This window comes from Haliotis rufescens, unplaced genomic scaffold (assembly GCF_023055435.1).
Source record: "Haliotis rufescens isolate VD_foot unplaced genomic scaffold, xgHalRufe1.0.p SCAF_3, whole genome shotgun sequence".
NCBI classification, from domain to species: domain Eukaryota; kingdom Metazoa; phylum Mollusca; class Gastropoda; order Lepetellida; family Haliotidae; genus Haliotis; species Haliotis rufescens.
The window spans coordinates 35,488,777-35,628,725 of record NW_025964001.1 but is presented as its reverse complement, the minus strand read 5'-3'; the positions used below and the strand labels follow the sequence as shown (position 1 = coordinate 35,628,725).

The 139,949-nt window shown below is 39.6% G+C and overlaps 5 protein-coding genes and 1 long non-coding RNA gene across 9 annotated transcripts; 1 reads left to right on the top strand and 5 right to left on the bottom strand.

Moving 5' to 3' along the window:
* The first annotated feature begins 6,310 nt into the window (after window positions 1-6,310).
* Window positions 6,311-7,222, top strand: LOC124117644. Its single transcript, XM_046479620.1, has one exon. The coding sequence runs from the start codon at window positions 6,311-6,313 to the stop codon at window positions 7,220-7,222; it is 912 nt and encodes a 303-aa protein (XP_046335576.1).
* Window positions 7,223-20,808: 13,586 nt separating this feature from the next.
* On the bottom strand, window positions 20,809-25,428 carry LOC124120483. The gene is made up of 3 exons (XR_006858834.2): window positions 25,305-25,428; window positions 23,653-23,739; window positions 20,809-21,089 (listed from the first exon to the last, which is right to left on the bottom strand). It is a non-coding gene; the product is annotated as an uncharacterized LOC124120483 (long non-coding RNA).
* A 21,001-nt stretch (window positions 25,429-46,429) lies between these two features.
* Window positions 46,430-51,829, bottom strand: LOC124120491 (uncharacterized S-adenosylmethionine-dependent methyltransferase Rv2258c-like). Its single transcript, XM_046483327.1, has 3 exons — window positions 51,597-51,829; window positions 47,476-47,598; window positions 46,430-47,144 (listed from the first exon to the last, which is right to left on the bottom strand). Exons 1-3 carry the CDS (start codon window positions 51,790-51,792, stop codon window positions 46,582-46,584), a joined length of 882 nt encoding a protein of 293 aa, XP_046339283.1. The 5' UTR covers window positions 51,793-51,829; the 3' UTR covers window positions 46,430-46,581.
* A 17,625-nt stretch (window positions 51,830-69,454) lies between these two features.
* Window positions 69,455-89,019, bottom strand: LOC124119322 (uncharacterized S-adenosylmethionine-dependent methyltransferase Rv2258c-like). 3 transcript variants are annotated; one of them, XM_046481818.2, is made up of 5 exons: window positions 88,836-89,019; window positions 77,974-78,165; window positions 76,248-76,441; window positions 73,238-73,360; window positions 69,455-70,411 (listed from the first exon to the last, which is right to left on the bottom strand). In XM_046481818.2, the coding sequence occupies exons 2-5, from the start codon at window positions 78,132-78,134 to the stop codon at window positions 69,849-69,851; spliced, it is 1,041 nt and encodes a 346-aa protein (XP_046337774.1). In that variant the 5' UTR covers window positions 78,135-78,165; window positions 88,836-89,019; the 3' UTR covers window positions 69,455-69,848. The 3 variants fall into 3 exon arrangements, with proteins under 3 accessions (XP_046337774.1, XP_048258855.1, XP_048258856.1); XM_048402898.1 differs by lacking the exon at window positions 88,836-89,019 and adding an exon at window positions 82,944-83,372; XM_048402899.1 differs by lacking the exon at window positions 88,836-89,019 and adding an exon at window positions 82,206-82,426.
* An 8,382-nt stretch (window positions 89,020-97,401) lies between these two features.
* On the bottom strand, window positions 97,402-104,664 carry LOC124120334 (uncharacterized S-adenosylmethionine-dependent methyltransferase Rv2258c-like). Of its 2 annotated transcripts, XM_048403503.1 has the most exons (5): window positions 104,577-104,664; window positions 103,636-103,827; window positions 101,893-102,086; window positions 99,803-99,925; window positions 97,402-99,419 (listed from the first exon to the last, which is right to left on the bottom strand). In XM_048403503.1, exons 2-5 carry the CDS (start codon window positions 103,794-103,796, stop codon window positions 98,857-98,859), a joined length of 1,041 nt encoding a protein of 346 aa, XP_048259460.1. In that variant the 5' UTR covers window positions 103,797-103,827; window positions 104,577-104,664; the 3' UTR covers window positions 97,402-98,856. The 2 variants fall into 2 exon arrangements, with proteins under 2 accessions (XP_048259460.1, XP_046339092.2); XM_046483136.2 differs by lacking the exon at window positions 104,577-104,664 and having other exon boundaries at window positions 103,636-103,845.
* A 930-nt stretch (window positions 104,665-105,594) lies between these two features.
* Window positions 105,595-135,290, bottom strand: LOC124119336 (uncharacterized S-adenosylmethionine-dependent methyltransferase Rv2258c-like). Its single transcript, XM_046481827.2, has 5 exons — window positions 135,119-135,290; window positions 111,888-112,078; window positions 110,546-110,739; window positions 107,654-107,776; window positions 105,595-106,992 (listed from the first exon to the last, which is right to left on the bottom strand). Exons 1-5 carry the CDS (start codon window positions 135,194-135,196, stop codon window positions 106,430-106,432), a joined length of 1,149 nt encoding a protein of 382 aa, XP_046337783.2. The 5' UTR covers window positions 135,197-135,290; the 3' UTR covers window positions 105,595-106,429.
* Window positions 135,291-139,949: the final 4,659 nt, after the last annotated feature.

Sequence of the window (139,949 nt, the reverse complement as noted above, 5' to 3'; positions counted from 1 at the left end):
AAAGCAATGGCACACTCAAATCTATGGTTACAGCAAAACCCATGGAGACACTTAACCACGGCTACAATGGAAGTAACTGACACACTAAAACCGATTGATACAGTGTAACCCGTGGAAACACTAAACCCACACTTACATTGAACGTAGTTGATACACTAAATCCATGCTTACAATGAAAGTAATTTACACACTAAAACCGATGCTGGCAATGAAAGCAATGGACAAACTTAACCCATACGAGCAATGAAAGTAATTGACATACTGCATCCATGGTTACTTTGAGAGCAATGGACACACAAAACCAATGGCCACAATGAATACTATGGACACTTTAAATTCAAAACGTCAACGCCAGAGAATAGTCTCGAAAATCTCCTTAAACAGATTCCATAGGGTGTCACAGGCAAACTAGTGATGGAAATTTATGGATCACTGACAAGCACGATGACATTTGGAAAAGGAAAACATATCCTGCCCTACCGGTAGGACCCGCCTTTTACGCAATGTTCATTAAAACATGTCTGTTTGACAATACCATGATTGATAATACGATGAATGATCCGCCAGGTTATCAAAGTACTGGTTTGTCAGGAGTTGTGAAAAATCCATGCCAAGGTCATAGCAAGGATCGCGAATTATGTTGACAAAACAGTGTCATATTTAGCACATTCCCCTGAATGTCTACCAGAAAGTGTCTCAAGTGACGCAACCAAGCCTTTGATGGTGAAACTTTCATTGAAAGTTTAACAAAGTTTAACAAAGTAACGACATATGACGGGTGTTCGGGTAGTTATCAATAGTTCAACTTTAATGATTGGAAACTGCTGTGATTGTCCCGAATTAAACAAAGATTTGAACATTGGTTCTTCATGGGACGTCTATAGATCTTGACCTCATTCGAAAATATGAAACATCAACATCAGAGAATCAATACAATCGTATTACCTGCCGAAACAGATACTACTGGCCGTGTAAGCCGAAATAACGGTGAAAATTATATGATTAGATCACTGAAAATCTGACAGTATCAGCAGTTCAGTGAGAATACTTGACGTCTCCTGTTTCATTGAAAGGCACATTCCTGATTGATTAGTCATCTCCACGGTAATGTGATCGAGACCAAACCCAAGACATCATGAATAATCATATCTATGATTTGCGTACTCAAAGTGCAATTCTGCATTTGAGGCTATGTTATAGAAAGAGCGAGTATTTAGTTACACCTAATGGAACGACATTTTACACAAGTCTCACGTAGGTATGTAAACAGTCTGTATCTCCACTTTCTAGTTGTCCCTGGAAATATTTCATTGTGTGTTTAAGTTTTTATGCTCTTATAAATATACATACAAGTAATAATCTACCTAGCCAAAATCAGTCGGCAAAATCGTGGATCCAAAATAAACTCTTCTAGGAAGATAAGATAAAACTACGAAAATCTATTCAGATACCATTTTCTCCAGGATCTTCCCTTCTGCCATCTTAAAACACCCGTGGTGAAACAATACAGATGCCCTCCTCTCAATTTCATCTGAACAGTTGGTGAGAGAGTGAGTGAGTGTGTTGTGTTTAACCCTGTTTTGAATAGTATTCTATTCATATCACGGCGTGTCAGCTTGGGAGGAAAGCCCGAAGTGTTGAAGTTTCAGTCGTTTACCACTTTGATGAAACCCACTAGCACGGGTATTATGATGACAAATCCAGACACATAACCGGGGCGAACCGGGATTTGGACTCACGATCGCGTGGCCAAAGAACGCAACTCTGCACAGAAAATTGCAGCGCCTTAGAGGACTGTCCCCACCCCGATCCCCGTGCCCACTCTAAACAGTTAGAATAGTTTCTCTGTTCCATGGTTACATTTTGATTTTTTTTAATTCTTTCATTTCAACCTTAGTGACTTTGTTCCTTGTTCAAAGCATAAGAGTAGTTGGTAGCATCGGTCCAGGGCCGCTCCTGGCTTCTGATTGGTCGAGAGGATCACGTGACCTCTGTGACGTCACTTCCGGTCACGTGACCTGCGCATGCGCGCGGGGCATGATGGGACCTGCGCGCGCCTCCAAGATGGCGGCTCATCCGTTACCGGTGGCGTGCGCCTCCAAGAGGGCTGCGCATCCGTTTCCGGTGGCGCGCACCTCCAAGAGGGCGTCGCCTCCGTGTCCGGTGGCGCGCGCACCTCCAAGAGGGCGTCGCCTCCGTTTCCGGTGGAGGAGGAGGAGGGAAGGGAAGGGGGGAAAAACCCAGAGAAGAGGTCGTAAAAGGTGAACAAGAAAAGAGTTTTGTTGTTGTTGTTCTAAACATCGAAAAGGCGGTGGTGGTGGAGGGAGGGAGGAGGAGGGAGGAGGAGGGAGGGAGGGAGAAGGAGGGAGGGAGGGAGGCGGCAGGGGAGTCGGGTTCTTTGTTTGGGTTTGAGGGTCGTCAAAGCAAAGGATGAAAGCGTTCTTTCAGGAGAGATGGGTGGCCCTGAAAAGGGCCGTTGGAAAACAAACTGGAAACAAGCTGGACAAGGGTTGTCTTCTTGATTACATTACTTTCCTTGATCCCGATACTAGATAATAATACGGACCACCCCAACAATTGGGTATGTCAATTCCGCGTTGAATAGTTTGTCGTAATGCTGCCATAGCCTCAGACTTGTTCTTAAACCAGTGTTGGCTCTGCGATAGGATCGTCTCCGATTCACCCCGTGGGTAGCCGACTATTGTCCATGAATAGACTTTCCTCCTCCGCAGGCATTGTTGACTGTTCGTCTGGCACGTCAGACAGCTGCATCGAGACGACATGGTTGATCTCTCCTTCAGTGCTCGGACTGTGACGATGTGCGTGGCTTCACTCTTTTTATAGGAGAGGCACTGACACCCTGCTTCCTGATTGGTCGAAAACACATCATGCTGAGGAGTCCATTCTGACACCTGGTCTGAGCCCGGTTTTCTAAATCGGACTGGCCGTTGTGTATCTTTTTCATAAGAAATTGTATGGGTCATGGGAGAGAGAGGGAAAAAAAATAGATAAAAGAGAAAGGTCATGCTTGAAAGGATCAGTTGCCTGGTGTCAGTCAGCCAGAACACAGGATGGCATCACATGATGATGAAGAGGTCATGACCACCCCTTTGACCCTACGCCATCCTTTTATGATGTTCATTGCGGGACCCACGGGATCAGGAAAAAGTTCCTTTGTGAAATCATGTATGGAACAGATGCATTGCCCCAAGGTGTTGGATACGCCACACCATCGCATCGTGTGGGTGTACAGTGAATGGCAACCGCTTCATCATGAGCTGGAAGAGATGGCAGACCGCTTAGGGGTCGCTCTTGAGTTTGTGCAGAGCATAAAAGAAGCGGATCGTGCCTTACCTGAAAAAGGGGTGGCCCCGCATTGGCTGGTAATCGATGATTTGCTTGGGGACAATCCAAAAGAAGAAGAAATGGAAGTGCTGCGATGGTTCACCAAGAAAAGTCATCACCGAAGTACATCCGTGCTGTATCTCACTCAGAACTTGTTTGCTCAATCGCCGCAACATCGCACCATCAGTCTGAATGCTCACTACATGGTTCTCTTTAAAAATCCGAGAGATGCATCGCAGATCGACAGTCTGGCTCGCCAGGTGTTTCCAGGCAAAGTTCCTTTTCTGCGTGAAGCCTATGAAGACGCCACCCGAGGGCCTTACACTTACCTGTTCTTGGATTTGAAGCCCACCACGTTGCAAAACCATCGCATACATGCCCGCCTGTTTTCGAGATCCGAATTTCCCCACGTGTATGTGCCAATCCTATGAGATGGAGAGACTTTCATAAAAGCAGGTGAACTCCCAGACCTTCCTTCAGTTGTCCTACATCCATCATGGGGCAAAGACGGAAACAGGCTCATCCTACGAAGGGAAAGAACAAAGACAAAGAGATGATGAATGATGTCTATGACAGTATGGTCTCCCCCTCATCGCTACAGGGACTTGTGACCTCTGCATTTCACAAGACTCCTTCACCACCAGGATCGTCTCCCTCTTCAATGGTACCAGTGAACATGCATCGTCAGCAGCAGCCACCACCACGTCCTTCAACATCATCAGCACCCTCGCCACCCTGGCCACCACATGATCTTCAATGCAGGGCCATCTTACTCTTCAATGGTACCCTTGAACAAGCATCGTCAGGAACAACAACAACACCCTTTCTCATCTGCACCCTCGCCCCCACTCGATCTTCAACGCTTTCAACGTCTGCAGCAGCAGGAGTCCCCACGAAAGAAGAAGAAAAAAGACAAGAGACCATCTATTTTTCCGACAAGGGATGCGACAACCCTTGCCGTCAAAGGAAGAAATCGTCTTTTGCAGTGGTTTGCGATTGTTGTGCGAAACCTGAGAGCAGGGCACATCCCATTGAAAGCTCAACATAAGACGTGGTTGCAGAGACATAATGACATCCTGACTAAAATTGTCGATCCACGGCTGCCTATGGATGAACGTCTTGGCTACCTGATACAACGTAGTGGTAGTGGAACACTTGCAGGGGTCTTGACACGCATTCTGTTGCAATGGCAACACTATCTTCAAGCACCACTCCTCAAACAGGGTAACACCAGGCGCCACCGACTTACAACAACAACAACAACAACAACAACAACAACGACGTCTACTAAGCCAAAAGTAAAGGCCCATGAAAATCTCATGAATGCGTATCAAGCTGATGCTCTCAGACGATTGGTGCACATGCGGACCCAAAGAAAGTCCAAGAAGGCAGATCAACAGTTGCAACTCCCTCCTGCCACTGCCTGATAAAAGAGAGAAGTTGCAGATCAGGTGCCTCATTCAGGCTAACACCTCCATGCAGGAAAGATGTCTCAGTGCCTCAGGAAACAGAAACACACTCTGTGTCATTTGTGTGCTGCTGCTCCAGCTATGCGGAAAGCCATTCTCAAACATGCTCCCACTGATCTCATCCATGCCCTTTGTGAATGTGTGGTGAACTTGTATGCAGGCAATATTCCCATGACCACGACTCAACGTCAAAACTTGCAACGACACGGTAAAGTCTTGAACACGCTCATGTAAAAAACAAGTACCTCTAAGCAAGAAACATAAACTTCTTCAACATGGAGGAGGATTATTAGGAGGACTCATCCCTCTTATTGGTTCTGCCCTAGCCTCCTTGTTTGGAGGAAAGTAATAAATGGTCTGACACCAGGAAGGTTGGGATCAGTGTGTGGTGTGCCACCATGAAGTACGCACGCAAAATGGTGTTGGTGCTTGAAGACACATGGCAAAGTCAGACACTTCACATCCCTCTCTTGGAAAAGAAACGTCTTCAAAATTTGGAAGAGATGGACGGGTTGATGCAGAGGTCACAGCAGCCTTTTCACATGCAGGAACAAGAATACAACCAACTGCTGCAACGCATGCTAGAGTTGCAGCGCCAACAGCACAACAACAACAACAACAGCAACAACAACGCCATCAAACCACTACTACCCAAAGTGACGCTACCAATACCACCACCATCACCCTCAATGATGGACACCACAGGTAGACCTGCCCCTCCTCAACAAGTGATAGACGAAGTGGTCATGAGTGTTCCAGTAAAGCCATGAATTTGATGACAAGGATTCAAAACAATCCCGACTTGAGTTGGACTCCAGTGGGAACCCTGAACGTGGAAGGGAAACCCGTCCCTGGCACACACATGGTGGACTTGATAAACGATTTAGTGCGTCACTGGAAAACCAAAGAGGGGCCTGCAGGTTTGACCATTTTGGGTCACCATTTGGCCAAAAGTCATGTCCCTCATGAAATGATTGATATCCTCAACGATGGCAATGGACGCAGAAGCAGCAGCAACAACAACAACAACATCCTCACGCCCGACCAAAAACACCCATAACCCAGTTCCCCCACCCCACGTTCTCCCCACAAAGTCACAAAGAGAGAAGAAGAAGAAGGAGGCGGCAGCTGGATCCATAAGCATAAGAAGAAGAAAAAGATGTGATGCCAACCCCATGGTTGATGACCCCGACTCCATCTGATACCAAACAGGACAGATTCATCAACAGGCGAGGTTCATGGATACCCTTTAGCACCACCTAAGAAAAAAAAGTTTTGGAGGCTGGCGACCTTTGTGGAAAGCAGCACGCATCCACGCTTAAGATGCAAGAACCAGTAAAAGCAAGAAGAAAACCATACCATCGCAAAGTCAAATCAAGCGTTGGTTGCAAACCAAAAGTACCTACACCTTGCACAAACCAGCCAGACGCTCCTTTCCGAGAGACCACTATCGTGTGGGAGGGGTCGATGAACTGTGGCAAGCAGACTTGAGTGATATGATTGCCTTTCAAGATGACAACCAAGGATTCAAATATCTGCTGTGCGTGATCGATGTGTTTTCAAAAGATGGCATGGGTGCAACCCCTGAAGGCCAAGAGCAGTTCTGCTTTGACCGAAGGTTTTCAAACCTTGCTGATGCAACAAGCCAAAGGTCGAATCCCTGCTCAATTGCAACAGACAAAGGCAGAGAATTTGTCAACCGTCCTTTCCAGGCTCTCATGACGAAGCATGGCATTCATTTCTACACAAGTCAAAATCCTGAAACGAATGCAGCCGTGGTGGAACGGTTTCAAAGGACTCTGAAAAATAAAATGTGGCGATACTTTACACAGCATGGGACCAGACACTATTTGAAAGTCTTACCCCAGTTGATCAAGTCGTACAAGCGTCGTGTGCATCGGACCATTGGCCAGCGACCTGTGGACGTCCTCCCAGGAGATCCCCTGTCAGAAATTCGGGTGTTAGACTACATGGAGGAAAAACAACAACAACAACGGCTGCAGCGCAAAAAGAAAATAACAACACAAAGACTGTCGTCCCCCAAGACAAGATCCCCCTCTCTTATACTGCCGGGCACCCGTGTACGTCTGAACAAAACCAAAGGCACCTTTGAGAAAGGTTATCTCCCCAATTGGACCACTGAACTGTTTACGATGGACCGGTTGGTGACAGGGAGAACACCTCCTGTGTACCGGATCAAAGATGATCATGGTGAAGTCCTCCAAGGAACCTTTTACCCTGAAGAAATACAACCCATCTTGAAAGCAGACGATGTGTATGCCGTGGATCGCGTGCTGAAAAGACGTCCAGGACCAAAACAGGGTCAAGAAGAGGTCTTGGTGAAATGGACTGGCTACCCTGCCAGTTTTAATTCGTGGATCCTTGCAGATCATTTACAGATAAATTAAGGAGCATGCTGTCTCTCAGACTCATTCAGAGGGTGGACACACGCGATTACAGAACCACCCCCCCCTGTCACCACCCCTGCAGAGAAGCCTCTCAGCATACCGATGAACCACCCCTTGCTGCTGCACCACGTCATCACCAGCGCCGACACTCACCTTGGTGTTGTTTTGGCATGACTTTACCATGCAGTGAAGTCGTGTTTTTTGCTCAGATCATTGTGATATATGGCGTGATCATCATAAGCATGGTACAGTTGGCCTTGGATCACGGAGAGAAACAGTTGTGGACAGCCCTGCTCTCCAGTTGTTTGGGATACATACTTCCACCACCCACCTTTGCCGCCTCACCAGGCACACCCACGACGACCCCACCCACCAGAAGACTTCAACTTGATACCTCATCCACCCAGAGTTTTCTACCCTAACTCACGTCATCATGGCTGCCACCTTTTTTCGAAACAAGACTTTTACATGACCCTGCCCAGTGATGCCTCCATGGACATCTATCCAAACAACACCGTCAATGCGTATGAAATCAAGTTGCCTTATCCTCTGCATCTGGATCGCCAACAGTTGGAGGTGGGCGTCAGCGAAATTCACTTTCCGATGACATGGTACAACGTCGCTCCACCCTTTGACTGGTTTGCGCTGAACCTCAAACTGAAAAAAGACACCCTTGTGTATGAAAGCGCAGGGAGCGCTATACCACAGCCACAGTATGGTATCGTCTGTTACGAAAGCAAGAAGATTCCAATCGAGAAAGGCGTCTATTCATCTGAAGATTTGGTGAAAACCCTCAACCGTTTGATTCAGGAACATATTACGGATGTCTTGAAAGAACAGCCCTCAGACAGCGTCCAAAGTGATGGAAGACGGTTTGTCATTGATGTCATGTATCCCAAAGATAGTCTTCGATTTGACATGCTTGAAGATGGAAAGGTGCGATTCCAAGCCCCTCAAGAAGTAGCAATCAATCATCCTCTCATGGGAAATACTGGTGGACCACTCTATTCCACGGAAGTGATCATGCCAAGTCCACTCTTGAGAATGCTTGGATTTGTTCAACTACCGATCCTCGGCGAGGAGGACTATAAAACCTACACAGAGACGCCCGTTCCCTTGAGTGCCTTGGCCCAGTGGCAAGTGGGGGCTACTCCAATGACAAGTGGCTATGTAGAAATCACAGGTGATACAAAAGCGCATCGTCTGTCAGGATTTGATACTGTGTACATCTACACCAACCTGGTCGAAGATCAAATTGTGGGCAATACGATGGCTCACTTGCTGATCTACGTGCCTGTGTCAAAGAAGATGATGCAAGACGTGTGGTGATTAAAAGCCCTCAGCACATTCACTCACTCGGGCTGCGTTATGGTTCCTTTGACGGTATTAAACTCTATATCATGGACGACACGGGGCGACCCGTGGCATTTCAAATCGGGGAAGCCATCGTGACACTTCACTTCAGACGCCGCTACTAAAGCAAAAAGCAACATGTTGGGACACGCATTGGCACACCAGATGAATCGAGGACAGTTTGGCCAGCATGGGAGTGGCATCAAAGTATACAAAGGACGATATCATCAACGTGGCAGTGGTCTCGGAGGTATCTTGAAGATGGCGTTGCCTTTCCTTAAATCTGCCGGAACATCGGTGCTCAAGATGGGTAAAAAGATCCTGCCTGGGTTGGTGAGTGATGTGGTTGCAGGCAAACGCAAATGGTCAGAGAGTCTGAAACATCGTGGCACAGCAGCCCTGATGGATGTCTTGGAGGAACGTGAGGAGCCGAGACCCCCTAAAAGACGTAAAGTCGTCCCAACCACCACCATTACCCACCAGAAACAGTGTAAAAGGAAAAGAAAAATGGTTTAAAGGCCAGTCCTCATCAGCCTTTTAACCTGACCAGACGTCCTTCAAGGCAGAGAAAAGGGAGGAATATCCATCATCATGATGCGCCGAGATGCTTGCGAATGTTCAAAGGCCCAGTTGGATCTCTTTACTGTACCCCCTGTGTCCACCTCGGTGCAAGAGGGTCAGTGGATTCGCTATAGTCCCTTGGCACCACCCTCTGTGGCAGGACCACTCTAGTTTAACATTTCCAATCCCGTGAATGCTTACATTGATTTGAAACAGTGCTACCTGAGAGTATGTCTACGTGCGACGAAAGATGATGGCACAGATACCGTTCTAGCGGATAACCCTGTATCGACAGTCAACAATGTGATGCATTCCCTGATTCGCGAAGTGCGGCTGCAAGTGGGACACAATCAGTTGGAGATCACGCCCACCATGGGCACTTACCCTTACAGAGCCTACTTGGAAACCCTTCTGAGTTATGGTACAGGAGCCAAAACATCTCACCTTCAATGTCCTGGATGGTTCACCAATAGTGCTGGTAAAATGGACGCCTTCAATCCTGATGCAGTTGCAAACGTAAGAAACACAGGTGTCAGAACGCGACGTGATCTTATCGTGCCCATCAAAGAAGTGGAACTGACAGGACGTCTACACTGTGACCTGTTTCTTCAAGAACGCAATCTGTTGGATGGTGTCCCTATGAAACTGGAATTGCTATGAAGTCCCGATGAGTTCTTCTTCATGTGTGCTGCTGATGGTGTCTACAAACTAGCCCTGACCAAAGCAGAATTCTATGTTCGTCAACTCAACATCGATCCTGCTGTCCGAGAAGCGCACGTGTCCAGTCTGAATGCAGGGGTGACTGCCAAGTATCCCCTTTCATGTGTGGGAGTGACAGCCCATGACATCCCCACAGATGGTAGAGACTTTCACAAGGATCAGCTCATCGGTGGCCAATTACCAAAACGCGTGGTCCTGGGACTGGTGGACAATAGTGCCTATGTAGGAAGCAAAGAGAAGAATCCATACAACTTCAAACACAACCATGTCACCATGATGAAGCTCAAAGTCAATGGCCAGGAAGTCCATGGGATGGAAATGAAAAGTGACTTCAGCAACAACAGTGCCAGTTTAAAACAAATCTACATGAGTCTGTTCCGAAACATGGGGCAGCTATGGCAACCTGAGACCTGTGAACTGACTCCTAATGCCTTTACTCAGGGTTACACCTTGTGGGTGGTGGATCTCACCCCAGACCTTGGCGCTGATGAAGGCATTAACTATCCTCGACACACTGGCAAGCTGGGTTTGGAAATCCAGTTTGGACAAGCTCTCGAGAACCCAGTCACCCTCATCTGCTTTGAGGAGTACGAAAATGTTCTGGAAATAGATCGTTTCCGGAATGCGATGATGGTATAAAAAGAGCAGCGACAGACGATCATGCCACACTTTTCTCCTCCTACAAGGGAACATGGATGAACCACTCGGGTTGAGCAGCTTGGATTTAGAAGCCCTCGTGGCTGATGACGAACCACTTCATGCCATCTACCGGGGCACCCTGGCCAGAGATGACTTTGCCAGACTGGGGTGGCAACAAGATGACCCCTTTACCCAAAAGCCTACGTGGTCAACACAGATTTAAGCGATCAACCTGGCACACACTGGGTGAGCATCTATCGTCCAGTTCCTGGATCCGTGGAAATGATGGATAGCTATGGACTGTATTCATTACCCCTGTTTAAAGAGACATTGAATCGCATGGGTCAGATTCAACAACGATGGAATACACGCCCCTTACAACATGGATACAGCACGTTGTGTGGCGTGTACTGTCTCTACATGTTGACATATCGCGTGCGTGGGTGGACTTTTAATCAAGTGTCAGATACGTTGGACTGGAAGGACACCGCCAAGAATGATGCCACGGTATTAGCATGGTTTCATACCAAAGTGTCTACCTCCGTTCCTGTGAATGATATGCCAGCCTTTCGACTGAGTGCCCAGATGCGTACCCTTCATCAAAAGAATCAACCTTTCTGCCCTTATTGACCTGACACTTGTTCACTGAACCTACGATCACCTGACTGTCAACGTTCCTGTTTGAGGAGTGTACATACGTTCACTGCGTTTTAGGAATGTACATACGTTCACTACCAAAGTGGCAAAAGTTCTTTTTTTTCAAACTGTACATACGTTCACATACGTGTACATACGTTCATGTTCACAAAAATCACAGGGACGCCCCTAATCCTGTAAATTTTGTTTTGTTGTGTTGGTTCATGTGAGCGGGGGATTAAAAAAAAGTTGAACAAATAGTAGTGTTATGTTGTCTTTTTAGGTTGGAAATTGTCATGCACAACCCCAGTTAAAAACCAAAAAAAACAAAACAAGATCGACATCTGAGCGCTTCCTGCATTCCTACACCACATTCATGTCTGTGCCTGTCGATTCACCTTTAGAATTCAGGCAACACCTTTAGCACCTTTAAATTCGCAACTCACCGACTTTTAACTAAGACGAACAACTGTCATAGTGGCTACAATACACGATCGCCTTGTGGAACGAAACCTTACACCTCAAAGTTTACAAACACATCACCATACCCGATGACATGATTTGTGACATGTTGTTGCAAAATCCTTCGCCGATATGACGTCAACCTAGCAACAAAGTGGCAGAGTCGTCGACTGTGTATCATAACCTCGTCTCAGTAAGCTATCATCTCAACATGCCATCGCCACACACCAGCCAAAACAAAACAAAACGAAGAACCCGACTCCCCTCCCACCTCCCTCATTCTCCCTCCATCACTCCTCCTCCCTCCTCCTCCCTCCCTCCACCACCACCGCCTTTTCTATGTTTAGAACAACAACAACAACAAAACTCGTTTCTTGTTCACCTTTTACTACCGCTTCTCTGGGTTTTTTACCCCTTCCCTTCCCTCCTCCTCCTCCCACGGAAACGGAGGCGACGCCCTCTTGGAGGCGCGCGCCACCGGAAACGGATGCGCAGCCCTCTTGGAGGCGCACGCCACCGGAAACGGAGGTACAGTCCTCTTGGAGGCGCACGCCATCGGAAACGGATGCAACGCCATCTTGGAGGCGCGCGCCACCGGAAACGGATGGGCCGCCATCTTGGATGCGCGCGCAGGTCCCATCATCCCCCGCGTGCATGCGCAGGTCACGTGACCGTACTCATAAGTACGTATAAAATACAAACACGCTTCGTTTCAGAAGACAAAATTAATTTGTCAATTCATTAAGGTGTATTCAACACATGTTCAAAGTCAATAAAACACCCTTTCTTCAACTTTCCTTTTTTGAAATCGTTAATTTTATTCGTATGTTTCTTATCCATTATATATTCAGTCCATTTGACACATTAAACGTCACCAATATCTAGAAATGATTATGTACTGTCATACAACATTGTATATCCATCTCAAATCACATTTTGGAAATATTTCACCGACCAAAGAAAAAGAAATCTAATTGCCCTATTCTGAACAGCATTAACAGTTCAGACATTCAAGTCTGACCTTTAAGCCTGAGAGACCATACAATCAAAAGTAAACCTTGGGTCATGTTGTTCGATTGTGTAGCTGCGCCTGCATTGCTGTATAATCGGGATGTTCTGTAAACAGTACAACACGATAGGTATAGCTTTTCATTGACCCTATAACATTGTTTCTAACATTAAGTCATACTTCGTCTGCACTATGGACCGGTTTCTGAAATGTACAACCTCTGACCTTTAACCTGTTGATATTACGCTTCCTTCTCCAATACTATTTTTGAACTGCATCCAACACCAGACATAATTCGTCCTCATTTTCAGCAAGAAAAGATGGTACGAGCAAAGACTGTGATTTACAACAGAAAAGAGTATTTGTGACAGTCATCTTTATGTCTGTTTGAAACCAGGATTCACATTAAAGCAAAAGCACACATCCTTACATAGAGATATTAAGACATTCAACAGTTAATCTCCAACACCAACGTATGATATTCTATCCAATAATGCATTTCTAACTACATAGTCATAAGCTTTCTTAAAATAGAAAAGCAAATATGTTGCTCTTGAAGGGAAGAGTGGCTTTTATTTACAAAAACGTTCTTTTCGCTTTTATGTAAGGGAATTTGTCTAAACCGGGCTACTGTGTGGCCGGTTTAACAGGGGTCCGAATAAGTGAGAATACAGCAGGAGATAACGAAACAGGAACTAAACATTAATTAAATAAAATGTTAGGTATCGCCGTAAATTTGGGACAGTAAATGTGGTCCAGTATGTAATGTATGCCACAATGGTTATGATATAATCAGGACTTACATCTGGATAGTTGTTGATCTGATACCAAGGACTTCCAATTTTACATTATACGCCAAATGTGCAGACACCTTACCGATCTTAATATCGGCTCTTCCTCAGTTGTTATTTGCATGGTTTAATCGTTTCCGGTTTCCGATTTATTGTTCGTTCAAAATGTACACTTTGTGTTTTTGCAAATCAGGAAAGCCTGTGCATTTGAGGGGCTTTTGTTTTAAATAAATGTATTGAGAAAAGTTTTGTAAACATTACGTACATTTTAAAAGAAGATATTTTTGTTTTTTATCTTGTATATATACATACTTGTCTTGATGCCAAACTTCTCGTGTGTATGAGTTGTTAACATCATCTGAATGGAATGAAACGATAAATGATGATATGACACTGCTTCAAAGGCGTAATAACAAGCGTATTATTTCTGCTATATTTCAGTCAAGGTATCAGGCTCGAATTTTTTTCCTAATGCATTAATTAATGATCATCAAGTTGCCAAGCATGGTCATCTTTAGCACAGAAGGCATCTCAATTCGCCGTACAGAATCGTCTCCTAGTCGTGTCATGATCCGCTGATCTTTTTCGGTAACACGATTAACACCCTTGTCTCCCCAGATCTTATATTTGTCCAAATTATAATCCTTTGTCACCAACATACGTTGATTTCACCAAAGTTGTAAACTTCTATGACCTGCGTCAGTTAAGGACTTGCTCCTCACGTTAACCTGACACGTATCACTTGCTTGATAACGGTGTTAAACCTACACCGAAACGTCGCTCTTCATTGTAATAAAGAAATTAGTCATCCATAAATTCTAATCCACAACGGAGGCCGAGTACCACAATACTGTGCCTCTAGCTACCTTGATAAACAAAATAATAAACACTTCCAGTTTAATAATATCACTTCTGGTTGGGAAAACATTTGTCCAGTGCGGTACAACTTTGAAAGAAAAGGTGATGTGCGTATGAGCTACCTTAATAAGAATGTTATAAGCACTTACTTCCGAGCTGACTCTTTAATCACTGAGATTTTTAATTTGTCCTGATCATTGTTGTATTTTGCAATGGGGATGCTGACAGTGTTCATTCCAAGATCAAGGAAATTCCATTTGCATCCAGAATCTAACTTATGAACTTCTCAATAATGGAGTGTTGGTTGGAAAGCTAAAGTTCTTGAAAAAAAACAAGAAAACATTTAGCAAATATGTATTTTTTTCCAAGAAGAATTACCTTTTCGCAATACCAGGCAGGGTCAAATCCAAATCTGACAACATGAAGTCTCAAATCCACTATGTGTCCAACGTCCTTTTCGTTAAACTAGAAACGAAAAATAAATAGAATCTGAGTTGGTTGATGAACATAATCATTATCATCCTTGGTTGCAGATGATTGGGTATATACACATATACTAATGAATAACAAACAATAATTCATAGCTAACAATATTGTTCAAACAGATCACTGACGTTACTTTCAAATGAATTGTTAATGAAATGGTTTCAGTTACCGATGTTTCATCACAGAGAGAGAAAGTTTAATTTTACTGAAGTATTTTTAGTTTATTTCTTTGTTGCCTATGGTCGCAGTAAGCAATAATAATATTCGAGGCCTCAACATAATCCAAGTCAGATAAATCATTAATATCGTGTACAACGCCTTACGATGACAAGCCATCAACCATGTCCCCGAGCCTGACCATCCGATCCAGTTAACCTATCATCACCTGCCAATCCAACAGCATGGTGGACAAATCAACAACCTTTAGATAATACAGAATCAAAGAGATAACTTTCTGGAAAATACTGTTTAAAAACAAACAACCTTTTGTACAACATGTTCAGATGTAAACATTAGTGACACGGCACTGCGGCTCACCTGAAGCGGCGGTGGGGTTGCCTAGTTTTTTAAGCGTCCGCTCGTTATGCCGATGACCTGGGTTCGATTCATGTGTACTATGTGTGATGCCGGTTTCTGGTGTCCACTGCCGTCATATTGCTAGGATGCTGTTAAAGGCGGCGTTAAAAAACCCTACTTACTCACTCACTCAACTGAATATACAAGTGATAGTTCACAATGTGAAAAAAGTCACTCAAGAAAACTTGCTGTCAGCATTGATATTAAAAATATTTTCTGTGTAAATGCCGAGGAGTAAAGCACTTATTCATTTTCATCATTATTTATTTAATAATGAAAAGAAATTAGTGCCTTACTCCACATGCCAAAACCATTCATGCCAAATACCCCCTTCCTCAGTCTGGCCATAGTAGATGCGATTATGTCAACATACAAATGATGCATTTAAGAGAATTACATGAAAAAGAACATGGACAAAACAAGCTCAAACCTTAAAAATCCCCCCAAAAGGTACACCTGTGTTGAGTCCTACAACTAACTAAACATGTCACAAAGATAATTAAAGGCAATGTAGCCGCATAATCGGCTTGGTAAACACAACAAACTCCCAGGAAAGTACAAAAAAACATTCAAACCAAAAAGGTACCTTCTTCAAAGACATAATATGCCTTCGTTACAATAATAGCGATTTTTGTGAAGACTGCCTATCTGTTTAATTTTCTGTCCTCTGTGAAAGAAGGAGTCAATCAATTTAATTTATAACACATTTCTGTTCATGATATCCAGCGAACACTTTTTGAAAATTTAACCCTGTTTTAAATCTAGAATTTAATGCTTCACACCAAACATTGCTGTATCATATATATTATCATTCTGACGCCTATTGTTCAGTTAGACTTTGATGCGCTACGGTATCATGTTGTCTACATAATGTGACATTGATACCAAGATATACCTTTAAGCTGTAAAAAGGATTAAACAGAAGCAACTGCGAAGTTCAACTTACAGTAAAGGTCTCCTGAGCGTTCTGTTGAAAGTCATCAACGTGTGGAACGTCAAGGAGGTGCTCGACTTGTCCCTTTGCCCCGCGGATTATGAAGGTTACACTTGAATCCGTGCTAGCCTTGTCCTGATTTCCAGTTTTTACAGAAGCTTTGTACTGGGTGGTTCCAATGGGAATAATTCGTTCCACTGACAGGCTAGACGAGATGGGATATTATATTTCTTATGTTATTACTCTAGCGAAGCGAGTTATTGTTGTTTAAAAGACGCAGTAGGTAATGTTCCAGCTGTATAAGTAATCTACCCAAGCAAATTGACAAGCCTTTTTCACTTATTTTCGTTCAAATTTTGAAACTCGAGGTAAATATCCGTGACGATTAGCCAGTTACAGCTAAGGACTGTTTGCTGACTAGGAGCTTTTGGGAAAACGTCATAGAAAAATATAACAAAGTTCCTACAGTATGCATTGTACTTTACTGGAGTGACTGGAAGCTCTCCCCAGACTTGTTCGCTTAACGCAACAGGATTTGGGCCCATTTGCGATCGATTTGTTTCCTTTCAGACAAAGCTATACACGGTACCCTCTCTGTCCTTTTTTCCCAAAGTAACGAGCTTTATAATCTCCCAACTGAGGTGGATTCACTGGTGTGATGAAAGGAGTAATGATCCTTTTCAAGTCTATACTACCTTGCTAACCTGCATAGTGAAAAGAGTTCATGTACAACTTCTTAGACCACTAGGACTACATGTCAAGCAGTTGTGTGTTATGCAGTTGTACAACAATCCTTAGTTAAGAAACTGATGCCTGGGATGTTCATCCAGAAATCCCCAACCGGACGGTTTTCACCATCTGGGGATGTGATAGCTTTATTAAGGATTCTAAAATTGCTTGAGGAAAACGCATTGTTGACTGATAAGTTCCTCTCCTAGAATATGGCAATACTACAAATGCTCAGATCATTGAGCAGGTCCTCCTCAACTATTGGGGGCGGTAGGGTAGCCTAGTGGTTAAAGCGTTCGCACGTCACTCCGAAGACCCGGGTTCGATTCCCGACATGGGTACAATGTGTGAAGCCCATTTCTGGTGTCTTCCAGCTGTCTTTCAAGGTACCGTATGTTCTCTATTAAGAGAAAACTTCCAACTGTCTTTCAAGGTACCGCATGTTCTCTACTAAGAGAAAACTTCCAACTATCTTTCAAGGTACCGTATGTTCTCTATTAAGAGAAAACTTCAAGCTATCTTTCAAGGTACCGTATGTTCTCTATTAAGGGAAAACTTCCAGCTATCTTTCAAGGTACCGTATGTTCTTCATTAAGGGAAAACTTCCAGCTATCTTTCAAGGTACCGTATGTTCTCTATTGAGGAAAAACTCCCAGCTATCTTTCAAGGTACAGTATGTTCTCTATTAAGGGAAAACTTCCAGCTATCTTTCAAGGTACCGTATGTTCTCTATTAAGGGAAAACTTCCAGCTATCTTTCAAGGTACCGGGTTAAGTTAAGAATCGGGTAGTTATTGAGAGCAAGTAAATATCAGCCGGTGTCTTGCATATTTGTTTCACAATAGCAGAAACTGACCAGCTACATTTAATATTTCCCCATTATTTATGACCACTGTTTTTTTTTCTAAACTGAAACGCCCTTTCTCGTCAGCCCCGGTACACCGATACGAAAGGAATAAGAACCGAGCCTGTCTGACATGGGCCGGAACTAAAAGTACTCTGGATTAAAAGGGGTCCGATATCTTAAGTGAAGAAACAAGCTACCGCTACCTGGGAGATACTAGTGTTTGGATATAACAAGTTCAACAATTGTAACAACCCTGTTTTGTCAGGACCCGTTTTATATTACCAGTTATACAATAGCAATATTCCAGCAATATCACGGCGGGGGACACCAGAAATGGGCTTCACACGTTGGGAGCCAGGGGATCTAAGTACACCAGTGGTTGATAGTATGAACAAAACAAATCAGACACAGTTAGCCTGATCACATATTATAACCACCTGATCATTATGAGTGATTACCGAATATACGAATCACAGATATGGTTTAACAACCCTTTGTTTGTGTGTTTTTAATGTCGCACTCAACAATATTCCGGGGGCACGGTTGGCCCAGTCGTCTAAGGCGCCACGATTCGCTGTGCAGGGTTGCGTTCCTTGGGCTCGCCAAAAATCTATGATTGTGGGTTCGAATCCCGGGTCGCCCCGATTATGTTTCTAGGTTTGTCAGCACCATACCCTTGCTCGTGGGTTTCACCGAATTTATAAACGTCTGAGACCTGCATCACTTGGGGCTTTCCTCCCACATTAAGCTGACGCGCCGTGATATAACTGGAATACTGTGAAAAGCGGCGTTAAACCCAACTCACTCACTCACACTCACTCTTCCCGTGTTTATTCGTCAGGACGCCATGGTACAGTGGTGGTGTCACAGCTCAATGTTTGTTTGTTTTCTTGTTTAAAGCCGCACTCAAGCTATATGACGGCGGTCTGTAAATAATTGAATCTGGACCAGACAATCCAGTGATTGCCATCATGAGCCTCGAACTACGCAATTGGGATACGATAACATGTATCAACCAAGTCAGCGAGTCTGACCAGACGATCCCGTCAGTCGCTCTTTACAAGATAACGGTGTAAGAACCGAAACGTTGTTCATCCATATAACTTATCCTCACTAAAAATACAATCGTTTTCCGATTTGCGAATCAATAAGTATTCAATGCACGGAAATGTTCCATGAGTGAATCCGGCTGACGGTTCCATATGAAATTTCCGGGCATCGGATACCCAACACATGTTGCTACCATTATCCTTTATATCATTTCAGGAAACAGGCTTAATCCGTCACCCGGAGTTAAATCAGTGCCTCACCAGTGCACCCGCAGTATTTCTTTCAGACTGTGACAATAACAATCCCAAACAACAGTGGGATATGAAGGCGACGTGATTGGATGAACAATATGGCTCTTTCCACCAAGAACATCTCTGTGATATTGCATAGGGGGTGATGTCGTATTTGAGACCCCGCGAATATGTCCGCTATAGGGGCCTCAGCAAGGCCTCAGCAATTCATGATTGACAACGAGGACACAATTTATGGATAACACACACTTCCGTTGTCAAGCAAGACTGAAACGTCGCTAAAATAGCATATTACAGAAGTTGAGTTCCATAAATTGTGTCTATGTTGTCACCAGTCAACTCGTAAGAAATGCTTATCAAAGAATTTCAATCAATTTTAATCGACCTTAACACTGAGACGTACTATCAAACACCGCTTCTCCTGGCCCTTACTCGTTTGCATGCGAACATGAACATCGTTACAGAAATTGAATATTGATGACCGCGGCAAAGAAAATCATTATCGAAACAATCTTTATTTAAGCTGTTTTTTTGTTCTTTTTTAATTTCGATGACTCGAACACGATTAAAGGTCATTTTGATATTGACAAGAGGGAAGTAGATATACTGGAACGTTTGAGATGAAACTTGATTAGCAGGGAAATACACTGCCTCTTAAAAGAGAGTACACTCCCATGGTTTATGGTGGCTAACAACGCAAGAAATGCTTATTCGGTGGTGCTGTGTTTGATACGAGTATCATGATTGTGTTTGGGATGGGTATCATGATTACGGTTGCATGACTAGTGTCTGGGCGCCTGGAGACGTTTTGATAACGTTTGTGTTTTTTTGGAGGAAAGATAATATTGTGAAATGGATTTGTCAATCTTGAAAAAGGAACTTTAAGTAACCCTAAATGTTTATAGCTTTGAAATAACCTCTTTGCAAGTCAGAAGTAAAGACTGTAATGTTGATTAATAAAAACAAAACATATTGCTTCTTGACACACAATACAGATGTAGGGGACAATACTGAGTAGAGTCTTTGTAAACGGACTGTGTAGATTTTTAAAGTAAATGCATATGTATTCTTTAGTTCGTCATCTTTGTTCTTTGTTTCTTCTCCTATTGTATTCTCTCGTCACTTCAAAGACCCAGATTCCATTCCCCACATGGACTACGATGTGTGTCCCCCGCCGTTATTAGGAAGACACTTGGATGGGCATATTTATGCAAATTCTGTGAGTCACGGGTGTTACCGGTGTGGAGGGAGATGATTATCCTTTTCGCGAACATCTGTTCTCATCACTGATTTTCAGTGATCCATGCCTAAAATTTTCACCGTTATTTTGCCCTTTACGCCAAATGGAATCTGTTCGGCAGAATATCGAGAGGTCTCAGTTGACGTGTTGTGTGTGATACCCATGAAGACACAGCACATGCCACAGCCTGGGCAGGTCTGCCAATCTCCATGAAAATGTTACGTTGATTGAACGCTTATCTACCAAGGCAGCGTCATGACTGAAAACCACCCAAAGCTCGTTAAAGCATACTGTGTATATCGTAGTTTGTTAAAGAAATTATATTAAGACACATTAAATCATAAAAAGAATGACGAGTTGGGAAGGGTAATTAATATGTTTAACATAATTATGACAATTGGTTTCGGAAGTAGTTTATTTCTGCTGCAAACGATAATTAGTTTAGGTATATGTCCGCATCATGAACACTGTTTCCAGAGAGAAAGACTACATGAGCAGATCAACTCGGTTCGAAGGACTAACGTTTGACAGTGATGCCTGACTGTCTTGTCTTCATCCTCCCTAGTCCTTAGTGGATATCGGAAGTTTCCTGAACGGTAATGTCCGTTCATCTGGCTCAGGTACAAACGGATTCCAGGCGCAAGCCAGCCAGGAGTTCACGTCGGCTATGTATGTTGTTGTGTTAGAGGGTCCACCTTCACTGAAGATGTTGATCTGTACTGTGATCTGAAAAATAAGTATTCTGTCTGACGTTTGTTTCGGTAAAACCTGACAGACCATTTGCTATTCTTTAATAATATAGATGTATTGTCACAGAAAATGTATAATTTTTTTTAAAAATTTTCAATATACAAATAGTTTTTAATAAAGAAAGTATCTGGTTGAAATACAAAATGCCATTTGAGGGACCATTGACATAATTTTCACAGCTATTTTGCCTTTTAGCCCAATGTTATTGTGAGTGAGTTTTGGATTTTACGCCCCTTTGAACACTCTTTCAGTTATATCACGGCGTGTCAGTTTAATGTGGAAGGACAGCCATCAGTTAGAATGGGTATGGTGCTGACAAACCTATAAACAGAATCGGGGCGAACCGGGATTCGAACCCACGATTATAGGTTTCTGACGTTCCCAGAGGGACTCAACCCTGCACATCTCTCAACGCGGCGAATTGCCACGCCTTTTATATATTTTTACACAAGAAAATGGCATCACTCTGCAGTAGGTTTACATATTAACATAACTAAAATTGCCAAACATACATAGCCATATGAAATGCCAACGACAGAGAACAACGAGTCTCGATTATCGGTCACGATGTTCTGCTGAAACAGATTCTAATGGGCGTTAAAGGCAAAATAGCAGTGTCAGCAAAATGATATGAATGGATCACTGAAAATCTGTGATGAAATACCATCAATCATAACTGAATTTAACTAATACTTTATTTAAGATGAAGCCCTAGTCAATTCACTAACAACATATACTCGAAACTGTAGTGTAGTTTCGGTTACAATCTTATGTACAATTTGACCATCTATTGAATATGTAATTAGACAATTAATCATACTGGGTATCTATTACTGTTTGGTGGCTTTTCATATGCGATATATTTTTTTGAAACTTTTGCTAACACAATGTTTGTTTACATATAAATTTAAATATCACCGTGTCCTATAACATGCTATATAGACTGTATGACAAGAGGGGTGACTTTGACTTTCAAATAGTCAACTTTCCCTTCATGTCGAGCAATATTCCAGCAGCTCAAGCCTTAATAGTTTGGTGTCTACATTTCACAACTTTGAGATACAATCGAGCGTGCTCTTTCTACCAAGATTTCAAAGAGCATCATTCGCCTCTTGCTCAGAGGTTGTTGGATCAAGGTTACAACATTCAAGGCCCCAGTAAAACTTTCAGTTTTATGGTAGACATGTGGAGGTCATTCACAAATTTGACGCATCAGTGACAAAACACGCGGTGCAATTCCCTATTTTGACTTGTACCATGAGTTCCCGTGTTTTTTTTCAGGTGAACAATTGACTTGCCTTTGCATGTGTTTGTGGCGGGTGCCACCGGTGGGCAGGATACGCTCACCTTTTCGCAAACACCTGGTACCATTACTATTTGATGGTGATTTATGAACACATGCTCATGATATAATTATGACGTTATGTCAACAAGACAACCATATTTTGCTTCGACGTCAACGTCAGACACGTCTAGCTTGGTGAAGATAACATCTGATCAATAGTGAAGACAGCATCTGATCATGAGGTTCAGAAGACAAGACCATTACTCCACTGAATTGACTAGCACGGGTATGGTACTGACAAACCTATAAACAGAATTACGGCGATCCGGGATTCGAACCCACTATCAGAGGTATCTGGCGTGTCCAAGGGGCGCAACTCTGCACAGCGAATGGCGAGAGCACTACGACATTTATCGTCATGATCAGTTGAGCGTACTTTAGTACAACAGAGTTACAGCGTCAAACAGTTAAGCCTTTTCCGTGTGCATGTCTACTACTACCCATCGTGTTTTGAAATCGCAGAGCAAATTCGGTTTTCGTCATATGTTGCAAATCATGTTTCCTACGAATGATTAACGCTATATATGACCATACAAATGCAATATATACTATAACGTCGTTCTGGTATCAGACAATCTTTTGTTCACTTACAGTTTAATTAGTATGTCTTTTAAAAGTCTTATTGGAACAGCACATGCATGGGTGTACGATTGATAGTTGCTAAATATACTGAAAATTAAACGTAAAACAATATGTTAGACTACATTTATCACTGTACCCTCTCCAATCAGCGTAAGTTTCGCAATTACATTTACATCATAATTAGTAAATTGATCTCTCGCAGATCTAAATGTGTGAAAATTAACTTGTGTCGATTACGGTCAAATTCACAAAACCAAAATCCAGTCCACTTAAAACATGAGACTTAAACCACTTCCCAATTGTGCCATGGTAAAATGGAGATAAACATGACATGTTTTCAGTGTAGAGAAAGTATAGCATGTCGAACTGATAACATTCGAGTTTGGAACAGACCCATAACTGAGCCTCTTCAATCGGTTCTTACATCACGCATGCCATTGGGACATTGATGGACTTTTGCTCCCGAGAATCTTGGTTGTATTTGTTTGAAAGAAAGATCGAGACATGCTTTGACATCTCAAATGACATGAGTATGATGGAAAAGAAATGCAAATATTATTCATGTTTTACCGCAAATGTACTGTTAAATAATGATGGTGGCAAAATACGAACCCATTCTAGTTGCCATGCTGGCGATACACCGAAAGGTATGACCTTCAAAGTCATGTCCACCATCTCACCAATACATTCATCCCCAAACTGTAATAACAATAGAGAATGATAGTCAATCAAGAGGCACATGATACAAGAAGATTCAGCTTCTGTATTCCTGTACCCAGTGTTTCAAGGGTAGTTCTTGCCCCTTCATCAGCTGAATGTTGAAGATGACGATAAAGGAACAAGACGTAGCCTCAAAATGATATATCCGCGATGATGAAGGTAAAGGAAGTTTGCAGATAACCAGATTATAAGAAAACGTGGTATATCATTTAGAAAATAAGAAGTTAAGAATCAATTAGAAAACTATAACTAATTATCAAATTATTCATGAACTCATCAGTTCAAACTTCAGGAAGATTATCCCAGGTAAACCGTTTGATTCTTTAAGTTGGTGAGAACATGTGAAGTTTTTAGCATTATTCCAGTAAAATCCCGGCGTGTCAGCTTAATGTGGGAGGAAAACCCGAAGTGATGCAGGTCTCAGACGTTTACCACTGCGGTGAAACCCACAAGCACGGGTATGTTGCTGACAAACCTAGAAACATAATCGGGGCGACCCGGGATTCGAACCCACAATCATAGGTTTCTGGCATAACATAAAAACTAGTTTAAATAATAGAACTCAATCAGCTTGTTCAATAGTTTTATTCTTACTGAAGATCTGGCTTCATAAAAGTATCTGTGTGCTACTTGTTATACATTATCTGTTGATGTTGATTTTAATTTCCTGCTTAAAACAACATATCATTTCTCTATACATCTTACTACTTGGTTGTAGTCACTCGGCTTGATAACGGTGTAAGAATCTACATCGAAAGGTCTCAAAATGCAATACACCTGAAGTTGGTATCCATAAAGTTATATATTTTCTGATCCCAGGCCAAAGTTACGATAGTCATATCGGGCATGGGGTCTGAATTTGTGTGAAAAGAAAGACCAGCACGCAGGGGACAAGATAAATTGAAGTGTTTTGCACAATACATAGGGACGGCCTCCGTGGTCTAATGGTAGAGCGTGCGCCCAGAGTGCGGAAGGTCCGGGGTTCGATCCCCGGCCGCGTCATACCAAAAGAACTTAAAAGATGGTACTTGTTGTTACCCTGCCGCGTCATACCAAAAGACGTTAAAAGATGGTACTGGTTGTTACCCTGTCTGACGCTCGGCATTAAGGGACTAAAACAAGGACTGGTCGGCTCGGTGTCAGTTTACTGTGTCTGAGTTGGGTATTCATGTTAAATCTGCGGCATGGTATCTCAGTGTGCTAGCACTATAAATCGGCATCAGTCCGGACTAGTACACTAGTAGGCTAGTAGCCACACACACATACACGTGCATGCACGTCGCTATATAAGTGCAATAATCTTGGACGCGACGTTAAACCCCATTTCACCTCAACTCACAATACATAGACAATTTTATATTCATGTTCATGTTATACTATGTTTACTACACGAGTGTCGTGAAACAAAGTATGACATGAACACGAATATAATGTTAGTCCTAGAGGTTCTCATCCTCTCCATCCGGAGTTACGGTCTCTGGAAATGTAATGAATATCTGGGAGGGTCATTTGATATGAAGTAAAAAAATACGTATTAATGATACCTGGAATATGTCTGTAAAACCAGATTCAAAGTCATCACCGTCGACGCTTCCTAATTCATGTGTGAAGTTCCCTTGGCTCCCCAGGAGACTGAGCAGAACAAAGGAGTTGGTACCAGCCCCATTATCCGTTCCTGTTTTGACGGTTATGGTATAAAGGGCACATTGACTCTCTGTAATTGGAAAACGTAAGGGAATACTTCAAAATACCACACTTTGGCTATAATAGGAATGAACATCACACTATGTTGATTGTAATAATGCTTTCTCTCTCTCTCTCTCTCTCTCTCTCTCTCTCTCTCTCTCTCTCTCTCTCTCTCTCTCTCTCTCTCTCTCACACACACACACATTTATTTTCATTATATTTCATATATTTTCCTTTGAAACGTTATGCCACTGAATGATGAGGAATTGTAATGATGCGTTTGGTCTCAGTTAAAACGCAGGTATTCGCGACCCTTGACTAGCATTCCTCTCCTTTGGTTGGAAATATTGTTTGCAATATTCTAAAGTGCAAAATTTATGATTCATATTCTTGGACATATATCACCTGTAGTTGCCACCGCAGTTTCCATCGGTATTGTTGAAGCTGTTTTGGAGATTGACGTTAGTTGAGTCACAAATGGGTTTGTTTTTTCTGCCATTGCAGGCGGCGATACTGCTACGATGTCCGATGAAATTGACATATTTCTTTGCCTTGAAACTGTTGAAACTGGTGGGAGAGGCGGTGATTTTGATGCAAGCCGTTTCGATATCCGCATCGTGGTAGCTAGCTTAGGTGACGCTGTGAGTGGCATCGCTGTTGTTAGTCTGAGATGTAAAGACGTCTTCGACGGTGGCGTCGCAGATTTCGTAGCCGTTCCCAGTTCGCAACACCTAAATCTATAATACCTGATTGGCCCCCCGAGGGCACTCGCTGTAACGGCCTGGTCAGTGATGTTGCATTCCGATCTCCTGAATTGGATTCCTCTGCATCTCTCATCCCTCAGACAAACTTCGGTACACTGGAGACGGGATCTTGGTTGGTCCATCCTCCTCTCATTCCATGCATCGTCTTCTATATTTGATTGCGAAAACATACAAGAAAGGACCAGCGATGACACTACCGAGGTGCCCAAAAGACTCATATACATTCTTAGGAGTACAATACTCCCCATTTCTCCGAGAAGTCCAACGATTGTGAAGCTCTTTCTACATACTTCATATCTTGTATCAATTAGTAACATCACGTGATATTAGTTTGGACTTTCAAGAATGCCTTTCAATTTTGACAAATGACTTCCAAAGTATGGAAATGACTTTAGTACGGCTAAAATATCACAATTATTATCAATTATGAAAGTCTACCGCAAACTACATCATGTGCTAGATGGGGCGTCATTATAACTGTTCAAACGATACACACGCGTATGCACGCACGCACGCACGCACGCACGCACGCACGCACGCACGCACGCACTTACACACATTACTGCTGATGTAAACAAAATGTGTTAGAATCGGATTACCCTTATATCATCCTCGTTACTCGTTTATGTCAGTCGCTTCTTGCTTCTCAGGCTCGTCGTGGGCTTCTTGCAGGCGAGAAACTCCTTCATCTTGGTTTCGAGGGTGACAGTAATTTAAGCCCTAATGCACTCGCTGGTACTTATCGTTATGGCTTATGTGAATGTTCGGATATTGGAAATAGATTTATGGGCCACTTAGATTATCATTTAGCTCTACGTTATTGGCAATGATTTCATTTCTATACATTATTCAAGACAATGTACGTATCTGATACCTCATCATCTTAGATCAACGACAACTATGGTTAGACGTCAGACTGTGTACAGTTATATCAGAGGTATTGGATAAAAAGTATTATCTGGGTTCTGTCTTTGTTCTGGCACTTTAACTATAGCAATGAACCCGTGAAGATCCAGGTGGAGAATGGGTCTTCAGCAACCCTTGCTTGTCGCAAGAGGCAACTAGCGGGATCGGGTGGTCAGGCTCGCTGACTTGGTTGATGCATATCATCGTATCCCAATTGCATAGATAGATGCACATAAAACAAATAACACTCGATGGTTAAAGTTAAAGCAATAGACACATAACAGCCATGGCTGCAATGAAAACATTCGACACACAAAACCTATGGGAACACTAAACCCATTGCTACCATGAAAGCAATGGACACACTAAATCCATGGACGCACTTACCCATGGCTACAATGAAAACAATGGACACACTAAACCCATGACTGCAATGAAAGCAGTGGACACACTGAACCCATGGACGCACTTGACCAATGGCTACAATGAAATCAATGGACACACTAAACCCATGGCTTCAATGAAAGCAATGGACACACTGAACCCATGGCTGCAATGAAAGCAATGGACACACTAAACCCATGGACGCACTTAAGCAATGGCTACAATGAATGCAATGAACACACCTAACCCATAGCTACAATGAAAGCAATGGACACACTAAACCCATGGCTACAATGAAAGCAATGGACACACTAAACCCATGGCTACAATGAAAGCAATGGACACACTTAACCGATGGACGCACTTAACCAATGGCTACAATGAAAGCAATGGACACACTAAACCCATGGATGTACTAAACAAATGGCTACAATGAAAACAATGGACACAGTTAACCCATGGATGTACTAAACCCATGACTACAATGAAAGCAATGGACACACTCAACCCATGGATGTACTAAAGCCATGACTACAATGAAATCAATGGACACACTAAACCCATGGCTTCAATGAAAGCAATGGACACACTGAACCCATGGCTGCAATGAAAGCAATGGACACATTAAACCCATGGACGCACTTAAGCAATGGCTACAATGAATGCAATGAACACACCTAACCCATAGCTACAATGAAAGCAATGGACACACTGAACATATGGCTACAATGAAAGCAATGGACACACTAAACCCATGGCTACAATGAAAGCAATGGACACACTTAACCGATGGACGCACTTAACCAATGGCTACAATGAAAGCAATGGACACACTAAACCCATGGATGTACTAAACAAATGGCTACAATGAAAACAATGGACACAGTTAACCCATGGATGTACTAAACCCATGACTACAATGAAAGCAATGGACACACTCAACCCATGGATGTACTAAAGCCATGACTACAATGAAAACAATGGAAACACTAAACCCATGGCTTCAATGAAAGCAATGGACACACTCAACCCATGGATGTACTAAAGCCATGACTACAATGAAAACAATGGAAAAACTAAACCAATGGCTACAATGAAAGTAATGGGTACGCTAAACCCATTGACGCACTTAACCAAAGGCTACAATGAATGCAATGAACACACCTAACCCATGGCTGCAATGAAAGCAATGGACACACCAAACCCGTGGCCAAAATGAAAGTAATTGGCACCCTCAAATCTATGGTTACAGCAAAACCCATGGAGACACTAAACCCCGGCTACAATGGAAGTAACTGACACACTAAAGCCGATGGTTACAGTGTAACCCGTGGAAACACTAAATCCACGCTAACATTGAACGTAGTTCATACACTAAATCCATGTTTACAATGAAAGTAATTTACACACTAAAACCGATGCTGGCAATGAAAGCAATAGACAAACTAAACCCATACAAGCAATGAAAGTAATTGATATACTACATCCATGGTTACATTGAAAGCAATGGACACACAAAACCAATGGACACACAAAACCAATGGCCACAATGAATACTATGGACACTTTAAATTCAAAACGTCAACGCCAGTACTTATCAAAGTACTGGTTTGTCAGGAGTTGTGAAAAATCCATGCCAAGGTCATAGCAAGGATCGCGAATCATGTTGACAAAACAGTGTCATATTTAGCACATTCCCGTGAATGTCTACCAGAAAGTGTCTCAAGTGACGCAACCAAGCCTTTGATGGTGAAACTTTGATTGTTAGTTTAGTTGAAGCAAATTGTCTCCAAAACCCATGGCTGCATGAAATCAATTGATAATTTAAACCCATAGTTACATCAAAGAAATGGGTATTTTACACACATGGCTATGAGGTAACCTGCGGACATTTGAAACACATGGCTACAAGGGAAAATATTGACCTTTTAAACCCGAGGCTACAATGATTTTGCAAAAGACAAGCTACACATATAAAAAAATATGAAATAAATTCATAGGCTATAACAAAACAATAAGCAACAAAAACAGTTTCATGATGATACTAAATCTGTGCTAAAAGTTGCCTACAATATTGCTACAATATTGCTACAATATAACAAATGTGGCAACAACAAAGCAATAGCTACATACGAAAACATTTCATATTGCCGACTATTTTCCTTCAGCCTTAAAGGGACCTTAACATTTAACAAAGTAATGACATATGACGGGTGTTCGGGTAGTTACCAATAGTTCAACTTTAATGATTGGAAACTGCTGTGATTGTCCCGAATTAAACAAAGATTTGAACAATGGTTCTTCATGGGACGTCTATAGATCGTGACCTCATTCGAAACTATGAAACGAAACAGATACTTCTGGCCGTGTAAGGCGAAATAACGGTGAAAATTATATGACTAGGTCACTAAACATCTGACAGCATGAGCAGTTCAGTGAGAATACTTGATGTCTCCTGTTTCCTTGAAAGGCACATTCCTGATTGATTAGTCATCTCCACGGTAATGTGATCGAGACCAAACCCAAGACATCATGAATAATCATATCTATGATTTGAGTACTCAAAGTGTAATTCTGTATTTGAGGCTATGTTATAGAAACAGCGAGTATTTAGTTACACCTAATGGAACGACATTTTACACAAGTCTCACGTAGGTATGTAAACAGTCTGTATCTCCACTTTCTAGTTGCCCCTGGAAATATTTCATTGTGTGTTTAAGTATTTATGCTCTTATAAATATACATACAAGTAATAATCTACCTAGCAAAAATCAGTTGGCAAAATCGTGGATCCAAAAAAAACTCTTCTAGGAAGATAAGATAAAACTACCGAAATCTATTCTAATACCATTTTCTCCAGGATCTTCCCTTCTGCCATCTTAAAACATCCGTGGTAAAACAATACAGATGCCCCCCTCTCAATCTCATCTGAACAGTTGGTGAGAGAGTGAGTGAGTGTGTTGTGTTTAACGCTGTTTTGAATAGTATTCCATTTATATCACGGCGTGTCAGCTTGGCAGGAAAGCCCGAAGTGTTGAAGTTTCAGTCGTTTACCACTTTGATGAAACTCACTAGCACGTGTACTATGATGACAAATCCAGACACATGGTCGGGGCGAACCGGGATATGGACTCACGATCATAGGTTTCTGGCGTGGCCAAAGAACGCAACTCTGCACAGAAAATTACGGCGCCTTAGAGGACTGCCCCCACCCCGATCCCCGTGCCAACTCTAAACATTTTGATTTTTTAAAATTTTTCATTTCAACCTTAGTGACTTTGTTCCTTGTTCAGAGCATAAGTACGTATTAATACATACACGCTTCGTTTCAGAAGATAAAATTAATTTGTCAATAAAACACCCTTTCTTGAACTTTCCTTTTTTGAAATCGTTAATTTTATTCAAATGTTTCTTATCCATTATATATTCAGTCCATTTGACACGTAAAACGTCACCAATATCTAGAAATGTATGTGTACTGTCATACAACATTGTATATCCATCTCAAATCACATTTTGGACATATTTCACCCTAGAAAAATAAATCTAATTGCCCTATTCTGAACAGCATTAACAGTTTAGACATTCAGTCTGATCTTTAAGCCTGAGAGACCATACCATCAAAAGTAAACCTTGGGTCCTATTGTTCGATTGTGTAGCTGCGCCTGCATTGCTGTATAATCGGGATGTTCTGTAAACAGTACAACACGATAAGTATAGCTTTTCATTGACCCTATTACATTGTTTCTAACATTAAGTCATACTTCGTCTGCACTATGGACCGGTTTCTGAAATGTACAACCTCTGACCTTCAACCTGTTGATATCACGCTTCCTTCTCCAATACTATTTTTCAACTGCATCTAGCAACAGACATAATTCGGCCTCATTTTCAGCAAGAAAAGATGGTACGAGCAAAGACTGTGATTTACAACAGAAAAGAGTATTTGTGACAGTCATCTTTATGTCTGTTTGAAACCAGGATTCACATTAAAGCAAAAACACACATCCTTACATAGCGATATTAAGACATTCAACAGTTAATCTCCAACACCAACGTATGATATTCTATCCAATAATGCATTTCTAACAACATAGTCATAAGCTTTCTTAAAATAAATAAGCAAATATGTTGCTCTTGAATAAAAGAGTGGCTTTTATTTACAAAAAAGGATCTTTTCGCTTTTATGTAAGGGAATTTGTCTAAACCGGGCTACTGTGTGGCCGGTTTAACAGGGGTCCGAATTAGTGAGAAGACAGCAGGAGATAACGAAAAGGAACGAAACATAAATTTAATAAAATGTTAGGTATCGCCGTAAATCTTGGACAGTAAATGTGGTCCAGTATGTAATGTATGCCACAATGGTTATGATATAATCAGGACTTACATCTGGATAGTTGTTGATCTGATACCAAGGACTTCAAATTTTACATTATACGCCAAATGTGCACACACCTTACCGATCTTAATATCGGCTCTTCCTCAGTTGTTATTTGCATGGTTTAATCGTTTCCGGTTTCCGATTTATTGTTCGTTCAAAATGTACACTTTGTGTTTTTGTGATTTTGCAAATCAGGAAAGCCTGTGCATTTGAGGGGCATTTGTTTTAAATAAATGTATTGAGAAACGTGTTGTAAACATTACGTACATTTTAAAAGAAGATATTTTTGTTTTTATATCTAGTCACTGTATTTTTGTAAAATGTATCGCCTTTTCGTCTGCGTCTATTCTGAAAAAGTCCAATCCAACATCAGGCGCAAACCATTTTTTCACCGTCGATATAAACATACTTGTCTTGATGCCATACTTCTTGTGTGTATGAGTTGTTAACATCACCTGAATGGAATGAAACGATAAATGATGATATAACACTGCTTCAAAGGCGTAATAACAAGCATATTATTTCTGCTATATTTCAGTCAAGCTATCAGGCTCGAATTATTTTCCCAATGCATTAATTAATGATCATCAAGTTGCCAAGCATGGTCATCTTGAGCACAGAAGGCATCTCAATTCGCCGTCCAGAATTGTCTCCTAGTCGTGTCATGATCCGCTGATCTTTTTCGGTTACACGATTGACACCCTTGTCTCCCCAGATCTTATATTCGTCCAAATTAGAATCCTTTGTCACCAACATACGTTGATTTCACCAAAGTTGTAAACTACTATGACCTGCGTTACTTAGGGACTTCCTCCTCACGTTAACCTGACACGTATCACTTGCTTTTTAACGGTGTTAGAACCTGCTCTTAATTGTAATAAAGAAGTTGTTCATCCATAAATTGTTATCCTTATTGACACGTAGATAATGGCATCACATCCACAACGCATGCCGAGTACCACAATACTGTGCCTCTAGCTACCTAAATAAACAAAACAATAAACACTTCCAGTTTAATAACATCACTTCTGGTTTGGAAAACATTTGTCCAGTGCGGTATAACTTTGAAAGAAAAAATGATGTGCGCATAATAATAAGAGTGTTATAAGCACTTACGAGCTGACTCTTCAACCAGTGACTCACCAGGACGGCCCACCGCCATGTTCAATCAACTCCCCTCCGCCCCCCTCCCTTCCCTCCCCCGCACGAAAAAAAAGAAAAGAAAAAGAACACAAAATAGATAAATAAAAGAAGGAAAAATAATCAAACAACAATTGCATCTTTTTTTTATTATGTAACATTTATAAGATCACACCAGAAGTGAGATTTTTAATTTGTCACGATCATTGTTGTATTTCAACAAAGGGGATGCTGACAGTGTTCATTCCAAGATCAAGGAAATTCAATTTGCATCCAGCATCGAACTTATGAACTTCTCCCTAATGGTGTGTTGGATGGAAAGCTAAAGTTCTTTAAAAAAACAAGAAAACATTTAGTAAATATGTATTCTTTTCCAAGAAGAATTACCTTTTCGCAATACCAGGAAGGGTCAAAGCCAAATCTGACAACATGAAGTCTCAAATCTACTATGTGTCCAACGTCCTTTTCGTTAAACTGAAAACGAAAAATAAATAGAATCTGAGTTGGTTGATTAACATAATCATTATCATCATCCTTGGTTGCAGATGATTGGGTAAATACACATATAATAATTGATAACGAACAATAATTCATAGCTAACAATATTGTTCAAACAGATCACTTTCAAATGAATTGTTAATAAAATGATTTCAGTTACCGATGTTTCATCAAAGACAGAGAAATTTTAGTTTTACTAAAATATTTTCAGTTTATTTCTTTGTTGCCTATGGTCGCAGTAAGCAATAATAATATTAGGGGCCTCAACATAATCCAAGTCAGATAAATCATTAATATCATGAACAACGCCTAACGATGACAAGCCATCAACCATGTCCCCGAGCCTGACCATCCAATCCATTTAAAGGGCAAGTTCACACGGAAATGAACCAATTTTTCTTGTACTTTTTCCACATTAAAAGTGTTAACATAGAAGTGTCATAGACAAAAATATAAAAAACATCATATTTAATTAACATATTTTTTGCATTAAAACTATTTATATTTTTCACATTTACCAAGTGTTCTATTTCGATAACAAAAACACCATGGCTTATGCCCCTTGCAATATGACGTCATTGGTGCCAATTGATAAACATTATGACGTCATCATGCTTTGTTAGAGCCGCTTCACGTGGTGTAGGTACAGTTTTGTGATTCTAGCGTCTCAGATGCCAGCCAGAATTGTGTTATGCTGAGTCACCACTGCGCCGGAGTGTGTCGTAGACCATGTTGTTTTACCGCAAACTGGTCCTTGATATCTTTTGCGTTGAGAAAAGACAGGGACCCAGTTGAATTGGCACCAATTACGTCATAATCTAAGGGGGATAACTCAGGCCTATTTCGCTCGTAAAACGAAGGCCTCATAACGGCATATCATTTTAACACTATTGTGAGCTTCCTACTTTCACTGTGAAAAAAAATTAGTGTATATTTTCAAACACAGATACTTATTAATTCTAAAATTGCGTTTTGTTTAGAAAAAGAAAGAAAGTGATTTTTGCGTGTACACTTCCCCTTTAACCTGTCACCGCCTGCCAATCCAACAACATGGTGGACAAATCAACAACTTCTAGATAATACAGAATCAAAGAGATAACTTTCTGGAAAATACTGTTTAAACACAAACAACCTTTTGTATAACATGTTCAGATGTAAACATTAGTGACACGGCACTGTTGCTCACCTGAAGGGGCGGTGGGGTTGCCTAGTTTTTAAAGCGTTCGCTCGTTATGCCGATGATCTGGGTTCGATTCCCCTCATGGGTACTATGTGTAAAGCCAGTTTCTAATGTCCCCCGCCGTGATATTTCTAGGATGCTGTTAAAGGCGGCGTTCAAAAACCCTACCCACTCACTCACTCAACCGAATATACAAGTGATAGTTCAAAATGTGAAAAAAATGCTCCAGAAAACTAACTGTCAGCATTGATATTAAAAATATTTTCTGTGTAAATGCCGAGGAGTAAAGCACTTATTCATTTTCATCATTATTCATTTAATGATGAAAAGAAATTAGTGCCTTACTCCTCATGCCAAAACCATTCATGCCAAATACCCCCTTCCTCAGTCTGACAATAGTAGATGAGATTATGTCAACATACAAATGATGCATTTAAGAGAATTACATGAAAAAGAACATGGACAAAACAAGCTCAAACCTTAAAAATCCCCCCAAAAGGTACACCTGTGTTGAGTCCTACAACTAACTAAACATGTCACAAAGATAATTAAAGGCAATGTAGCCGCATAATCGGCTTGGTAAACACAACAAACTCCCAGGAAAGTACAAAAAAACATTCAATCCAAAAAGGTATCTTCTTCAAAGACATAATATGCCTTCGTTACAATCAAAGCGATTTTTGTGAAGCCTGCCTATCTGTTTAATTGTCTGTCCCCTGAGAAAGGAGTCAAACAATTTAATTTATAACACATTTCTGTTCATGATATCCAGCGAACACTTTTTGAAAATTGTAACCCTGTTTTAAATCTAGAATTTAATGCTTTACACCAAACATTTCTGTATCATATATATTATCATATTGACGCCTATTGTTCAGTAAGACTTTGATGCTCTACGGTATCATGTTGTCTACATAATGTGACATTGATACCAAGATATAAACCTTTAAGCTGTAAAAAGGATTAAACAGAAGCAACTGCGAAGTTCAACTTACAGTAAAGGTGTCCTCAGCGTTCTGTTGAAAGTCATTAACGAATGGAACGTCAAGGAGGTGCTCGACTTGTCCCTTTGCCCCGCGGATTATGAAGGTTACACTTGAATCCGTGCTAGCCTTGTCCTGATTTCCAGTTTTTACAGAAGCTTTGTACTGGGTGGTTCCAATGGGAATAATACGTTCCACTGAAAGGTTAGACGAGATGGGATATTATATTTCTTATGTTTTTACTCTAGTGAAGTGAGTTAATGTTGTTTAAAAGACGCAGTAGGTAATGTTCCAGCTGTAAAAGTAATCTACCCAAGCAAATTGACAAGCCTTTTCACTTACTTTGTTCAAATTCTGAAACTCGAGGTAAATATCCGTGACGATTAGCCAGTTACAGCTAAGGACTGTTTGCTCACTTGGAGCTTTTGAGAAAACGTCATAGAAAAATATAACAAAGTTCCTACAAGAACAACTTTAAACACCATTCGTCTATCCATTGTACTTTACTGGAGTGACTGGAAGCTCTTCCCAGTCTTGTTCGCTTAACGCAACAGGATTTGGGTCCATTCGCGATCGATTTGTTTTCCTTTCAGACAAAGCTATACATGTACCCTCTCAGTCCTTTTTTCCCAAAGTAACGAATTTTATAATCTCCCAACTGAGGTGGATTCACTGGTGCGATGAAAGGAGTAATGATCCTTTTCAAGTCTATACTACCTTACTTACCTGCATAGTGAAAAGAGTTCACGTACAACTACTTAGACCACTAGGACTACATGTCAAGCAGTTGTGTGTTATGCAGTTGTACATCAATCCTTAGTTAAGAAACTGATGCCTGGGATGTTTATCCCCCCCAAAAACAACCCGACGGTTTTCACCATCATTGGTTAGCATTGACGATAACGGGAACTTAAAGGGAGTCGGGACTTTGTGAAACAGTTCGACATTGCCCATTGAGATTAAATAATTGTGGAACTGCGTTAGAGCGTTAGAATTTTGTTTTTTGTTTTTGAATTTTGGTTTTTGTTGGGTGGCTAAGTTTGTTCCAATTGTTCAATTCTTTTCATTGTTTGCAAAGCGGTTCAAAGCCACGTGACGTCCTTTGACTTGACGCCACAAACAATTTTATTTGAAATTGATCCGACAATTAGCGGAACTTATGTCTCAACAGACCAAGTGTAACATAAAATATAACCCACCCGCAGCTAGGAATTACATTTACATAAAATGGCCTGCCTGCGGGTTTTCATGATGAAGATTATCAAAATAACATGTACTATTTTTTACCTATAACATTATACGTTCCCGAAACGCATGTGCGTGTGAATTTTCCAATTGAAAAAAACCCATAAGTACATTGTTCTTGAAACATTAGGAGTAACAGTATGAACTGTATTGCATATGACAACTTACGTGGATCTGTTATTCTAGGCGCAACAGTAGTTGTTGAGGTAGTAGTCGTAGTCGTAGTTGTAGTTGTAGTTATACTCGTTGGTGTGGGGCTCGACCTTATATGTGATAAATGAGCTTCAGTTTCAATGAAGCCATAGTGTTTTCCTGTTGAGGAAGCGAGGAAGTAAAGAGAGGTTCATGTTTTACATACAAACAAACGTGTACAGATATAAGCTTACATATTATAAGAAACTAAGTATACTAGCCACATAAAGAAACTGTGTACGGAGAAAATATATTCTGGATTGAAATACAACAGAGCAAGAAAATGATGCAGACGCTGTAGCAGCTGAATGATCGGACCATAAGAAAATGTCAGCGGGGCCTGAACAACATCTGTTACTATGACGTCAGAAGATCAAAATGGAGTAGGGGGTCAAACGACAAAGTCACAAAGTCAATAACGGGTATGACCACCCTGTGCGTGAATCACAGCAGTGCATCGGCGACGCATGGAGTCAACCAAAGGGGCATAGAAGGCCTGGGGAATGGCCTGCCATATCCTTCTCAAATCCTGTGCCAAGTCACGGACGTTACCTGGAGGATGTGGAAGACGACGCAGACGGCGCTCCATTTCATCCCACACATGCTCTATTGGGGAGAGATCTGGAGAAATTGCAGGCCATGGCAGTAACATGACATTGTTATGGTGAAGGAAATCCATTGCGACCCTAGCCGTGTGAGGACGAGCGTTGTCCTGTTGAAATGTCAATCCCGGGCCATGACGTTGCAGGAAAGGAATGACCACAGGCCTCAGAATCTGATCTCTGTAGCCAACACCGGTGAGATTGCCCTGAACAACCACCAAAGGGGTTCGGTGCCGTGCTGTTATCCAACCCCAAATCATCACAGAGCCACCTCCAAAACGATTCCTCTCCACAATACAGTTGCGTGCATAACGTTCTCCCAAACGCCGGTAGACAAGTTGGCGCCCGTCACTGTGGGAAATGTTGAACCACGATTCATCTGTAAAGACAACATTTCTCCACCATATTCGAGGTTGGCGAACATGATTTCAACACCATCTTAGACGGTTGACTCGATGACGGTGTGTCAGGTTGGGACGTATGGCAGGGCGTCGTGGTCGAATCCCGTACTGACGTAAACGATTCCTGACAGTGTTTGGATGGATATGGCGCATTCCAGGAATTGTCTGGGACGTCGTTACTGCCGTTTGGAACCTGTGTCGGAGATGTGTAACTCGAATCCATCTATCCTGTCTTGGCGTCGTTACTCGGGGACGTCCTGAACGTGGGTGGTCGGCAACGTCATTTGTGTTCTGATAACGCCTCACCAATGCCGATATCGTGTTACGATGGCAATGGAAATGTGTTGCTACCTGTTGTTGCCTCATTCCCGCTCGGATCATTCCAATGGCTTCAAGCGTCCGCCCGGAGAGCGGAAGGTCCGGGGTTCGATCCCCGGACGCGTCATACCAAAAGACGTTAAAAGATGGTATTTGTTGTTACCCTGTCTGGCGCTCGACATTAAGGGGCTAAAACAAGGACTGGTCGGCTCGGAGTCGTTTTACTGTGTCTGAGTGGGGTATTCATGTTAAACTGCGGCATGGTATCTCGGTGAGCTAGCACTATAAATCGGCATCAGTCCGGACTAGTACAAGCAGCCACACACACACACACGTGCATGCACGTCGCTATATAAGTGCAATAATCTTGGACGCGACGTTAAACCCAATTTCACCTCATCTCCAATGGCTTCGTGACGCTGTGCAGCTGTCAATCTTGGCATGATTTGCTTGTGATATGCTTGTGTCTGCGCCTGAGAAGTTTTGAATTTTTGAATGACCACAGATCATGCTTTCAAAAGTGACAGCGAATTTTGAGTTGCACATGCTGTGTACAGCTGCACAGGATGCACGTGCAGTAACACATTGCACGTCCATAGGCCCCCATCAATGACGTCATATCGCATGGCTCGTGCATGAGCGTTTGAATGTCTCCAATAATTGCTGTGTTCAAACCTATCTTTCATATATGGACGGTGTGCATCACTTTGGGCTTTGCTTTCACTTTGAGCTTAAGCCTCTCGATATAACTGATATACTGTTCATAGGGGCATTTAACACCTTACCTTTGAAGATCCCTGCGTGAAGAGGACCAACAACTGTATTTTCATTCAGGATTTATAAGGTGAGGTGAGGTGAGGTGAAATTGGGTTAAACGTCGCGTCCAAGATTATTGCACTTATATAGCGACGTGCATGCACGTGTGTGTGTGTGTGTGTGTGTGTGTGTGTGTGTGTGTGTGTGTGTGTGTGTGTGTGTGTGTCTGCTTGTACTAGTCCGGACTGATGCGGATTTATAGTGCTAGCACACTGAGTTACCATGCCGCAGTTTAACATGAATATCCCACTCAGACACAGTATACTGACTCCGAGCAGACCAGTCCTTGTTTTAGCCCCTTAATGCCGAGCGCCAGACAGGGTAACAACAAGTACCATCTTTTAACGTATTTTGGTATGACGCGGCTGGGGATCGAACCCCGGACCTTCCGCTCTCCGGGCGCACTACCACTAGACCACGGAGGCGGTCTCAGGATAAATAATGTTACACCAACCAGGATTGACAGAAATAGATACTAAAAGTGATAAGAAAACATAAATACCCATTTACTAAAGCTATTGAATTGTTTTACATCTAAGTACTGTTTTAAGAATAGCAGAGACCATATATCGGTATATGGTCTCTGAGAATAGGATACATATGTTGTCAACTCAACTAAGGGGGCAACTAAGCCCCCCCCCCCCCCCCCCAACCCCTCCCCCCTCCGAAAATCAATTGCCCAAAATGCCCCCGTTGCAGCATTTATTTCTTGAGGTAAAGGGGTTCAACTTTCTTATCCAACATAAACAGGTGCTCAACTATTACAATTAATAAAAATAACGAACTGTATCCGTTGGACACTTTGATATATTCTTCTCTGTACAGGGTGGTCAGGGCTTGTATTCTTTTCCATTTTGTGTGTGTAGGCATCCATCAATCTTGGTAGAAAGTTAATTGGCATTGGCAGAGCGGCTGTACAAGCTTACTCGCAAAAGACAATCCCTATTGAAGTGGCTACACCTGTAGATAGAATCTCGTGGAGTTGAACTCTTGAATCCGAGGTCATTTATCCTCAGCAACTTGCTCCAGCTTGGCCTCGGCTCTCTTGAGTCCTCACATGAGTTCCTGCCTCCATCTCCCGTGATAGGCGTCGAGTTTCTGGCACCAGTCGAGCCCCCTCAAGCCTCACGTATATATATTTGAATCATCGATAAAGACGTCCAGGTGCCCTCTTGTTGTACGCGAGCTCGCTGTACAGGAGGTTCTTTGGGATTGTCCCCATTCGTCACGATGGGATCGTCCCGCCCTCCATGTCACGGACGTTCCCGAAACAGCGAACCGATACCTTTTTAACTTGCGGGATTCTTCTTGGAGGTACCTGAACTACTAAACGTTTTGATATTCAGAAAGCTGAGCATTTATGCATATCATAAATATTTGAAATCATAATAAATCCTCCGCGTTAAACAGTTTCTCCGAACTATATTTTGGGTGTCCTTATGCATTAACATCAACATTGAGAGTATCAAGAGATACATATGTTGATCGAGTTCGAAAAACTAATTGATAATATTCGCCCATGGGGATTTCGGTTAGAGTAGGTCCCCAGCAACCTAAATAGATCGGTGGTCTAGCTTGGTGACTGGGTTGCTTGCTTGGATCTATGTCCATTATGTCAATCACTGGAATCTCTGGTCCAGACACGATTGTTTACAGACCTTTGTAATGTAGTTGGAATAATTGCTGAATGCGCGTTAAGCAGCAAAAGAACAAAAACAAAAAGTCTACATTCTAATAAAATATAAAAATTAAACATAACACACTTAAGGTTCATTTTATGGCTGAACATAATTCAAATTAAGTTATAATAAACAAGTTAGGAATTGATGTACATAATATTATGTTAGTCAAAAGCTTCAGCCCCATGCGTAATTGTTTTGCCCTATTAGGAAGGGACAAGTTTCAGCTGCAACAATATACATCAAAATGTTAATGTGCCATATTTAAACCAATAATATAGAATATGAGGTCCTGCTGCTGCTGCTGAGACCCGTGAAGATTCCGGGGTAGAATAGGTCTTCAGCAACACATGCTTGCCGTAATAGGCGACTTTGCTTGTCGTAAAAGGCGACTTTGCTTGTCGTAAAAGGCGACTAACGGGATCGGGTGGTCAGGCTTGCTGACTTGGTTGATGCATGTCATCGATCCCATTTGCGTGGATCGATGCTCGTGATATCAATCACTGGATTGTCTGGTCCAGACTCGATTATTTACAGACCGCCGTCATATAGCTGGAATATTGCTGAGTGCGGCGTTAAACAACAAACCGGACCAACAACTGCTGCTGATGACAATGAGGATGATTGCCGTAAACTTACTTTTCAAAACAGAATACCAGTCAGCATCAGGAATGTCGTCATTCTTCTTTCCTACGTAACACAATCCCCTCGTGCCATTATAGCCAAAAAGAAGACAGCCCTGCGAGGCACAAATCATCAAACATTGTATTACAGAAGGTTGGACAAATTCCAACGAACTTGCAAAGCCATGATTGAATACCAGGTGTTCGTTGTAAATAATACTCAACACAACAATTGAGTGCAAAATAATCATAGAGATCTTCATTCCTTACAAATGGAAATATGAAATATGAAAACGGGTCGAGAAAAGACACTGGTTTCTTGCAACGACACTAATGTGAGATTGTAAGCATTTCACCTTGTATTCATTGGTTACAGCGACTATACGTTTCGTATCAAATAAAATATTTATGGTTAAGGGAAGAGTTTCTGGGTAGCCACCTAAATTATATAGATCAACAGTTGAAAAGTCAATGAGGAGTGTCGTGATATAGCTTGGTACATCAAAATTTAATGATTAGATTATTTCTTTTAAACAGCACAATATAAAATGAGAATTTACATTACTTAAAAGGTTCTTGAGTGTTTTTACATTGAAATATTTATATTATATTGATTCTTTCATCTACTGTAAATTAGAACTATTATCTGGTAATATTGAAGATATGGTTCTGGATCCAAGGATATGGGCTCTAGCAAGTGCGCCACCATCCATGGATCCATCTGTAAATATAGATTTGTAAGTGGCATATGTGTTTATTAATTGATTGTATTCTAACAGATTGTATTGGTGACAGCTAACGGGGACATCGTCATTAAAATAATGGCTTGTGTATTCCTTGTACATTCTATCAAAAGGGTGCCAGATCGTAGATTTTTTTAAATTCTTCAACTCACCAGCTTTACCTTTAAAAGTCTCGTTCCAAAAAGAAATGGTGAATACGAATTCAGAGTATGGCCAACCTTAGCTTCCATTACATGGAACTGAGGCCAAGTATCCCTCTCGGAATACAATAACCTGGTCACTGTGTCATCATCAGATGAATCGAGTTCAGAATCAGATTCTGAGAGTTGCCGTTGCGGTCTTTTGGGGTTTTGTTTTCCCATGGTTGTATTGACTGTTGTTCAGCAAATTCCCACGGAGCGCCAACAAGGGCCATGCTATCTGTAAGCGGTATTCCAGCAAACCAACACCATAGGGATACAGGCATGTTAAACTCCAGCAGAACAAAAGAATCAACCAGATTGGCCCATGATCCCCCGACTTCTTGGCATTCGACACAAGGCAAATTAGAAAAAGAAACCATGCATTTGGAATTTAAGTAAAACATCACTTGACCAAGACTAAAGCAAATTATTCCAACATTAAAAAACACTTGTACACGACAATAATGACGCACAGGGCTTAGTATGACTGACTGATATGACCTGCCCATCCTTGATCCTACAACCCGTTAGTTACCCGCAAAGTTAGGGTCAAAGTGGTGTGGTGTGTTGGACTAAGGAACACTTTTGACAGCTCCGGCGTCCTCAGACGTCAGACTCTCTTCCTCCGCCGACACAGGGACGCAAGTCACGGCAAACGGGTTGCCCAATTTTATCGCCTTTTATGACAAGCAATGGGGTGCTGAGGACGCATTCTACCCCCAGTCCCCACGGGGATTGTATCAGGGGAATTGAGTGTGCATAAAAAGGCATTTTTATGTTTGAGGTATTGTCTCCCTTGTTCTGCTTTGGCATTTGTATGTTTTAACGTTTTTAACGAAGTTTAGTTAAAGTGCAAACAGTATCGAATACAACATGTTTGTCTCTTTTACTAATATCGATTTCAACATAATTACATGTTATCAAAGTTGGAGTATTTGGGTTCTAACATCATTTGCATGAAACAAGTTCTTTACTGTATTGCTATTGATAGTAGGGTATGGCGATGACCGTTGTGTATTATACTTCAAAATATGTAGAAAGATGTAAAGTTAGGTTTTATGTAACTTTGCCACAGATAGCTATAAGCTGGACAAATTAACAGTGATATTCAGTTTCGATAAATTATGAGAACTAAGCCGAAATTCAGTCAATGTGGTCCTTAACTTATTTACAGTTATACTACTTAAATAGTTCTCACATGAAATGGATGTTTTTAAACTGTACATTATAAGCATTTTTGGGACTTTCGGATAAGTCACTATGCCAAACCTCTCAAAAGTTGTCTTTTAACAACTGACGTAACATGTAAACATACGATTTTATTGCCATATGTTTGAAAGAGCCAGTATCACCAAATCCCAATCTTAAAATAACTGTGTTAGGTTTGATTACCCAATTTACTTGCCCTTGTCCAAAGTAAAATCGTTGCATATTATAACATTTTAGGGGTAAACGATTGCTGCATATTTATAATATAAGGGAGGTCTTTCATTTACTGCCCGACGAAGGGGGGCAGTTGAAAAGACCGAGGGCTTCTGCAAATGATAATGCCCTGAAAAATAGCGTTACCGTTATTATAACTAAAAAGGATAGACTTTGTTATCAAATAAAAAAACCCAACAATATTGGTTTTGAAACATTAACTGCAATGAACACACAACGAACGTCACTGACCCACTTTTACAAATATGGAAACGTCACAGAACAAACCAGATGACGTCATACTGAACGTTATATGACGTCACTACTGCACGTCATATGACGTCACTATTGAACGTCATATGACGTCACCTGGCCCGTCGTCAAGCAATATGAGGGCATTATCAAGTTACAGTGGCCCTCTCATTTCGGATAACTTGCGGGCGGTTTAATTGGAATTCTATCCATTTTAGCTATAAGAGACAATATTTATTTATGGTGTCATCACTGATTTTAAGTGATCCGTTCATATTATCTTTATCACTATGTTGCCTTTTACATCCCATGGAAACTGTTTCAACAGATAATCGTGACCGATTATTATGTTACGCCCGAAGTTTTACTAGCGAGGTCACTGCTTTCCTCTGGTTTTACTATATAATAGCAAGGTGAGGTGTTTTTACCGACTTATGAACCGTCGAAACAACATTTCTTATATTTGTTTAACACTATGTATCGAAGTGCGTTGCTACAGTCTAAAGAAACGCTCGTAAAATAAATCTGGTAAGGACACATTCGCTAAAGATGATCACTTCAACCGGTTCTGTGGTCAAATGCGTAGAGTGCCCGAATACTGATCTGGGGGTTGTGAGATCGATACGCGTCATCTCTTATTGAAACCGTTCCATTTTTTGTCTTCGATTTTAGAACATTGGACGTTTGAAACACCAAGTCCTACTTCATCTGCTTCTCTTCTCATCAGGCCATAAGCAAGACCCAAGATGACCCACTGCAGCCAACGTTGTCTTGCAAACCTGAGTCTGTGACTAAAGATCTGACCTTGCTGGGGTTGACGTGCACGAATGCACTGTTCAACCATTCCTTGCATCAGCAGTCGAAGCAGCTGTTTTAAGAGGAATTGCTGAGGATAATGATGGCTGAGTGTGATGTTACGATCTTATCATGCTGACTGCCCGATCATTCGTGTGTCTTGCATCCAAATGGCTTGGTTCCTTTGTGCAACATTGAGGCTGGCATTTGGGTTATGTACACTGACGGCAAACAGCCTGTGGATTTATAGGGCTTTGCAAGTGGAACATCATGTTTGCAAACAAGCACATGCATTCGAATGAACCACTAGGAGTTTAATCCCCCGAGGATGATTGTGATTGGCATACAGAACATTGACTACCAAACACTATACTGTTTCGTTACAGTCAATTTGATTTAATCAAATTGCGTTGTCACTGCCTCTCATTGCATCTGTATATTATCCATAATGGTAAAGTAAACGTAAAGTTCATATATATGTATAGACATTCAGAGGTTGTTATCTATGTGTATTGGATTTAAAAATATACAAGAAAATGTAATTTGTTACTAAGGTTATACAGAAGAAAAGAAAGTGCACTAGATGTCCATGAGAACCAACAATCACCATGAAGTTTGGTCCCTTCACTGTTGATAACATGGCATCAGGTGGCATCATATTCCGTGTATGCCTTTTCGAAAAGTATCGCCACGAGTCCTCTATTAGATCTAGAGATTTTCGAATGACATAATGGTTTTTGACTGGTCATTCCCAACCAATTTGCCTCAATTGGTAACTAAATCCGGTGCTTCAGCTAAGGCAGATATTGACGAGCTATTGACTCCACTTTCTACCCAATACAGCCCTTTTAGAGGTGCACCGAAAACAAAATTGTCCCAGAAAATGATTGAAAAATAGAAAGAAATTGTCCGCCACAAAAATCAGTTGTTGCATGATGCTTTTAAAAAAGAAATATTTAGACTAGAAGTTTTAATGAAAAACATATCCAGTTTTGCAGCTGTAGCTGAAAACATTCATTTAAATATCTCGTAACAATATATCAAAGAAATTGGTGAGTATAATACATTTTGAACATATTTATATCACATGTTTATTGTAGCTGATATAAATATGTCTGGGTATGTCTATTCAATTTGTTTTGCATTAAATGTATGATATTCACCTGTCTATTCTACTTTACATGTTCCTTTGTGAACGTGTTGTCGTCGCGACATGGCCGAGATTCACTCATTACGTTTGACTAACTCACTTCTAACACTGTGGCAATACAATGCATTTTTGGGTGTAACAGGAATTCATTCATTGTTAGAACATTTACATGTACATCACCAAGTCGCAAAATATTGCCCTCCTTAAAGGATAACAACAACAATAAACCGTACCTTTTGTCATAGGAAGGTGTATCAAAGACCCACAGGGGCGGAGTAAGTCATAGAAACCCGTATACGAAACGTTACTGACATTTATTGATCTTTATTCAGAAATAATGCACTACTGATGTGTACATTAAACCTTCCTTGAACCGGACAGATTATATACTATATAAAACCACAATAACACCAAATCAATTTAGATGTATGTCCCAATACCAGTGCTATCCCAGTGGGGAATCAGTCACCATCTGAATTCTATTTCTTGCACACAAAATGTACCTCAAACGAATCTGTGCCACTCACAGACTCGTTTATGATGGTGAAACCAGCTTTGGCAACCATCTCTCTTGCCAAAGGTGCACCCCACGTTGCCCCAAGAGCTGCAGAGTCGGGCTTGCGGTAGCTTTCCGGAATACACAAGAAAGAGCTTACCGAGTAGTAGAACATCGCTGAAGGATTAGCAATGTTGCCAGTTATGCCCCCCTCTATTCCAACATCAATCATGCTGTAAATCCCACCTGGTTTCAGACACCGGTAAATCTCGTTTAAGGCTTCCTGTGGATGTGTTAAGTCGTGAATAACTTCACGGGTCAGTATCCAATCAAATCTCTCCTTGAAGCTTTCAGATATGGTTTCAATATTATCTGTGTCATAAGTGACATTCTGAAGGCCCTTGATGTTTGCTTCCTCCCTGGCTTGCACCAATGGCTCGCTTGCTACATCAGAACCAAGGAAGGTGCTTTTCTTGAATCGCGAAGCCAATTTGTTTAATATGACCCCTGTTGCGCAGCCAAATTCCGCAACATTGATTCCAGATTCTGTATTTCAAAACAAATTAAGCAATAGATGTATTGATTTGTTTCAGGGAGCATGGAGAGTAAATTTCGAAAGTAATCTAAAACGTATTTTTGCTTATTTCAACATTGCAAAACCATAATGCTACATATCAATTTGGTTACATGGTACATAATGGCAAAGCCACAGTCTAGTCACTTCAGAGAAAAGAACATATCAGACAAATGTTCGTATTTGGTTTAAAAAAAACGCGACCAGTGTTTATGAATAACTCATAACATATGCTTACTTGTAATCAAGCATTGTCATCACTTCTATGAAATCATACTGTATTATGCGATCCAATATACCCACCTAATTGTGTCAGCAACAGTGGCACAGAAGGCAGAATATCTGTATCAATAATATCTTTCTTGACAACGACCAAAATCTCTTTCAGTACATCAAAAACACGAGGACATTGACTATAGGCCATTCCTGCAATCAAAGGAAGCAAATTAAGAGATGAAAAGGGAAAAATGAAACCCCATATATACAGCTTGTGTACCTAAAAATAAAGTGGATGAAGTTAGGGTGAACCTTTATCAACATACTTTTTATCATTATCGTTGAAATCCTTCACGATATAATATGATGATATTGAACGAAGCTTAGTTTACTTTAAAACCTCTCAGATTCTAGCATTGTTTATATCCAATATGTTTGTTACTATGTGTGTCTAACTAACTGTAAAAAAGGTTTTGAGGAATAAAAAGTTAATAAAAATGTCTCCTAAAAATATTTTTCCGAAGCAATGTTTTTTATGTGCAGTGATTAAATATTCTGTTGATACATCATAGATGTACCATGCTGTATTGAGAACAAAATTAATATGTGAGTACGCAACTTGTAGAAAAGCACAAAGTTCAAAAGTCATGAGCAATGGTGATGAATTAATACATATATTTCTTTTGCAAGTTTACAAATGCATCTCTCCAATGAAAGTAGAAATTCCAGTCCATCAATATATTTATTTGGGAGTAACAGAACCTCATATATAGGTTGAAAACCAGAGGCAATTTATTGCTATAATATTGTACGCACAGTTTGATTGGAAACTTTATTGTATATTTCCTTGTATTATTCGACATGATCGCTGACCATAACACGTCTTATCATATCCCTGAGCCCATAATTTAGCACACTATATTGGACGTTGTCAAAGACATAAGAGAGGCACCCCTGATTACAAATGTGGGAAAAGTTTTCTGAATGGCTCCCCAAACGTATATTTTCAAGCAATGTATATTTTGGAGTACAGCTGATGGATACATGTATGATTACGAATATGTTTTGATTATTGTTACGTCTATCGATAGCTAGTGTAGATGTTTTGATTATTTCACCGGGTACCTCTGTCTGTATTGTAGTAGGACATACGTGACAGCAATTAATACCTTGACTTACTGTAAATCAAGGCCATTGACAAACTTCACATATTTAAACCAACTGTTCATGTTCATATATGACCCAATGTCATGGCTGACTGTCCGTCTACCATACGCTTTTAAACCTATTCACTGCTGCTCACTTTACATCTTCCCGAGGCAAGGGGGTTAACTGACTATGGACGTCCACCTCAACCTTTGCCGAACTAGGTTTAAGGTTTGGAGTAATATTTTAGCTGGACTAGCGAATCTATGCATAGTCTCTTCAAGGTGCTCAAGTGACTTGATGCACTTCGTAGGTAAGACCCGTTTTATTACAATACTGATCTTGATTATCGTACAGATAGTCTTGACTGGGCGCCACCATCCTGTATGAAGCAAATGCAAGTGAAATGAAAGGTGGAATCTTATCCGTCAATAGGAGTGACACAGAAGGGATATAACCCGATCGAGCCACGAAATTCCAGGCTATTTCTACAAGGATAAAAACTTGACTTTCATAGTCAGTTAACTCTCTTGGCTTTGGACGATGCTCAGTATACGAAAATGAAACTTTGCAAAGACACTAATATCACATCACCTTGTTTTATTCATGTCATTTAGACTCATTCCACTTACTCATACATCCTCTTGCATGTACATGTAAACCTTATTTGATGTGAGTAGTTTTATTCAAGACGCTTTATATTCCCTCTTCCCCTTAAAACGCAAACTAATCTTTTTGAAGATGGTAGAGTTGTTTATAATTTACCTGATTCAAGAAAAACGAGTGAACAAAATCTAATCATAGCACACGTGTAATAATACCATTGTTGAAGTAACAGAAACCGTTGCTGACGTTATGCGGGTATCTTTATTCGATAATGTTAGCTCCTCGATACAGAAGAATTGCTTTTGAAAAGACAATCATAAGATATTGTGAATAAAGAGAGTATTATATGCACGTGTATAGTTTACTGATTGTACGACAGTTGTTTCAGAATGTACGTTTTTCCCTCTCTCTTGAATAGGAACATTCTAACTTGGTATTGTACCTGGTATCAACACAACATGTACGTCTAAATGTTTTCGAAGAAAAGTGCACCCTGCCTGTCAGAGTTTGATGACTTGTTCATAGGACTAGTACATGCAGCTGGACATGTGGCTTTATTTTTGTCACACACTTTAATCTTTCTCTAAAATCAGTTCACCTTTCGATTGGTGTTAAGACAAGCGTACAATAGTTCAGATCATTATTCAAACTACTCACATTGTATAAAAAAACTCCAGTCGTCTTGAATTTTAGGATAAATTACATGCTTTGATTATTAGTAAAGTGCTATTTCTACAGTTGTTTACTATGAAGAAATGTATTGCAAACAATTATATCAGATGATCTTCATAAAATTGGTAACCTCTATAATACCTGCTAATTGTGATCCTTGGTTTGTCAGTATATATGCCCTGTTCATGGATTTCATCAGTGGAATACTCCAAGCACCATTTTTGGCTTTTCTCTCTGATTTACCTGACAAGACTTCATGATGTGACTGAAAAGCCGTTGAAATGGGCATTAAACATCCCACTGACTGACTTACTATCATTATCCAGGAATAATATCCAGGAATATAAGCTGTGTTACAAACACTATGACACAATCATTCAGAAATATGGGGGTTTCCAAAACATCAGGGAACCATTGTTACCATTTTGTAAAATATTCACTAAGTTTTCAAACTGAGGCATATATGTTAATCCCTTTAACATTCACTGTACATTAACAGGAAGGTATATATATATCAGGACGATGTTAATACTGTCTACATCACTTATGGTACAGATACAATAATATGAATGAATAATATGCATGACTTATGGTACAGATACAATAACATGAATGAATAAAATGCATCACTTATGGTACAGATAGAATAACATGAATGAATAATATTCAAATATGTATGTATATATTGGTATTTATATGAATTTGAGGCCACTTGGAAAGAATTGCAGCATGTGTGTCCGGTTCCCAGAATAATTAGGAGTATTACATAAAATAATTGGATTTTTCGATGGCTTCTTCTCAGTAGTGAGTGGGTTCCAGCAATATCACGACGGGGAACACCAGAAATGGGCTAAACGCATTGTACCCATGTCGGGAATCGAACCCGGATCTTCGGCGTGACGAACGCTTTAACCACTAGGCTACCCGACAGCCCCAATACCTCAAAGATAACCTTGAACTTTGAAAGACATGCTATCACATTTTATGTGATAGGAGTTGTAAAGTTTCATGCCCGTGCAGATAATCTATTAACACAAAAATAACCATGTTTTACCAAAGCCAAAAAGACAACAGGCTTTGACCTTTGACCAATTTTTTTTCCAAAGCAGGACTCTATCCTAAAGGCAACATGTGCTGAATGTAATACTTATTGATTTTTGACAAAGTGTGACCGTAAACTCGTAACCTTAGCTTGACCATTTACCTTTAAATAGCCTCCCACTCAAGAATTTTAAGAATGAATCAGGTGTAGCATAACCTCTACTGCCAAATATCTTTGGGCCATATTCAAGTTGACTATAGTAAGCACAGCTGCACACGTGTATTTATCACAAAGGATAGTGTCAATATCGCGTTATGAGTCATGAGGGTAACATCTGGTAGCATCGAACACAAACACAAATTTTACTCTTCTACATACCAAATGGCCAAGGCTGAAACAGTATTATTTTGTTAAGTCCTGATGAAGGAAGCACGAAAGCAGCAGCCAAGAAATTATGATATCTGTATTTAATCACACGAATGGTATTTATTTAGACGACAAAATGCAATTTTTCATTGCAGTTATTTAGGCAAAGGGTATTAGTTTCCACCCCAACACACAAAAACTGGTTCCTCGGCTTTGACGGTTGTAGTTTATACTTACACTGTACAGTGTCTTTGACCTTGACTCGTGGCTAGTACTACCGGTAGGGCAGAGCATGCTAGAAAGATTTTTGTTACTTTGTTGAAATGTGTAAGGAAACAAAACAACACATGGTCTTAACAAAATACGATGACCTTACCACCGGGGTTCTTAAGTTGAACACATTCCTTGATACTGTCATATCTTGAACCAAACTGCTGTAAAATTCGCGAAGAAACAGATATCATGTCGAATGTGCCCTTGCGGTCATCTGGAACATGGAACTGGGTAGCCGAGTCGTCCACGCTGATCACCTCCCCGACTGCCAAGGTTCCAAGGATCTCGCGTACATACATGTGAAAAAAAAATCATAATGTATCCATTTATCAAGTGCAATACAAATGCTTACATTTTGAAATATGATGTATTAATGATTATTATTCCCACATTTCAGGTACATTCCGGCATAATTTCAAATAATCAATGCCAGTACCAGAAATATAGAGGAGAGAATTTCATGTTTTTCATGATATGTACAATTTGAACAAACTTAGCTGTGTGTGTGTGTCTGTGTGTGTGTGTGTGTGTGTGTGTGTGTGTGTGTTTGTGTGTTTGTGTGTGATGCTCATTCCTATTAAAGCGTGTTCATTCACATTTTTACAAACATTAAGACCATATTACCAACTAAAGAGCCTAAAAAATGTAATATCATTTTTATAATTATTTCTATATATTGTCTTACAGGTGTCTTCATAAATCAACAGGTTGTCAGTGTCCACAGAGGTGTGCCGTTAGCCATAACAGTAGCCCGCCATCTACATAGTTACTGTTTCTACTATTATGTACAAGACCAGCTGATTTGGCGGCAGAATATGAAGATGAAAGACCAATATCTGTCCTGTTTTGTTTGTCAGTCTTTAAACGCCGCACTCGTCAATAGTCCAGTTATATGACGGTTGTTGTGCAGTCCAAGACTTCCAAGAAGGTATGTATCATCTTCAATTTGATTGGTTGGAAATTTATGTATTGAACAAATCAACCTATTTAACCTCAAAGTCCTTACACGGAGTTTCAATCATCAGTTTCTTTTATGTTCAACCATGTCAGATAATATAGAAACAATTCAAGCAAATACATCCAACAGTAAATGCATAAAACGTACATCTGGTATTACATTCGAACTTTAGCCCCTGTTACGACGTAAATTGTAATAAAAAGGTAAATTGTAATACTTGCAGCAAATTGTAATAATTTTGACGTAAATTGTAATAACAACGTTAATTGTAATAAAATTTGACGTAAATTGTAATACGCAAATTGTAATAAAAATTGACGTAAATTGTAATAATCTCAACTTGCGGTAAAATGTAAAAACTTTTTACGTAAATTGTAATAACCTTATAAGTTTAGTGTCAAAGGCGCTAAATGACTAGAACCTATCCTTGTCAGGGTTGGTACAGGGTTTATCTTACAATCGTCATTAAAGTATGGGTGTGGGGGCGGATTGAGGTCGTTATCGTACATTGTTGTATAATTATATGTATATATAAACGCATTGGAAAACCATTTCTATGGTTGTCCAGAAGAGGATTAATTACTAGAATGAACTTAGTTTTCTTATTTATTTGAGAAATACTCTGTGTGTTTTGTATTTAATTGTAATATATCCTATTGACGATTTTCATCATAATTGTTCATTTTTAACCTAATGGAATCATGTTTCAATTGGTAAAGTAGGTAGTAAAATACACAATGAAATAATTATAACGTAACAAACTTACACAAATATATTGATGTGTAAATGTGGAATGTCTGACTTTTACTGACTGAAGCAATTGTTTTTATTTTGCAACTGTATATTTGTACATATTTTATGCGGAGATGGGTTTACGAAGTTGCAAGAACTTGTCCCCAATACAATTCTCATTTTGTTCTGTGAATAAAATATGTTTAAACTAAACTAAACTAGCAAATGTATGACATGTCATTCTGCAGTAGTCTGTGTGCAAGCTGATATATACATGTTCATATACATAATATCAATTTATTATTATTCAAGATTCAATTGTTTTAACGTTAGTCGGAGGATGTAAAGCAAATAATAACAATGTCCTGGGCGATGTACATGTAGGTATGTGAAGCCGCAAGGGTCTATATTGTTAGAATGATACTCTAGCAACTGTACACATCGAAATTTATGACTGAAAGATCCATCCTCGGGTTTAAAATGATGGATTACATGAGGAACGTCTATTCGACAAATAGGTTAATTGATTTATCATCCAATAGTAGCTTAGCTAGGAGTCAGTTGCAATAACAATGAGTTACGAGTTACCAAAGAGAGCTCTGTGCAACCGGACCCTGAAATTATGTCGATTTGCATTGGAGGTTTACTTAATTTGATAAGGAGCACATGACCGTTTCCTTGAAACAAACGAGACAATTCAATGGTATTTATACATTATATTTTGACGAAGAATTCAAATACATCAAATGAGTGACAGATCTCCTGTGCAATGTCAAAGGAAAAAAACAGTCGTCAGCAAATGCAGCATAGATTTCCCATGCATGGGAAAGGAGAATACTTAATACATAACATTATATACAATGTTTTTATTAATATCCAAAGGGGGGCGTGGATATTCTTTACCTACATTGCATATACTATTAGATATTGTGTATTCTCGATCTCTGTGAACTTCTCACAGATAAAGAAATAATAATAAATAAATGCAAACCATGTTTACTTATGCAACATTTGTAGTAATGTATGATTAACATATGAATCATTAATAAAACATAAAATATTTCCTTTCATAGGAAGAAGAATATTTAATGAAATAAATGAATAAATGTAACTGTCTGGATTACTTTCATATGTCATGAAGAACTAACAACAACTTACTGACAACTTTTGCTGGGATAATAACTCCTTGCCCCAATAACAAAAACAGAATCGATCATGATAACGGCACGAAATCATAATTCAAAGCATACACAAATAATATCCGGTATCTTCGGGCATGTCTTGTTGAGTTTCAAAGAGTATCAGAATGTATAATAAATTTGTTGCAATCAATTATTGCTGAAATATATCTGTTTTGATCAAAATTGAAAGGATGGCAAATCTATAATGAAAAGGTTTTTGTCACTAACGTAAATATTGTCTTTGACCTTATACAAAGAGTATTCTAAGATCATTAATCTCGGCAATCGTTGGTGGATTGCGCCAAGCAACCTTGATACCAAATTTGGTACCTCACGTATAATGCGGTACATAATTTTCGAAACAGATAATTGCGTTTTTCATAAGTTATCACTAATTTGTGACATATATACGGACAAAAATTACCTCAGAGGATAATCTTCTCTGGGGGTTTAAGAGGATTAAAATAATTCCAGCTAACATCAAGCACTGTAATAAAATATTGAAATTATAGCATACCTTCTTAACATTCCAATGAAAAGAATAGTGACTAACTAAGAAACCCAATTATATTTATCTCCGATACTATGCCCTCATCAGTATACACACACACATACATACATACACACACACACAAACACACATATACACACCAACACACACACATACATACAAACACATAGGTATGTATGTATGTGCGTGTTTGTGTGTGTTTATGTATGTATGTATGTATGTATGTATGTATGTATGTATGTATGTATGTATGTATGTATGTATGTATGTATGTATGTATGTATGCCAGTAAATACGACCTCTATATGTCATTGGTATCAGATCTACATATAGTTTCAAGTGAAAGATGAGTGACACTACTTTGTGAGAGGTCCCACAAAAATGCTGATATGAGCAATTAAAGGTTATACAAAATGTAACAAATGAACAAAGTAAGATATTTTAAAAGATAAAATAGAATCACAAACATGTAGATATACGAATTAGAATGTAGCAAATACATTAGATAAACGTATCGAAGACATAAGTATATTCTTCGTAGATCATCCGTTTTTCATTTTTTGTCACTAATTTGAGACGGACAATAATCCCAAGAAAGCATAACCTCCTCTGGGGGTTTAAGAGGATTAAAGTAATTCCAACAAACAACAAGCACAGTAATGAAATTACAACAAACTTTGTTAAAACTCTGATGAAAAGACTGGTAATTATCTAAGAATATATATATATATAAAATGTTTTACTGTACTCCGAACAGTTGGAGTACATATATATACAAAGGTACAAAACTGTTTAGGGAAGTTTGATACAGCATTTATCGTACAATCGTCATTAAATATGACTTAGTGTGGGGTGTGAGAACTTTTTGAAACTTGATATATCGAACATTGTTGTATATATATAAACTCACTGGAGTGTTAATTCTGTAGGTTAAGTACGTGGTTATCAACACAATGTATTTATATATAAAAATATATGTTTGGGATGCTTTCCTTGCATTTAAAGTGTGTTAGCAGTAGTTGAAAAGAACGATTCAGCATGAAACCAAATTTGAAATGGGGTAAAACAGTTATTACATAGTGTATGAAATACCCTCTGAAGACATATATTGCAGTCTCAAATTTAGAAGTTTTAACTCAATTTCCGAAAAAAAGTGATAAGGGTAGGCAATTAGAACTAGGTAAAAAATATCGGAGCAAAATATAATTTGACTTTTGGGTAAGTCACCAGTCGTTTCATTGGAATTTTAAGAGAGAATGTTATTGCAGTGCTTGATGTTAGCCCAAATTACTTTAATCCTCTTAATCTTTCAGAGGAGGTTATGTTTTCAGGGGATTATTGTACGTACATATTTCGTATCAAGGTTTCTTGGCGCAATCAACCAACGATTGTCGGGTTTAATGATCTTCAAGTACGTTTCTAGGTCAAAGAGAAAATTTACTTTAGTGACAAAAAAATTTCATTATAAATTTTCAATTCCTTTCTATTTAGATACAAGCAGATATATTTCAGCAATTGATTGTAAGAAATTTATGATAATTCGTATACTCTTTGAAACTGTACAAGAGTTATCCGAAGATACCGGATGTTATTTGTGTATGCACGGGATCTGTCAACTCATTTGTTGTATTTGAATTCTTCGTCAAAATGAATTGTATAAATATGATTAAATTCCCTCGTTTGTTTCAAGAAAAGGATCATGTACTTCTTATCAACTCGTTTAGCGTTTCCACTGCAAATCGACACACTGGTTGACCAGCCTGTGTTTGTACCCTTCGTCATCATTCGTTCAGTCGTGTCGAACTGGTCAACGTACTGTTGAAGCAAGTCATGCAGAAAACATCTTGAATAGCCTTATAAGAGTATTGAACAATATGTCACAATTAAGTTATTTGTCGAATATATGGTTGTGTAACCCATCATTTTGAACCCGAGGATGGATCTTTCAGTCATTTAAATTTATCGATGTTGACACCACCCTTTAATGACGATTGTACGATAAAGCCTATACCAACCACCCCTAACTTAACAGTTTTGTACGTTTGTCATCATACACAGTATTTCTTGAATTGTACATGTGAAACGCAAGCTCAACTGACAAAGATCATTTCTAGTCAATTGGCGTCTTGGACACTACGGTAGTAAGGTTATTACAATTTACGTATGAATTTATTACAATTTACCGCAAGTAGAGATTATAACAATTTACGTCAATTTTTATTACAATTTGCGTATTACAATTTTTATTTACAAATATTAACGTTGTTATTACAATTTACGTCAAAATTATTTCAATTTGCTGCAAGTATTACAATTTACCTTTTTATTACAATTTACGTCGTAACAGCCCCATTAATAGACTTCAATTTGTATCATTTACAGAAATGACTAGCAGTGGCAACACATGTTGAGCAGTTATGACACCTCTTGAACAAAGTATATAGAAGCAATGACAATGTAGATTATCATCATCAATTAACAGTTATACAAAGTTGTTTGAAAAATGGGAAATGTTTGATTGTAATTAATCTATTTGTGGCCACATGCAAATATTAAACTGAATTTTGGCAATCTATTAGTTTTAGATTATGTGATTATTTAAATGTGTAAATCTCTTAAATACACGAAATATTTGTTAATTACTTTCTTTTAATGAATTACTAATAATATGTGACATTAGCTTTCCCAGTATTTTCCTCATTTATTACCTTTGATTATACTTTTAAAAGTTACAGCTAACGCTAAAAGTACAAAGACATATATTGTTAACAGACAGTTACATTACACAATATATACAGCCACATAACAGAGTTCCCGGAGTCTATCCGATTTGTTAGATACGATCAGCATCAATTAAGATATCTAAAAATTAGTAAACCATCTGTTTTGGGTCTGTTCGTTCACCAAAGGCCTTGTTTAACTAGGGATCTGCATAAAGCACAATAATAACACAACTAACCGTGTGATAATATCATTCTTCACTTCCAAATTATTATTAACCCACGTTGAATACTAACCCTATGAATATACAATAACTGCAATTGTATAAATATTTATCTTATTTGTAATCATTCCATGTATTCCGAATTTGGTCCCATGATCGGTGGACTTACCAACAGACATAAACCCTGAAAGATAACTAGTCAACTACTGTTACTTATAACTCTAATAAAACGATACATCTAGAAATTAAGAAATCTCTTTCAAGTATGGTTTAACTGTATAAGTAATATGAAAATAGTGTAACATTTAAAGGCACATATTAGACATGTTACACATTTGACACTATTTGAAATGTGTTCAACTATATGGAAAACTTCAAAGGAACCGTATGGAGAGAAACTAAATAAAGACAACTGCGGTACAGATACAGAATTATCATGAAATATTGCGTAGTAGTACTTGCATGTAATGTATTTTTAAGATCAGCGAGGTAAATATGTTCAAAGCCAAACAACATGGTTATGATACCCTTCATTTCAAACTGCCCTGTAAATATATCTTTTTCAAGACATTAAGGAAAAAATGGTCAGGGCATTTCGTGTATTGTGTTAACGGAGGAAACCAACCATTCGTGTAAAAGTGATTAAATGATACATTCTGACCACAGGAGCTCGTTAGTCATACATTTAGTCAGTTGTATGACCCTCCATTCTAAATAATAAATGCAGTAACGCGTTCCTGTGGTTCTGACTCGTCGGGCTCTGAATTACTTTGCTGCTATTTTATCACACTTGTTTTGCTTCACTCGGTCCGTTTTGTTGACAGAAAACGATGCAGAAAAAATGTGCCAACGAACTTTGCCCTCATTTACATCCTCATCCTCATCCTCATCCTCACGGACCCGTCATGGGAATAAAATTTTGATTACGTTTCGTAAGTCGTAAAGGCTTTCACCGTTAATGTTTGCATAGGACGTGCGCAACAGACGAAACGTATTTGTAACGTAACGCAAAGAACTGCCTCACTCGCTGAAAACCAACCTTCGTTAAGGTTACCACTGAAAAGCCCTCCCCGTCACGGTTGGCCTAGGGTAGTTTCGTGCAATAGGCGTATGCTTTTAAAGTTACATTATCACCGACTTCAGCATTTAAGGTCAGCCTTAACTACGGTAGTTTTGTACAACGATTAACAAGTTTCCGAATTAGGCTATTATGGGTAGGGAATAATGCCCCTATGTTATGTAATAGTTTGTGTATTTGGTGCATAACGCTGAGCACAGCAATTCAGGAATAATAGATATTTTGTTCGTTGTTTAACGCCACACTGAGACATAATCCAGTTACATGCTTGCGGTCTGTAAAACATCGAGTCTTGACCTCCATTCAAGTGATCCACACATTTGATATATGATAACATGCAGTCAACCACGTCACCGAGCCTTACCACCCGATCCGTTTAGCCCCTTTCGACAAGCACAGATCTGGGAAGTGTTATTTTTACCCATAATCCCCACGAGTGCCAGGCCTACAAGAGTTATATGTACACATTGAATGTGACTGGCCGTGGAGCAGACCACGTTAGACTGTAAAACCATCAAAGTTGTTACCAGTTCGACACTGCTTCATCATTACATGGTGTTTACCTTTCTCTGAGGTTCAACTTGTCAGCCACCTGCTGTGATGTGAGAGGGGCTTTGGCTTCCACCAACATCTGCACCACGCCCAACTCCCTTGCCAGGGACAAGCATATCATGACGCCACCGCCACCCATGTAGTTCATCAACTTCTTCCGGTAGTCCGACATCGTCGCAAATATGATAGTGTTTGTTTAAAACCTAGTGAAGTATAAATTGTAGAAGGGTCATATGTCGAACCTATAATAAAATAGGCAAAGTCAAGCTACATAATTGAACCTAACTTTGGGACGTACCCAGGTACCCGTATATTTCATATCGACCTAATTTGTTTTCAACTGTAGCCTTAACTATTAATCTCTCATCAACACCTTTCCGGTCGCTAACACATTGCCTGAAAAGTAACCCCTCTCTCTTTTTCATCTTTCGATCTCTTTGAAGCTTTGCAATGTTTTAATCCTGCTAACAACGTCAGTCCGCCCGTTCTCCCTAATCTCTCTCTCGGCCCCTCTCGCACACAACAGTTCACCCTTGCTTCCAAAAAAGTGCCGCCATTTTCCTGACGGGTGTTTTCTAGATCTGCTGCTTTTTCACACTCACAAATACAGTACACAATCTTGTAAACTCTGGTTGTTCCCACGCCTGTTACTTCTTCTCTGACAGGCAGTCACCGCTTTTCCCAATCTTACCTGTAACGAGCAAATTCAGGTACACTGCTCAGGCAACTACGTGGGTTTCTGCGCAACTCACCACACGCTCAATATACAAGTGGGTGAAGGCCATGTTTGTCAAACATCCGATACTCTGTCAAACAACCATATGATTGATCAGCTGATTACCTTAACATTTGTTCCTCTACCTAGTAAGTTAATCGGAGCTAATGAATATGCCTATTTGCATATATATGTGGCCATAGAAAATGGTTATGCTAATTTCGCTCTAAATGACAATAAGTAAGGACGGGTTGTGTTAACGTTTTGTTTGTTTGTTTGTTGTATAATTCGGCACTATTTTTTTTATAAATGTGAACATGATTAAGGGACTGGTACTTTATTATGAGGGGGGGGGGGGGGGGGGGGGGGGGGGTTAAAAATGTGGCATGCATTGCGTGTGTATGTGTTCGTGTGTGTGTGTATGTGTGGGTGGGTGGGGCAAAATATACTCTTCAAAAAAGGAAACGCAAAAAGCAAAATTTGCGGACCAAGAGGTGCAAAATGCAGAGGTTTAATGTGGTATTGTGTCAGTGACAAGTTTCCCGGATAAAAATGACCACAACATGTACATGCAAACCAGTAGTCGAGAAACACTTACGATTCGGAAAAACGCACCCAGTGCATTAACTAAAGGGCAATGGAGCTGCACGTACTGCACTATGAACGGTAATAAAGTGCAGGAGTTTTGATTGCCTGGCATCTGCGTCAATCAAACAGTGACTGTTGAACAACATGCCAAGATTAACAGAAGTGCAAAGAAACAACCTCATAGGCTGCTTGCAGCCCAACACCATCACAAGGCTATGGGATCGGTTTCAACAGCATGGGTCAACTCGTGATCGGCCAAGGTCAGGACGACCAAGTGGACCACCACCGCCCAAGATCGCTGCATCCAACTGCGCCACCTACGTGAAAGGACGAACACAGTCACCGCAACCGCATCCCAAATACCCAGACTGCGCAGAATGTCCGACCAGACCGTACGAAACCGTTTAAGAGCAAGACGTTCTGTTCTTCCATATGGAGTCGACAACTTCGTCAACACCGACTGCATTGGTGTGTGACTCAACTGCGATGGAGAGTTGTCTGGTTCAGCGACGAATCAAGATATCTCCTCCGTTGAGGGGATAGAAGAGCACGGATCTACAGACATCGAGGAGAACGTTACGCCGGAAACTGCGTACAGGAAGTGGTTTGGTGGCCTCAGCGTTATGACGTGGGCGACAATCTCTCATCATAGTAGGACAGGTTTGGTCCATATCCAGGGCAATCGTACGGCTCAACGATACAACAAAGAATTTGTCCTACCACACGTCCTCCCAATTGCAACCAACGGCAACGGTGTATTCCAGCAGGACAACGCTCGACCGCATACATCATGGATCACAAGAGCCTGTCCACGCAACAACAATGTTGAGCTCTCAGCTGGCCCTCCAGATCCCAGGATTTAAACCCTATTGAGCACCTGTGGGATGAATTGGATAGACGGCTACGCCGACGTCAACCACAATCCCAGACATTGCAGCAGTCGTCTCTTCCATGGGCAGGAGATGTCAGGCCGCTTTCGCTTTCGATTCCAACGGGGATCATACGCGTTATTGATGGTAGCTTACCTTCACCTTGGACTTTTCCTATGTACCGATAACTGAGATGACTACAATCACCAAGTGTTCTCTCCACAACTTTGCTCTCTCTTTGCTCAATACCTTGTATGGTTCCTCGTATAAATGTGTTTTCCTACCTCACACAAATCTGGCTTTGCGTTTTCTTTTGAAAAGTATATGGTTTAGTCATAAGGCCAATCTAACCGACCCCTCTCCCCCCAACTTGTAGAAAATGACCAGTCCCTTATATAAACATGCCAATGGACCAAAACAAGATCTAATATGCAACTAAAAAAACAATGTAAAATTCAATGTGCTTTTATAAAGAATTACTGCAAAGTCTTAATGAGGATTACTGATTTTCAATATTGTTAAATACTCAATTTAAATGTATTTTAATTTTTCTTTTTTCAAGATTATTAGTTTTGATAATGTATTTTTATTTTTTTATATTATTATCTCTTTTTAGCAGCTTGCAAGATCTGGACTCGTGGTTTGAAGTGGGCACATGGAGCACATCCTACTCTTCGTTGATCTGAAGAAGTTCTAATTAGTGTGATAGATAGGAAAGCAGTCAACTTGTCACAGGACCTTTTCACAATCTGAACACCAGCATAAATTCTGCTTCCTCTTGTATCCTGCGCAATGTCCAGGTGGTTGGTTTACAAACCACACAACCATGGAATGGTCTTGCAGGCTTAGAGCTGGAAGTAGCGGGAATGCCTTGGGCTGGGTGGCATTGTACCCCACACCTGGCCAACAATCCAACAACAAGCTTCACCCCATGAAGTATCTACATCAACTCATTCGCACAGCTGCCTGACAAAGAAGAATCAGAGCCTGTATAAACTTAAAAAGCCAGACAAAACCAACTACATGCCTCGCACACCTCATACAGCTTGATCTAGTGGGTTTGACTGGGGTAAAAACTCAGAGCCTTCCCTCCCAGGTGCAGGTAGCCTCATCTACACACAGGTCTTTTACAGGAGAATCAACATCTGGAAGTTTGACATAAGATGTGGGATGAATGGTCTGATTTTGTACAAACAATCAAATCCATCAATGATTTTCCTTACTGTTATCAATGTGGAGAATGCTCAAAATCCAAGGAATCCATCCCTAGCCATTTGTTTCCAAAGAACGGGGTCAGTGTCATAGGATGCCCAGTGATCATCAAGGACTAAACCAATGGCTATCATCTCATTGGGGTGAACAGGAATCCATTTTGCAATCCTACTGTGTTCTGGGATGTGCCGGTGTTGTAATTTCCAAGAAGAATTCTTGTTTGTTTGCATAACACGTTCATCAATGAAGTTAGTGTCAATGAAGATTTTAAAGAAATCAATTGGTTCATGGCAATATTCTGTGAACTGTCACGTGTGAACGGGGTGTATCATGGCTCACCCAACCGTTGGCTAATATCCTCATTGTTCTCGTCACCAGAGGGCACACAATCTGACATTGGTTATTGTGTTATGGTACTACCAGGGGTCAAGATATCCTTGCTATCTAAACCTTCACTGTCTTCAGACAAAAACATGGCCACGGCCTCGTCATCTGAGAAGTATATTTCCTCCATATTGTTATTTAGGAAGTTGGGACCTGACAGCTAATGACACCAGAAACAGACGACGCGTTATATGCGAAATGTTTTACGAAGTAACTGTGCTGATGATAACAACTATCGAAAAAAAGGATGGAAAAGTTATTTCAAATATTGTATTGATTGAAAATGGAAAAAGAGAGAGCAAACTTAATGTCACTGATTTTCTGGTCAAAGGTCAATACCCACGTGAACGGAGCTGTTCGCCTGTTTTCATCAAATTATGTGATACATGATATATGCAACGGAATGAAGGAAAGTAATGAATATAGAAATATCATTTTGTAATTTGCTGTATTACCATATATAATTATTTCCAGACATATCCATGTATAAACAGTCACCAAAGCATCCGGTGGATATATATGTAATATATGTCTGGAGACGATACAAAGCACACTGTTTCATTGAATATATCATTTAAGAAAGTAAATTATATATTTTTGTAGCAGCAAACTGTAACACCATTTACAGTCACTATTTCATGTCTTATCTCTTTGAATATTTTTTTTTTCCGATCAAACACATTTTTAAAGACTATGATAACAGCAGCTTGGGTACTGCATGTCTTGGAAATGTACAAAGTCTGCTGAAGGATCAGATCTGTAGGCCTGTCATACCATACCAAGACAACAACCACTACTACTATGTGCTGACCTGGCACGTAGTGTTTTTTGTATGTATATATCTACCTGTAAAGAGAAAAATTGTAAAAATTGTATATACCGCACTTCCTACTGAGAACCATACGCCGACCCCTTGCATATACGAGTATGGAAATTATTCATAAATCAACGTCAGACCAACGCGTTGTTAATTTGGTGGAGCTATCGAGTATGGCAGACTTCTTAGTCCTTTCATGTACGTCTTTGCAGCAAAACATATACTAGTATTTCACAATAATGTAGGAAGCGACAGTCTCTTATTTTAATGATATACTGCCTTCATGGAGGCCATTCACCAAGAACAAGTTCTCCGATCCCAAACCTTCCCTGGTCGAATATCTTAGCAACACTGCTAAGACTTCCCCTTCAGGATTTCGTTCCTGTACAGGACCAAAGAAAAGAAGTATACATGCCTACCACACAGAGATCCGACCACAGCCATCATCATGCAGACCCTGCACAATACAGAAGCCACCTCACGGGCACCTACAAGATGGACACTGTGTACAAGATGTCTCATTGGGACTTACTAATTTGTGTTTACTTACATGGACTCAATCCAGGATATATATTGTGTGACTGTTGATAAGTGCAACCAGGTATGTTTGATCAAAGCCAGTATATTAATGCCCAAATGTGTCTTTCCAAAATTATTTTTTGTATATGTGCAATATACTGCAAATTTCACCTTTAGTCAAGCTAAATCTTTGAAGTTATTGTGTAGGGAATCTTTGAAATGTCTCTAGGCCACGCCAGACATATAGACACAGCTAGGGCCCAGACAGACCTAAGCTGCTGGGTTATCGTGTCACACTTTTAAGCTGGACTCATAATTTCAAAAATCAAAATTTGTCATTTGTTAAAAGTTATTAATACGCACAGTTTGGTAGACAATTGAAGGGATTGTCTAGGACTTTGAATTCAGATTAGGGATATTCTTGGGTAAGCCACCCCCACACATATGTATATTGTATGTCAGTATAAGGAAATTAACAGCAAAGCAGTATTCAGCATTTCAGAGTTTTGATGTCGGAATTAAGGATTATTTCTGGGGCATAGTACCCACAATATCTGGGCAAGCTCCGCCAAAGACACGGGAAGAGCACCTATTTTACTTAAAAGGGCAAAGGTACCCACAAGTACCGTTTGAGTCGCGCGGTAAAGTTAGACTCCTGGTTTCAAATTTCTTTATGCGATATATTTGCTGAGATGTTTAATTTGTACTTTTTATGCCATTAATCATTATCATTATTTGGTACTGAGTCTCACCGCCAAGCCAGACTCCTGAATTCAAAGAACCTTCAGTGAAATATTTATTGAATCCGTGCAATGTGGTAAATACTTCGTAGTGAAATCGCACATTACATAGATCATGTGGTTATTTTTCGAACAGGCACTAAATCAAACTGGCTAGATGATTTCTTTCATACCGTCATTGAATTGGTTTAATTGTTGCACATGGATTTCAACGATATCATGAACACATCTAACTGATTATGTACACATTTGCACTGTTGTTTCTTTTGGTGTTAAAGTTCACACATATCAATTTCAACTCGTGTGAGCTTGGGGTCATAGTGATTGATTTGGGACAACCATTGTCTGAAGAACATCTGATACCAAAGCCTAATTACCCTGTAGCCATGACATGTATATGTCTCCATAAACTTAATTGTCATTATTTTCAGACACTGATCCCCCGTTGTTAAACCTCACCAACATTTCATTGGATATTGACTGTCAGCCAACCTGGACTACCATATCACTTCCCGTTAATTACTGTTATTTATGGTATGACATTTGTTGCCTTTATTGATTTGGTTGGTTGGCTTATTGTTTAATGCCGCACTCAGCAATAGTCTATCTATAAGACAGCGGTCTGTAAGCAATCGAGTCTCGACCAGACAATCCAGTGACTGATATCATGAGCATCGATCCACGCAATTGGGATCGATGACATGCATCAACCAAGTCAGCGCGTCTGACCAACCGATCCCGTTAGTCGCCTCTTACGACAAGCATAGTCGTGGGTTGCTGAAGACCTATTCTACCCAGGATCTTCACGGGTCGCCTTAATTGATCTTCCCCTGACCCGAATTAAATTGTGTCGGTTCATCACGCCCATGTGTCCAATGTCCAGAGCAACGTCATTGTATCTGTGTCTGTCCATTGTTGTTCATTACTATATATGTGTTGTCATTTCACTGTTAGTCAGCTTGGTATTCCGAGCGCTGGTGTGAGGACGACCTCGAGCAGGATGTGCCACTAGTAGGAAACGTCCAGGAGGTTGAGCTGGAGGGTCCGCTCATCGCTGTTGTTTCTGTTGTCAGAGCAGCTATTCCTCTCATTGTGTATTTGCTGTTTATATGTTGTGCATAAAACGTTCCGGATTCCTCCAAGAGCTAATTCCCCGTCTACATGCGCGTTGCCAGGCCTAATTGATCGACATGTTGTCCTCGTAGTTATTCGAGGAGTACGCGGTTATTAATTGATGAAATATTGTTAAAGAATGTATTCGCAGATTCATAGATCGATTTCTGAAGGACCCAATGTACTTTATATTCCTGTCCTATCAACTTTGCAGCTGTGTTTATTTGACTGAATGATAGAAGTGTGTGTCGTTTTCCAATTTGGGCTTAGCCATTAGCGATTAATATACGGTGACATATATCAATGACAAATTCTCTCCAAATCCAGGTTTTGACTCGATATATGCAAATTACATTATGTTGTCGTTGTTGAACCTACTTTTGATAGATTTCTTTAGACAGCCACATCACCAACATTATATTTGAACATGGCCTATGCATGTTGCACTAATCCCCAAATCGCCGCAAAACTTTCGTAAGTAACGGTTATTTTTCATCTACGTTATATCGATGAAAAATCCATTGATTAATGTAATTAGTATCATTGTAAAGCATGTAATTCTGTCAATCGGAATATGTCGTTAGTTCTGTCTTCTACGACCATGGTAACTGACACGCCTCTGCCGAATATGAGCATACAAGTTTCTCGTTTCCTGCATGACACGCACTGCTGTGCTGGGGAGGTCTGTGCGACTATTGTCGCTACACGCACTGCTGTACTGGGTAGGTCTGTGCGACTATTGTCGCTACACGCACTGCTGTACTGGGTAGGTCTGTGCGACTATTGTCGCTACACGCACTGCTGTACTGGGTAGGTCTGTGCGACTATTGTCGCTACACGCACTGCTGTACTTGGTAGGTCTGTGACTATTGTCGCACCACGCACTGCTGTGCTGGGGAGGCCTGTGCGACTATTGTCGCTACACGCACTGCTGTACTGGGTAGGTCTGTGCGACTATTGTTGCTACACGCACTGCCGTACTGGGTAGGTCTGTGACTATTGTCGCACCTAGCACTGCTGTGCTGGGGAGGTCTGTGCGACTATTGTCGCTACACGCACTGCTGTACTGGGTAGGTCTGTGCGACTATTGTCGCTACACGCACTGCTGTACTGGGTACATCTGTGACTATTGTCGCACCTAGCACTGCTGTGCTGGGGAGGCCTGTGCGACTATTGTCGCTACACGCACTGCTGTACTGGGTAGGTCTGAGCGACTATTGTCGCTACACGCACTGCTGAACTGGGTAGGTCTGTGACTATTGTCGCACCACGCACTGCTGTGCTTGGGAGGTCTGTGCGACTATTGTCGCTACACGCACAGCTGTACTGGGTAGGTCTGTAACTATTGTCGCACCACGCACTGCTGTGCTTGGAAGGTCTGTGCGACTATTGTCGCTACACGCACTGCTGTACTGGGTAGGTCTGTGCGACTATTGTCGTTACACGCACTGCTGTGCTGGGGAGGTCTGTCCGACTATTGTCGCTACACGCACTGCTGTACTGGGTAGGTCTGTGCGACTATTATCGCTACACGCACTGCTGTACTGGGTAGGTCTGTGCGACTATTGTCGTTACACGCACTGCTGTGCTGGGGAGGTCTGTCCGACTATTGTCGCTACACGCAATTCTAATTCATTCAATACAGTACACGGATCGGAAATTGGCGTCAGATTATATCATTTGACACAATGCAGAGCAAAATGGGAGTGATCATGTGTTAACATTGTAAATACACTCTTCAAAAAAGGAAACGCACAGGTAGATTTTTCGTAAATTTATTGTACCTAATAAAGTCATTTCATTTAATATCATAGATACAAATATGAAATTTTGGAGCTCGATAGTCACATGTTGTCGTTGTACAAAGGCATTGAAAACTGTTCATTGTCATATCACAGAAGGCCACTGCGCTGAACTCAGTATCTCATGTGACCGCCCCGGACGGCAATCACGGCTCTGCATCTCCTCGGCACTGACTGGATAAGTGTACGAATTCTGTCCTGAGGAATTCTGCGCCATTGCGCTATTGCTTGTAACGCGTTGGCCATCGGGGGTGTCTGCGGCATGTTCTGACGTTGACGTCGACGTCGATCGAGTTCATCCCAGAGGTGTTCGATTAGGTTGAGATCTGGAGATCTCGGCGGCCCGGGCATGTCGTTTATGTAGGCATTATGAAGGTAGTCTACCGTGACACGAGCTGTGTGCGGTGGAGTGTTTTCCTGTTGACAACAGCTCCCTCTGGCGGTCAGTGGTTGGAAGAAGGTGAGGTTGAAGAATTTGATTCATGTAGCGATTTGCTGTCAAATTTCCCTGAACCACAACCAAGACAGATCTTGTGGTGTAGGATATGTACCATACGGTTCTTGGATGGTCTGCAGTGGTATTGAAATGTGTGTATTGGTCCCAAAGGCGGCAAATGGTGCTGTGGTGGACGTTGAAGTGGCGTGCAACAGAAGACTGCGCTTCCCCTCTTTGTATACGTCCTATGGCGATGTTCCGATCGGCAGCGTTGAGTCTCGGCATTTTCGAACTTGACAAATGTTGACAATTGAATGATAAATTACTGGCTTATGCTTGCCTGTTTATAGCCACTGCCACGAGATACGAATGCCACAATTTGCACGTGCATTTTGATTTACTTTTTCCTCCATGACATTTTTGAACAAGTGTGAAAACAATGTCGTTTAAGACATTGCAAATCGACAATGGCTGCGTTTTGACACACCGTTTATCGCACCGTTTGTCGAATATCAGGCCACCAACATTTTCCAACAACATATATCCAATCTATATACTGGATTTTTTTGTGTAGTCAGGTTCAATGAACTACATACTACCTGTGCGTTTCTTTTTTTGAAGAGTGTATGTTCACCTATCCAGCAATATTCTTGTTATCGATCTACTTCCAAAACATGGATTGAAAGTGTCAGGACTCATTTGCCGCCCTCAGCCCTCGGCAAGATTCAAGCTGTGAGACAGTGGTTTGTAAATAATCGCGACTGGACGAGGCCATCCAAAACTTAAAAAAACTCAACCAAAACAACAACAAAAGAAACCATTATCTTTATAATAATATTAGTCAAGTGTTGTCTTACATTCCCAATTTCCGAACAGAAATTGTAAGGTTGTAATGAATTTACTTTCTGTCCATTTATTGTTTTATAACATACATCCAAACAGACAGGAACAAGCGTATTTAATAACAAGACGAATAGGAAATTAAGAACATCATTTGAAAAAAACTGGTTTCCAATGAGTGGATTAGTGTTTGATGAAATTGGGTGAAATGGGGTTTAACGTCAAGAAAGTGTTTCTACGAATCAACCTGTAAATGGGCTTGTACTGTCGTCAGCCACATTACCAGATACTATAACTACAAAAAGCAATTTAAATGTTGGTCCAAACACCAACGATTTCCAGGCGCATCAGATGCAACTGAAATCTACTTCTGACAGACAAAGTGTACCTCAAACGGATCTGTGCGACTCACAGACTCGTTTATGATGGTGAAACCAGCTTTAGCAACCATCTCTCTTGCCAAAGGTGCACCCCACGTTGCCCCAAGTGCTGCAGAATCAGGCTTGCGGTAGCTTTCCGGAATACAGAAGAAAGTGCTTGCCGAGTAGTAGAACATCGCTGAAGGATTAGCAATGTTGCCAGTTATGCCCCCCTCTATTCCCACATCAATCATGCTGTAAATTCCCCCTGGTTTCAGACACCGGTAAATCTCGTTTAAGGCATCCTGTGGATATGTCAAGTCGTGAATGACATCGCGGGTTAGTATCCAATCAAAACTCTCCGCATATCTTTTAGATATGGTGTCAATATTATCTGTGTCATAGGTGATATTCTGAAGGCCTTGCCTGGTTGCATCTTCTCTGGCTTCAACCAATGGCTCGCTTGCTACGTCTGAACCAAGGAACGTGCTGTTCTTGAATCTTGATGCCAATTGGTTTAAAATGTAACCTGTTGCGCATCCAAATTCGGCAACCTTGATTCCCGATTCTGTAAAATACAAATTAAAGCGAATGAATTAACTCTAGAGGCATATTTTTTTGGATGGCATGCACGAGACGGGTGAAATAATGCCGACTATAAATTGTAACTAACTAAATTTGGATCCATCGGGGGATTCTAACAAATCTGGTACTATTCTTGTAAGGATGGTGGTGAAATGGGGTTTAACGTCGCGTCCAAGATTATTGCACTTGTATAGCGACGTGCATGCACGTGTGTGTGTGGCTGCTTGTACTAGTCCGGACTGATGCCGATTTATAGTGCTAGCTCACTGAGATACCATGCTGCAGTTTAACATGAATACCCCACTCAGACACAGTATACTGACTCCGAGCCGACCAGTCCTTGTTTTAGCCCCTTAATGCCGAGCGCCAGACAGGGTAACAACAAGTACCATCTTTTAACGTCTTTTGGTATGACGCGGCCAGGGATCGAACCCCGGACCTTCCGCTCTCCGGGCGGACGCTCTACCACTAGACCACGGAGGCGGTCTTTCTTGTAAGAATAATGAAAGAGAATTTTAGGGGACATAAACTTGGCAAATAATATAACGATACATATTCATTTAGTTATCACAATTATCTTTGGGGGCGGTCAGGTAGCCTAGGGGTTAAAGTGTTCGCCCGTCACGCCGAAGACCCGGGTTCGATTCACGACATGGGTACAATGTGTGAAGCCCATTTTTGGTGTCCCCCAGCGTGATATTGCTGGAATATTGCTAAAAGCGGCATAAAACCATACTCACTCACTCAATTATCTTTTTTAGGCCTGTAAATAATCGAGTCTGGACCAGACAATCCCGTGATTGCTATTAGTGAACAACAATCAACGCCTTCGGCCAACTGTGACACGCTATCACCAAAGTCACGTCATCAGCTCTTACATACATTACTGGTTGCTGGGAACCTAGTCTGACCCGGGTTTTTTAACCGAGGAAGTAATACCCCACCTTATAGGACATGGGACATGGTGGTTTAGCCTCGTGGCAAAAGCGTTAACGCTCTATGTCAGGATTCGCTTTCTTACATGAATACAATATGTGATATTACTAATGCCTCAGTCACATATACAACGGTCGCAGGACGATGTGGGGGCATCGATGGGTTTCACCGATGCCCCGGCGTGCCACAGATTTGTGCCCACAATACTTACAATACCTCTGCTACCTGCAGGGTACCCCAGCAGTATTTACATCACCCCTTAATAGTTTGCAAGTTCAGCCAAAATTTAAAATGGCATGCATACTTTGAATGACATGGAACTTCTCTCGGGGGCAAACTGTGAAGTAACACGATTGATTCATTCACTCAATTATATGTTGTTTACAAACGTAATCAACAATGGATACCTTGTAATTTAGGTTTTGTCGTGAAACAAATTTGTATACATGATGCAAATTTCATAAATCACTTAATGTTCTAGGTGTAGATAAATGTAAACAAATGTAAATGTACATAGGTAAGCTGTGGTGTATTTCCTACAAAGAGAAACTGGAAGCAACTGGTTAATAAAACTATTTATTAATATGAAGAAAATATGTGGCGCAGAAAAGTTTCTGTCAGAACAGGTTTTTCACGCTTCATGGTAATACACAAAGCTCACTCAACATATATTATGGAAACTAGCATATCTGATCCCAGAACAGAGGTCAAGTTTAAAATTTTGTGTTAGGGTTTCATCACGAAACAAAACTTCCAGGGACTGTTTATTGTGTAACAAGCATGCCTTTGATTATTATAATCACATCATATTACATTGTGAAGCTCTACTGCAGGAAAGAAATGAACTGTTTTCAACTTTTATTGATCTGCTTGATGTTGAAACCTATGTCCAGTTGGAAATACAAGATGAAGAAGATATGTTGTCATTTTTCTTTGGTGCTGATACTCACTTTTCACAATGTATTGATATAGTTACATGGAAAATCTGTTATACTGATATTTTCTGCTTATGTACTTACACTAAAGCCTTATCTTGGTTATGTCATCTGATCTAATCTTTTGTACTGTGTGAATGGCATGACACTGGTGCTACTGTCTAGTATTGTATATATGTACAGGTAATATGAGTTTGTGTGAATACGTTTGATTAATTATGTATAATCTTCGGATTAACTTCTGGAGGAAATAAAGAATCTCTCTCTCTCTCTTGATGTCTGATCAAATCGACAAAACAGCCGAACAAAGGGACTCAGTCAGGCCTTTGAAATTCCATGTGTACAAAATGAGTACAGACGAATACTGACCACTGTACTGTAGGTAGAGAATAAGTGTTTGTTTGTTCTTTCGTGCCACATCATCAATATTCCAGATATACAACGGTCTGTAAATAATCAAGTCTGGACCAGACAATTCAGAGGTTAACATAATGATCATCGATCTACACAATGGGGATACGATGACAAACATCAACCAAATCGGCAAGCCACGTCACCCGAGTAGTCGCCTCTTATAGGTAGACTAGATGAGCAGATGTGAGCAGATTTAACTATGAACGTTGATAGTAAAATAGACGACTCTATTTGGCGATGTTTTGTTGCCCACAGAATATCCAAAATATTTGTAAAAGTAAACTTACGCCTATTCATGAGGTTGTGATACCAACGGAATTATATATGGCCTATTATCAACATCTGAGACAATATTTCTGACACTCGTGTGGTATTAATGCACCTAGAATTATTAAAGCAATAACACATGCGCCTGAGCTCGGGACATAAACTTTATGTGAAATGCTAAGCCCGTTGAATATCTTATAGTTGTACTCAGACATAATCACATATTTGAGGTGTTTTGACCTGCCCATTTTACCCACCTAATTTGGGCAGCAGCAGGGACACCGCAGGCAGAATATCTGTGTCAACCATATCTTTCTTGACTACGACCACAATCTCTTTCATCACCTCAAACATAGCATCAGACTGATTGTAGACCATTCCTGTAATTAAAAGCAGAACATTACTCGAAGAAAAGACATAACTGAAACCCCAGTGATACGATTTGTGTCCTCTCTCGGGACAAAACCAACGGTGATAATGAGGGAGACATGCGTTTGAGTCTTCTTTCAATGGCTGCCGTGACTGGCTCCACATATATAGATGACGTCATCACACATTACAGAACAGAACAGAACATTATTCACACCAGGATACATAGCATATAGCATAATGAGGTTTTATATATAGGTTGTCAATATATGGCGGCAGATTATATAATATTATAGTTAAGCTTACTGATTATTTCGCAGCAAAACCTAGAAAGTTTCTTTATTACAATGATATTTTTACTATTTAATACATTTATCATATTGAACATAGAAGGGATCTTTAGATAGTGTAATGGCAATAATGTCTTTCTTATATCTACAATATATTTGCAAACAAATAAATAGAGATATTTGTCTCCAATATCATTAGATTGGTGGTTTGAAAGTCTAAATTGTATTACAGTAAAAATACATTTATTGGCCACTCTGAGAGGCATTTATCAAACTACGACATGCATGTAAGTTCAAGACAGAATACATGTTGATATATTCATGCCGAGAAGAATAGATTATTACAGGGAAAATACATAAATATATAGTGTATATATTTATCAAACCCATTCACACTGCAGCATAATAGGTTTAGCTAATAATCTAATGGAATGAAACATTATAGCCATGGCTCGCCATGTGTTGACGGGTATAGTCTCATGAAACTCCTATTAAGGGCCACAGAACATAACATCTTTTTGGCAGGCGTTTTTTAAATTAAATATACGCGATGTATCTGCGAATTGTTGGCAATGTATCCACTTATCCTTGCAAAACAAAACGTTTGCTTGTAGTACGTACAGTCGTACCTCGTTTATACGGACAATTACGTCATTTCACAATTCGTCCGTATAAACGAATTTCCGTATAACTGAAACCAGCTTCTTACTGGAAGAGTTACTTCCCTTCAATTATGCAACTCATGACAGATGACAGAGCAAACAGATACATCCACTCAATCTTTATTCAAGACATACACGTTTCAAAACATCTGTCATGGAAGTTTGAACTTTACCACATTTTGAGGTATATCTGAAGTCCGTATAACGGGGCATGACTGTACATTGTTCCTGGTGAAAGAGAATTTGCGGTTGATTTAGAACCTTTGAAAGGTAAAGTACAGCTGTCTATGCACATGTGTGACTCACATAACTATGTCAATAGATCTTCAACATATCTGGCTTCCATACACAGCCGAGGTAGGTTAAATCAATACTAAATGAGACGTATGGAGCTATCGCGACGCACAACACCATCACAAGGTTTTTTTTAGAATATGGATTAAAATTTGAATGCAAAGGTCTTTGTGCTTGTTTCTGTCACCACCTGTTGGACCAAACGATTTTGATATAGGTACAACAGATAGGGTTATCTGTGCAATCATCCACATAATTTGTTGCTTTAAGCGGTCTGACTGATGGGAGGGCACCGTTCTGCAGTCGTGATGGTAAAGTTGGTTGGTTGGTTTGGTGTGCACTCAGCATTATTCCCGCTATATGACGGCGGTCTGTAAATAATCGAGTCTGGACCAGACAATCCAGTGAGTAATATCATGAGCATCGATCCACGTAACTGGGATCGATGACATGCATCAAAGAAGTCAGCGAGCCTGACCACCCGATCCCGTTAGTCGCCTCCTACAAGCACAGGTTGCTGAAGACCAATTCTAACCCGGATCTTCACGGGTTAGGTAGTAGAGTTGTGAAAGTTGTGAATTTGTAGGCTCTGTCAATATATACTTTGTATTTCAGTGTTTGAAAAACAAAACAATGATCGTATAGTCGCCTTTTACGGCAAGCATGGGTTGCTGAAGATCTGTTCTACCCCGGATCTTCACGGGTCTGATGGTAAAGACTAACAAAACTTATCAATTAGTTAATTAACTGTCCTAGTAAGTTTTGCGACACGAGACCAGTTAAAATGGATACCAAAACAGGAAAATAAAAAAGGTTGTTTTTTTAGGAAATTATGCAAATACACATAAATAGTATTTTTTCAGTTTTCCGACTTGTCATTATGATATACCTTTTCTGTGCTGTTGATCAGCGAGTGAGTGAGTTGGGTTTTACACCGTCCTCAATATTAATTTTATTCGAATATCAAATTTCCAATGTTTGTAATATTTATCGTTGTCTCAGTATGGAAAAGTGTATCTCATTTCACAGGTGAAAGAATCACAGTCATGTTCACTCCTGCATCACTTTGTGAGCATCAGACCATACAATTTCATGATTTGAATGGAGGCTACATGGGACTGTAGGCACGTTAGGAAGACATCGACCGATAGACAGCTGGTACGTAAAAAACATAGTCAGTATCGAACCGTAAATGTAGAGATGTTATTTAGTGATAAGGCTGTAACGCCGCTGTGAACAGTATTCCAGTTATATCACAGCTTTTCAGCTTCTGCGGGAGGAACGCCCGAAGTGCTGAAGTTCTCAGACGTTTACAACTTTAGTGAAACCAGCGAGCACGAGTATGGTGGTGACAAACCTAAAAACGTTGTCAAGGTGAACCAGGATTCGAACCCACGATCATAGCATTCTGACATGACTAAGGGAAGCAACCTGCACAGCTAATTATGGCGCCTTAGACGACTGGGCGACCCGTCGCCGCTGTAATTTTGAACTATTTTGTACTATTTTAACCGTTCAAATCTAAGGCACACATCGACTTGTTCCACCAATAATGCAGAGCATGTTCGGAAGTTTTTGTTTCGATAGGTCAGTATGACTAATTTTGGAAACAAAGAGAGCTGTGTATGGCTCAATGAATGTAGTATCCTTACCGCCATGGTTTTGTGGTTGAGCACATTTCTTGATACTCTCATATCTTGTACCCATCTGTGGAATAACTCTGGCAAACACAGATATTGCATCCAGTGTGCCCTTGTTGTCTTCTGGAACATGAAACTTGGTGGAGGAGTCGTCTACGCTGATGATTCTCCCGACAGCCAGTGCACCCAGGATCTCACGCACGTACCTGTGGACAAAAATATATTTATAATGTGTCTATTTATTTAATACAAACATGATCAAAGCGCATGATCATATTACTGTTGCAGTGTGAACATTTTAGGCTGGGATTCACTGGGAATTGCAAACTCCTGGAACTATTTATTATGGGTGTGGAGTATTGTGCACAGTCCGGCGCAGTGGTGACTCAGCATAACACCACTGCCACGGGCTAATTTGCATATCACGTGGCCGGACGTTTCTCTTGTTTTGTTAACAAACGCGCTTTTTCAGAAATCAGTATAGAACGGACGAATGCAAGTATTTGGCGGCGCTGCACATTTTGTTTTGCATAATTATATATATATGCTACTACAACTTCGACAGTGAATTTCATGACAATATATACATCAAAGTGACCGTATTGCTAGCTCTCCGTTAGGCTTTGATGACAGCGCGTGGAGCCGTACAACCAATCTAAACAAAGGATAGCTACGCAAAAACAAGTACATTTTCACGTATTATGATACTTTCTTAATGAATCGTAACCGTTCTTTGTCATTTGTTGATGAAAATGTGTAGAATACACCGTGGAATATATTTATTTTATGAAAAAATAAATAATCTAGCAACGCATACAAAAGCAAGTCTAGCCAGCTCAAGCTAGCTCTATTCCACATCAGCATAGGGATTTTTTTAATTTTTAGAGTCGAGAAGGATATTGTGTAATATAAGATTTCAGAGACTAAATGTTAGTCTAGGCGATGGCCGCATGGAACTCTGGGTAGGAGTGTGTAGCATTGTGCTGATGAGTGTGTAGACGTTGTAAGAAGGGATTCAGTAGTGTTGTATCAGGACAAGCTGTGCCCCGGACGAATGGGGATGATGTGAAATGGGGTTTTAATTAAGTCGCGTTTAAGATTATTGCACTCATACAGCGGCGTGTGTGCGCGTGTGCGTGCGCGGCTGCTTGTGACGAGCGCCCGTTTTATTATGTAAACCCCTTAAGATACCAAACTGTAGTTTATACTGACTCCGAGCCGACCAGTCCTTGTTTTATCCTCTTATGCCGACCGCCAAGAACAATAATCTTTTAAAGTATTTTAATATGACGCGACCAGGGATCGAAGTCCGAACAATCTACCCTCCGCTCCCTGGGCAACCCGGCCAAATAGTATAAGTATGTATTTGTTTGTTTGTTGCATTAAACTGCGCACTCAGCAATATACCAGCTCCGCACTCAGCAATATCCAGCTCCGCACTCAGCAATATACCAGCTGACCCTTGAAGATCCGGGGTAGAATAGCTCTTCAGCAACCCATGCTTGCCGTAAAACTAGGCTCGTCGTCAGATGCGACTAACGGGATTGGTTGATGCATGTCATCGATCCCAATTGCGTGGATCGATGCTCATGATATCAATCACTGGATTGTCTTAAACAACAAACAAACAAACAAACAGACGTCAGCAGTTGGACAGGTTGTATTATAAATGTTCCAAGTTTCCCTTTATGTCGATGACGTTGCTAGTTTGACAATGCCTAATCGTTACATGGCTTACCTTTCTCTTAGGTTCAACTTGTCAGCCATCTGCTGTGATGTGAGAGGGGCTTTGGCTTCCACCAACATCTTCACCAGGCCCAAATCCCGTGCCAGGGATAAGTTTGTCATGACACCACAGGCGCCGAAATAGTTCATCATCATCTTGCTGTAGTCCGACATCGTCTCAACTGTAGCAGTGCTTGCGTTGAACCTGGCATATATGTGTAACTGGTACAATTCACATATTGATCCTTTCACAAAATAGGCCAGTTTATTACATTGTTGAAGATGCATTTTGATTCAAACTCAATTAAATGAGCAAAACTATACGTTTGTGGACATTTGAGATCATAGACATGCACGTTTCGTTTTATTATTCTGCAATCCATTTTTAGTATATATTAGTCGCTTTTTTTTGGCCCGACTTTTAGGCAAACACCCAGTTTCAGCTATGTGATCGTAGGTTTGCAAAGAATAATCAATGTCAAACTGTTTTGCTTTTATTGACTGTCGCTGGTCTTACAGAAGAAGAAGAAGATGAAGAAGAAGAAGAAGTAAAGAAGAAGAAGAAGAAGAAGAAGAGTTTATTTAAGTGTCCAGCGGTGTATACATAAAATTTCATCAATTTATACAGGAGGTAAAATATATTAAAAGATATACATCGCCCGGCCAGCGTGGGCCTATTAGACACTAATGTTCTTAAAAGCACTGCAAGTGCTAAAATAGTTATAGTGGACAGTGATGAATTTATTTATTAATGGTGCACAAAATACGTGATAAAAATAAAATACTCGTAAATTTATAACAAGCATTGCCATACAATGACATGTTTTATAAAATATACAGAGGCATACAATACTAGAATGGGTTTATGACACGTTGTTATATAACCTACGTTTGTACATGGATTTAATTAGTGCAGCTAGAATAGGATAAATTATCGCACTTCATAAGGAATGTGGTTTGATCTATAGGGGTCATGAGACAAAAAAATTGGCAAAGAGACGAGGCATAACCCTAAACATATTCTCGTTGATCTGCATAAAGATTACACGTTGTTAAGAAATGAACCTCGTCTTCGATACTGTTTGTATTACAGTGTTTACAAATACGATTATATCACAGCAAAAAAAATGCAGTTTCCGGTATCCGGATACCTGCCGGATACCTCCGGACACTTACCCAAAACGCGTCCGGGTATCCGGTGGCAGATACCTTGCCGGATACCAGATCCGTGGTATCCGGCACGGACACCTCACCGGAAAGTATGCCACCTGGAATCCGGGTATCCGGCACCGGATACCTCAATCTGGGTGTCCAAGGATCCGGCACCGGATACCTCATTCTGAGTTTCCAAAAACATGTCACAATTTGGGGGGTGCATTTTGTTCAATTAAGTGTGAAACATCTAAATATATATTGGAAACTAACCAAGAAAATTGAACATTGCTGAAGGTATCCGGCAGGTATTCGGATGCAATTTTTCGAGATGTCTTATTTCTGGTAAATAATGTTAGCCTGGGCATATCAGATAGCTGTAGTAATATTCTGTGTCATTTTAGTTGTAAATATCCCCTTAAACTTGAGATCTATGGGCATGTACTTTGGGGGGGGGGGGGGGGGATAAAAAGTAAGTGTATGACCTTTTGCCAACTTCTCTCCCTGCCCTAAGGAAGAGTTGGGCCATTAACAATTTTTTTGTCTGGCTATGACATTGACCTTTGACATAGCAGATCAATGTGTTATTACAAAGATGTCCAAGCAATGCATGGTTTCATACGATAACTGTGGCTATCAAACTGAGGCAAAATATTGGAAAATCCCCATTTGCACAGCTGGCTAATGAAACATAAACAACAAACAAATTATCAATTTCTTTTATTTATATACCTATATCACACATTGAACAGTGTTCACATGATGGTTCCTGAGGCAGTATGCAATTTCCTCCTATTCTTCAATACTCATAACAGAGCGGGATAACTGTTCGCTTGAAAGCATCAGCAGACCATGCTCACCAGTTCAGAGTTACTTGCCCTCAAACATCCTTTTCCTTCTATATTGCCATGGAAAAACAGGAACCAGGATGAAGGGAGGCCAGATGGGCTCTATCCCTGTTGCATTGTGTTAGTAGAATTGTGAACATTCTATTTGGTGTTTGGGTCCACATTTATAGACAAGTAGTCGCAAACATCATTCCTTTCAAGTGATTACCACATGGCCAAAGACAATAATTTCTTCAACGTCCTTGAAGGGTCCCACTCCAACTTGGCATTGGATGGTCTTCTCACATTAGCCAGACAAGCCTTTGTGAGTGTGTCCCAGTGTCAATTGGCATATAACTTCTCGGTAGGCCCCCATTGAAATAACAGGACTCTCCTCATCGCTGTCTGCCAATCACTTCGGAAATCTTGAAGGGTCCTTCCAGACTGTCAACCTGTCATCCGGGTATCTCAAGCTGGACTTCAGTTTCTGCAGATTTATGTATAAAGATTGTAGCAATAGAAAAGAATTGTTGCAACATGTACTTACAGATAAAAGGCAGCAAATTCACTTAATATATCATCTTTGAGTTTTGTTATATACCAAACATTTGAGATATATATTGTTCCATGCTGATGAGTTGAAACAATCATTAACTGACATCTCTTAAAAATGTTCCTAGCAACCTATGCTTGCCATACAAGCCAAAGTAATAGATGAGGTAGCAAGTGGGGTCATTGATCGCTCGTAATCGTACCCAATAACATGGGATGTTGTCCATAACAGTCATCATCGGTGCGTCTGGATCGAGCTCATAACATTAATCACTGGTTTGTCTAGTTGAGATTTGAGATTTGATTGTTTATAATCCTTGTCATTTAGCCAAACTATTGCTGGATGTGGTGTTAAATGAGTTAATTGGGTTTAACGCCTCTTTGAACAGTATTCCAGTTATATCACGGCATGTAAGCTTGATGTGGGAAGAAAGCCCGAAGTGATGCAGGTCTTACATGTTTACCACTTTGATGAAACCCACAAGCAAGTGTATGATGCTACCCTCGATTCAAACCCACGACCATCGGTTTCTGTCAAGCCCAAGAGATGCAACTATGCACAGCAAGTTGTGGTGCCTTTGATAATTAGGCCATCCATGCCAACAGGTGATAAAGAACAAGCAAACTGAAGAAATATTTGCAGAATAGCTACATGAACATGATGAACCAAACAGAATAATTTCAAATATTTACCACTCACTGCTACTCTTTCTCTTGTTCCTCATTGCTTCTCTTTTTCCATTGATGCTGTGCAGATGACTGACTCATTCATTCATCCAGACATTCTGCAAACATAAGCATTCACATTACAGAAATGTCCAAACTGTACATGCTGTACATTGAATTCAATTGAAAAGACCCCAGTTGAGATTCCAACTTAGAACTGTCCTTATTAAAATATTTCATCCCAAACATTCAGAGATAAAACATAACCCCATATTTAACAACTGTCAAACAATTATTTGACAACAAAGCCAGGGTCATTCAACATACACTTTACATAGGGAATCACTTGTTGCAAAAAACATCCTCGCCAAGGTCAGAGTCATTCCATGAAATGTTGAATTATTAAGTTATGAAGCAAGGACATGACAGTGTAATTATTAAAATATCTTAAGCGTAAAAAAAATAATGTCTTTGGTGGCCATTATTGTAAATTATAGTCTGTATTAGCATCCCACGATAGGTTAAGTGTTAATAATCGTTCCTAGATCTTTGTACTTTTCATCATTATCTATAAAAAGCGGATCTAGTTTGGATCATCTTGTTTTGACCGCAAATCCATTACGCCCCTTATGCAAATCCTTGTCGTCATAACAAACAGTTGATCATAATACTAAAAAAGGACCCTTGGCGTTTACGGTAAAGTATGTAGAGCAGGAAAATATCTAAATCAATCCGTTCCATAAGATCTCTGCACAGAAATCATAAGGTCACGAAGCCCTGCTACGTACCTGGCATCCGCATTTGCTGCCAATCGCCTTTCCAAATACTGTTGACTTCAGCGTTGTGGATGGCTCAGAAGAACTTCGACCGGCATTTCCGCGGTGGAGGTGAATGAGAACAATGTATCGATACACGAGGTAAGCTTATCGGAATCAAGCATCACAGTGTATACCGATACACGAGGTTTGTTTACATCCATGTTCTAAAATGGCGCCCTGGACCCCGTTCCACAAAGCGATCATAACTACAATCAATCTTAGAGACTTACGTCGATTCTAAAGTTGTCTTAGCTAAAGTTTACAACCGTTCCACAAAGCGATCTTAGGGTGATTGTAACTTTACAAGTTCTTAAGTAGCCGATCTTAACAAAGATCGGAATCTTCAGCCATAAAGATACGAAATTTTCCCTTGGAGTGGCCTCCCTTGGTCATGTTTAGCAGACGACGCCATCTTTGTTGTTATGGTACAATATTTAAGATCGATTTTAGCAATCCTAATTTGGTCCGGAGCAACTTAGCATTTTGATCTTAACTTAAAACTCTCTTAGTTAAGATTGCTTTGTGGAGCGGGCGGCTGATCGTAACAAAAATTTAAGATCGTATACTTAGTGAGTTACAATCAACTTAGCCCTAAGATCGCTTTGTGGAACGGGGCCTATATTTTTTTAGGACAAGTAGCCTGTCTAACATATGCTAGTATTTGCTTATGTATATAATGTAGAAATATGTTTACCTTAACTGGGCCCCGTTCCACAAAGCGATCTTAGGGCTAAGTTGATTGTAACTCACTAAGTACGCGATCTTAAATTTTGGTTACGATCGGCCGCCCGTTCCACAAAGCAATCTTAACTAAGAGAGTTGTAAGTTAAGATCAAAATGCTAAGTTGCTCCGGACCAACTTAGGATCGCTAAAATCGATCTTAAATATTGTACCATAACAACAAAGATGGCGTATGTTGACTTATTATTATATCAGATAACATTCTGACAGTCCACAGCTCACTTACTTGTTAGCGATGTCCTCCCATATGCTGTCTTTCAGCTTATTGGTGACGGTAGAGCTGAAAGAGGAATTCAGTGTCGTGTGGTGAACAGCCACCTCATCAACAAGGACAGCGATCTCGCTTGCTGAAAAATTGCTGCGACGAACGTGTTTGACGCCGACAGAGGTCTGCGATTCGGCCATATTTCGACAATGCGTCGTCTGCTAAACATGACCAAGGGAGGCCACTCTTAGGGAAACTTTCGTATCTTCATGGCTGAAGATTCCGATCTTTGTTAAGATCGGCTACTTAAGAACTTGTAAAGTTACAATCGCCCTAAGATAGCTTTGTGGAACGGGCGTAAACTTTAGCTAAGACGATTTTATAATCGACGTAAGTCTCTAAGATTGATTGTAGTTACGATCGCTTTGTGGAACGGGACCCAGGATAATTTGTATGCTAATGTGACTCACTGTCTTATTTCATATACTCCCTTTACTCTGTGAGAATGATTAATAGCCTCAACATATTTTTCCAGATGTGAAGAATCAAGAACAGGGAAGTTTTGCATCAGAGATCATCGTGAAGTGGAAGATAAGACATTTTAAGGGTATGAACATTTTCACTTGAACTAGTTGAACAATAACCATGATGACAACTTATCATGGGGGAATTTTTGGTGGTGGGGTAGCCTAGTGGTTGAAGCGTTCACTCTTCGTGCTGAAGACCCAGGTTTGATTCCTGCCACATAGCTGCGATATTGCTGAGTGTGGCGTTAAACATCAAACAAAGCTAACAGCCGCATACTTACTCATGTGGGGATTCCAGGTTGAAGTTTGTCCCCATCAACATGATCAACCTATGCTAGTTGTAAGAGATAACTTAATGGATCGGGTGATCAGGCTCGCTGACTTGGTTGATCCATGTTATTGTATTCCAATTGTGTGGATCGATGCTCATGATGTCAATCACTGGATAGTCTGGTCCAGACTTGATTATTTACAGACCGCCGTCATATAGCTGGAATATGGCTGAGTGCAGAGTTAAACAACAAACACCAACATGATTCTACAACCTGCTCTTGTGGATACCATTTTGAGGATCCTACACATAAGTTCTTTTCAGGTCTTAACTATTGCAATATGTTCTACTACATGTGTTTTAAACATATTTTTTTTCATAGTGAACTGGATTTGCAAACAAGCTTATCTAAATGATGCTCAAATACAAAATAAGTATTAATAAAATACTAATTCTATACTATTGCAAACTATCAGTTGAGCAATAATGTAATCATCTGATTATAAGTAGATAATGAAGGAGAAGTCAATATTTATTAAATCTACCCGATTCTGAGATAAATGCAGGTATTGATTGATTTATTTCAATGTTTTCCTGTACATAACTTTCAACAATTCCATATAAAGCTTTCTTATATCATATCCATGCTGTATAATAATACCTATTATTTCTAATAATAGCATAATTTGGACACACAAATAAGTAATGAATGGTATTTTTCTAACAGGTGCCACACATGCGGGACAGGTCATTTGACATGAATCAGTTTTATGTGAATTTAAATCACTACAAGCTGATTTGAGTCATAAAAGGATATGACTTCGATTCTGTGAAAATGGAAATGCTAAAACATCTCCCAATTTTAACCATGCTATTACAGAATCTGTTCATTTGTTATTGTAAGTAAAATATTTTTAAACGATTACATCCATCTAATGATTGTTTGTATGTGTGATATGCCAGTAGAGGTATATGTGTACAAGCATGTGCATACGTGTAAAAAAATTATGTATGTTTGGCTAGGTACCAGTATATGAATGAGTTGTTTTGTGCGACTTGTATATTAGCATCATCATAGTTTCAACAGACAGTTCAAATGTTAAATGTCTTTGTAGGGAGAATTGCATATCAAAACTGTCATTATTTTATAACTGATGCGTAGAACTTTTTAAGTATCTGACATGATACATTTCCTTGGTCCACAGAAACATGTTACCAGTAAACTGACTTGATAAGTAGCATAGCAGTCAGTGTGGTTGGAAACTAACTAAGCCGTCACTACTCAATTAAGTAATTAACAGACAATTGCAAGTGATAATACCCACCTGACACTAATTGCCCTGTTAATCCACCATGAGTTGACATTGAGTTCATCTTGCTAATGAGCTGCTGTGAGTGTAACGAGATGATAAACATCAAAGGTGGGGCAGGCTTTGATCATGTGTTCTGTAGAAGAGATTATGTCACTTGTTTAATGTTTATTTAGGATTAGCTACATCCCTTGATGCTACCAAGACCATACTTGAGATTATCAGACAGTTTGTCTGGATACAACCAGTTGTCTCAACTGTACTTATTGGATTCTGCCTTGTAGCAAACTATGTGTGTGACAAGGACTTGGACCACTCTGTGCAGATGCATAACAATGCATAATGAACTTGGGGTATGATTCAATTATGTCACACAAGTCAAAGATGGGTTCCACTGTATTTAGAAACAGATGATAGATGCAATTATAACTATAACAATCAAATGAGCATTCAAATAGGAATACACATATATTTACAATTACCCTTGAAAAATTCCAAAACCAAATAGAACTACTTAAATTATGATTACACTTGACCAATATATTTGGCAGTTTTTTCCTTTTAATCTTAATTAAAGATAGGCTAAATGATAAAAATATGATAATGATTTTACTCATGACTAATCATGGGCGGATACAGCTTTTTTGAAAAGGGGGGAGGGGGTGCACAATTAAGATCTATTTATTGTCTTTGGTGGTAATTTATACAGAAATAAAGTTTTTTTTCGAAATAAAAAGGGGGTGCGCACCCCCCTCTGTATCCGCCCATACTATTGCCAGTAGCCGAATTAAGGTCCCTTAAACATGTTAAATGTAATATACATGGTTTTTAGGCGATTGTTCAGGTGGTTCTTTTCAGTTGATTTTTTGTATCAGTGTCTTTATCAATAATAAGTGAGATAATTATTTTCAATGTGGCTCCCATTGCAACTAAAGCAAGGAACGATTCAAATTAAGCCTGATTCAGCTGCTACATTGAAATGTATTTGCTCCTCTGATCAGTAATTTAATCAGTTGTATAGTGACTTGATATTTGGCGAAAATATCTGTTGTATGAAATCCTAATGTTACTTACTCGTGTATTTGAGATGATATTTGTATTTGGTAGTGGGTAATGCGTTTTCCGAAGCACTTGGTTCTGTTCCCCACATGGGTACTGTGTGAAAAGCCCATTTCTGGTGTCCCCGCAGATATATTGCTGGAATATTGCTAAAAGCTGTGTGAAACTATACCAACTTGCTCACTCATTATATAGTATTTTGAGATCACTTTCATGACTTGTGTGATTGAAAGTTTTGATAATTATGAATACCGTATTCGAGGTAATAAGCGCCCAGGGCGCTCTCAAAATTTTGTGGTTTATGCTGGCAGCCTGAAATGTTTATGTAAGACAAATATATTTTTCCAGAATTAAATTCCCCATAATTAAGGGTGCATATCACACACGAGTGTGTATTATACGCAAATAAATATGTCTTGTATACATTGATCAATTGGAAAGGGTGCTAATTGGGATTGTTCACTAACCAATATATTAGCAAATATTCCCATGGGCGCTTATTAGAGCGAGGCACTTATTACGTCAAATACGGTAGTACTGTTTTTATGTATAAGAACCTATTTTATGCAATTTTGCATTGCCTTGTTTACCCTTCCTTATATTTTGATGTAATGCAAACATTTGAGAAAAATTCAGGTGAGCCTTATGGCACTACAGGAATTGTTTTCAGAAGATCAATTACAATTTTGTATCTTCTGTAAAATTTACTGTTTGCTATGGCTTTTTTACATTGGTTAACATGGTTTGGTTAACAGTTGCTTGATAAATTGTCATTACCTTACTCCTTGAGAAACCAACTTTTTACCCTTTGTCAATATATGTGTGTTTCTTATATTTTTAATAACAAGCTTTTAAAGATGTTATAAATTGTTTCAGGTACCTGGATTTCACAATGACACCAGATCAGACAAGTCATACAAAGGACTCTCCGGGTGATGAATAATCCTCCCCAGAACAACTAACAGGTTCACCTCAGAAAGTGATGATTCTGAATGAATAATGTCACATCAGTGTGATTCTGTAGATTGTTTTATTACGACACTAATCAAGTCTAAAGGAATTAATACCACAGCAGTGAGACTATGTTTATGTGGTGTACACTGACGCTGACTATACCAATATGAATGACTTTTGTGGTTTACTGCACAAACATAATTGACTTTAGATATTCTTCTACCTTGAAATTCTTCTGAGATTTGACTAATTTGTTTCTGTTTTTGGATGTTCTTGCAAACACCTCTGGTTACTGAACCAATGAAATGTCATAAAATCAATAAATATGATTTTTTATCTTAACAATTTTTTTGTTTTGCTTCTTTAAGAAATATGATATTGATCATTCATAACATAGGTGCTTACATATATCAAATATACTAATGCCCTGAATGTTTTCCTACAATAAATACAGCTCACTGAACGAAGTTTTTAGTTCCATGTCAGTCGAAAAATTACATTGATATTTTTATGTACCAGTACTTTATTAGGTGTTTTCTGTGGTTGCCATTAGTCTTATGCACCCATTTGGGTTAATGATATTCTGTTTCAAACTTCAATGAAACTCGTCTGTCAAGATGTAACTAGTACTGATACAGTTCCAAAATAATCTTTTAATCTCACCAGGAACAAAGGCCCAAGTGAGCACATAGCCAATGACTTTCATTTTTTTGTGAGAGTGAGTATGGTGTTATGCCACTTTATGAGCAAAATTCCAACAATATCATGATGGGTGACACCAAGCAATGTACGGATGTGGTGAATCGAACGCCTCAACCACTAGGCTAGAACAAACTGGGAATATGAAGATGAAATGTAAGGATACCATCATACCAGGACTAAATGCTTTTCATTTAATACGCTGAACATATAATATGAATGAAAAATATATATGAACTTGAAAAATGTTTTCACCAAAAGTACATGCCCATAGATCTCAACTTTAAGGGGATATTTACAACTAAAATAACACAGAATATTACTACAGCTATCTGATATGCCCAGGCTAACATTATTTACTAGGAGAAAAACATCTCGAAAAATTGCATCCGGATACCTGCCGGATACCGTCAGCAATGTTCAATTTTCATGGTTAGTTTCCAATTTATTTTTAGGTGTTTCACACTTAATTGAACAAAATGCACCCCCCAAATTGTGACATGTTTTTGGAAACTCAGAATGAGGTATCCGGTGCCGGATCCTTGGACACCCAGATTGAGGTATCCGGTGCCGGATCCCCGTTTCCAGGTGGCATACTTTCCGGTGAGGTGTCCGTGCCGGATACCACGGATCTGGTATCCGGCAAGGTATCTGCCACCGGATACCCGGACGCGTTTTGGGTAAGTGTCCGGTGGTATCCGGAAGGTATCCGGATACCGGAAACTGCATTTTTTTGCTGTGTATGTAAGGGAATTTTTGGTTTCAAGAAACGACCAAGTTCAATTTCTAGAGGGAGGGTACCACATCTAAATTTAGCAAATATAGTACGATTTTCTCTGTTGGCTCTGTTTGCTAAATTAAACACAGTTAAAATATCGCAACATAATCTCCGCACACAAACATTCTTTGCTTCACGCAACGTACCACGTTTAAGCTGACTGCATGTTATGACCTACTCCTCTTTGATATCCTCAAAATCACCATAATAAAACTGACATGTCTGTCAAGTCTGCTACACTCTATATCTAACACAGTGCGTCACCAGCACGTAATGTTTTGCTAGACATCCTTCACAGACATTCAGAACACTCACCGGAATTCCTGTCAAATGTAGGTTCACAATTTAATCCGCCACTAAATCGGCAGCAGCAGTCGTCTATTGAGCAATAACGCAGAGCAGCGGGTGCACCTTCGCCCTCTACCAATTGATCAAAAACCGCGCTGTAGCGCTACCGCTGTCTCGCTATACCGTTACCGTCACCTGGAGCTGACTCGCCTTGGCGAGCCAACGATGTCTTCCCCATGTGCCTCCAGCCTAGCCTGTCATACAGACCCTGAAACAAATATATTACAATACAGCCCATGTCTATAATGTTTGGCAAGTCTAGATTGTTGCAGTATCTGAAAATGAAGAAAGTCTCTGGGTTCCTTTTTATTATATTTTATAACTATAATTAACCAACTGTTTTTCTTCTGTAAAATATGTTCATTTCAGAGACTAGCTGTTAGCCTACCTACAGTTCTATTATGTCTACAGTATGTAATACACGAGTGAACATGACTGTGACCTGTTTCATTTGTGGTATGAGATGAAGTTGTGCATACTGAGACAACAAAACAGTGTCAGCACATTCAGTGATATATCCAAGGTCTGCAAACTCCCCCTAAGCTGAGCGAGCCTCAAAATTGTCTTCTTGCGTGTTTGTGACAGGAGTGAGTGAGTATGGTTTTACGCCGCTTTTAGCAATATTCCAGCAATATCACAGCGGGGGACACCAGAAATGGGCTTCACATATTGTACCCATGTCGAGAATTGAACCCGGGTTTTCGGCGTAGCGAGCGAACGCTTTAACCACAAGGCTACCCGACCGCCCCGTTTGTGACAGGACACTTGATAACATCGCCTCATGTAAACATTTGGATGCCTGTGCAGTTCATTTCGTTGGAGAATATCCCTAGTGTAAAGATGGATATTTGATAGTTTACAGCTGGTCAATGTACAGAAAAAATAGTTTAATTTTCACACTCAGACTTCGAAAATAGCACTCGTGAGCATGATATGAGTTACACACATTCCAGTAAATGAGATACCTTTGCTGTTTTGTTTTATATTAGAGCTATTGTTTAATTGTTACTATGCTTGTCTTAAGAGGCGAATAACGGATCGGGTGGTCAGGCTCGCTGACTAGGTTGATGCATGTCATCGATCCCAACTGCGTGGATCGATGCTCGTGTTGTCAATCACTGGATTGTCTGGTCCAAACTCGATTACTTAAAGACCGCCGTCATATAGCTGGCATATTGCTGAGTGCGGCGTTAAACCAGATATACTTATTATTAGTTTAAAAAAAATTAGAAATAACACAATAGAAAGTGTTGATAAGATAAGTTAGTTAATATTCATTGCAATAATTCCATTGAAGAACAGATGCAATGTAATCAAATGCATATGAATCAACTCAAGTTTATAAAGAGAACATTGTATGAGCATTTACAAGAAAACACTCTCATAATTATTATGAGGCTAACACTTCCAACTAGTTGAGCAATTCATCATTAATTGTAGAAATCTGTATTTATGACACAAAAAGTATAATTCACATATGAATCATAGCAACTTTACAAGTTATTACAAAAGCAATTAGTAAGTGAGTGAGTATGGTTTTACGCCGCTTTTAGCAATATTCCAGCAATTTCACGGCGGGGGACACCAGAAATGGGCTTCACACATTGTACACAACAAAAGCAATTAACCACAAAACATTTCATCCTAAAAGCATGACTATACTGTACAATATCTATATCTGATAAGGACCAAGTGATATAATAAGTCATGAATCTTGAAATGTTTTGACTTTCAAATCCGACCAATTTATTTTCATTGGTATAGAAACTGTTACATGCCACTATAAACAGATATATATGAAATTCACATGAAATCATAAGTACATGAAGAAAATGAAGAGGTTTCTAAGAGCATCAGGCCTTTTGTCATAACCAGTGATATAGTTTTATTTCTTTAGACTGTAGAAATACCTTTATTTCAAACTGTGGCATGTAAATACATGTGATGTTATTATTGCATTCTTTATAAGTTTTGAACTTCCAAAATGAATGATATATCTTATACAACACAATATTCCTGACAACTAAATGCGAGGTGAATGTTTGCATGGTATTATTGTTATATCTATAAGCACATAACAATGTTCTTAACTTTGTTCGGGGACAAGCTATTTGAACTAAATGCATTCATATTCACAAAAGAAATATAATGATTGACAAACTAAGAACAATAAATATAAAGATCAATATGCTGAAAACTATAAAAAAATAGAATATGCTTTGTCCATTATAACTGTTATTCATTTATTATACATATGAAAAAGCATACAATACGTACATGAGTAAACAGTCCATTAGGTCAAACAAAACCCTCTCTCAGTGTATAATTATTAACTGAGATTATTTATGGCTGTGCCCTTGACGGGGGTTGAAGTTTCAGTTTGTTTGTTGTTTAACGCCGCACTCAGCAATATTCCAGCTATTTGACGGCGGTCTGTAAATAATCGAGTCTGGACCAGACAATCCAGCTAATGATTATCATGAGCATCAATCTACGCTACTGGGATACAATGTCATGCATCAACCAAGTCAGCGAGCCTGACCACCCAATCCCGTTAGTCGCCTCTTACGACAAGCATTATTGATTATGAGAAGATTACCTCCAGTGCAGTAGTAATTGCGTTGAGCCTGCCATATATGTGTAACTAGTACAATGTCCATGCTACACCTACGACAAACTAGGCCAGATGAAGCTATGTTATTATTGATCGTAAGTTTGGGGAGCATTTTCAATGTCAAACTGTTTTGCCTGCTGTTCTTACAGTTAATATCTCACAGCGCCTCGCATCATACACATAAGCACAAAAACGCTTCCTCTCGCACGCACGAACATTTAAATCTTTGCTTCGCACAACGTGCCACGTTTTCGCTGACGGGATTATTTGACCTACTCCTCTTTCATATCTACAAAGACACAATTATAAAAACTGTTTCATTGACGCACATAATGTTTTGCTAGCCATCCTTCACAGACTTTCAGTACACCTCTCACCTGAATTCCTGTCAAATTTAGGTTCACTGTTCAATCAGCAGTACTAAAACAGCAGTAGCGCACATCTCTGGGATACTCGACACCCTCTCAATTTTGGTTTGACCGCATCACATCAGGTGAGGGACCCTCGACGATTGTGTAACGGTGCCTGCTGATAAGTAATAAGAAAACCACAAGTACAAAACAGGTTTAACGTTTTGAAAATACATCAAAGTATGCACGGAAAATTGACTTTGATAGGTGTTGAGAATTAACCGTTAATTGAGTGAAAGGGGAAATCACTTTAATACATGGTGATGACTTTTCATGAAATTTGTTCTAGCATAACATTTCTGCAATTTGTTGAAAACATTGCAATAACATGTTATGAAATAGTATCGCCTATGTTATAGCAGGATGTTTTTGAATAACATTTTAAAAACATTTCAATAACATTTTAAATATAAAACATTTACACTTGATTCGGATGATTTAACATACACTCTTCAAAAAAGGAAAGGCACAGGTAGTTTGTAGTCCATTTAACCTGACCACACAAAAGTCCGGTATATAAATTGGATATATGTTATTGCAAAATGTTTGTGGCCTGATATTCGACAAACGGTACGTCAAAACGCAACAATTGTTGATTTGCAATATCTCAAACGGCATTGTTTTCACACTTGTTCAAAAATGTCACGGAGTGAAGCAAAATGCACGTGCAAGTTATGACATTCGTAACTCTTGGTAGTGGCTATAGAAAAGTAAGCATAAGCCAATAATTAGTCATTCAATTGTCAATATATTTCAAGTTCGAAAATGCCGATCGGAACATCGCCATAGAACGTATCCAAAGAGGGGAATCGCAGTCTTCTGTTGCACGCAACTTCAACGTCCACAACAGCACCATTTGCCGCCTTTGGGACCGATACACAGAGTTCAATTCCACTGCAGACCGTCCGAGAACCTGCCGACAAAGAGATATCACCCTTGCACAGGATCGCTACATTCGACTGTTCCACCTACGTCAGTCATCGCAATGCCACAGCTTTGGAGGCTGCGGAACGTATCCCTTGTTTGAGGAGGATATCGGACCAGGCTGTCAGGAACCATCTTCGCGAGGCTGGAATCCGAACCAGAAAACCTGTTTCGCCACAGATCCATCGGCAGCGACGCTTGCGTTGGTGCGATACCTTTACAGCCTTGGAATTTGTGAAACTGGAGACGAGTGTGGTTTAGCTATGAATCATGATTGCTTCTTCAACGGCGAGATGGAAGACAACTTGTTTATCGTCGTCGAAATGAGCATTTTGCCCCACATTGTGTACGTGAATTCGACAATTTCGGTGGCGGTAGTGTCATTGTTTAAGGGGCCATATCCTACACCAGTTTGCTGATAGATTGATATACATCCGCGTCTGCATCAACCTTGGTCATACCTTGTTAAATTGCTCCAAGGGACGCATAACTTAAAAAATTCCAAAAGAAGCAATGCCACTGACATTCCTTGGTTTGACTGGTTTGATATAAATGTGACATTATTCTGTGTTGAATGTCTACCATTTAATATCTAGTATTTAGCAAAAGATATTTAGGCAATACATTGTTTACCACAAACTCAAGGGAGAAAATCAACTCTCTCTATAAAGGGGCTGTCGCAATGTCCAATAGCAAAGCTTTTGTGTTTGTACTCAAACACTTGAGATAAAAAAAAGTGTCATAAAATCCTTCACACCATGCAGATGAATCATCTTGGGGTAAATAACACACATATATATAAGTGATTCTATTTGTCGTAATGTGTCATAGTGCTTGTTTGTTTGTTGTTTAACGCCACACTCAGCAATATTACTGCTATATAAAGGCGTGACATCCCAGCTAACACATAACATTTTCAAACCATTTTCAAAAGGTTTCATTGTAGTTTTTCAAAAACATTTTCGTCAAAACATTTTATTAACTTTTTAGAATTTTTTAACAACTATTCAAAATGTTATTGAAATGTTTTCAACATGTTATTCAAGAACATCATGTTATAGCACAGGCCAAACTTTTTCATAACATGTTATTACAATGTTTTGAACACGTTGTAGAAATGTTTTGCCAAAACATATTTAATGAGTGTTATCATGTTTTTAACACATTGTGCAAAAAAAGAAACGCACAGGTAGATTTTCAGTAAATTTATTGTACCTAATAAAGTCGAGTTTACGCGGATGTCTATCATGATAAGATTGTAACATTGACTGAATTATGCTATTGATAAACTGGAAACGTCTGGAAATGAGCATGGAGATAATCAGTGACGAAATGCAACAAACTTCCCATGATTGGAGTGAATGCAAAAAAGAGAGGAAGAGGAGACACCCTTGGTTCACCGATCAGATATCAAGAAAATTGAATGATATGTGTAAGGTTGAAAAGACACGGTGTAGAAGGTCGATGCAGTATAAACGGTAGTTAAAGCATATGTTCATAACATTGAGAAAAGACTTTGACAAATTTGTGCAATGAGAGAAAAGTGAACATAAAAGTAAAATTCATAAACAACATTAAGTTATTTGCGAATAGAATGACGGGGACTTTTGGAAGAAAGTTGGAAAAATGGGAGTCGGGAATTAAAGGGAGAAATTAATTTCATGGTACCATATCTGGAGATAAGGAACATGCCCTGGAAAAATGGAAAACATGTTATGATTGTCTGTTGATTGATGAGAGAGAAACTTAGGATACCGAATGGGTGACGTCAGCTAATGAGGATATACCACATGATTCCTGCAACAAAGACATCACTCTGGAAGAAGAGTAGAACGTAAAGTAGAAAAGCACAAGGTGTTGAAGGAACACCTGCACAACTAGAGAACGATCAATTAAAATCTTTCATAGAATTTGTAATGACTTCTTTTGAACTTCACGCATACCAGCCATGTTGTCGGAAGGCATTATAATTACAACCCTGAAAGACTTGTCCAGTAACAAGAGGGAGCACCTTGCATCTGGAGGCATTACCTTAACACCTGTCATCTCTATGGTTTACTGTTGTGTACTTAACTCCCGTCTATGGGCAGAGAATGATGTTCTTGATGACGAGCAGGACGGTTTCAGATGAAGCAGGTGGACATTCGATCACAAAACAAGGAGAGAAGAGAAAGTTAACAAGAAATCCAACGTTTACTTAACTGCCCCTAATTCTATGGACACAGAAACGTGAAATTTAGATGTGGGGTGGCTCCTTCTTGCGTAGACAGGACGACATGACGTACGCGTTTTACCGTATGAGCACAGATTTTGTTTTAATTGCCCACAAACAGTCGAAGATGAGAAGCATGTTCTTATGTTTTGTCTTTATAAGGAGAAATTGGCAAACTTTATTTTTTGTGCAATGAAAAGTTTTTATGTATACTATTCAACCTTGACCTTACCTGTTACGCTTCAAAAGACTGCAATGATGTTATAAGCAAAGGACGTTAACTTTTGTATCAAAATATGTGTGTGTGTGTGTGTGTGTGTGTGTGTGCGTGCGTGTGTACATGTTTAGTCTTTCCGATGTATTTCTGTCGTATATCGCTGGGCGATTGGTCGTAGTTAGTTTTATTGTGTGTACAAATATATGTTATACATGTCTACCAGGAGTGAGACACTAAGAATAGAGAAATAAAATCTTGTCTGTCTGTATGCCTGTCTGTCTGTCTGACTACTGTGTTATGCGGGGGACCTACCTCTCTGAATAGGAAACACACACACTCGTCTCCATATGTTTAGGAAGATTTTATTTCGAGAGATTTCAGTGTTTTCGTGAAAGAGCTGGCATCGTTTGTAAATTGTTCTGGGCTCCATTTGAATTAATTGTTTTATTTTGTTGATATATATATCTGGAGGATCTACTAAACTATATCACATTGTTAAAGAGAAAGACAAATATGACATTGGATTACATCACACTAACAACTGACTTGCTGCCTTAGATGTATCTAACTGTATACGGAACAGAGTGAATGTGAGTTAAATTTAATGTCACATCGGCAATTTTTTAGCCATATCGTGACGAGAGAAAGGCATACATTAATAATGCATATAGAAGACTGTTGAAAAACACCTGTTGTCGAAGGAAGAAGGTAAACTAGATTATAACAGATTTCACAAAAAACTAGCCTGAGAATCTTTGAAAGAATAAATCATTATTTCACAATATAAATATATAAACGGCAAAAGAAGGGCAACCTAAGTTAGGCCACCATATTTGGGACCGTGGAGACTTCCTTATAAGGATTTACACCGCCCCTTCAGCTGATGGCGATGGTACGCAATTTAGCCATCAATACAAAATCTCAAATACACAACGATTAAAACTTGTAGGAATATAGTACTTTGAATAATGTCTTACATGATCTTTCCAGGGGACAATTTGAGGATGCAGCCACTAACAATCTAAGATACAAATAAAACACTACCAATACTCTAAAATTTTACTATCTCCATAATTTCAAAATTTAACAATATCTTTTTTTAATAAACAAAATAATTGGAACTCATATGATGAAAAAGATCCTTTAGGGATCAACTATGAAATATTTATCCCTTGTGATGTAAAAATCACCACAGTTAAGCAGGACTTGATTGACCGTGATTCTTTCATCACAGAACGGAGGATCCTAACCTTTCAGCAAATATTCATGTGTATGACGTAAATGGCCTCGACGACATCGTCGTTAAATGACGTCCTCAAATCTGGACTGACAACCCAAGTAAGTGCAACCGATATTTGGTTTAATTTTAAGTGATTTATTTATTATTTATACATACTTGGGTGTCCCACTTTTTTGCATCAGAATTTTGATGTAACGTCTAATTACAGGTGTATATACACCGGTCAATATCCGGGAATGTCTTCAGCAACCCATGCTTGCCGTAAAAGGCGACTATGCATGTCGTAAGAGGCGACTAACTGGATCGGGTGGTCAGGCTCCCTGTCTTGGTTGATGATGTCATCGTATCCCAATTGCGTAGATTGCCGTCATACAGCTGGAATATTGCTGAGTGTGGCGTTAAACAATAACCAGGGCGGGCAACAAAATGTTTGGGATGATTTCTACATTATCTGTATCGGGTTTGGTGCGTTAATCCAGCTTCTCACGATTTCACTCAAAATTGAGCTGATATATTATGATGTCTGATATATAGTTCACCATTAAGCGTCACAGTGTGTCTGTAGGCCTTAGTTCTTGACAAAATATTTCTTCAATGACAATTGAATTTCTACTACTACTACTACTACTACTACTACTACTACTACTACTACTACTACTACTATCCATCAACAGCCGTAATGCCTTAACTTTCTGTTGACTCGAGTTAGAATAGGTCTTCAACAAACCAAAATTGATCGGGTGTTCAGAATCGTGGTTGATGCATGTCATCGTATCCCAATTGCGTAGATCGATGCTCATCTGGTCCAAATTCGAATATTTAGACCGCCGTAATAAAGCTGGACTATTAACCAGTGCGGCGCTTAACAACAAACAAACAAATAACTTTCTGTTTATTTATTGCCTCATAAAATGGAGATCTAAAAAAACAGAATTAACAGGAGTTTGACAGGGAAGCATATTTCGAATCCAAACAGCAGTGCGTAAAACATATACAGGAATATACAACGAAGTAGTTCGTAGCTTCACATAGACAGTCAGTATCAGTCACACATCAGCAAAACCTCCTTTGACTTTCAGCCATGCTCCAGCTTTGTAATCGCTGCCCTGTAGCGGGCGTCGACAGGCAGTCAACACGTCTTAACTGGAAACAACTCGACGGAAGTGATTTGAATTTTAGGAAGAAATGCGAGGGTACTCATAAGTAATTCAAATCTACAACTGCACCCCTGCCTTGCGTAACGTGTGCTGTGGGCATTCACGCTGGTTTACAGACCATATATTGACCAATAAGAGAGCGTTAGAACATCAGATCTGCTTACTTATTCCATCGTTAAACATTTGGTGGAAGCATTTCTAGCACTCTTGACTGAAATATAACTACCAAGAGAGTTGAATGAATGATATGGATATAAAGTTATGTAATGCTCACTAAAGTGTATGGTTACATTTACTCTTAAAGTGTTTATGTTTTCTTAACTGGATATGAAACTTGTTATATGCATATCATATCTTCCAAGGTAAAGCTTTTGCAGCTTTGCATTTTTGGCCTGTTAAAACCTTTTCTCAGATCTCCAACATGTTCAATTATTCTGATAAATGAAATTCTGATTACGTCACACAATGTTACATTCATTGTTGCATTTTATGAAAAGCACTGTTCAAATGTTGATTCTTTTTCCATATCTGTCTATACTTCCAACCTCAATGTTAAAAGAGAAAGTATTTGAAAAACAATACTGATCGCAAATTTACATAGTTGTTCATATTTTATAATGTTTCTCTTCATGTCAGATGAAACTTTTCTTGAAGACGTCAACTCTAACAAGGAAATTGCTATACCAAATGACACCTCATATAACAGTTTGCGCCACATCTACACTGTGCATGGCCGATGAACAGAGTTAAAGCAAAAGGAATGTAAGCTGTGGAGCATCGTTCGTTCACTTTGGAATTTCATCAATGGCGAATGTATTAGTCAAAGAACACATTCACCAATATTGAGGCGATCAATCGGCATGTGATGTTTGTAATTTGTAACGAACAAAATATGGCACAGTCGTGTGGCCATACCTAATAGATCCAACAACAGTGAGAGTAAAAAGTTGACATCCATGAGGATATTAGATGCTTATTGCCCAGAGTTACAAGAATATCCGACTCGTTGTCTATCAGGTCCTCACATACATTATTAAAACCTAATCTTTTAACACGATTTGAAATAATTATGATATCCTGACACATTAAATGCTGCAATGATCTATCTAAAATAACGTTCCTGGAACAAAACTCCTTCTAAATAGCTTAAAGTTTTACAGATGTATGTCAAGGTTACCCATGGGTAAAAAAACATTGTACAATGCAATGGAAATCTACTTCTGACAGACAAAGTGTATCTCATGCTCGTCTGTACGACTCATAGACTCGTTTATGATGGTGAAACCAGCTTTAGCAACCATCTCTCTTGCCAAAGGTGCTCCCCATGTACACCCAAGAACTGCAGAGTCAGGCTTGCGGTAGCTTTCCGGAATACAGAAGAAAGTGCTTGCCGAGTAGTAGAACATCGCTGAACCATTGGCAATGTTGCCAGTTATGCCTCCCTCTATTCCCACATCAATCATGCTGAAAATACCCCCTGGTTTCAGACACCGGTAAATCTCGTTTAAGGCTTTCTGTGGATATGTTAAGTCATGAATAACTAGACGGGTTAGTATCCAATCAAACCTCTCCTTGTAGGTTTCAGATATGGTTTCAATATTGACTGTATCATAAATAACATTCTGAAGGCCTTGTGTGTTTGCTTCCTTTCTGGCTTGAACCAATGGCTCGCTTGCTACATCAGAACCAAGGAAGGTGCTGTTCTTGAATCGCGAAGCTAATTTGTTTAAAATGATCCCTGTTGCACAGCCAAATTCCGCAACCTTTATCCCGGATTCTGTATTAAAAACAATTTTAGTGAGACATAAGATAGAGACCTTCAGACTGGGCACTCACAAGTAAAATATCAAACACAAATCCTAACATCAACATATAGTCTAGTAGTATCAATGTTAAACCATGTCACGTTAAAACATATCAGTGCAATATACCTGCGTCCATTTTATGCATATATGCCTTCATTTTGTTTCCCTTGTAAAGTAAATATTTAGAAGATAGAACCTCGTGCGAAATGTAACTGTTCAGTGTTTTGTTCAAACATCGCGGATAAATCGTGTATATGGCAATTGTTCATAAACTATTGCATAATTGTGATCTAAGTTTGTCGTGGACGCAGGAATCGTTGTATTGTGCTTCAACTCTTCTATTCCATTTACCCACCTAATTTTGGCAGCACCAGAGGAACGGCAGACAGGATGTCTGTATCAATCATATCTTTCTTGACTATGACCAAAACGTCTGACAATGTTTCAAAAAGCACAGGGGTTTGACTGTAGACCATTTCTGTAAATAAGAGAAGTATCATAAGAAAAACATACCAACACCAACACCAACACAAACGAGAGAAGGCTTGAGGTACGCAAGATCACTTCTTCACAGTGTATGCCCTTCAAAATCACGCGCAGAGATAAAAGGTGAAAGTATGTATGAATTTGCACAGTAGTACAAATAGTGATGATACCAAGTGTTCGCGAAAATGTAGCCGCATCCTCCGCTACCAGTGACATCCATCACAAACACATGCAAAGGCAAGTCAATTGTTCACCTGACCCGTGAAGATCCGGGTAGGAATAGGTCTTCAGCAACCCATGCTTGCCGTAAAAGGCGATATAGCTTGTAAGGGGCGACTAACGGGATCGGGTGGTCAGGCTCGCTGACTTGGTTGATGCATGTCTTCGTATCCCAATTGCGTGATCGATACTCATTATATCAATCACTGAATTGTCTGGTCCGCACTCGATTATTTTCAGACTGCCGCCATATAGCTGGAATTTTGCTGAGTGCGGCGTTAAACAACACATAACAACAATTGTTCACCTGAAATAGCACATGGAATAAGGCTAATAGGGATTGTCACTGTGCTAAATTTAGAAATGTCCTCCAAATAAAATAACACATTTTTAAAGCTTTACTAAGGCCATGAATGTGGTACTCCCAATCAAAGAACTTCTGAGCATGATAACCTTATGGCGTATTTTTAAAGAACGAGCATACTCGATTGTAGCTCAAAAGTTGCGAAATGTGGACACCAAACTTTGAGGCTGGAACTACTGGAATGTTGCTCGACATGAAGAAAAGGTTCAATATAAAACGTCAACGCCAGAGAACAATTAGTCTACATGTAGCTTATCCGTTGAAGCAAATTCAGTTGGGCGTACAAACGAAATTGTAATGAAAATTATATGCATCGACCAGTGAAAATGGTTTTGTAGAGGTTTCTCTGTCACTCTGAATGCTTGTGACGAAATATGAAACAAATGAGACTGTTCTTTTGGCCTCTTTGTATTTCTAGATCAAATGGGCCAACTTCAGATGACATTTGCTTTAATTTTTGACCAACTGCCCTGAACTCTTGAAACAAGAGGTCTAACAACAAACAAATGCCACATGGATGAACAAATGTTTTTTTTCTTGTTGAAACTTCGCTTTGACAACGGAAAGCTGCCCGAAAACAATTAACACGGAATTTTGACACTGTTTTCGTCCAAGATACATGCTACATATTTTCTTCCCCCTTTTCTTGATATCACATTAAAAATTGTTGTTTCAATTCAAACATATAGGTCGTTTTTCACGATGATTTATTTAAGAAAATGGTTCAATGATTTAACGGATTTAACAGAACGCTACTTTGGGAGTACACATCTATGAAATTAAGAGGTGCACTGTGATTTGTTTCAACCTCGAGCGACAAGTGAAGGGAATTAGAGACACGACTGTAACTGAAACTGGTCATTTGCCATTTTTAACAAGAAAAGGAGGACACAGAAATTAACCTAATAAGTAATATACCATCTTTCCTTCAGATTATGATTAAACGGTGTTTTTGAATTGAATTGAATAAGGAAGATCATGATTATATGGAGAATATGTCAATGAGTGATCCTTGGTTATTTGTTATTATTATTATTATTATTATAATTGTCGTACTTTTTATTCTAAGATTACCTTTGTAACAACAGTTACACTTATTTCATAAAGTTGAATCACTTTATTCATGATGGATAACTTATGATCAATACAACTTCAAAACATAAATACCCTGTTCTTCATGATCAATACCATGTCTGATTCCTCATGGGAAGAACTGATATGTCTGTCGATAGGAAACTCTACTTAAACGTAACTGTGTTTCTACATGTTCACTCTCAACAGGCTTAAACTCATGTCGAGAAATAGGAATGAAAATAACTGTCAATGCATCATATTGATGAAATTTTTTTTTGCATATGAATGTACAATGTCCATACCACCAGGGTTCCGTTGTTGAGCACATTCCTTGATACTGGCATGTCTCAAACCAAACTGTGGCAAAAATCTGGAAAACACAGATATTGCATTGAATGTGCCCTTGCGGTCATCTGGAACATAGAACTGGGTGGAGGAGTCGTCCACACTGATGACCTCCCCGACAGCGAGTGAACCCAGGATCTCACGCACATACCTGTGGAAATAAATAATAATTATTAAAACATTTATTTATCACAAACGTGCTCAAAGCTCATACTGATTCGAGGGCTGGTCAAAAGATTCTGAGCCTGACTAACTTTCAACTATGGGCAATAACAAAGTGATCTAGTCAATGTAGTACATTGTTTGAGTAGTTCATTGCAAGTGTATTTGGTCTGTTGAGGCCTTTTTTATATTAATGACAGTCAGTTGAACGTGATAGGGGTTCAAATGGACACAGAAATGGGAAAGAACGAGAACCGAGCAGTCATCAAGCTTTTGACTGTAGATACTCCCAGAGAAATTCATGACCGCATATCACAAGTGTATGAGGATAAGTGCTCTACCTATTCTGCAGTTAAACATTGGGCAGATATGTTTAAGGCTGGAAAAACAAGCTCTGATGATTACCCTAGGTCTGGACGTCACTAAACATCCATCAATGAAGAATCAATCAATGGATAAAAAAACCTTATACTGTTAGATACACGTATTACCATTGCTGAACTTGAGGAAGACACAGATCTAAGCCATGAACCAATTGAAACTAGTATTCATAAACATTTACAGATGAATAAAATATCTGCTCGTTGGTTGCCAAAAAAGGTTTCTAAATTCTGATCTAAAGAAAAATGAAATGACATTAACAGAGAAAATTTAGAGCTAATTGTGGAGCATTTCGTCAAATTCCAAAAGAGATTAGTCTACCACTATGATGGCACCATTCCACTTCTCCGGCACCAAAGACATTCAAGTCTTCAAGATCAGTGAAGAAAGTTATGGCCACTGTATTCTTAGATGCAAAAGGTGTGATCCTTGTTAACGACTTAGAAAGTCAAAAGACGATTGCCGGTGCCTACTATGCTGATTTGCTTTCATCGCCTGAGAAATTCTATCAAAGAAAAGCGGCGAGGAAAGCTGACTGCTGGAGTTCTACTACTTCATTACATTGCCACTTCTCACACCTCTCGACTTACAAAGGCTGCTGTGCGACAGTTTGGGTTCAAAGAGCTTCCTCACCCTACAAACTCGCCAACCTGTGATTTCCACCTGTTTTCTAATGTGAAAGAACACCTTCGTGGAAAGCACTATGACGACAACTATGACCTCAAAGCTGCCGTGAATCGTTCTTTTCAGGGTGGTTTCAGAAAACATCTTCCTGATTGGAATTAAAAAGCTTCACTATCGATATGAGAAGCCTATTGAAAAACAGGGAGATTATGTTGAAAAATAAAATTAAAAACACTTCACAATTGTTGGTTTTGTTTGTTAGGCTTACAACATTTGACCAGCACGCGTATATACGTGTTACAATATAAACTCAATAGACTTGACGGTACCCCTCCCATTGGCATGGAGCAATGTCACTTTGTTTGCAGGAGACGTTCGGGGCAGTAACCAGGTTCTTAAACTGTCCCTGACTTCTTGAGTAAAACGTAAATGGCGGCATAACAGAATATGTATGAGATGGGTCCCCTCTATCAATCTATGTCTATCACTATTCTTACCAGTTCGACCCTGCTTCGTCATTTTACGGTATTTACCTTTCTCTAAGGTTCAGCTTGTCAGCCACCTGCTGTGATGTGAGAGGGACTTTGGCTTCCACCAACATCTGCACCACGCCCAACTCCCTTGCCAGGGACAGGTTTAACATGACACCACCGGCGCCAAAATAGTTCATCATTTTCTTGTGGTAGTCCGACATCGTCTCAAGTTTAGTAGTGCTTGCGTTGAGCCTGCCACACATGTGTAACTAGTACAATTCCCACACTATACTAGACCGCCACCTAGTGGTAGAGCGTGCGCCCGGAGAGCGGAAGGTCCGGGGTTCGATCCCCAGCCGCGTCAGAACTTAAAGATGGTACTTGTTGTTACCCTGTCTGGCGCTCGGATTTAAGGGGCTGAAACAAGGACTGGTCGGCGCGGAGTCCGTATACTGTGTATGAGTGGGGTATTTATGTTAAACAGCGGCATGATATCTCAGTGGGCTAGCACTATAAATCGGCATCAATCCGGACTAGTAGAAGCAGCCACACACATACGTGCATGCACGTCGCTATATAAGTGCAATAATCTTGGACGCGACGTTAAACCCTATGTCAGCTCACCTCACCAACACTATATCTATCACAAAATAGGCCTGTTCAAGCAATGTGATTGTTGATCGTAAGTTTGTGGAGCAATTTCATTGTCAATATGTTATGCTTTCAATTGACTGTCGCATGCTGTTCTTACAGTTTAGGACTCGCAGCGTCTCGCAACAAACATCACCGCGCGCAAACACGCAAACAGTTCAATCTTTGCTTAACACAACGTTTTCGCTGACGGGACTATTTGTCCTACTCCTCTTTGATATCCACAAAGACACAATTATAAAACTGTCGTTTCTGTCAAGGCTGTTTCTATCTCACACTTTGCTTCGCTAGCACACAATGTTTTACCAGCCATACTTCACAGACATTCAGTACACGTGTCTAACTCTCACCTGAATTTCTGTCAAATGTAGGTTCACTGTTAAATCAGCCACTAACACAGCACCAGCATACGTCTGTGCGCTACACGGTGCTCTCAATTTGGGTCAAGAGGGTCAAGTCTCCCAGACGAGGTCGCATTAAGTTACAATAATACATATGTAATCCTAAAGCTTATGTTCCGCATGCCCAGAATCAGGAGGAAAATTGAACAAGTTTTGCCATTATATACATGCAGAAACATCATCCGAATATGACTATATATGTAAATGTTGCGGTACATATCTACACGAACTATTCAAATAATGGGCCTGAGGTCATGGAGACAAAGGCTAAAGATATAATACCATCAGAAACAATTCATGTGGTCATTATTGCTTGATTTTATCGAGAAGGATGCCCTGAAAAACACTAAAAGTTGAGTAACAAACATTCACCAAGTAGAGTAGGAGATGTGCATATATATATATCACTGGATTGTCTGTTCTAGATTCGATTAGGGCGGTCGGGTAGCCAAGTGGTTAAAGCGTTCGCTCGTCACGCCGAAGACCCTGGTTCGATTCCCGACATGGGTACAATGTGTGAAGCCCATGTCTGGTGTCCCCCGCCGTGATATTGCTGGAATATTGCTAAAAGCGGCGTAAAACCATACTCACTCACTCACTCACTAGACTCGATTATTTACAGACCGCCGTCATATAGCTGGAATATTGCTGAGTGCGGCGTTAAACAACCAACCAACCAAACAACTACTAACTAACTTTCTGTTGACTCGGGTTAGAATTCGTCACCAACAATTAATGCATGCCGTGAGAGGCGACTCTGCGTGTCGTAAGAGGCAACTTACGGGATCAGGTGGTCAGGTTCGCTGACTTGGGCGATGCATGTCATCGTATCCCAATTGAGTAGATATATGCTCATGACGTGATCACTGGATTGTTTGATCCAGACACGATTATTTTCAGACCCTCGTCATAAAGCTGGAATATTGCTGAGTGCGGTGTTATGCAATAAACAAACAAACTAACGAAAAACGTACCGTAAATTTATTGCCTTATATAATTGACATCGAACTAGAAATAGGAGTTTGACATGACAAGCTATATCTAATCCAAACGGCAGTGTGTGAAACATATACAGGAATATACATCGAGGGTAGGTCGTAGCTTCACACAGACAAATATTAGTCACACATCAGCCAAATCTCCTTTGATGTTTAGCCATGCTCTAGCTTTGTAATCGCTGCTCTGTGGAGGCGTCGACAGGCAGTCAACGCGTCTTAACTGGAAACAACTCTTCGGGACTGATTTGAGTTTGGTTTGGAAATGCTAGATCAAGGGCACTGAGAAGTAAATACCGTATTTTAATTAGTAAGAGAGCATTCACACTGGATAATATACCGTATATTACTTAGTAAGATGTAGTACATCCTATCTGATTACTGATTCCATGTTTGAAAATATAACTACCAAGAGAGTTGTATGAATGATATGGCTATAAAGTTATGTAATGCTTAATTAAGTATATATATGGCTACATTTTCTATTGAAGTATTTTTTAATTACAAAATTAGGTGTAACATGACATGTGAATAGCATACCTTCCTAGGTAAAACAGAGTTTTATAATTGATTAATTAAGTTTGTATTTTTGGTCTGTTGAGTTGAAATTTTTTCTCAGATCTACAACATATTCAATTATTCTGATACAACAATTCCGATTACGCCACACAATATTACATTCAGGTTTGCATATTATAAAAAGCACTGTTCAGATGTTGATTATTTTCCCATAAATAGCTCAAAGTATTTTGGATGTATGTCATGTGTATCCCATGGGTGAAACACAATGTACAATGCAATGGAAATCTACTTCTGACAGACAAAGTGTATCTCTTGCTCGTCTGTGCGACTCACAGACTCGTTAATGATGGTGAAACCAGCTTTGGCAATCATCTCTCTTGCTAAAGGTGCACCCCATGTAGGCCCAAGTGCTGCAGAGTCAGGCTTGCGGAAGCTCTCTGGAATACACATAAATGTGCTCACAGAGTAGTAGAACATAGCTGAACCATTGGCAATGTTGCCAGTTATGCCTCCCTCTATTCCCACATCAATCATGCTGTAAATACCCCCTGGTTTCAGACACCGGTAAATCTCGTTTAAGGCTTTCTGTGGATATGTTAAGTCATGAATCACATCACGGGTTAGTATCCAATCAAACCTCTCCTTGTAGGTTTCAGTTATGGTTTCAATATTGTGTGTGTCATAAGTGACATTCTGTAGGCCCTGGTTCTTTGCTTCCTCTCTGGCTTGAACCAACGGCTCGCTTGCTACATCAGAACCAAGGAAGGTGCTGTTCTTGAATCGCGAAGCTAATTTGTTTGAAATGATCCCTGTTGCACAGCCAAATTCCGCAACCTTGATACCGGATTCTGTATAAAAAATTGAACAATTTAAGTGAGACATTAGAGTGAGTGAGTTAAATTTTAAGTCACATCGGTAATATTTCAGCCATATCGTGACTATCAATAGTTAAACATAATACATATATTGAAACTTGTATAAAAACCTGTCAACGAAGGACAGTAAAATTACTACATTCATCACAGAAAAAGATATAAAACTAGTACGGAATTATAAAAGAGAATAGCACTATACATAACGATACAAGATACAAACAGGCTATAGATCGCCAGCAGCTGAAGGTAGACCACCATGCTAGGGTCCATGGGGACTTACAGTACTTTTGCTACCTGCATGGACCCCAGTCGGATGAGACATTAGAAAGAGACCTAGAAACACTTGAGAATGGACACTCACATGTAAACCCTAACATCAACATGTAGTCGAGTAGTTTCAATATTAAACCTTATGAAGTTAAAAATAAATAATGAAAACTATCTATGCAATAGCTTCCTTTCATGTCATACATGTATGCCTTCGTTTGGTTTCCCTTGTAAAGGAAATAGTTAGACAATAGGAATGGGGTACAAAGGCATAGAACCTAGTGCGAAGTGTAACTTTTCAGTGTTTTGTTCAAACATTGCGCTAAGATTAGCGGACAGCGCCAACTCTTCTATTCCTTTTACCCACCTAATTTTGGCAGCATCAGAGGAACGGCAGACAGGATGTCTGTATCAATCATATCTTTCTTGACTTCGACCAAAATCTCTTTCATTACGTCAAAAATCTGAGGGGTTTGACTGTAGACAATTCCTGTAAATAGGAGAAGTGCAATAAAGAAAACATACTAACACCAACGCCACTAAGATAAAACTTCATGTACACAAGACTACTTCGTATTGCCACACACACACACACACACACACACACACACACACACACACACTCACACACACACTCACACTCACACTCACACGCACACAACACAGACGATGAGGTAAAAGTTGAAAGTATGTAAGGATTTGCAAAGGTGATCAAGCGACAAACAACTTTTTTTATCATAAACAAACTCAAAACTAAAAGCAGTGTCCATGGTACGACTATATCATGAATGTGTATATTAATCACTATCAAACAGACGACTGGAGGGACGAGAGAATAGCATACGATGGCGCAGAAACATACCACTTAGAAGAAGCCACGGGCAGGGTATATGTTTGTGTTTTGTTTTTGTTTGACGAGACACTCAGCAATATTCCACCCATATGACGGTACAAATAATTCGAGTTTGGCCAAGACAATTTAGTGATTGACATCAGGGACATCGATCGTCTCAATGGGATACGATAACATGCATCAAGCCGCTTGTTTGGGTCTGACAAATAGTGAAGATTCCAGATGTTTGCGAAAAGGTGAGGTTATTCTTCCCCACCACTAGCACCCATTAAAACATATGTTCACCAGGAAATACACAGGAACATGGCACAAGTCAAACATTGAATTTCTTTGATTATGAGAAGATACACTTCACTAACAACAGTTTCAATTATTTCAAAAAGTTGAATCACTTTCTACATGTTGATTAACTTATGATCAATTTCTAAGCAGGAATACACCTGTTTCTCATGATCAATACCATATCGGATTCCTCTTGGGGAGAACTGACAACACTTATATTCCAGACATGTCCGTCGATTGGAAACTCTACTTAAACGTGACTGTGTTTCATTCTACATGTACAGTCTTAACAGGCTTACAACTCATGTCGAGAAATAGGAATGTAAATAATTTTATCATCCAAAATTATTGAATTTCTTTGGAAATATGTTTTGTTACTGATGTGCCGAATTTAGAAATTTCTTCAATATAAAATAAAATTGTTTAAAAGCTTTACTAAAATTCAATTTCGTATCCCTGATCAAACAGCTTTTGACCATATCATATGGTGCTCACATATAAGCATAGTCGTATGGAGTTTAATGTGAAATGTCTACACCAGAGAAAATCAGTCAACACGAAACGGATTTCATTGAGCGTAAAAGTGAAAGAGTTATGAAAATTATATGAATGTACCCCTGAATATCTTGAGATGTTGAGTCATCCCCAGTTAACTTAAGTTGTTGAGTCTTGTTGAGATTTTTCTAACAGTGAATATTTTTTGCATATAACTAAATATGAAACAAGGCGGTTACATGTCTCTTTCTATCTCTACCTCAAGTGGGTCAACTTCAGATGACATGTGCTTTAAGTTTTGACAAATTGCCCAGAACTTTTGAAAATAGCTAACAACGTTTGGGTATTCATTTTGAAACGGTAGATTTTCCTGTAGGACCTTCATGTTGACAACGGAAAACCCTCAGATACCCAAGACACAATAAACACAAACAATACCCCTTCTTTCGTTGATACCACATTAAAGTTAGTTTTGTCGACAGACAAATATAGCAACGATTTATAGAACTGGTTCAATGATTGTATGAATTTAACACATCGCTACTTTGGGTGCACCAACCTATGAAATTTAGAGGTGCATATGATTTATTTTAACCAAGCAATGCAGGATTACCTCGAGTGACAAGTGAAACTGGATATTTGACATATTTTATTTAACTACAAAAGGGGGACACACAAATGAATCGCATAAAACTATGAACCTATAGCTAATATATCTTCTTTGTATCTACCTCACATCCTTTAGAATATGATTAAATGGTATTTTGAATTGAATTGTATTGAACTTATTAAAGAAGATTATGAATATATGGACAATATGTTAATGAGTAATCCTTTGTTATTTGTGCCTGAGAAGGAATAGAAATTATTATTATTGATTATGAGAAGATACACTTCACTAACAACAGTTTCAATTATTTCAAAAAGTTGAATCACTTTCTACATGTTGATTAACTTATGATCAATTTCTAAGCAGGAATACACCTGTTTCTCATGATCAATACCATATCGGATTCCTCTTGGGGAGAACTGACAACACTTATATTCCAGACATGTCCGTCGATTGGAAACTCTACTTAAACGTGACTGTGTTTCATTCTACATGTACAGTCTTAACAGGCTTACAACTCATGTCGAGAAATGGGAATGTAAATAATTTTATCATCCAAAACTGGCTCCCACAGGAGATATCGCTTGGATGAGATCAAGCGATATCTACACTGTAGATATCGCTGCAATGAAATTACATCACAATGCTTTGCAGACCATTGTGACGTCACTGGTTACCATGACGTCACAATCAAATGACATTACTAATGGCTCTGCTACTGAAGCTGTTTGCAGTACTTTTTACACTGAAGACACTGCTAATTACTGTCTACAAATTGAAAAAGTTGAAAGAATGATGTTGGATGATAAATAAAATCTCACCCGAGTGTCTTTTGATATCAAACATATCAACACTCGTTGATAAAAGTGGCAAAAATCCTCGGCAAGCCTCGGAATTTTTCCACTTTTATCAACTCGTGTTGATATATTTGATATCAAAAGACACTCGGTTGAGATTCTCTATGTCTTCGCATTATATTGTTGAAATTAGTTTGCTGAGTGAATGTACAAAGTCCTTACCACCAGGGTTCCGTAGTTGAGCACATTCCTTGACACTGGCATGTCTCAAACCCATCGGTGGCAAAACCCTGGAAAGCACAGATATTGCTTTGAATGTGCCCTTGCGGTCATCTGGAACATGGAACTGGGTGGAGGAGTCGTCCACGCTGATGACCTCCCCGACAGCCAGAGAACCCAGGATCTCACGCACATACCTGTTGAAACAAATAATTATCATTAAACAAATTACTAATTTCTTTCGCAAACGTGCTCAGACTTCATAACGGTATATACCTGTTACAGTATAACCTCGATAGTCCAGACCGTACCTTTATCATTGGTATGGATTAATGTCGCTTTCCCTGTAGAAGACGTTCAGGGCTCATGTTTATGCAGATTCTTAAACAATCGAGGTCTCGGACTTCTTGAGTAAAGCTTAAAGGGGAAGTGTACACGCAAAAATCACTTTCTTTCTTTTTCTAAACAAAACGCAATTTTAGAATTAATTAGTATCTGTGTTTGAAAATATACACTCATTTTTTTCACAGTGAAAGTAGGAAGCTCACAATAGTGTGAAAATGATATGCCGTCATGAGGCCTTCTTTTTTCGAGCTAAACTGGCCTGAGTTATCCCCCTTAGATTATGACGTAATTGGTGCCAATTCAACTGGGTCCCTGTCTATTCTCAACGCAAAAGATATCAAGTACCAGTTTGCGGTAAAACAACATGGCCTACGACACACTCCGGCGCAGTGGTGACTCAGCATAACACTATTCTGGCTGGCATCTGAGACGCTAGAATCACAAACCTGGACCTACACCACGTGAAGCGGCTCTAACAAAGCATAATGACGTCATAATGTTTATCAATTGGCACCAATGACGTCATATTGCAAGGGGCATAAGCCATGGTGTTTTTGTTGTGGAAATAGAACACTTGGTAAATGTGAAAAATATAAATCGTTTTAATGCGAAAAATATGTTAATTAATTGTGATATTTTTATATTTTTGTCTATGACACTTCTAGGTTAACACTTTTAATGTGGAAAAAGTACAAGAAAATTAGGTGCATTTCCGTGTGAACTTGCCCTTTAAATAGAATATGTAAGAGATGGGCCCCGACTATCAATTAATGTCTATCAATGTTGTTACCAGTTTGTCGGGGCGGTCGGGTAGCCTAGTGGTCAAAGCGTTCGCTCGTCACGAAGACCCGGGCTCGATTCCCGACATGGGTACAATGTGTGAAGCCCATTTCTGGTGTCCCCCGCTGTGATATTGCTGGAATATTGCTAAAAGCGGCGTAAAACCATACTCGCTCACTGTTACCGGTTTGTCACTGCTTCATTATTACATGGTGTTTACCTTTCTCTGAGGTTCAGTTTGTCAGCCACCTGCTGTGAGGTGAGTGGGCTTTGCGCTTCCACCAGTATCTGCACGACGCCCAACTCCTTTGCCAGGGACAGGTTTAACATGACACCACTGGCGCCGAAATGGTTCATCATCTTCTTGTGGTAATCCGACATCGTCTCAAATTGAATTGCTTGCGGTGAACCCTGCAGATACAGTCATGAGTATAAGTTTGTTTGTTTGTTGTTTAACGCCGCACTCAGCAATATGCCAGCTATATGACGGCGGTCTGTAAAATAATCGAGTCTGGACCAGACAATCCAGTGATAGACATCATGAGCATCGATCTAAGCAATTGGGATCGATGACATGTATCAACCAAGTCAGCGAGCCTGACCACCCGATCCCGTTAGTCGCCTTTTACGACAAGCATAGTCGTCTTTCAGATACTTCTGCAACACTGTGTGTCCCAACGGACAGGAAATACTGCTGATAGCCTCTGGTCAACTCAGCCGCGCTACCGCAGGATGTTCGTCCAACTCTGCAGGGGGCATTCTCAGTGGCTTCAAACGCCCTGAAATGTTTTCGCCTTGCCCCCAAGATGGTGGACAAGTGAAATCGTATGATATTTGGGCTATTTTAGGTCGCGATCTCTTTTTTGATTACCCAATAAAGTCAATTCAAAGTATACGGTTGTGAAGAAGCTTACAACTTTGTAACACTTATTCATCTCATTCCAATAGAGCTACTCGTGCTCACATAAAGTTGTAGTTATTATGTCACTGTTTTATTTCTTTAAAAATATATTACGTGTTCATGAATAACAATTAAGATGAACATTCAATTTCCGATACAAGTAAATGAATAAGTGTGTTTTACGCCACAATCAGTCAAAGACCAACGTTGTCTGGTTTGATGACATTGTGTACACCGTATCCCCATTTAAGCCTCCACTGTGCGTATTCCTGGTGAAGAAAAGGGCCCATGTACCTGGGAATCTAATTAATACATTCATGCGCGGCATTCGTTACCTTAAGAAGATCATTGTTAACATGCTTATCCAACTCGAACTACCATCCCGCCGAAGATGAATTTTGATTTACCAATCCCTGAATTGAGAAGACGTGCGTTACGAAGCTCATCCAAGTCGTCATCAATATCCGTAAATGTCTGTGATATTATTACCCATCAAAAGCCGAATATATTTATTGAGCTTTCTTGACGACAAATGTCATAACTGGGATAACACTTTCTTAGTAAAGTACAGATTCTCGTACTTTTTTGGGTTGACTCCCGTCCGGGATTTCAGCCCACAATGTGAGTGAGGCACCCAATCGCCAGCACACAAGTCAGCGATCTAACCCATTCTCAGTAAACTACATATTCTCGTAATTTTTAGGGTTGATATAATAGACGTTGATGGACAAATTAAAGCCAAAACTTAACTTATGAATGATTGGTAATGGGCAATGGACAATGGGCAAACGGGAGACCGGGGTAATCAGCGCTAATTATCTGTTGGCTTCCCTTGTTACGTTTCCTTCTTTGCTATCTTTTTACTTTTGTTGTTCTTACAGGTACATATATATGTTCTCTGCCTCATAGAATTTATTCACCCGATGAAGGAGTGAGTATATACACCGAAACGTTGTGTTCCTCATAATAAAGACGTTGACGTTCATAATTTTTTCCTTATGTGTATCACTTCTTAATGCCCTTCAAAGACTCAATCTAGCTTTGTTTTTAAATGTGGAGATATTTGCTTAGAATATAATATGGTCATGCCTATAAACATTTGGGTCTTTGTCTACTTGAGTATTTAAACATAAATTTTATAGCTGATGACATTGCTAAATCTGCAGGAATGCAGTACACGTCATAGCAAGCTGTGATCTTTATTCACACTTTAGATATTCGAAATGGAGATCTGTAAGTTTATCGTAATCTACCTCCTGACCAGTTGAACTTCTTAGTGCATTCTGATGCCATTGGAAAATTCCAGGCTGCCCTTCTTTCTGTGGTGTTTTGACGAATGAAATCTATTGCGTTATGATAATCTCTGTTTGCTGATATTTAATATGTACATATTGTAAAATATTTACGATATTTTAAACGTGTAATTCGATGCATGCAATGCAATGTAAACATAAGTGCGGATGCACGAAGGCGGTTATAGTCATAGTTATAGTGCGATGGATATAGGGGAATGGTAGGAGGGTGAATGTATGTAAGAACGAATACCGATACATGAGGACGGATATAGTTATTGTTCGATGGATGTTGGGGAATGGTGGGAGGATGGACTATGTATGTAAGCATGCGCATGGATCCATGATGGCTGACGTAGACATATTGGTGGGGAAAGAAGAATGCGATGTGTGTGTGTGTGTGTGTGTGTGTGTGTGCGCGCGCGTGCGTGCATGCGTTGTGATACGAGGGTTGGCGAACATGTTGTGAGATGATTGTGTAAGTAAGTTGAGTGGGTGAAGATGTGGCAGGTATGAGTATTGATACATGCAGAGTTGGGGTTGGGGGACATGGTGTGCCTGTTCTGATGTCTTTTGTTTCACTCACTTGTAGGGTTTTCTTTTACTCAAAAAAATGTGTTACGGATTTTAATGACTGAAAATGTAGTGTCATACTGACCGGGCATTCTACATATCTATTCGAACTACGTAGCCATGTTTATGCTGTACAATTCTTCTACTTCTTCTTCTTCACACACACACAAACACACACACACACACACACACACACACACACACACACACACACACACACACACACACACACACACACACACAGAGAGAGAGACACAGAGAGACACACACACACATTCACATTAATTGTTTCATTAAATGTATCATCGAGTATCAGTAAGAAACTAGAAATAACTGCCTTTGTTCTGTAAATCTCACCAAGTTTCAGCTTTCGCCTCTTCCTTTGTGGAATGAGGTTTCACATTTGTAAAATGATCTCTCTTATCTGTCTGTACCATCAACTGTGCCCTCACCCCCTGCAGTTTTCCCGTCCCATATTGCCAAGCAGGTCACCCACAAGAAGGAATACGGCCCTCCCTCATTCCAGTTGTACCGTGCCTAGCACAATATGTTGTGGTGCCTTGCTGTGGCCAAACATTTTGTAACAATTTGGCAAACTTTGATATGTAAACAGCAAATATAATTCAGTTTTATTTCAACAAAAACGGAAAAAAATCCTACTTATTTTGTGGATACCATAACAATAAATCAAACCAATAGATCGTTTGAGCAAGCATGAATATCACAAATATTTAGCAAGCCGATAGTCATAATTCCCACTGTTGGTCCAAAGTGAAATGTTCTTCATGAATACTGTAAATCGTGAAATTAACGCAATAATAAGTCAGCAGATTAATGCGAGTATAGAACCCTGGCTTAAAATGCGTCATGACATTTATGAGAGTAGCCTTTCAAAAATCACCGTAGACTCACAATTCAATAATGTAGTATTGGCTGATAGACGTTCGACCGAATAGTATCATTTGTTAACTTCAACTTTTCATCTAATTTCCATTAATGTATGTTACATAGTTAATATGTTCATGGGTTTCATCACTGAATATATAGTGTGGAGGACTACTTCAGTTGAGGATAAGTAACATAAATAATGATATTATTATGATATTATCATTATTATTCCTTCAGATTATTAAAAAAAGTTATTATGTTTTCATATTAAACATAGAGATAGAGGTATGGAGATTGTGGAAGATATTTTTAGCACAGGAATTGTTAACATCATACCTAAAGATATTATGTTTTGTTTGTTTGTTGTTTAATGCCAAACGCAGCATCCTAAGGATATTACAACATACATACATTTAGGTTCAGTTGTATTTTTAAATTTGTATTATTTTGCCACTGTTACAGAGACCTGATAAGTGATATAATAATGTATAGTCGCTATTCTTAAAAGTATGATTATGTTAGATTTATCAACCAGAAATATTGCACACCAAAGGATAATCATATTTCATGACACTATTCTACGTCGAAGTCAACGATATTTGTGTATGCTATTGCTACATGATTGGCTATGACACGGATACGTCATGATAAAGCAATGAGAAATTGATATTTGATGATATAAGATAGCTACGCGATAAATCGCAAAGAACAAAGAATGAAGCGATATTTATTTCACGATAAAACATTGTTCTATCATGATGTCATTTATGGAGATTCGAACATGCACTCGCAACTTGAAAACGTCGTAAATTTGACCTTATTTTTTAGAGGTATGTGTCTAGTGTGTTGTTTCCAATAGATGTAGCTGGGGAAGGTAGATAAAGGCAGTGCATCCGAAAGTGAGAGCGAAATGGCAATCGGTATTGGGAGAAAAGGTACAGATAATCGACGAGAAAATTGTGAGAATATGACCAAAGACCAAAAGAAAAACCAAATTCGAACCCTCCTGTTCATAAAATGGATTTATCTGGCATGGCCGCGGTCGGATTCTATTCAAGGAGTCATCGTTATTTAAGTACGGGTAAATATTTAAAACGTGTACTTTTTCCTAATTTAACATCCTTAAAAGAGGCTGTAAATAATGTGGATATCTCATATAGAAATAAACGAGTCGTGGTCGTTGTTTATCGTACAATAAACAACTCCCACTCGTCGTTTGTTTCTTAATTACATGACCATATACACTAACATTATATCTTTTCATGTTTATCAGTCAACCAAAGCGACATAAGCATTTCCATTACCATAAGAAACCCTTGCCAAAAGTAGCGCCAACTGCACGATTACGACAAGACCAGGAGCATGTTTCATGATTCACCATAAAAATGATGACACTGGGTGCTCGCAAAAACGCGAACACTAGTGGCACCCGCAAAGGCAAGCAAATTGTTCACCCGAAAAGGCAGAGAATTGCATCAGACATCATTTTGGTCATTGATACGTCAAACCTGGAAATGCCGTCTACACGTCCAACACAAAGCCCAAGCAAGGACCCTAATCCTTTATACCCGCCCAAAGTTCTGTTAATTACATAGTTTTTACATTTTCCCCTATACGGTTTTAAGGGTTGGGTTATCACGAACATATTTGAATATATAGAACAGCTGTACTTGCTTGTCTTTATACTTAAAAGCATCAGGTTTGTCTGTCATACAGATCCCGAAACAAATATGTCCAATACAGCCAAATATTTGGCAAAATGAAGAAGATCTCTCGGCTCCTTTTTATTATATTTAAATTTTTTATAACTATTGTTTAATAACTGTTTTTTTCTGTCAAATATGTTCCATTCAGAGATTAGATGTTATTCTAGCATCAGCTCTGTGGTACGTTCACTACATCAGCGTTGACATTAAAACGATATTTACATATATAAATACATACAGAGGAAATGTTTAGCATTTACCTTTTAAGGAAGAGTGCAGGACGACTTGTTTTATACATATATATCTGGACATATATGTATGGACATTTGGATGAATATAGGTATGCCTCCATATAGATAGTGTTCGTAGATAATTGTAGAACGTGCATGAAGAAAATGGAATAATTATGTGAGTAATCGGGTTAATACCACGTTTAACAATATTCAGCCATATTGCGATATTGGTTTCCAACATACAAGACGGACCATGAAATTATGACTTGAATTTGGAACTGGCTTTCTGGTGTGATGTAACACCCCATAATCTCCTGCAGAAAAAGAGCTTAAAGCACGAATAAAGATCACGAGATGATACTGATGTACATACATCTGGACATATATTTGCGTAGTATTACTACGTTAATTCATCAGTATATAAAAATTATGTATTTTGCGCAAAAGGATATTGTAGGGCCGACCCTGACATGCGCATATAACCTATTCACCAGTGCTGTAATATTTAATTCATTTGTATTTTGACACATATCGATAGGAACATGGAGAGTCTGTCTGAAGATATATAGACATGCATGGGATCTTTTGGATAGTTGTACCTCACGGCTAGACTAACGCTTATTAGTCTCTGAAAATATATCATTTTGATCAAAACGAGAAACTATATTTAAATTTAAAAGGAGCCCCAGTGGGATGTAAATTTCAACCTGAACCTGTTGAACATCTAGGCTTGTTTCATTTGGGGCTATAGCATTGCAGTGAGGCCTGGGCGGAAGGGAAAACCTGGTTACACCCATCAGATTCCAGTCACTACTTCTCTCTCCAAACGAAAATAAAATACGAAAAATGTCGGAAGTGTTTCTTCTTAATCCTTCTAATTTTCTATTTAGATAAATGTTTTTAACTTTAAAGTAATTATATGTATCTCATGTTCAAAAAATGAATTATTGGTATCTGTGGTGCTGGTACCGTTTTGTCGCCATTGTGTAGCTTTTGTGGAGTTGCTATGAATATCAAATACATGTCTTGAAATATGGACTTGTAACCATTTGCAGTCTAACCCATCTAATTGCCGTGTATGGACATATTATCCATCTACTTATACACACTTATTATGGACATATACATAATTTCATTGTACCTTATTATTAAAACATACCCGTGAAGATCGGGGTTTGAATATAGGCCTTCAACAACCCAATGTACAAAGGCGACTCACATTATCGGGTGGTCAGGCTCGCTGACTTGGTTGATGCATGTCATCGTATCCGAATTGCGTTGATCGGTCCTCTTGATGATGATAACTGGATTGTCTGGTCCAGACTGGATTATTTACGAACCACCGTCATATAGCTGGTATTTTGCTGAGTGCGGCGTTTAACAACAAACACTCAAACAAAAACTATTATTAAACACCTTCCAACAATGAGAAATTAAACTTATATTTTCTATATATTCTGTTATATTTATAACAAAATTTGATTCATAATTTAATTATTGCGTTGCTTTCTTGTCTGTCATTCAATGTACATGTTCAAACCCCTAAACTTTGAATATTTGATTTTTTCACAAATGGTTACGTTAGTGAGTTGCCTAGATCTCTCGTTACCTTCTCACACGAACAGATTAAAATAATTTGTTTTTACTATCATATTTCAGTTTATTTAATTCATAATACGAAATTAATAATTCATTTATCACAGTATAGATCATATTCGTTTATATCACTATCTGCTGTTAAGGTTTTATTGCAGAAATTATAATGAATTCAAAATGTAGAAAGATACACAATTTGCCATTATTTGACTTTTAAACTATACAAAGTATAATATAATGATACGAATTCCTGTAACGGACAGTATTTAAGAAAGAAATATTAGTCGATTAGTCAGATATGCCCTTCAGTGGTATTATTGTATATCTCCAGAGAGGGGTTCACATTGTAGTTCTCATTATTTGTGGATAGCAACAAGCAACATAGAAAATATATATTCTACCATAACGAAAGAATACAGAGTATACAATAACTCGCAATTGTTCAAAAGAGATTTCAAATCACAATAACATATCTTATATAAACAGAGGTGCTAATGGTTTAATCTCTACATTGTGCCCATGTTCGTGAGCCCTTGTTCTATTCAGCAAACAGCCCAAACCCGAAACTCCACAACATATCCGATTACACTGACCAAGTTCTCCAGTTCTCCATGCGATACTGTCGCTCTTGTACGTCTCCCAGTCCATGGAGAATACATTTAAAAGGACTCCAACTCAAGTCTAGAACTATTTGTCAAGCCTAGATTGCCTCAATTCTATCCATGAAAGTAAGCGTTAATAAAAATATTGTTCTTGGCTGCTTCAGATTATATTTTGTAGATACATATTTTTAACTACGAAAATTGTACTGACGACGGCACTGTCCCTATTGAAGCTATTTATAGCTCAAATAAGAATTTCGAATTGTCGTCCATTGTTCAATGTCAATACATCAATGACAAGTGAGGATGATATAGTAATCGTTGATGCCGCGCTACACTATATAATAAAAAATATAATCAAGTTGACTAGTATGTACATTACTACAGTGAACATGTACATGGTCATGCCCTAATAATCAAATGTCGTAATATCAAATACTAATATATTATTATGTGATGAATTTGACTGGATCAGTGGTAACATGTGATATTAATATTCCATCAATTTCTTTCCTGGTTGGTCTATCCATGTCTACAAAATGAAAATAATGCAATTAAAAAGGAGCACAGAACAATTCTTAATTTCGGACTAGAGCTGTTGAAATCTAGACTTTCCCAATCATTATAGACTTGAGTTGGTCTCATTTTTTACATTATTCTCTTGGGTCTACGTCACAGCTCATACCACACAATAACAAGACCAGTTAGTCCCCCGCCGGACCCCCTAGATTTTCGTTATATCATCTAACATGGCCAACTCTGCTCTTAAGTAAACAAGAACCTAATTAGCGAGTGGTCCTTAATGATCATGCTTTGTTTTTGTCCTTTGCTTGAACAATAATGTAACTTAACTTCTTTTATTGAGTCGTTTATTTGTAGATAATTTTGTACACAGATATTTCATCTAACATGGTAATTATAATCATAACTATTTTTCAATAATAATGGTATGCACAGTTCTTTATGTTGTTCTGTACACGGATTCCCCAGTGGCTATATTGCATCATATAGAATACTCATGGATGTGTATGCCACTGTACCAAATTAATTATGATCATATTCTTTATTATTATCCCATTCAGACCCGACATTTTAACAAGAACACACATAGATCTAGTTCAGAAACACTAGACTGAAATTAATCCAATATGATTCCAAAATTATTAGATATATTTATGATCAATTTCATTGTGTAATAAGAAAACAAATGTCAAATTAAATGGATTTTCATGTGAATAAAATCCAGAGGCCAAATATCGGAACCAATGACAGACCCTATCATTAAACACAATTGTTAAGGATACTGGGCGTTCAATAATTCCGCTAAACCACCATTTCACAATGGGAAAATACGGGGCATAATCGGCGATATTTACTTCATCAAATTTGCAAAATGAAGATCGCATCATGTATACGATTTCGTGATAACAGTGAGCTGACACGAAATATTAACGCACATATCACTGTTGAAAATGTGGTGTGTGTCATTGTTTACATTTCACCGATGTGACGAACACTTTCGAGTCTCGAAAAAGCTTAAATAATGTTTTCCTTCACTAAAAGTAACAACGGACGTTATTCTCGTGACATATACATTGCAAGAGCATTCATGAAAATGCTAAGAAAAATATTTAACCACCCGTTCTAGCGTTTTTCTATAGTAAATACATGGCGTGTCCGCCGTGTTTGTTCGTCTAGTGGAGGCGGCCATTGTGCAGTCATTGCCTGGGTCAGTGTAGCGCCAGCGCAGCATACCCGGGGAACCAGGCTGCTTCAATTATCCAATTGATTTGATTAGAATATACTAGCGTCAGTGTTTTTTATTAACGCCCCAAACCGTAATTTAAACACATATAATAACAGATCATATACACGCATGGTGCCATCACTTACTGCTAGCTTTAATAGGCCATCCCGGAATAAAATAGTTCCCCAAAAGCGAGGAACATCCCATTTAGTCTGTTTATAAGAAATGTATTCCAAACAATATCCTCAGTAGATGAGAAGATCTGTTAAAGAATTGCCTCAGTAACTCTATCACAATGACAGAGCGTCGTAATACATTTACATCAAGTACAATACGTCAAAATGGCCGACACGATAAACGTGACGGGAGATATTTCCGAAGTTGTTAATAAACCTGTGGTTATTTCAAGCCTTTGTCATCACTGATCAATTGGCCGATCATTGAAAGGTGATTGTAAAGATGTGTCAAATAGATACTAAGGTAAACTCATAGATTGCTGTAGATTGTCACTACGATAGATTGGATGTTTTGGGTTTTTTTCGTTTTTATTTCTCTAGGTTGGGTTGTAGCGAGGGTATACTTAAACGGGCTATGCAACCAAACTCTCTGACCTATCCCAGAGTAAGCTAAGACGCTAAGTTCAAAATTAAAGGGTCTAAATGACGAGAAACAACGCTTCTGTATGAATTCGTACATGTACCAGGGAATTCCCAGGGTTTTCCCCAGGAATGTGGAAGTGGTCAGTGTTTATGTCATTTCAAGAATACAGTCACGTGAAAAACGTCATGTGAGCGACCTCTCGTCCAATGGAAAAGCCGTATATCTTGTAAACTTCACATTAAAAATAGTTACTGTTATAACCAAATGAAACACAACCCATTATCCGATAGAGGTGCATAGCGGAGGGATATGTTATCACAATAAACTTGGTAACATGGTGTGGTTTGACTTCTTGGCGCGTGTCTGAATTCCTTTAACATGTTACATATCCTAAAACTGGCTTATCAGCAAATCTCGCTGCACTACGCGCGACAGATACTAGAGCAAGGCATGCCAGAAATACGAAACCTAATGCTTCCGAAAGGAATCCTTAGGCATCACGTGCGTCGGGGGACCAGCGCCATCTCATTGGCCGTTAACAGTTGTACAAGGCGGGGCAAAATGCATCGTTTTTCCGTCCATTTTACGCTTGAAAAACTCGACCTTTTTCCGGACACTTTCTAGACGCTCGCCAATTAATCAATTTTAACGAATTTTTTGTAATTTTTCCGTCCAATGACCATATACGGAAAAAAACGACGTTTTCGTGTTTGCAGTGAGCTAGTTGTTAAAGCGTTCGCTCGTCACGCCGAAGACGCGGGTTCGAATCCCGACATGGGTACAGTGTGTGAAGCCCATTTCTGGTGTCCCCGCCGTGATATTGCTGGAATATTGCTAAAAGCGGCGAAAAACTTCACTCACTCACTCTCCTTTGCAGAACAGTTCGAATTTGGAAACTAGCATTAGAAGAAAGGAGGTTTGAAGCTGAAGCTCAAAGGGGGCATAGAAAGTTACAATGTGAGGTTCAAAGAAAGAAGCGGTTATAACACGAATTTCGATTAAGACAGTATAAAGAGGAGAAGACAGGAATCAGACGGATGGTAAGGTCCTATTCAATGAATGTAACCGTTCGTTACCTAACAGTGATGAGTCTGAGGTAGGTGTTTTCAGGAAGTTTGAAAGAATAGCGGGTGAGTTACAATGGCATGAGGAATATTGTCATATTCAAGCTCAATCTAAGTTTAAAGGTAAGGCAGCTGTGGCGTATAACTCATTGGGTGACGTAAACACTAGGGATTATCCACGGGTTATCAATCAGCTATTCTTAGGGCTTATGAGGTAACCAGTGAAGCGTATCATCATCAATTTTTAGGTTTCAAGAAGGCAGGTTCTGAAAGTTACGCTGAGTTTATTGCAAAGAAGGGCAATTTGTTTGATAAATGGACTAATGGAGGGTCTATTGAGGAGTTATGAGAGATAGACGGTCCAGTTGGTGGCTATGGTAAATACGTACATGTATGTGCATAGTGGTGTGGTGTGGTGATTAATCCAATCAAGTAATGATTACCTTACGACTATCTCTCACCTGCCATCGTGAGCTCGGCCACAACTGTAAAAACACTTACTTTATCGTAACAACACCATTCACATCAAAGAAATACCGCAAGTCGGCCTGAGATGTATTCTGAAACCCAAATGTCTGCCTCACGTGTAGACACCTCACCTCAGCTGCCGGTGATTTTGTGATTCTTAGTGGCATAGGGAAGGGTTGTTTGTCCGTTCCGCTTTATAGAGTTTGGCTGAATAGTAAGTTTGTCACTGATGAAGTGATTGTAGGCGTCACGGACGTATTGCCAATCTCAATCGATACGATTATGCCCATTTTGTGACATTGTTGTCGAAGATTAATACCATTTCATGTTTATTTGCCCTATATACGAAAATCTAAGAGACAAGTACTTACCGCAGTGGTCTCTATCTCATTTTAATGCTAAAAGATTGTCTTCATTACTGTCTTGCAAGGATCTTATAACACAACATCAACTGGCTTTGTACATACATAATGCTTTTTTGTTACGAAGTGAATTGTTACCTTGACTTTGTATTTTATAAAATATGTTATGTAACTCCGTTGTATATGGGCCTGTGGCCTTTCATACAATAAAGAATTGAACTGAATTGAAGTGTCGATGTCTTTTTAGGCAACGACTTAACAGATACATGTTCACAGGGTAGACACAATTTTATGGATAACAACTTTTTTAATACTGTAAAAAGCGACGTTTCGGTATAGATCCTTATACCGTTGTCAAGCAAGACAGATAAATGTTCAGATGGAAGCAGTCAAGCAAGACAGATACATGTTCAGATGGAAGCAGTCAGTCGTTAGTGGTTAGCCAGTTTCCGGTAGTGTCTAGTCCACATAATCAAGACTGTTTCCCGGCGTGTGTCACTACTAGATCAATGTCCAAGGTCAGACAGTCTGATGAGGTAATTAATTTGTCCGACACCTGTGTGTCAGCTGCATTTGACGAAACAGTGTTAGTTTAGATCGGGGAGTCACTCAGGATCTTGTTGAGGCAAAGGCAGGCAAGCCTAGTGTTGTTGAATCTAGGTCAGTCAGGAGGAGGTAGCTGACGGGGGGGGGGGGGGGTATCCGCAGGACGACGACGACCCCTCGAAATTTTCCATTCGCAGGACGACGACCACTCGAATATTTCCATTCGCAGGACGACGACCTCACTTTTTGCTTGTCTGTTTTCATACGACACAGGAGGTCGACATCGTCCTGCGAATAAACCCTTATACCGTGTGGATAGGATATCTTTAGGATTTTAATCCCCACTTTCTCTTTGGGTAATCCTTTAACGTTGATGGAAGGAAGTCACTCAACCAGGTCATGTTCTCGATATGGCAAACGCGCAGTTACAGTACACGTTTCTTCCAACTACACGCGGCAGTAGATACCTTTGTACTGGTGGCTACACCTATCGGAAGAGGAATGAGTGGATCTCTTGGAAGTGCACCAACAAAGACTGTCGTTCCACAGTATCGACAGTCAATGACATCATGACGAAAGAGTCAAGTCCTCATAACCATCAACCAGTGAATCATGACTTTAAAGGGGCACTGATCTAACGCAATTCCCCGGACTGGTTGTTGCCTTTGTTATTGTTTTTTCCCCCGTGAGTACCCGGATGATACGCAACGCAACTGAGCGTGACCAGAGACTGGGCTACCGTCTGCAAGGGCAGCTAAATAAACTTGGAGGCTGGAGGCAATATTTGTTTTACAAATTTTTGCATAAACACTGATTGGTTAACTGTGATCTATAAAGATTTCGACAAAGGGTGCATGTAAATTAATTTCTTCAGCCTAAACAAACAGACAAAAAGAACAGCGGAGCTCATCAGATTTGGAAATACCCCAAATGGTTAAAGTTTAATATTAAAAAAAGTATCTATGCAGTGAAAGCATTTTCGGATTTCGGATTGCGTCGATAATACGATTACTACTCCCTTGTTGTCATCCACGTTTTCTTGTATAACCCTACACTTGTGTATTTGTCGTCATTCACTTGATGCTCAGTTAATGAATTTATTACAGGTACAATTAGTGGTAGCACCACTTAGATTACCTGACAAAGGTTCCCATATGGCATTTATTGTGTCTGAGGTAATTATTCAATCTAAATCCAGGTTTGAAGTGAGGTGAAATGTGTGTTATGTAATATGCACGTGGCAGACCAGCAAGAGGTGAATGATCAGTTGATTTACTTTTCGTTCCAAGTCATCAAAGGATTTACAGAAAATACGCTGATTGATTAATTACTGTTATCTTGCACAGTGGATAAGTCAAGAGTGAGTGTTTACATGTCTAGGTTTACTAAAACAAAGGGAATACACTCATATCATGGCGTGAAGTGCCGATGTAAAAACAACATACTTTGTTCAAACGGTTAACTGATAATACGTTGATTGATTGATCACTGTTATCTGTCACTCAATGGATTTTTTAGGAACCGTGGACGTTATGAAAATAGTTGTCACTTGGGCTTTCTCAGCCGACCCTTGAGACTTGACACCTATGTGAAACACCTGAAACAATCCAAGTGATCAGTTGAGAAACGAACACGGGTTATAATATCCCGAAACGATATATATCTTTTAAAATATTTGATTGTTACGGAGACACGTGACATAGAATAAGTTTCTTTGTACAGCTGCAGACGAGTGGGATATTGTTTCTTTGTGTGGATATTCACGGATACATTCCTCGAACAAGGAAGCTCCTAAAATTTATACACATAAATTTGGTAGGTTGCAATTATGGTATTTGCATTTTGTTTTCCTTCATTGGAACCGATTCGTTCTTGTTTCTCTACGTCTTGGTTGGGAAATTCTTCAATGCACGATAGACGTTGTTTTCACAGGTCTTTTCCTTTGTAAGCGTGTATATATTACCGTCAATTTGTAAAATGTGATTCTCTCAGGCAATTTATAAAATGTGTAAATATTTCAGTCATTTTGACTCAAAAATCTGTCCATATTGATTGAGATGATCAAAAGGGCCTACAAACATCACAACAGATTATTATGTAGGATTAGAAGCCAAACAACATAGAAATGTACTTTTCAACGTAACATTTTCAGTCTCTTGGTGATGACATTAAACATCAAAATGTTGGGAATTCCATATCATAATAATACAAATGGAAATGTTTTTTAGTCAGTTTTAATAAATTTGAAAATGTTACACATTTTGACATTAAAAAAATATACACACTATAAAAAAGCAATGCTCAGGTGAAATGTTTACTTTGTGTTGCAAGTCAAAATAGTGTTAGCGAAAATCGCAAAATTACCAAGCAAGTGACTTATCAAATCTTCGTCACCATTACCGATGCTACCTACAAAGATACCTACATTTCCTCATTTTCTCGAAAACTGTATTTCATTTTGTTGATCAATGTGACCATACGCCTTATTACTACCCATAAAAGTGACTGATGCGCTTACGAATTGCGCAGCAGAGGTCGCGAACTAGTCTAGATTTCTGCTATACATCCGGGTACTCACTGGGAAAAAACAATAACAAAGGCAACAACCAGTCCCGGGGAATTGCGTTAGATCAGTGCCCCTTTAAGGTATCACATGACGATACCTTCGACCATATCACCTTCAAAGATTCGTCTTCCGTCTGAGCCCATCACAACGACTCCCGATTACAACTGACCTGGATAACATGTGCTTTATCTCTCCCACTGCCCGACCCTGTCATGGTTAATTCGCAGGACGACTACCCCCTGTGCCGTATGAAAACAAACTAGCAAAAAGTGAGGTCGTCGTCCTGCGAATATTTTAATCCGCCAATCTAGTTAAACAATGGGTATCGAGTGTTATTTTAACAACTCGAGCAAGTAAAAAATATCATAAAGACTCGAGTGTAAGTGTTTTATCTAATTTATAAACCGAAAAGAGAAACTTTTAACAAGATATATCAACATGTTCATGTTTCAAACATACTTTCCATGAACCTTAGGTGACGGGAGTAAAATATCTGTTGCTGGAGTACAGGTCCTTGAAAAAGACATTCTTAAGAGCATTGTGATTTATCGGCGCCTCTGTAGCCCGGTGGTAGACTCACTGGGCTTCATATGGGAAGGTTGTGTGTTGTTCCATCCGCGGGAATATCAATAGAACATTTCTCGTTTGACTTTATATTTCATTGCATTGTGTTCAAATGCAAATTGTTCCAGCGACAAACATTCATCTGTTACAATATAAACTGTAAGTTGTATAAATAAAATCCCCAGGGATATTATGACATCCCATTTATGAGATCTAACCCCACTGGAGAATAATACAATGACGTCACTGGAAGTTTATAAAGCATGATAAATCGGGTCGGGTAGCCTAGTAGTAAAAGCGTTCACTCGTCACGCCCCAAACCCGGGTTCGATTCCCGACCTGGGTACAATGTGTGAAGCCCATTTCTTGTGTCCCACTTGTGATATTGCGGCGTAAAATCAAACTCACTCACTCACCTTATTCACAAAATATACTGTTTGGTCTTAACCCTATATTAAACCATTAAACCTCATCTCGGCTAAAAGTAGAGTCCATTGTACGATTTAGAATATGTCGTAAGCATGTGTTTATGAAGAAGAAGAAGAAGAAAATTATTTTATTTACGTGTCACACACTGTACAACAATGACAATAAAAATACACAAATAGTGTGTACAGTGTCCGGCCATTATGGCCTACGAGACACGCAGGACGTCACATACATATGAGTAAAAATGAGAAATATCACAGTACATACATATACATAAAAATGAGTTATCACCAGTTATCAGAACATTCTGATACTAAGATACATTGAACTAAGTTGGTAGAGACGAAAGACACAGTTGTCTTCGCTGATACATGTGATGAAGAAGCGCGGCTTGGGGTCTGACCACCCTATTGTTCCGCATAAAGAACACGGTCTGATCGGCAGCGGACATCTGTATAAAGTTTGGAGTTGATTGAGAAGCTAAATTCCAGAAATCATAGCGTAAATCTGTATAGAGAGAACATTCAGCAAAAAAGTGTATTTCATCCTCAACAGCATTGCAATTACAGAATTTACACATACGTTCAATAAGCGGTGTTTTGGGGCGGGTGAATCTTCCCAATTCTATTTCTAATGGCAGTGAGCCGCAGCGAAACTTACTTAATATACTGCGCTGACATCTGTTCATCAATAAACTGACATAGGGTTCTACAGATAATCTTCAAACAATTTATATGTACGTAACTTATTACCATTTACCTGGCCCGTATCGTTCCAGAGTCCATGTAACCAATCAGAATAGTCTAAAGATAACAGACATACTTTAGACAAGTTAAACTCTTCAGTAGAAATATTATTTAGATCATAAATTGGTAAATGTAAACTGACAAAGTAGTTGAAAACTGTATTATTCCAGGATCTACGGAATTTTACCGACCATCTGCAAATAATACTCAGCATTCGGGATTGATCTGCAGCATGCAAACTACGCCAGAACCGAAGAATTTCAATTTTTTGTTTTGTAAATGAGGACGTCCAGCCCATTTCACCACGGACAGCCAAATTTGGAGTCTTTCTACCGACTGCTAAGAAAAATCTACACGCTCGGTTTTGGACAGCATTTATACAGCTAAATTCCTTAGTTCCCCAAATTGCCGATCCATAAGATAAGATAGGCTGGACCAAGTTATTGTACAAAGTTGTAAAAATGTTATAAGCTAAACCACCAGCTGCTTTGAATTTACAAATTATAACACCAAGTGCCCTATTTGCAGATTTAGCTACTTCTTTAACTGTAAAATTCAAATCAAGATGTTCCGGTAACCAAACACCTAGGTATTTATAAGCGTGAGTACTTTCAACCTGATCAGACCCAATTGTAAAAACAAAATCGGACATTTTACTGTAACTGGGACGATAGTGCACAACTTTAGTTTTCTTGATGTTGACAAGTAACATAGAGATAGAGATAAGATATTTTATTTGCGTGTCACGCAGTATAAAATACATACATTCAAAGTACAAGACAAAATATATAATATACCACCCGGCCGGTTGGCCTATGAGACACGAGAGATAAAAAATAGCTCAGTTTTATATAAAGAGATTATGCTAGTATCGTTTAGTGAGATACTTGTGGATCAGAAGTGCACTACTTACAATGCAAGTTGAAATTTTCTTCTTTTATACATAGCAGTAACAACTGCGGCTAGGGGAATAGCTAGACTATCATTCTGCATAACATATATAAATTGGTCTTCTGGGGTTAAACTTCTTAGACAAGTATGTATTGGAGAAAACAAATGAGAATAGTCATATCGTAGATCAGAGTAGTATTCACATTCTGTGAGGAAATGTACTTCGTGTTCGACACACTGGCGGTTACATAACCTACATAAACGGAAGTGTAGTGGTGTCTTTGGACGGGAGTAGCGACCAACTTCAACCTCCAAAGGGAGAGAACTGCAGCGTAGTTTTGCCAAGGTACTACGTTGCTGTCTATCTAAAACAGAGCGGACATAGGTCGACATATTTAAAGTATTCTTAAAGAGTCTAAAAGTCCTCAACTTATTCCCATGTTCATGACCAGTGTCATTCCATAAATCACGTGACCAACAATCGGCGTCCTTGCATCTCAAAGTGCGTGTGATAAGATGGAATTCACTAATAGAGAAATTAAACAAATCCATAGATGGAAGTTGTAGTAATATAAACATTGCGTTAACTGTCTTATCCCATGATTTGCGGAAGGTAAGAGACCAATTTCGAATCTGTGAAACAAGTCTAGATGGCGGAACAGAGTTTATCTTTCTCCAAAATCGGAAAACTTCTATTTTCTGTTTAGTAAGCTGAGCATGCCAACCCATCTCGCCCCGGACAGCTAAATTTGGAGTATATTTACCCACCCCGAGAAAGAAACGACAAGCTTTATTTTGAACTGCGTTTATACAACTGAATTCTCGATTGCCAAAAATAACTGAGCCATATGATAAAATTGTTTGAACAAGATTATTGAATAGCGTATTATATACGTCATATGGCATTCCTCCAAATAGTTTAAATTTACTTATAATTACACCCAGAGATCTACTCGCGGATTTGGCGATTTCTTTGGCTGTAGAATTCAAATTTAAGTGTTCTTCTAGCCATAAACCAAGATATTTGTATGATGAGCATATGTCAATGTTGTCATTGCCACACTGAAACTCAAATGATGTTCGTTTCACAGATGGTGGCCGATAATGTACTACTTTAGTTTTGCTGGTATTAACTTGAATTCGCTATCTCTTACACCAATCAGCAACACAGTGAAGCATTGATTGTAATGAATATTCATTTGGCGCAATTAATGCTATGTCATCAGCATACATCAAAAGACTGAGAAGACTACCACCAACGTCTACACCGCATTTTAGATTGTTTATCTCATGGGCCAGGTCATTAATGAATACTGAGAATAGTGATGGGGACAAGACACATCCCTGCCTGACACCGCTCTGTATATCAAACCCTTCAGTACGCCGATCATTTACCGATACACAGGATACACTGTTGTCATATAAAGACTTTACAGCAGAATAAAATTTACCATTAATTCCTAACTTCATCAGTTTGTACCATAAGCAGTCTCCATTAACACGGTCAAAGGCCTTCATGGCATCAATATAACAGACAAATGTAGAGGACTTTGAAGATTTCCTGTTATTAATTACTGAAAACAAAGTGTATATGTGCTCAATAGTATTACGCTTACTTCGAAATCCATTTTGCTCCTCAGCCAATATGTCATTATCTTCTAGCCAACTTGTGAAACGAGAGTTTAGTATATCTGAATATATCTTACAGGGAATGGAAAGTAGTGATATACCACGATAGCCAAGGGGATCTCTGGGGTCACTACCCGGTTTCTTAATAGGCGTTATTATACTTTCATGCCAAATATCTGGACAAACATTATTCTCAAAGCAGTAAGTAAATATCCGGTGCAGAATGTCAACACAAGTCTCATTCTTAAGTGCCTCTGCAGGTATATGGTCACAGCCTACGGCCTTACCACACTTAGAGCGGCTAACAGAGCGTACTACCTCATCGCGTGATATAGGGGTCTGCAGACTGTTAACATCTACATCTACATGAGGGGGTCAACAACCATGTTGCTTAACTCGTCCTTAATCTGATCATAGAAAGATTCATCAAATACACTCACTGGATCAGCGTTAAACAACGAGCTATACTCACATTTCCATGCATCTAAAACCCGCGACTTATTGGTGACAACCGTGTCTCCCTGGATTATCTCCCATGGAATGACAGAATCCCGATCGGAAGCTAAGCCAATCTTACCAATAAGTTTCCAAAAATCTCTGCTATTACTATCTTTGTATTTATGCGACAGTCGCTGCTGACGTTCTAACTGAAAGGAGCGTTTGCATTTTCTATGCAGCTTATCAAAAGATTTACGATTAGAGACAAAGACGTGTTTTAATGCCTGAGAGACATTCTTACATCTGAGCCATAGACGTTCACTGTCAACTACTAGGTCCAAGGCAGACTGAAGCTCTGCACACCAATAAGGTTTACGGAGGGATTTCTTGTTAGACGTTTTCGTTTTATTTTCATACGTGCCAACTTTACTGTCTAGCTCAGAGTATAAACAAGTTAAGAACTCCTCATATGCAGCATTAACGTCTTGTTGTACCGATAAATTAAACTCAATTCTACGGATAGTATCAGAGACAAGTGTTGTACTCGTATCGTCAAAAAGATTGTCATCAATCCCACTTTGTTTATATTTCTTACGGCTATTGTAATCAGGTAAAGGTTCATCACACCGAGTACTACTGACCTCACTAGGAATCCTCACATCACAAGTAATAACAGAGTGATCAGGGATGACATCAGGGACAGACGAGGCGTCAACAAAGCGTGTCATTCTCGTGACATTAAAATCAGTAAACAAAGGTAAGTTCTCATGTGAGGTCACAATATAGTCTACGATCCAACATCCATTTTTAACATATGTATAGTCATGATTTCCAATACGGCCATTTAACATACATAGATACAAATAGAGAACCATGAGAATTATCGGTATGGTCTATGACATCTCTGTCGGGCACCTCGTCTACCCCGGCTATATAGCCTCTTTGTGACCCCACCCGTGCATTAAAGTCCCCACAAATAATTGTGAAACCTTCATTTTGATACAAATAATACTTTTCAAGCAATGTTTCGAAAAAACTTTCAGCATCGCTTAGCCTGGATGAACCAGTGGGTGGTAAATAACACACACACAACACCAAAATAAAATCTTTCACAGACTTATGCGATAGTCTAAACCAGATAATTTCATCCGTATCATCATCTAAAATGTGCACATTAAAACATTGTAAAAGTGAATTTTTAAAAAAGGCACCGACTCCTCCCGAGCCCCGTTTCGCCCTAGGGTCGCACTGGCCTCTGTTTTTACCAAACCAGGAATATCCTTTCACAGAGATACTATTCTGATCCTTTAAGAAAGTTTCACAGACCCCGAACACATCGCAGTTACTTTTCTCCAGCACAGATTCCCTAAACTGTTTATTTACAGAGTCATTTAACGACCACCCACAACTGTTCCATAGCCCGAGCCGCAATCTGTCCTATTCTCGGATATTCACCAGCCTCCTACCCTGGAATCTCAGCTTCTTGTCCACCCCAATCTCTTTGATGACCGCCTGAAGGTTCGACCGCTCGATGAGATCTTCCTGCGACATAGCACCGTCAATATACACACGGGGGAAGTCCTTACTGCTCTTCAAGCTTTTCTTCTCCTTCATGAGTTTATGTTTCTGTCACGCCTGGTTTGTTGTCACTCCTGCGTTTGCGCTCTGCACGTACATCTGTAAGTTTCAGCCCATCACGAATCAGACGGTTCACCAACTGACAGGTCACACTGGAGTTGTCCATTTCACGATCATCTAGTGACAGATTTTGATTGCGACACTACATTCAATTTCACTGCCTTTACGCGCTCGTTTCACAACATCAGCATATTTACCGTCTAAACTGTTAATCTTATCACCCATCATCTGGATATCTTTCCTTACTTCATCTCTGAGACTCTTCTGAGAATTTTCCAGAAGCATAATTTTGTCATGTAGTTTATTAATTTGCCCATCGAAGTCACGTCTCATTTTCTCCGTCTCTTCACGTAGTACTACTCTCATACGGTTCATAACTCTATCTTCATTTTCTGAGAGTTGTGTACTGAACCACATTTTCATATTGTCAATGGCTTGCATAATATCACCGTTAGTAGTGTTTTTATCACTCTCACCGGCAGGCACACTCATATTGTCATCGGTAGAATTACACGTTCTCGCTTTTTTGGCCAACGAGGGACCACATTTGTCGCTTAAAGGCACATTCACAGGTGATTGAACCATCACAGCTTCAACAAAATTATCCGCTGCAGAGTATGACTGAGCCATTTTCGATACACGGTATCACGACGCGAGATTTCACAGAGTCGGGTGGAATTTCATAAAAGTCAGAATATTCAAAATTCCCAAATCATTTCTTCACAGGATGAATATGTAATGTTAATTCCCAATATTTTCATGTACTTATCTGTGGATGGCGTTCCTGTTGGCCGATAAAGTTGGATTTTCTTTTAAGGTTCTCGGGAGCCGGCATGAGCACGCCCGTTCTAGGCAGGGGCAGATAACTCTCTCCATAGCTATGCTTGAAACGTTTTCTCCTGACGCGAGACTTGCGTTTCAACCAATATTTTTCTGCAAGGCATGCTTTATCCCATTGAGATCGTAATTCATTGCACCAATAAGGCTTATAAAATGATTTACATCTTCCATTGACAATAACATTAGACTGTGATGGTAAAGCACACTTATCTAATTTAGAATGCAAAAAAGAAACAAACTCATCATAGGCTTCTTTAACATCGTCGTGAACAGACAAATTTCTTTCTATTTTATGTACAACTTCAATTACCTGAGCGGCAGACACCTCAGACAAAAAAAGAACTATTAATTTTACTTTTAACGTACATTTTACATTTACCTATTTATGACACTACTGAATCCATAACGCGCTCTGAATGATCTATGAGAGGGAGAGGATGGGGGTGGATGGGCGAGGGAGCCAGCGCCTTTTGTGCTCAGATTGGAAAAAAACCACATGAATTTAGTCTATGGTTTAACTTAAGCCGACGAAAGCGGCTTAGCCATAGGCAGACATTAAAATGCATTGTGATACTGTTTCATTAACAAATACCAGAAAGATGTCACTTACTATTATTTTATCCAAAAAAATAAGTTGTCCCCGAAAATTCTTGAAAAACGTCAGACTAGTGACAAAAAGGAAATTGCCTAACATAAAACTTATATCGTTGCAATGTGTCTCCCCCCGACCCCCCACAACCACGCCCAGAATATCAAATGGTCCGCCCCTCATATTTTTCACAGAGACTCTGTTCTAATGGCGTAATCGTTGAAATATTTATTTTATGATTATTTGAGTGAGTGAGTTAAGATGCATAGTCACATCAGTAGTATTTCAGCCATACCGTGACTACAGACAGTCTTTACATTATTAATAAAATATTTAGACAATATTAAGACAAAGGACAGTAATATAACTAGACTAAAACAGATTTATATTAAACATTTATTTATTCACGACAAACATATCAGTGTGAGTGTGCCTTTGTACCATCGGCCATTGACTTGAGATTGAAATACACGTAGCCATGACCCGTAGGTAGAAAATGAATAGTTCATTGTAAAGAAGTCAAATTCTGGACGGAATACTTACAGAAATGTACTTGACGGCAGAACGAACGTTGTTTAAATGTATGTAGCTGCAGTTGCCAACAAAACCCGATCGTTTCATAGCCAGTGAGGCGAGCTATTAAACCCCAGTTACGTTTGTTAAACTAGGTTGAAAAACATTGAGAATGTGCAGTGTGCACACTGATAAGTGCCAGTCAGCGTGAATCCGGGGCAATAACCCTGGCGGTCCCTTATTTGGAGATAGCGTCTGGGGGAATTCCCTTTCTCGCCAGCTTGTCGACAAAACTCTCAAAAAAACTTCTTGAGAGAATTCAAATATTAGGCATTATTCTTCACTTCTTAGTAGCATAAAACCACCTTGTGTTTGTCAGAAATGGAAAGGATTAATGAAGATCCGGGCTAGAATTGATCTTCAGCAACATATACCTGTCTTCTCTGTCTCCAAGACCCAAAAGAATAATTAAATAAAACAGCTTTATTTCTGGGACTAAATGTCAGTCTAATACCTGTAAGAGGCGACAAACGGGATCGGATGGTCAGGCTCGGTGACTTGGTTGATGCATGGCATCGTATCCTAATCACGTGGATCGATGCTCATGATGTCAATCACTGGATTGAAGCAATATTCCAGCTATATGAAGATGGGCTGTAAATAATCGAATCTATACCAGACAGTCCAGGGATTGACATCATGAGCATCGATCCATATCGATCGAAAAAGCATAGTCGCCTTTTACGGCAAGAATGGGTTGCTGAAGAAGGATCTTCACGGATCTGTTCATTCAGGTACAGCGTTCATTTTCACTTTTGTTTATGACAAGTCAAGACATAAACGGGGACAAGACATAAACGACGCTTCGTTCTTCATTGTTCTTTGCGATTTACATACATTATTCAAAAAAAGAAACGCACAACTATATATTTAGTAAATTTATTGTACCTAATAAAGTCAGTATATTTCATTTAATATCATACATACAAATGTGCAATTTTGAAGCTCGGTGGTCACATGTTGTCGTTGTACAAAGGCATTGAAAACTGTTCAATGTCACATAAGGCCACAAGGTTGCGCTGAACTCAGTATCTCGTGCGACCGCCCCGTGCAGCAATCACGGCTCTGCATCACCTCGGCACTGACTGGATAATTAAGTGTACGAATTCTATCCTGCGGAATTCTGCGGGACTTTGGGGCATTCTGCTTGTAACGCGTTGGCCAGTTGTGTCTGCGGTGTGTTCTGACGTTGACGTACTCGTCGATCGAGTTCATCCCAGAGGTGTTCGATTTGGTTGAGATCTGGAGATCTCGACGGCCAGGGCAAGTCCTTGATGTTGGCATTATGAAGGTAGTCTACAGTGACATGAGCTGTGTGCGGTGGAGCGTTGTCCTGTTGAAACAGCTCCTCTGGCGGTCGATGATTGGAAGAAGGTGAGGGTGAAGAATTTGATTCATGTAGCTATTTGCTGTCAAGTTTCCCTGAACCACAACCAAGTCAGATCTCGTGGTGTAGGATATGGCCCCCTACACCATGACACTACCGCCACCGAATTTGTCGAATTCACGTACACAACGTGGGGCAAAACGCTCATTTCGACGACGATAATCACGTTGTCTTCCATGTCGTAATTCATCGCTAAGCAACACTCGTCTCCAGTTTCTCAAATTCCAAGGCTGTAAGGTATGGCACCAACGCAAGCGTCGCTGTCGATGGATCTTTTGCAAAACAGGGACGATAACTGGTCTTATGGGTTGTATTCCAGCCTGGCGAAGATAGTTCCTGACAGTCTGGTCCGATATCCTCCTCAAACCATGTATCCCGGGCTGTAAAGTTTGTGATATCTGTTCTTCTTCAAACACAGGAGTCCATCCGTGGGTCCACAACTACTTTATTTATGATATAATATATCACACAGCATCTATACAATCATGATTATGATACCGAGACAGAAATGACCAGGCAGCATCTCAGAGGCGTCAGATAGCCAACCTGCCTAGCCGCTGTCCGAAGGTCAATTCCCGACTCAAAGAAAGTATTCTAATTTTAACCAGTCAAATCACTGACCAGCTGCCACGTATCGAATACGATACCTCTGTGGTCAGCCTGTTTCCTAGACTAACATCTTGTCTCTGAAATGAACATATCGTACAGAAAAAAACAGTTGTTCAGTTATCTTAATACAAATATAATAAAAGGAAGCCCAGTGACTCTCTTTATTTTCAGAGACTAAACAAATCTGCAGAGCTATAATTTCTTGGAATTTTACGACACGTGTAAAGGATCCTATCACCCATCACTGGCATGCCATTGAAAGTGTGTGTGACAGGAAAATTTATTGCCCCCACCACCTCTCCCCAAACACACACCCTCCCACTGGAAGCTGGGGGGTCAATTTAGAGGGCAGTAAGTATTAAATGTCCAGAAATCTATTTTGAGAGCAAGCTTGGGTACCAGCTTAGGGGCAGCATTTAGTGTGATTCCCATGGCTAAACAACTTGACCTCTCGAAAACTCCGACGAAGATTTCAAAGTTACTCGATATATTTCTCCAAAATCTAAAGGTTCTGTTTGCATTATATGTGGCAGTTTCATTGATATAGCATCAAACAGGGTAACACTTTTTATTGGAAGTACTAAGACAGAGCCATGTCTTCTGATTGAAAAAGTTTTAAAAGTGTCAGTTCATCGTGAATGATCTACACATACTGGTTGCAGAAAATGTCGAGGTGAGGTAACTCGAGTGGACAATACTTTAAGCCGACTTGTGACATCATTTGAAAAGACTGTTATATCTTTGTACCAGTGCCATGGAACTGACGTTACAAAAAGACTAAGATCTAAAGATGTTTTTGAATCAAGGGATTTTCGTAGAAAGTCATTATTCCAGGAAACAAGATCTGAAATCTCCGAAGATAAAGCTCTGCGTCTGCTTTTACATGCAGCAAGGATACCGATGCTGTCAGGGTAAGTAGATTATCAAATTATTATCAAACTTGCACATCACAAACATTTAATAAGTGTAGTCATATATTCATTTCAGGGTCCGTAAGACAGACTACCTGTATCCCGCACCTCATCCACAATGTCAAGCTTCAGTGGCCAACCGGTCCTTCTCTAGCGCTAATTAGGAGCGACTGACCTGCACATGACTTCATGCTGTTGGCCATAGCTATAATAGCCCAGCTGCTGTTATAATTTATATCGGCAACACTTTCAATACTTAAATAGATATAATCAACTTACTTGACAGAGGGAATATATCAAACGTATATAGACTCCCTGTTAAAATATATAGACTCCCTGTTAAAACCTATACCCTGCCAAACTGCCTACGATAGATGCGCCCTGCAGTCTCCGTAGCTGTGGCATTGCGATAACGTAGGTGGAACAGTCGAATGTAGCGATCCTGTGCAGGGTTGGTAACTCTTGGTCGGCCGGTTCTTGGACGGTCTGCAGTGGAATTGAACTGTGTGTATCGGTCCCAAAGGCGGCAAATGGTGCTGTGGTGGACGTTGAAGTGGCGTGCAACACAAGACTGCGATTCCCCTCTTTCGATACGTCCTATGCCGATGTTCCGATCGGCAGCCTGGGTCTCGGCGTTCTCGAACTTGAAAAATATTGACCATTGAATGTCAAATCATTGGCTTATGCTTGCCTTTCTATAGCCACCACCACGAGTTACGAATGCCATAACTTGCACGTGCATTTTGCTTCACTCTTTTCCTCCATGGCATTTTTGAACATTGCAAATCGACAATGGCTGCGTTTTGACGCACCGTTTGTCGATAATCAGGCCACCAACATTTCGCAATAACATATATCCAATTTATATACCGGATTTTAACAACGCCGTCCTGAAATAGTTCATCATCGCCTTCTGGTAGTTCGATATCGTCGCAAATCTGACGATGTTTGTATTGAACATGGCAGATATCTCTGTAAAATGTACATATATTATACTTAACAAATCTGCTTCTCACGCCTGTCTGCATGTAACATTGTGCATAATATACACATAAACCTCAGAACTCTCATTAATGTGTCTCTTTTATATGATACACATTCACAGAGCTATTTATTGCCTCCATATGTACCTGTATATTCATGATTTTGTAACTGTACTGTCCGTCGACGACAGGTGTTTATCATTCTTCTTATATTTATCATAAATGTATAACTTGTTCTCGTCACTATATGGCTGAAATAGTGCTGATTTGACGTTACGTTTTAACACACTAACTGACCTGTATATTCAATAGCGACATACATTTATAGGTACACTAGTGCCCTTAAAGTTCATTTCCCTAACACACATGTGACACGGGTGTGCTAGGGGAACCCCCGAGTTGACACGATTGTCGCGTGTTGGTAAATGTTAGCCATTAATGAAGTGATTTTTGTGGATTGCGGGCATATTCGTTTTAATTTTTGCTCGCGTGAGTCACTCCAGGTGACTGCAAATATAACGTTTTTCGTTCGCCAAATTTATGCATTAGATAGTACAATTATGATAGAACAATCACCGCTACTTATGTCTTATTATTTCACGTAGGAATATGTCCCGTGTTCCCACAAACCACTTTCTGTTTGGTATTTTTTAAGAATTATTCAGAGAAAGTTTTGTGTGGGACTCTAACATTTATCACTAAAAATAATCGGATATTGGAAATGATTATGAACAGCCATGTTGTCTCATTGTTGATAGAATATAAGATCTTCACAATCATCGGGTGTGACCATGTAGATAGAATCTCGTTAGGGTTTGTGATTTTTAAATTTGCCCAATGACCATGGCGAGTATTGCTTGGGATACCAAAGGTGACAGTTGACTGTTAGAGGAAATTGGTTGTCAGTATTT

Bases quoted from the DNA above. Each gene is read 5' to 3' on its own strand.
- LOC124117644 (XM_046479620.1), top strand. From the start codon at position 6,311: ATGATTGCCTTTCAAGATGACAACCAAGGATTCAAATATCTGCTGTGC.
- LOC124120491 (XM_046483327.1), bottom strand. From the start codon at position 51,792: ATGTATGTACGCGAGATCCTTGGAACCTTGGCAGTCGGGGAGGTGATC. The intron at 47,599-51,596 runs GTAAGGTCATCG...CTTTGATTGCAG, and splicing joins TCAACTTAAGAACCCCGGTG to GAATGGCCTATAGTCAATGT. The intron at 47,145-47,475 runs GTGGGTATATTG...TTTGAAATACAG, and splicing joins ACTGTTGCTGACACAATTAG to AATCTGGAATCAATGTTGCG.
- LOC124119322 (XM_048402898.1), bottom strand. From the start codon at position 83,122: ATGGCCGAATCGCAGACCTCTGTCGGCGTCAAACACGTTCGTCGCAGC. The intron at 78,166-82,943 runs GTAAGTGAGCTG...CATATATGCCAG, and splicing joins TGGGAGGACATCGCTAACAA to GTTCAACGCAAGCACTGCTA. The intron at 73,361-76,247 runs GTAAGGATACTA...TTTTAATTACAG, and splicing joins TCAACCACAAAACCATGGCG to GAATGGTCTACAATCAGTCT.
- LOC124120334 (XM_046483136.2), bottom strand. From the start codon at position 103,838: ATGTGTGGCAGGCTCAACGCAAGCACTACTAAACTTGAGACGATGTCG. The intron at 99,926-101,892 runs GTATGGACATTG...TCTTATTTACAG, and splicing joins TCAACAACGGAACCCTGGTG to AAATGGTCTACAGTCAAACC. The intron at 99,420-99,802 runs GTGGGTAAATGG...TTTTTAATACAG, and splicing joins TCTGGTGCTGCCAAAATTAG to AATCCGGGATAAAGGTTGCG.
- LOC124119336 (XM_046481827.2), bottom strand. From the start codon at position 135,196: ATGAAACGATCGGGTTTTGTTGGCAACTGCAGCTACATACATTTAAAC. The intron at 110,740-111,887 runs GTAAACACCATG...TTGTTTCAACAG, and splicing joins AAACTGAACCTCAGAGAAAG to GTATGTGCGTGAGATCCTGG. The intron at 106,993-107,653 runs GTGGGTAAAAGG...TTTTTTATACAG, and splicing joins TCTGATGCTGCCAAAATTAG to AATCCGGTATCAAGGTTGCG.